The 116,030-nt window shown below is 27.6% G+C and overlaps 13 protein-coding genes across 18 annotated transcripts; 8 read left to right on the forward strand and 5 right to left on the reverse strand.

The window, feature by feature from the left end:
• Window positions 1-2,292: 2,292 nt before the first annotated feature.
• Window positions 2,293-7,378, forward strand: LOC112684082 (rap guanine nucleotide exchange factor 2; the record flags this gene model as incomplete). 2 transcript variants are annotated; one of them, XM_025555395.1, is given in 14 exon segments in its annotated part: window positions 2,293-2,400; window positions 2,503-3,231; window positions 3,308-3,733; window positions 3,798-3,960; window positions 4,070-4,694; window positions 4,759-4,993; window positions 5,080-5,179; window positions 5,261-5,472; window positions 5,565-5,882; window positions 5,956-6,178; window positions 6,262-6,552; window positions 6,620-6,751; window positions 6,812-7,021; window positions 7,086-7,378. In XM_025555395.1, coding segments are annotated over 14 exon segments (3,804 nt in total), but the record flags the coding sequence as incomplete, so codon positions are not given.
• A 4,174-nt stretch (window positions 7,379-11,552) lies between these two features.
• LOC112684096 lies at window positions 11,553-12,706 on the forward strand. Its single transcript, XM_025555414.1, has 3 exons — window positions 11,553-11,652; window positions 11,735-11,936; window positions 12,367-12,706. Exons 1-3 carry the CDS (start codon window positions 11,553-11,555, stop codon window positions 12,704-12,706), a joined length of 642 nt encoding a protein of 213 aa, XP_025411199.1.
• A 10,379-nt stretch (window positions 12,707-23,085) lies between these two features.
• On the reverse strand, window positions 23,086-26,936 carry LOC112684078 (protein Skeletor, isoforms B/C). Its single transcript, XM_025555387.1, has 13 exons — window positions 26,653-26,936; window positions 26,374-26,590; window positions 26,005-26,113; window positions 25,765-25,930; window positions 25,430-25,502; window positions 25,182-25,356; window positions 24,859-25,101; window positions 24,656-24,791; window positions 24,019-24,211; window positions 23,853-23,953; window positions 23,531-23,785; window positions 23,359-23,466; window positions 23,086-23,298 (listed from the first exon to the last, which is right to left on the reverse strand). Exons 1-13 carry the CDS (start codon window positions 26,702-26,704, stop codon window positions 23,111-23,113), a joined length of 2,016 nt encoding a protein of 671 aa, XP_025411172.1. The 5' UTR covers window positions 26,705-26,936; the 3' UTR covers window positions 23,086-23,110.
• Window positions 26,937-34,042: 7,106 nt separating this feature from the next.
• Window positions 34,043-45,244, forward strand: LOC112684089 (transcriptional activator protein Pur-beta-B). 3 transcript variants are annotated; one of them, XM_025555406.1, is made up of 7 exons: window positions 34,043-34,178; window positions 34,875-34,910; window positions 42,951-43,069; window positions 43,849-43,951; window positions 44,098-44,216; window positions 44,305-44,544; window positions 44,625-45,241. In XM_025555406.1, the coding sequence occupies exons 1-7, from the start codon at window positions 34,133-34,135 to the stop codon at window positions 44,778-44,780; spliced, it is 819 nt and encodes a 272-aa protein (XP_025411191.1). In that variant the 5' UTR covers window positions 34,043-34,132; the 3' UTR covers window positions 44,781-45,241. The 3 variants fall into 3 exon arrangements, with proteins under 3 accessions (XP_025411191.1, XP_025411193.1, XP_025411194.1); XM_025555408.1 differs by having other exon boundaries at window positions 44,305-44,532; XM_025555409.1 differs by lacking the exon at window positions 34,043-34,178 and adding an exon at window positions 34,222-34,765 and having other exon boundaries at window positions 44,625-45,244.
• Window positions 45,245-53,088: 7,844 nt separating this feature from the next.
• Window positions 53,089-64,699, forward strand: LOC112684081. 2 transcript variants are annotated; one of them, XM_025555392.1, is made up of 6 exons: window positions 53,089-53,365; window positions 54,064-54,152; window positions 54,213-55,191; window positions 55,300-55,344; window positions 62,759-62,999; window positions 64,613-64,699. In XM_025555392.1, the coding sequence occupies exons 1-3, from the start codon at window positions 53,287-53,289 to the stop codon at window positions 55,188-55,190; spliced, it is 1,146 nt and encodes a 381-aa protein (XP_025411177.1). In that variant the 5' UTR covers window positions 53,089-53,286; the 3' UTR covers window position 55,191; window positions 55,300-55,344; window positions 62,759-62,999; window positions 64,613-64,699. The 2 variants fall into 2 exon arrangements, with proteins under 2 accessions (XP_025411177.1, XP_025411176.1); XM_025555391.1 differs by having other exon boundaries at window positions 64,571-64,657.
• LOC112684080 (sedoheptulokinase-like) lies at window positions 56,267-64,685 on the reverse strand. 2 transcript variants are annotated; one of them, XM_025555389.1, is made up of 8 exons: window positions 64,603-64,685; window positions 58,263-58,495; window positions 57,619-57,860; window positions 57,283-57,548; window positions 57,095-57,220; window positions 56,878-57,015; window positions 56,630-56,822; window positions 56,267-56,572 (listed from the first exon to the last, which is right to left on the reverse strand). In XM_025555389.1, exons 2-8 carry the CDS (start codon window positions 58,479-58,481, stop codon window positions 56,371-56,373), a joined length of 1,386 nt encoding a protein of 461 aa, XP_025411174.1. In that variant the 5' UTR covers window positions 58,482-58,495; window positions 64,603-64,685; the 3' UTR covers window positions 56,267-56,370. The 2 variants fall into 2 exon arrangements, with proteins under 2 accessions (XP_025411174.1, XP_025411175.1); XM_025555390.1 differs by lacking the exon at window positions 64,603-64,685 and adding an exon at window positions 58,701-58,919.
• A 2,083-nt stretch (window positions 64,700-66,782) lies between the features above and the next one.
• Window positions 66,783-67,911, reverse strand: LOC112684084. The gene is made up of 2 exons (XM_025555401.1): window positions 67,643-67,911; window positions 66,783-67,530 (listed from the first exon to the last, which is right to left on the reverse strand). Exons 1-2 carry the CDS (start codon window positions 67,742-67,744, stop codon window positions 66,823-66,825), a joined length of 810 nt encoding a protein of 269 aa, XP_025411186.1. The 5' UTR covers window positions 67,745-67,911; the 3' UTR covers window positions 66,783-66,822.
• Window positions 67,912-68,067: 156 nt separating this feature from the next.
• LOC112684091 (MOB kinase activator-like 3) lies at window positions 68,068-70,758 on the forward strand. Its single transcript, XM_025555410.1, has 5 exons — window positions 68,068-68,239; window positions 68,317-68,467; window positions 69,083-69,310; window positions 69,372-69,487; window positions 70,556-70,758. The coding sequence occupies exons 1-5, from the start codon at window positions 68,198-68,200 to the stop codon at window positions 70,688-70,690; spliced, it is 672 nt and encodes a 223-aa protein (XP_025411195.1). The 5' UTR covers window positions 68,068-68,197; the 3' UTR covers window positions 70,691-70,758.
• A 92-nt stretch (window positions 70,759-70,850) lies between these two features.
• On the reverse strand, window positions 70,851-71,751 carry LOC112684092 (60S ribosomal protein L32). Its single transcript, XM_025555411.1, has 4 exons — window positions 71,644-71,751; window positions 71,339-71,438; window positions 71,118-71,270; window positions 70,851-71,056 (listed from the first exon to the last, which is right to left on the reverse strand). Exons 2-4 carry the CDS (start codon window positions 71,429-71,431, stop codon window positions 70,901-70,903), a joined length of 402 nt encoding a protein of 133 aa, XP_025411196.1. The 5' UTR covers window positions 71,432-71,438; window positions 71,644-71,751; the 3' UTR covers window positions 70,851-70,900.
• A 2,414-nt stretch (window positions 71,752-74,165) lies between these two features.
• Window positions 74,166-79,654, forward strand: LOC112684088 (heat shock protein 60A). Its single transcript, XM_025555405.1, has 10 exons — window positions 74,166-74,331; window positions 75,285-75,440; window positions 76,601-76,853; window positions 76,917-77,065; window positions 77,127-77,250; window positions 77,339-77,507; window positions 77,680-77,887; window positions 77,963-78,275; window positions 78,339-78,517; window positions 79,209-79,654. Exons 2-10 carry the CDS (start codon window positions 75,285-75,287, stop codon window positions 79,377-79,379), a joined length of 1,722 nt encoding a protein of 573 aa, XP_025411190.1. The 5' UTR covers window positions 74,166-74,331; the 3' UTR covers window positions 79,380-79,654.
• Window positions 79,655-82,860: 3,206 nt separating this feature from the next.
• Window positions 82,861-88,013, reverse strand: LOC112684067 (exosome component 10). Its single transcript, XM_025555367.1, has 14 exons — window positions 87,416-88,013; window positions 86,193-86,326; window positions 86,014-86,125; window positions 85,684-85,949; window positions 85,434-85,620; window positions 85,221-85,364; window positions 84,966-85,156; window positions 84,715-84,871; window positions 84,502-84,650; window positions 84,271-84,433; window positions 83,990-84,187; window positions 83,723-83,923; window positions 83,197-83,445; window positions 82,861-82,980 (listed from the first exon to the last, which is right to left on the reverse strand). Exons 1-14 carry the CDS (start codon window positions 87,416-87,418, stop codon window positions 82,924-82,926), a joined length of 2,211 nt encoding a protein of 736 aa, XP_025411152.1. The 5' UTR covers window positions 87,419-88,013; the 3' UTR covers window positions 82,861-82,923.
• A 335-nt stretch (window positions 88,014-88,348) lies between these two features.
• On the forward strand, window positions 88,349-93,907 carry LOC112684068 (4-hydroxybutyrate coenzyme A transferase). The gene is made up of 8 exons (XM_025555368.1): window positions 88,349-88,814; window positions 90,672-90,824; window positions 90,896-91,044; window positions 92,561-92,651; window positions 92,720-93,124; window positions 93,197-93,334; window positions 93,401-93,550; window positions 93,628-93,907. Exons 1-8 carry the CDS (start codon window positions 88,625-88,627, stop codon window positions 93,810-93,812), a joined length of 1,461 nt encoding a protein of 486 aa, XP_025411153.1. The 5' UTR covers window positions 88,349-88,624; the 3' UTR covers window positions 93,813-93,907.
• Window positions 93,908-97,564: 3,657 nt separating this feature from the next.
• LOC112684069 lies at window positions 97,565-98,460 on the forward strand. The gene is made up of 3 exons (XM_025555369.1): window positions 97,565-97,726; window positions 97,786-98,036; window positions 98,115-98,460. The coding sequence occupies exons 2-3, from the start codon at window positions 97,819-97,821 to the stop codon at window positions 98,401-98,403; spliced, it is 507 nt and encodes a 168-aa protein (XP_025411154.1). The 5' UTR covers window positions 97,565-97,726; window positions 97,786-97,818; the 3' UTR covers window positions 98,404-98,460.
• The last annotated feature ends 17,570 nt before the right edge of the window (window positions 98,461-116,030 follow it).

Here is a 116,030-nt window from a genome sequence, read left to right on the forward strand (position 1 = left end):
ATTTTTAACCGTTAAATAACTTCATTCAAAACTAATTTAAGAATATTATTTTTTTTATAAAAGAAAATAATATAATGTATATAATATATGAATATGCGTTTTTAGTTGTATACCTAATTAACCTTTAAGGGATTTTCAATTATTTTTCTTTTAAATTTATTTTGTTTTTTTCCGTATTAATATATTCTAAAAAACAGTGGTTTTTATTTTTATTTTCTTTTTATTTACATATTTTATACAATGATTTTTGTCCTTGCAAATTAAAAATAAATTATTTATTTATAAACAAAGTCTTATGTTTTAGTTCTTATGTAGGTAGTTAGCAAAGTTATGCGCGGGTTTGAACATAATGAGCATAAATAATTATCCCTTAACGTTTACACTACACCTACATGAGCAACATAGTGTGGGACAGAAATTACTAATATATATTATGTTTAATATTATACCCCTTTGCTATATAAAACTAATTTGTATATTCTAATTAAATAGTATTATTGTAAGATTAGCTATTTCTAAATTTAAAAAATGTTCCTAAAAATTACACTTTTAAATACTTAAATTTGATTGAAAAAATGAAATCTTTATAAATATATTTAATTAAATATTTTCTGTATTTTAGATTAACAAAATAACAAATATATAGGTATGTTGTTATTTTTGCCACTTATTTAAAGTATAATGTTTATGTTATACCTTTTTTTTTTATTATTATTATTATTATTATTATTAAAAATCCATCCCGCTGGAAGGATCTACATATATTTTTATTTTCAGACCTAAGTAATCCGATTTTATCTCATAGATTTTGGAATGCCAGAAAATATTATGCATAAAATCTGGGTATGATAGAATTGAGTAAAAAAAATATTCAATCATAAAAACTGTAAGAAAATTATATTTACTTGTTATTTCTTTTTACTGTTATTCGTAAGTGTTACTTCCAATTTATATATATTCAAAATTTATATTTTTATATTTCGTTCTCGTTTTAATTCGTTAGTTTTAATAATAAAAAATACTAACAATTTTCTTTTAAACTTATACTTCCTTATTTCTGCCATTTTTACAAGTACATAATCTAAATAATTAAAAAAAAAAAAAACTGAAACAATACTTATTATACAATGTATTATATTGGTTTTCATTATACAGTATTATATATTATGGATTTCGTGTTATATTTCTTAAGTTTACCTCTTTTTAATTATTGTTTAGGGTTGCGTGTCGATATTACATTGTTGAAAAAAGAGGAACTCAAAACAGACACTTACTAGACAGTCTAAATATCCGCTGTGTGCTCGTAATTTCTCTCTTTTGTCGTCGGCTTAAGAGTCATGACATAAAGTATATATCCGGTGTTTTTATGGATATAAAAAAACTTGTCTTTGAAATAAAATGTATTATTCATAACAAATATTTATTTTATAATATTTTTCAACTTCAATTTTTATGGACACGATAAGAAGAAAAAATTTAAAAATATATATATTTAGAATTAAAATAATATATAATTGCACTCTAATTAAATACTGAACGTCAGGATATATATAATATATACAAACAAAACGAGTATGGGTGGCCATACTTCTACGAATTACATATGGAAATATTATTGTTCTTGTTGAACCGGTTGTATATTTATATCTTTACATCTTTACACACACACACACATGTATATATATTTTATACATATGGATTATAGTTTAATATTTTCGATGTGCAGAAGAAAAAATACAGCAAATAACTCAAAAGTTATACATTTTTATCTATTGATAATTTTATATTTACCAATTTTAAAACATTAATTATTTCATTATATTTCATATACTTAAAAATTCAAATTTTAATCCATGATGAATTCATTTTTTTCTCGTCGACATCTGTGTTTAAATTTCAACATTATTATGGGAATTTCTAAATCTTTCAGATTATACATAATATTCATTCGTGGCCTTGTTTTAGATTCTTAGAGTTTTTCATAATAAAAACCCGTTGTTTTTAACATTCTATTATTTTCTATTTTTTTTTTCATTTTTATAACATTCTTAAAAATTATATTTAAAGCGTATTATAAGTATTTTTATTTATTTATTTATTTTTTTTTTTTTATGAGGAAATTACATTGATCGTATTTATAGATTTATAATAGAATCTTTTTAGTTGATAATATATTGAATTTTATAAATAAAGAATTTCATTTTTGCTAAATTATTTAAATTAAATTTGTCTGTTCCAATTAATTTCTGAAATATTATATTAATTGAAAGTATTTACAATTTATTATTTCAGATGGATTATGCAAGCTCTCAAAGCAGTTTACGCTCAGTAAGTACTTCCATCACTCGGAACACCGGGATGGAACGTGGTGGAGCAATCAACCTCGTATTCGACGACAGCGTAAATATATTGCTAATTTATGTTTTAAAATTATAATTGATTTACTATTCTGACATAAAATTTTAAACCATCATTGTTTTATTTTGTGCATTTTACATATAGTACATTGCTGCGATTCGACCTGAACTCTACCAGAAAAGCAATCGCAGCTCACATAGTTCGGATACTAGTTCAGCGTATTCGGGTAGTGACACCATGACTAGTGTTCATTCAGGAAGTGTTTCTGTCGAGGCCGACGAAGTCGACTTGTCAGGTCTTGTAGAATCGATCGTCGATTCAGATGAAGACGACTTAGGTGACAGCAGTGAAAGCCTCACAGTTCGGGACACGGTGCGGGAATGTCTGGAAAAGGATCCTTCGGAAAGGACAGAAGACGATGTTGAAATCCTTCTGGAATTCACTCAGCACCTAAAAGCCTTCACAAACATGACATTGGCCGTGCGTCGAGCGTTGTGCAGCGTCATGGTATTTGCCGTTGTCGAAAAAGCTGGCACCGTGGTTATGAATGACGGTGAAGAGTTAGACTCTTGGAGTGTACTGATTAATGGTCACGTTGAAGTCGAACATGTAGACGGAATTCCTGATCAACTTCACATGGGCGATAGCTTCGGCATTGTACCGACGATGGAACGACTATACCATCGAGGTGTAATGAGAACAAAGTGCGATGATTGTCAGTTTGTTTGTATTACTCAGACTGACTATTATAGAATACTTCATCAAGGCGAAGAGAATACTAAAAAACACGAAGACGATGACGGGAAATTGGTCATGGTCACTGAACAAAGGGGTACATTAGAAGCAGGAAGAAGGGGTCACGTAGTTATTAGGGTAAGTCTACTATAGTATGTTATTATTTTTAAAACTATGGTTTTATTTAAATTTTATGTATGTGTATGTTAATTAGGGAACACCAGAAAGACTGATGCTTCAATTGATCGAAGAGAATTCGGTTATAGATCCAACTTATGTAGAAGATTTTCTTTTAACTCACCGAACTTTCATTAAAAATTCAATGGAAGTTGCCAATCAATTATTGGATTGGTTTAATGAACCTTCTGCTAGAGATCGTGTTACCAGAGTGGTGCTACTATGGGTGAACAACCATTTCACTGATTTTGAAATGGATCCAGTGATGATGGACTTTATTGAAAAGTTTGAAACTTGCTTAGAAGAGAATAAAATGGGTGGTCAATTAAGACTATTAAATATTGCTTGTGCTGCAAAAGCAAGAACTAGGTGTGTTACTCTAGCCAGGCCATCTAGAGATCAGGTGCTACATTTTTCCATTTTGGGAGGATATGAGAGAGGATTTGGAATTTTTATTTCTAAAGTATGTATATAAATATTAATAAAATTATTTTTTTTTTCTGATTTAATATAATTTTTATAACTAGGTGGATAAAAAATCCAAGGCTGAAGAGGTAGGTCTTAAAAGAGGAGATCAAATTTTAGAAGTCAATGGACAGAGCTTTGAACATGTAACAACCCATACACGTGCTTTGGAAATTCTACGGGGTGCTACGCATTTAAGTATCACTGTCAAGTCAAATCTTTTAGGTAAATGGCTTTTGTTAAAAGAGTAATAAATATAATATTATATAATAAATACATTTTTATTATGTTTATTCTTAATTCTAATAATATGTTTGCACAATTACAACTATAGTGTTCAAAGAATTGCTTGCAACTCCAGACAACTCGCCACGACCAAGAGGAAGACAGAAACAGTCAGTTGAAATTGCTCGACTTCAAGATGATCCTAGATCTAGGCCACTGCTTACTGCTAATCTCCATCCACCTATCCAACAACCAATTAAAACAAATGCATCTAACTCTTCAAGTAGTGGAGGTTTTATGACTCTTGGTCCCAAAAAACGTCTCCAACGGGCTTTAATGAAAATGAATATTTTACCAAAAAATATTATTGGTGACGTGTGTGATGATAGTTCTGTATTGGCTAAATCTGACTCTAGCTCAAATTTTAAACAGTCACATAGCCATCCAGACTTAACATCAATATCTTATCTAGACGATACTCGGGTAGTACCAGATTATCCAGAACATGTACTTAAAGTGTATAAGCCTGATCAGACATGTAAATACTTATTGGTTCATAAAGAAACTACAGCTCATGAAGTTGTCATGCTTGCGTTACAAGAATTTGGAATCACTGAACAAAGTTCGAATTATTCACTGTATGAAGTTTCAGTATCCGAAGGTGGTATAATAAAACAAAGAAGATTGCCAGATCAACTCCAGAATTTAGCTGAACGAATTGGACTTAGTAGTAGGTTAGTATTAAACATAATATCTTAAAAATAATTTTTATTAACGTGTGTTTTATTTGTTACATAGATATTATTTAAAAAATGTTGTCAATACAGAAACATTAGTTGGAGATGAACTTGCTGCTGATTTAATTAGAGAAAGTCATGTTCATTTCTTGCAATTAAATGCTGTTGAAGTAGCTGTACAACTAACATTACAAGACTTTTCCATATTTAGGCAAATTGAAGCAACAGAATATGTTGATGACTTGTTTCATTTGGACAGTCGATATGGAATACCTATGCTATCTAAATTTGCTGAAGTATGTGTTCCCTAAAGTTAATACAAATTATGTAGAAACCAATTATTTTTGAGATTAATAAAATTTATTTATTATACACTTTTCAGTTGGTAAATACAGAAATGTTTTGGGTTGTTACGGAAATTTGCTCTGAACATAACCTTATTAGACGGTCAAAAATGATCAAACAATTTATAAAAGTAGCTCGTATGTAAAGAAAAATTTGACTAAACATTAACTATTTTTATTTCTGATTTTAATTGGTTTATTATTAATTTTATTATATAGGTCAATGTAAGGAGTGTAAAAATTTTAATTCTATGTTTGCCATTATTTCTGGACTTGGACATGGTGCTGTTAGTCGTTTACGACAATCATGGGAAAAACTACCCACAAAATATCAAAGATTATTTAGTGATCTTCAAGATTTAATGGACCCTTCAAGAAATATGAGTAAATATCGTCAACTAGTCAGCAATGAACAATCTCAACCTCCTATTGTAAGTTAATTTTAATATATTAGAATATACTCTAAACATAACATAATTTTAAAAGTATGTAGTGAAGTATTTATTTCTAAAAAAAATTTTAGATACCATTTTATCCAGTTGTTAAAAAAGATTTAACATTTATTCATCTTGGCAATGATACACATGTAGAAAATTTAATTAATTTTGAAAAGTTAAGAATGATTGCCAAAGAAGTTAGAAATTTAACAAATATGTGTTCGTCTCCTTATGACCTATTGACAATGTTAGAACTTGGTGGACAACCCACATCCAATGCAATGGTAGCTTTAAATCAACTTACTACTGGTGTCAGTGGAGGAGCTCATCAAGGAGGAGCTGCTACAGTTAAAAGAAGAAAAAAGTCTGCTGCTACACCTAATCCAAAAAAAATGTTTGAAGAAGTATGTACAGGAGTCGATATTATATTATCGTTATACTATAAAACGTTCAACACTAAATATTTGTTTCCTTTAGGCCCAAATGGTCAGAAGAGTAAAGGCATATCTTGCAAAAATGAAAGTAATCACTGATGAAGAAAAGTTACATGAACTGTCCATGAGTTGTGAAGGCTCTAGTGCTAGTGGCTCTATAATGGGACCAGGACCAATAAGAAAACGACATCCATCACCAACGCTTTCAACAGCTAGTAGTGCTAGTAGTGCTAGTGAAGGGCTGAAAAATACTGGTCCTAAATTTGGTAATTATATTACTAACTACTCTTAACTAAATTAAAATGAATTAAAAAAAATTTATTTCATGACTTTCATTAAAATATATTAGGCTCTGCATCACCACAAGCTGTACGAAAATTATTATCACTGAGTGAGCAAAATAAAACTAGATTACACCAACCCAGATATCATATGGCACCATCTCCAGGTCCACCTACTAGACGTAATATCCATCAACCACCAAGTGTTCCACCTACTACATCTCATGAACGTTCTCATTCTGATACTACGCCTCTGAATCCCCCACCACCTCTACTCTTATCATCTGTTGATCTTAATGCTGAGAGCAGTAGTGTTACCAGCTTATCAAACCTATCTCTAAGAAAAGCTGTTACATCTAGTAAGTTCATATATATCAACTATTAAAATCAATACACAAATGTATACTTATTTAAAGTTTGCCCTAGCGGGTTCAGTGACATCCAGTGATTCAGGGCATTCAACACAAACAAGTGGTTCAACAGATATTTGCATGCCACCGGGAGCCTCACCACCACCGCCACTCCATTTGAGGAGACATTCAGTACTACAACCACCAGGTAATACTCTTTTCACTTACATTGTACCAATTTTACATCTATTGTTATTATTATTACTAGCTGGTTATCAAATTGGAAACCGTCCTATCTATTCGTCAAACATGCAAATGATGGGATCATCAACCAACTGCATGCGGACGAGACCACCACCAGCTTACAACGCAAGTGTTGCCCAAATGGCAGCTAGAATGCATCGTTTAGGTAGAGCACATTCACATGAAGGTGTCACATCAACATATTATCTACGAGACGATAATGATGATGATGATGGTAATTTAGTCATTAACTTAAGTAAGAATTTGTTTTATTTTAATAGTCTTGACTACTTTTTCAGATGATGAAGATGCCCAAGTATCTGCAGTATGACTAGTCAAACCACCTCTGATGTAAAAAATTGGCCATGAACATATCAAAACAATAATTACTTGTAAAATTTTTAAAAATATGATTTCCATTAATTTATAAGTACAAATTAATGTTTTGAATGTATAATATATTTTAGAGATATCCAATGTATTGGTATAATCTTATAAGTTTTTTAAGGTTATTCCAACTTATGTAGCACTTAATATTCTTTTTATCTTTTCTACAAATTTTTAATTTTGATTTGCGCAAGAAAAAAAAATGATTATTTAAAATCCATATTGATCCAGCTATCATTTTTATTAATATAAATTTTTTTATTTATTTATATATACATATATATGTAATTACTATACAGTTTTTTTTTTTTTGTTAATTAATTTTATAGGCCAAAATATAAATTTCAATCATTATTGTAGAATGTCTAAATATAATGTTAATTTATCTTTCTGTATTAGGATAAAATACATTTGAGTGACACCTATAAGTTGCATATTATTTAATATGTAATGAATTTCTATGTTTTGGTCCAAAAAGTATTATTTTTTACGCCATTTTAAGTTAACTGGTTTAGACTAATTTTCTAGGCCAACCATATAGTGTAATCTAATTAAATTATTAATTTTATGTTATGATTTATACAATTTTTTTCATTTGTTTTAAATTTTATTCCTAAATTTTATATTGTATATCTTAACTTTGAATTTATATTTATGTATTGTTGCTACTGACTGAGTATGTGTAAACCATTCGTAAAGATTATCGTGTTTTTTTTTTTTTTAATCTTATTTTTATTTACTTTTTACCATGACATTTAAGCTATATGTAAATGTTGAAACATAAACAAAACTATGCCAAATCATTATTACTACAATCACTGGTATTCATAAACCATCCTTTACTTACTAAATTAGATGACATTAATATTATTATGATTTATAATTATAACAAAATAAGACAATTTGATTTTCAGAGAAACTATATACAATTTATTTTGTACTGAATTATTAGTATTTACTATTTAGTGTATTTTTGTACATTAACTGGGAAGTAAATTATTATTAACAAAGTTAAATTTGAATTTAATCAAATTTTTTAACAATGATGTTATTAGAATGACTTATAAAAAACAAAATACAGTTTTTATGTAATTAGGAGAAAGACACATTGGTATTATATAAACAATTAAAAGGAGTTATTTTTTGAATTTCATCATAAAAATGGTATGAATCATCAAAGTATGTGTTAAACAATGATGGCTTGTTCCACTATTATTTCTAAGCTACTATATATACAAATACTTGGGTATTTGGTAATCATTTTAAATTATATAGCTCAGTTTATTATTGGTATAACATAAAGACAAAAATATCATATGATATACAAAAAATAATAGTATTTTTAAAAATTAAAATTGTATCTCATTTTTCCAATTACAGTAGAAATTCGATTAACCATTGCTCTCTGTTATCCGTCATCGCTATCAAACGTATAAAAATATGTTCTAATATCCAACATATGCAATAAATACAATGTGAACAAACAAACTGAATTACATATTTCTAATTTAATCAGTAACTGATGAGTAATCTGGTATTACAAAATATTGTAGCTAAAAATGCTCGAGCATCAAAAAAACCAAAGGAAAATAACAGATTATTTTGTTTAAAATTATTAGTTTTAGTTTAATAGTGTTTAGTATGGTATGTAATATATAGTATATATGTATATTTTTTTTAAAAATACACATGTAAAATATTTACATTAATTACAAAATTTCTATTAACTTATATAAATAATATCTAGCAGGGGCGTCATTTCAACTTTTGAAAAAGTGGGGCAACTGATTAAATTTACCGACTTCATAATATTTAAATATTTATGGACCATAAACTATCAATAAAATATTTTTTCAGAACAAAACATGTAAGAATTAGTAATGAATAATAATGTCATGATGATAAACAATTTTCCCAATTAAATAATAACATTATAGATAGTAAAACATTAATTTATTTACCTATCCTATAGGCTATAAGTTACCTATCAATAGGTTTAATGGAATAATAATATAAATCTAATTAAATAAATAATTATAATTTTATTATTTGTATATTCAACACTTTACAGAACTTATTTAAAAAAAACATAAAATTGTATCTCAAATATAATGTACCGTAGTTTAGAGTGACTAGGAACGATTTTAACGATTTTTTTTGATAGATTATGAGCTTAATTTTTATGGTATTGATATCATGAAAATTGTTTCATAAAGATTACATATATAATATACCAAAAATAAAGTTTATAAGTTTCGTGTAATAACGATTGTCAAAACCGGGGAGGAGCCAGTGTTTCCCAACTTTTAATAAACCGTGAATGTGATTTAATAGACAATATTATCTTATTTCTGAGTACAAAATAGTAAATAAAAATGTACAATTTACTGATTTTAACATTCGATCATCGGACAAAAATTGCCGCCTTTTTAAAATTTCTTGTGGTGAGGAATTTGCCATAGATTGCCCTCGCCCTAATGACGCCCCTGATATCTAGTGGTTGTTGATCGAATTTCAACTGTATACATAAAAATCAATTGGGCACATATAAATTAACACAATTTAAGAATTTATGAGATCATTATATGCAATGAAAATAATTTATGGAAATTAAATTTGATTGATGAGTTAAATCTTGTTCTTAAAACAATGTAAATTCTGTAAATAAATGTATGAAGTCATTCAAAATAGCTTGTGAAATGAGTAGGTATTAATTGTTATAATGTAATTGTATGACATTCAATAACAGTAACAAGTTGTTAAAATAGAAACTGTCATGACTTGTCTTTATGTTTAGATTTAAAAGGTTAATCATAATTATACTAACAATTTTCAATACTCACTGCAATGACCCACTTTACTTTAAATAGGTATAATAAAGCAAATTTGTTTCATAAATTATTTTTAATTAAATATTTTTAAAGTTATTTCAAGATTTACAAAAAATTTTCAAGCTTGAAAATTCGCCGATTTGAATTATTGACAAATAAAAAAAATTATACTTAGATTATTATTCCTATGATTTGACAAGCATTATTATTTACAGCTACCTAATAGAAACTAATACAGAAAAACTTTCATATAAAGGTCATCGAAGGGACTAGAAATAATGACTGGTAACAAAAGTTCAATGCATTCCAGATAACCGTTATACCTACAGAGTACTTGCAAATTTTAAAAATAAAATACTAAATAAATAACAAGTATAAATATGGGTACTAAAAAATATTTTTATAATTTACAATGTAATGTAGGTACAGATTTATCATAACAAATTAGATAAATCAGTTGGTTTTAATTCAATATTATCTGCAAGGTAAGTGCACTCACATTTTTTTTTTTTTATAAAAATCTAACAACTTAATTTTTTCCGCTAGAATTAGATATTTTTTTTTGAATGCCATTAAAACTTTACGTACTTCAAAATGTTTTCAGCAAATACTGAATATTAATGAAACATGATAAAATACAGTTACAGAAAAAATGTTCATCGCTTTATGGACATCATAAATGCTTAATAAGATAAACTATTAATAGTAATAAAAAATTTTTTCATTTAACATATTTTTAAATTTTTACCGTTAATTATAGTTATATTTGTTAGAGGTGTTATTGTATTTTTCCCACAATACTCGAAGTGACCCAAAAAATATATGTTTACATACATGGGCAGTGGCATACACATAACTTTTGTATTAGGGGAAAATCAGTTGCAAACAAATTATTATGGAAGGAAAATTCCTAAACCTAAGTCCTGCACATTTAAATAATAAAAGATATATATACAGTGTGATCACGATGAGTGGAAACACTCAATAACTATGTGCAGGCTTCATATATTTCAAATCTGTTTTTTTGGCTAACTAATAAACATTATTATACACATTTTTAAATAATTAGACTATTTTTGAGACATTTAATTTCGCGCATGCGCACAATAATTTTTTTTTTTAAATGGCATGACCTATTTTTGACCACAAATTATTTTTTTTTTGTATTTTTTAATGAATTTTGGTGGTTGAATTTCTTTTCTAAGTTAAAAAATGGCCGAGCTATAGCGATCTGATTTTATGTTATTTGCATGGGTATAACAGATTATAAAATACTTAGTTAATAATAATAAAAATAAAAATAACTAATCCAATTTATGAAATACCTGTTTACCTATTGTGTTTATCTTTATTAAACTTATCTCAGTAATTGCATTATAATTATAATGTATAAATAATGTCATACGGGCATAGGTACCAGTAATAGTTCAAATAAAGGCATTTTTCACAGTCGATATTATTCTGCAGTAAGTGCCAGTAACTAATAGGAAATAAAAAATCGATATTTTGTAGTTTTAAACCAAATTTAATACTTCTCTATTAGTTATTATGAATAATAATTCAGAAAAAGTCGACATGCTTTTTACATATTGGGAATGCCAAAAAAATACACGTCTTGCCAAAGAAACCTATGCTCTTCGTTATCCAAGTAACTATGATTTAACAATAAATTTAATTTTCTCTGCTTAATTTCTCATAAAATAAATACTCTTTTTCATTTATAAATTCAGATAGGCAGCATCCATCACATACTTTTTTTTATAAACTGGAAAAAAATTTGAGAGACACCGGTTCTTTTTCCAAACGAGTTATTAACCAACAACCAAGACGAGGAAATGCTATTGGAGAAGATATTGAGGTGCAAATACTAGCTTACGTGAGAGCAAATCCTAGGACTTCTATTCGTCATGTTAGTAGAGAAATAAACATTTCATTTGGAGTTGTTCAAAAAGTTTTGAAAAAACATAAAATGCACGCTTATCGTGCTGATTTAGTTCAACATTTACGCGAAGGTGACGCCGAACGTAGAATTACGTTCATTGCTTGGTTGGAAACACAGGTAAACGAAAATCCTTGTTTTAAATTACATTCTTTGGACAGATGAATCTAAGTTTACAAATAATGGAGTTTTAAATAAACAGAATCATCGCTATTGGGATGACCAAAATCCTCATTGGACATTTGAGACTAACAATCAAACTGTATGGGGAACTAATGTATGGTGTGGTTTAATAAATGGTAAACTATTAGGGCCATACTTCTACGATGGCACTCTTAATGGAAGACGATATAACGATTTCTTACTAAATGAGCTACCTAATATGTTAGATGACCTTCCACTAGACATAAGAGCGAATTTAATATTCCAACAAGACGGAGCTCCAGCTCACAATGCAAATATTGTTCGGAATTTACTCAATGAATATTTTCCAAATCGGTGGATAGGGACTTATGGAGCAATTCAGTGGCCACCAAGGTCACCAGATCTTACACCACTAGATTACTTCCTATGGGGTCATTTGAAAACGGTAGTGTATGCCAATCCACCTACATGTCTTCTTGAATTGAAAAACAAAATAATTGCTGCATGTAATCAAATTACAGAGGAACAAATTATTTCTGCTATTAACAGAGAATTTTTAATTCGTGTTGAATGTTGTTTACAGCACCATGGTGCACAGTTTGAACAATTTGTTAGATAAATAAAACTTGTATGAATAAAAATAATAATATTTGTAATTTTATTTTTATTATTCACGTATTTATTATTATTAACTAAGTATTTTATAATCTGTTATACCCGTGCAAATAACATAAAATCAGATCGCTATAGCTCGGCCATTTTTTAACTTAGAAAAGAAATTCAACCACCAAAATTCATTAAAAAATACAAAAAAAAAATAATTTGTGGTCAAAAATAGGTCATGCCATTTAAAAAAAAAAAAATTATTGTGCGCATTCGCTAAATTAAATGTCACAAAAATAGTCTAATTATTTAAAAATGTGTATAATAATATTTATTAGTTAGCTAAAAAAACAGATTTGAAATATATGAAGCCTGCACATAGTTATTGAGTGTTTCCACTCATCGTGATCACACTGTATATTGAATGTGTCAAAATAATAATTTACCATAAATCCTTGCAATATTTATTTGTTTCCTTATAATTTCCTTACACTATTTTATACAATTGTAAAAAGACTTATGGGGGGATCTGACCCCCACATCCCCCTTATATACGCCCTTGTACATGGGACCTGTTAAAGGAAATTTTACTGTACTTAATAAAATAATATTTTTATATAATGTGAAAATAAACTGATAAATAATTACTTATATATAATAATTAATAATTTGTTTGACGTCATCTAAAAAATAAATCGTATGAATGCCAAGAGTATTTAATATTATTTAACTATAGAAACAATACTATATATAATTTATTTCTTATTTGTTATTATATTGTTATTCATCTGAACATACTTTTTGGATAATTCTCTATTATAAATTGCTTGATGACGGACTAATTTTTTTAATTCGTTTAGCTGTAAAGTTAATGAAGTTTCTTTTTCTTTCAATTTCTCCTTTTTTTTGTTTACCTCGTATCTTCTTTGAAATAACTCGCATTCTAAAACTGAACTTTTCTGTTTAATTTTGAGGTTATTAATCATTTTAATTCTAAAAAAAAAATAATTTTTATGAGTTTTCAAGAACCATATGAAGTTGATCTAAATTTTACTGACTTATAGTTCATAATATTATGAAAAATACTCATTAGTTTTTCATTTTCAGTTGTAGATATATCCAATTGATTTAACACATTAAATTGTAAATTTTTAAAATTATATTCGAGTTTTTTCATTGTTTCAAACTGTGTATTTAACGTTTCCTAAAAACATTTTAGAATAATATAGATATAATTTCTCATAATCAAAGAAATGGACTATCAACTCTATTAATTTACATCCAGTTGCTTGATTTTTTGATTTAGAATTCTCAATTGTTTTTTTAAAATGGGGACTTAGTTCGATACTTTTAGTACTAATCTCCATATTTCTCATATTTTCATAATCAACTAATGCAATGAGTTTTTCTAACCTATTTAAATAATTACAAAAACAAACAAGTAGGTAATAATAATAGATGCAAATGTTATTTAGTCAAAAATTCGATCAATTTGAGGGGAAATGGCATGCTGGTTCTATTATTGTTATACTTACTTGTGATCAAGAGGTTGAACTATGTTGTTATGATAAAACTCTATTTTTTCTTCGATTTCTTTTTTATAATGATTCGCTATTGAACACATTATTTTTAAGTTATTTTCTTTTTTTTGCAGTTCCAATTTCTTGATTTCTAATTCTTTAGATTCTTTTTCATGTTTCAATTGAATATTCTAAATCAAATGAAAATTCATTTTAAAATTAACTTAATACAAACTTATATGCATAGAGTACATATATCGATATGAAAAACATGATTTCCGTTTCCAAATTCTCAACATTAAGTGTTTTAGTATTAAATATATTCAGGGTTAGACTAGGCCACCGGGGCACCGGGGCATGCCCCGGTGGGCTGCTGTAATTTTGGTTAAATAAAATTACTTAGATTTTTTTGTTTTTAATTTAATGCGTCTACCTTCTTTTTTTTAAATAAAATAAAAAATATCGCCTTGTAACATGACATTACTAATGGATGCGGTGACACAGGATTAGATAACTCGGAGTTTGAAAATTTAACATATTTAATGTCGCAATAGGCCGATTGATAACAATGATTTCATCAGAATATTTATAAATAGAAAAATTGTAGGAAATTTGAATACATAAGATGTGTACAATATGTTAATCATACGAAGTACCGTTCGCGTTTGTTCAAACATTTTATCAAAATAAAATGTTGGTATGGGTCACAGTCTTAGAAGATTAATTTTCTAAGACCATGGTATGGGTAGACATCGTCGCGCAAGATATGCGATAACAATATTGTTTTTCGACAATAATAATTTTTATAAGATTCATTAGACTTTTATTTAAAAACATTTTAATAGTTTTGACGTTCAATCAATAACAAGTCTGTTACTAGTTTCCAACCTTTATGGACCTTTTCGCCACATTCACAAATTAAAAATGGTTCTAGAGCCAGACAATATAAAATATTTATATGATATTCAATGACATTTACTAGTTTTGAAATTTACTGTGGGTCGCATAGAAGAGACATTAGTAGCCGACCCCACTGTTCTAACTCAATTCAAATTAAATGTATAAACATATTTAAATTAAATAATTTTTTAGTGTAAAATTTATCTTAATAGGTAGGTCATCATTATATCAATATTATAGATAAGATATATTATGCGTAAACTAGATTTATTTAAGGTATAACATTAAATCTGAAAATATTTAAATGTACTTGTGTGAATATTTTTTTTTGAGATATGAAGATACATTTTCAGTTAAACAATAATTTGATTAGGTATCTACCTACTTATAAAGTTCAATTGAGGCCATTCGAAATTATTTTGCCCGGGCCGAGCTATAAAGCTAGTCCAACCCTGAATATTTTCCCATATTTAGTACCTACCATTGGTTATAATTATTATTATTATTAACTAGGTGACCCGACAAATGTTGTTTTATCGTATAAATTATTTCTAGAGAAAAAAATAACTAATTTAATATGAGTATGTAAGGATGTGGTACATAAGTGGAAGAGGTATGAAGGTATGAAGAGATATATGGGTGCTGTGAACGCTGACGAAGTATAAAAAGAAAAAAACATCAAACATTTATTTTTCTAATAATTTATTAAATTTGATCCTTTAAAATTATATATATCGCTAAATATGATAATATTAGAAAAAACAATATCAATCCCTTATTGTAACAGAGTGTACAATATTTTTTGCTATCCCATCTTTCGCAACCACAAACAAACTGGATGGTCCAAGAGCACGCCACGTATAATTGTCCATGTGAAACACATGATGTGCTTAAATCTAAGGCACAGATAGACATCGTTTGGCCTTGAGACTTATTGATAGTCATTGCAAATGCCAATCTAATTGGAAATTTAAAGCGTTTAAATTGTATTGGCACATCTGTGGGTATAATTGAGATTCGCGGTAATAATATATTTTCACCTCGGAATTTGCCATTTAAAATTATGGCTTCGATAACATTTTTCATTAATTTTTTAACGACTTATCGCGTGCTGTTGTACAACCGTGGTAGGTCAAATTATGAAGCAAAATAACCGGAGATCCAACCTTCAGTTGTAAATTATGCGGTGGCTAGCCTGGCTATTCCAATAAGTTTAAAAACTCTGTTGGATTACAGCTTCAGTAGCATCGCAAACTTTATCAATAGATTTGTATGACACCAAGTCTCCTGGTAACAAATGTTGTATCTTGAGATTCAATTCGTTGACGTCCACATTTTTTGCTGCTGAAATAGCTCTTTCTGTCAGCCACTCATGATTTGTGTATTTTCTGTGTACATTGGGAAATATCTGGTCAATGAGAGCATCTTGCAAATCAATGATTGTGTGGAAATCGGTCTGTAATTTTATGCATCCCGTTTCATCTGTAGTAACTTTTCCATCACCGATATCTAACAATTGTTTTGAGAATCTTCCACACGCAGCGTTTTTTTGATTAAATCGCAAGTATCGAAATCGTTCGCTCTCTATCTTTACATACATGTTGACCATGAATTGTTGACAAAGCTCACGACATCATAGAATAACGTTGTCCTAATCTCGTCTAATCATCAACCAATATGCATAAAAATCCTTTAAACTAACATTCTTGTTTGTTTTGGCACTTGTTGCGGGATCTTATTATTTAATATTTATGCAATACCCATCATTTAATACCAAAAATAAAATTAATAGTTTTTAAATAGTTTTTAATAGTTTTTTTTAATAGTTTCAATTAATAATTAATGTTCAATTGCGCATTTATCGACCGGGTCAAAAATTATTAAATTAAACTACGATTTATTGAACAATAGCAGTTTTCCAAAAAAAATTTTCATAAAAACCTTCTCCTGGCCTAATTCCTGACCCGATTCAAACCTAATTTGAAAGTGACGGTTTGTTAAATAAGATTTAAGAAACAAATATAATGAGAAAAAGAGGAATTTGTTTAAATTGAAAAATAGACCATCGTACCAAACTCTATAAAACGCTTGGCTTATCTCTAGAAAGACACAAGTTTAGTAATATTTTTTTCTGAGAAAAATCAGATTGCGTCAACTAACCTGTGTACTTGGTGTATTGTACTGTGCGCTGAGCGAAAGCTAAATTAATAGTTTGGTAGAATCTTATTTGTGAGAATGTAGGGTAAGAGCTTTTTAAGTATTAGCCTTTCTAATACTTTTGCTAGAAATATTAACAGACTTATGGGCCTGTATGGTGAAGGTAAATCCAGCAGTTTGTCAGGTTTGGGAATTAGAATTATATTGGTGAATTTCCATAGGAATGGAAAGTATGAGAGTCGTAAGATATCATTAAATAAATGTGTTATGAATATAATAACTTTTTTCGGTAGACATCTAGCGACTTTGGCAGTAATTATATCAAAACCTGGCGATTTTTTGAAAGAATACTACTTTATTGTAGATTTAATTTTGTTTGGTGTAAAACTTTTTTCTAGGAAATTTCTAGAGCATTGGAGAATTTAGATACTGAGTTACCTCTGAGATGAAATTTTGATTTAAGATACCGGGGTGTGGTTTAAATATTTTAGATAGGTGTTGACGGAATACTTCGGCTTTGTTATCGTCTGTTACAGTGACTGTTAGAAATGTTAATTTTTGTCAAGGGTGACAAGCTAGATTTATACCGTAGAATTTTATTAGTTTCCTTCCAAAGGCTGCCGTCTTACAAAAATATATTACATCATTTTTATTCAAGGATATCTAATATGTAATTTGAAAGGTATTTTTTAAGTATTTTGGTCAGTTTATTGTATTATGCTTTATGGGAAGGTAGACGAGAGTTTTGGTATTGTGCTCTAGCTCTCCTTTTTTCAACTATTTGTGAAGGTATGTATTGTAACAGTAAGGGATTTTTATGAGTTACAGGATTATTTGGATTTGTCTGTGACTCCTAGGCCGCTATTTAGACGATCGAAGTAAATTTATCAATTGCATTATCAATATCATTTTAATTTAAAATTTAAATTCATCTCTTGTTCTACTAAGTTATAGAACTTGATACGGTATGTTGATGAAATAAAAAGTTTTGGAGGTATCATTTTTATAGATGGAAAAGTCCATGATCAATAACTTAATATTTTACCTTTAATTTTGATTGTTTTTTTTCGATTAATTGTTGAGAGGCTAATATTAGTTTATATTTATTATCAATATTTTCTTTGAGACTTTCAATTTCAGTATTTCCATCCTCGATTTGTTGACTTTTAATAATAATTTCATTCTGGTTTTCATTTATCTTATGTTCAATTTTTTTTATATACTTCTGACTATTATTTAAAACACATTTTAATTATTTCAAGAAATAACTAATTAATAAGTAATATATTATATATAGCTACTTAAATAAATAAGCGTAATAATAATCCTTTACTATACCTACTATAGAATAAATTAATTAACTTATTTTGTGGCTATGCCCAGTCTTGAAAAGCACCTACTCGAGTAAAAGTATTTGAATAAAAGTATTCAAATACTTTTCATAGACTACAATTCGTATTTTAAATATTTATGAAAAAATACTTAGACATAATATTTTGAATACTTTCCCAGAGGTATTTGTTTTTAAAATAAATTACTATTTTCAAATGCTTTTTTACAAAATTTTTTTTCAATTTATCTGTATTTGTCCTTGAATATTTTTCTATTAAAATATTCAAATACGTATTTTAAATACTTTTGAAAACAGGTAAAGGTAACATCTATATTTGTATTTGAATATTTTTAAAAAAGTATCTTTTATAAGACAGGCTATACTATTGATTTGAAAAGGTTCAGAGTGTAATATTATATACCCGTAAATCTCATTAAGTTAGGTATGAAATTAATTAAAACATTTTAGACTTAATAATTTATAATTATTATTATTTATTATAATTTATAATTGTATTTTTCTTGGGATGTCTATAATATATTATTAAGTCTAGACATTCAATAATCTGAGAGCACTGTATTGTTTCATATGATTATTATTTTGTATTTAGGTACAATACATTATCAAAATTGTCAAAACTAATTAATTTTATTATTTTGATTAACTATCAACTAATTTACTTATCTATAAAACATTAAAATTATTATTTTTAGTTCATGTATCTATAGTTAAGTATAACAAAAAATAAATTCTGCATACTAGTTCCTCATCAGGCATTCTGACATTTATGAAATATTATGAAGTTAATAATGAAAAACCTAACCTGTTAATTAGTTGTTCTTCAGTAACATAAATCGTATTATTTAAGACGTGTAGTTGCAGGAATTTTTCTTCGGTAATTTTCTTAACTTCATTATATATTCTTATGTGATTAGATATATGATTTTTAATATTGGAATTAGCATGCGTAATATTATACAAATCTTTATTAATTGTTTTGATGATGTTTTCCATTCGAGATTGAAGATCATTATAAAAATTTAATTTCTGCTGATTTATTTTAATAAGTTTATTATTTTTTTTATACATTTTCAAAATTGAATCTCCCACCCAAATTATACAAATTTCCAATTTTAAATACTTGATTTTCAATGATAACATTTTTGTCATTGATAGAGCTCTGTTCATTATATTATTCTTTACCATTAACCTAAATTATACTAAAAAGTAATAACAGTATACTTATAATCTATACATAATAATAACATAATAACTATAAATTTAAGGTACAATAATTAGTAGGTTTTTATTTTTAATGTTAGGTACTCAAATTTTCATAAGTAAAATATTAAACTTGTGTTGTAATTTATTTATTTCTATTAATATGACTTATAAACAGGGTTCGAAACTTTTGTTATTTATTGTAAAATATAGCTGAATGCGAAATAAATCCATTTCTCGATGCCATGATACTAAATCTAAAATTGGAATGTGCAATTTTTTGCATATTTCATAGACTGCAAAAAAGTGATTGTATTTACGTTTAAGTGCTTATTTTGTAATAGAAGAGTATTTACATTTAAAAACTTGTATGTAAATGGAAATTTTAATTTTTAATTTTTCCAATCATTGTATAATTGACGAATAAAATTAAACAAACTGGGAAGGTAACTATTTTTAAGAAACGAGTTAACAATTATTTGTTTTTTTTTACATTTTTTATATTATACTAATTATTAATTATAAATAAATTAATTGCATATTTATTCATTTTTTACATGCATATTTTCCGATTTTTATGTGCACATTTTAGCGTTTATTATTAGGTTTTTAACTGCTATAAATCCCGAACACTTTTTATAAGTTATTACAGTCTAAATAAGTTAGTAAAATACAACTCCCACAGTATATTTTGTTACTTACAAAAATTAATTTTAATGATTTATTTATTAATTTAAAATAAATATTAGTGATTGCATTTAACTTCCAAAAAAATAACAAATGTCCAGTTTCTTATTGAAAAAAAAATATACATAAAAAGTTTTTATTTGTCACCTCAAAGGCTAAAATTTTATTCTATATCATTTATAAACAGTGGTTAAAGTGAGGGTGTCGAATGGGAACGGATTCCCCTTTCTTATTTAAGGTAAGTACCTATATGCGTCCTCTTTAATTTAAGTCGCCAAAAGTCCGGGTGGACGCTTAATGGCATTGGTCACTAAAATACAATATTGAATATACAATACTTATTATAATATTACAATTTACATGAAATTTATTTTCTTGATTTATTTGAACAAGTGGAAAAAATTTCGAAGAAATAATATTTAGGTATAACGATAAGCAAAAATTGTAGATAATGTACACTATGGGTTAATTTAATTGACGCTGTGTCTAGTTATAGATGATCCCCGAGCGGTTATTACCCATAGCTCTAAAATTAAAGTGATAGTGATATCGAGTATTATTTAGAATAAATATAAACAGAATAGAATGACTATAAATAGTAAATAAATATTAAATTATGATAGAGGATAGACACTATCTTATAATATAGACAGTACACACCTTATGTGCAATGTACGTATTTGTTATTGTCTACGTTGACCAACAACTAGCAAGGTTAGAAATTGTTTCTTTTTAGTTTTGTTAAGTTAAGTTAAGTTTTAAAACATTACCTATTATGTTTTTCAATTTATTTTTTGAGCAAGCATATGTATAGGAATTATTTTTTTGGGGGGAAATTTGTTTTAACACCCTATGAAAATAAAGTTTTATGAACATATATGTGTAACAGAAGAGGCTTAGAACTCACATGGGTTTCCTAAAAAAGGTTGGTAAGATTTTAAATAAGGAAAGGGAACGCTCCTCAATTTTTTATGAATATAGTCCCCTCAACATTTTTCCCACTTTAACCACCATTTATAAATTAAAAAAAGTAATTGATAAATTTCTCTTACTTAACATATATTTGATAATAATGAAATTTTTATACTTTCTAAATATTTTAATTAATAAATTCAATTAAACAGATAAAGATTAAATATATTAATGTCCTGTGTAGGAAACAAGAAAGGAACTCAAATTCACTATGTACTTTACTATGAATTGAAATTCTACAATGTTTAAAAAAATTCTTAGACAAGGAAAGAATGAGTCTTATATTATTTATGACTGTATGTATATCTAGTAAATATGCATGTTAAAAATGTATTAATCTCTTAAATATTACTTTTTCTACTAATCATAAACATACACTTTTTGCTGATACTTCAATATTAGTGTTTGGGTTTCATTAGCCAACAAGAAATTTTGATCATTTTTTTGTTTAAGTCTTTTTTTTCCACTTGGTAACAGCTTTTTTTATTTTAATATCTGTTTTATTGAACTCATTTATTTCAACACTTAGAAAACTATTTTGAGTACTTAATTTGTGATAGTTATTATTCATTTGTTCATTCAAATGAGAGCTAATGATTAAAAAAATATTTTATTAAGATATAAACACTTTACATATATTCCAAAGCAAATTTAATAGAAAAATGTTATTATTTGTAAATGCTTACTTTTCTTTATGATACATGTTCAAAATATTTGTAGTTAGCCAAATAGATTTGATGATTTCTTCAACATGAAAATAAACTTCATGTTCAAATTTATCTATATTTTCATTGTAATGTTTATAATTATTTACAATTTGTATTGACTTGGATATTTGCTTATTATCTTTTTTCATAAAAATATATATTATTTATTGTTAGTTATAGTAATAAAGAATGTACTACCATAAATATTTTGAATTGTATAATCTTTATTTGAAAACAAATTATAATCTTCAATTCTTTGACAGTCATTTTGAATAATTTGTATGTAAGTATAAATATCATTACATATTGATGCATCAAATTCATTATTATGACTAGACTCTTTTATTTCAGATAATAGAGCTACTAATGACTTTATTTTTATTTGTATATTTTTTACCGAATTGTTCTCAAACTGATTTTCAGTCATTGGTTATAGAAGTATTTTAGTATTAATATTTATAAAGTAAATACATAGGTATAATATATTATATAGGTTCTTCTGATTATTAAATAAATTATAGAATATTAATTTAAATTATAAATTATGTATATGTTTCTAAAAACTTTTTTCTTTGTTTTGATAAAATAGTTGTTATGAGTGACACAAACACAAAAACCATAGATATTAAAATTTGTAATAATACGAGTTAAATTAAATATTAAGTTTTAAAATATTTATTGTATCAAAAAAAATTTTTTTAGACATGACATATTTTAAAAACTGTTTCTCATTTAAGTAACTATAATTATTTTAATATTTTTTTTATAATTCATAAAATCATTAAATCATATTCTTAAATGGAAATTCTGAGGAACAATAACTGTAAATGTTTAGGTATTATTTTTAATAAACAACAACAGTTTTTTATGTACCTATAAATTATATTATGTACAAAAATATATAAATTTAAAATATCACAATTTTATAAAATTAAGTAAATAAGTATTCCTAAGAAACAATTAAATTGTATTTGAGCAGCTGAGCTTCTACCTGTACTATATTTATCAACTATGTGTAACTTCCATCCCATATTATTTTGGACAAAGCTATGGTAGTATACAATATCAGGCCAAGAAGAATTTGGTTTGAACTCTAAAATAGCTGGATCACCTACAAACATTAATAAGTTATAAAATTATGAATAATAAACCAATAGTTTATATTATTTACCTTGTTCACATCTCATATCCAATGACCGATTGAATTCTTTAAATGAAAGAAAATTATCATCTAAACGACGATCAAATCCTTTTCGTTCACGTAAACATAATGGACCCGCTATTAAAATTAAATTTAAAAGTTTTTACCTCAGAACAAAATTATAAAAAATAATTATGTATACCAGAAGTAGGTCGAGCTTGTCTTCTTAAAGTATATTGAACACCAGCTAATATCCTAGTATGTTTTTGTGCATTATCAGTCATACCATCATAACCACCATTTGGCTCATCCGTTATTACAAAAGGATGATAATACTGTGAACTATGAGGATTATTTCCTCCATAAATATAAACTACATAAGTAATACCACGTTTCAACCATATTTCCGGTATCATATATCCATTTATGTACCATGCAAGTCCAGGTGAAGGCATGCCTACAAGTAATATTCCATATTAGAAAAATACATTTGACTTTAAATTAAGTAAATATAAACTACTTACCTGTTAAACCTTGAAATCCTTTTTTGCCACCTGACGGTCCTAAAGTTGCAGTCATCATACGTAAATTTGAATCAATAATTTTTGGTTGTTCCCAAACATCTCTAAAAATAAAAAATAATTGTTATTACAGTCGATTATTAGGTTATATGTGTGTATAAGTATTTACCTTTTTAAAGGTTCAGTATTCACAGTAAAAGGATAACATGTATCAATTGGAGGTTTAGGATCTAAATCAAGTTTCAATACACTTCTCGGAAAGTAATCATGGATTCCAGGTTCTTTTTGATGATTCATTCGACCAATTGCCCAGATCATTGAATTCAAAGCATTGGTTTTAAACTCTTTGTCGCCAATATCATCTACAATGAATTATATTTTTTAGGAAATGTGTATAAATTAATAATAATAATTATAATAATGATAAAATGGTTATTTTATTGATAAATTGCTCTTTTTTTTAATCATAAGAATTTTGTTGATTTCAAATTAAAAAAAATTAAATTAAATCAAAGATTGTGTTGTACTTTAAAATATTTTGTAATCCTATTGAATACTCCATTTTTGACTTAAATTTCAATTTGATGTTTAATTGTTTTAATTTCTAATGCTAAAAGACTATGAGAAGAGATCAAAATAACTGTTTTAAAATTATAACATACAAACATACAAACATATTCCAATCAAAGAAAATAAATAAATTCTTTAAGATATGATAAATTTATAAATCAAATGGATTAAATAATAAAAAAAATATGAACATTAGAAATTAAAAATTGAATTATTATTATATAAAATAAACATACATGATAGTAAGTTTCTCCTATAAGTTATTATATTGATTCCATTTTCTCTAGATGCTGTATGAACTTGATTGTCATCTAATCCACCTACTAAAATGTCTTGACAAACTCCTTTATATTGTCCCAATACCTTTACACACTAAAATTTAGAATATTATATTATTATTTTGTTTCATTTAGTCTAAAATAATTATCTCAATACAAACAGGAGATTTGTCTGTTATATTGTAATCAATTGCATGGCCTCTGAAACCATCAATATAAGTTATAGCAATATCAGATCCAAGCATTTGTGGTGCTTCTTCTGATCCACTAAATCCAAATGCCATATAATTATCAGCTTCTATTTGTCCTGCTAGTCGTATTGTAATTTGAGGACCAAACACTTGCCAACTTAGTTGAAGCTTTTTATGTAATTGAACACAGTGCATAATATTTTCAACTTTATCCTAACATTAAATATGTATTAAAAAAACAAAAAAAACAAAAAAGTAAAAAATCAACAGATGGATCTACAGATATCACTTACAGCAACGTTTTGCAAAGATGGAGGCACATTAGGTTCATCTGGTATTAAAACCCATCCATAATTTTCTTTAGTTTTTAAATCATATACACTTAACCAATTAATATCAAAAACTGTAGTGTCTCCAACTAGTTCTAGTATGATCGTTTCATTTAAATAAGTTCTTAAATTATCTAAACTATAATAAAACCCAATATATTTTTAACAACATCTGAAATCAGAATAACTCCATAAAATGTTTAGATGCTTACTATCCTGACTCATCTGGAATTTTTTGACCTTTGGCAGATGGCTGAGGTCCATTTCCAACAATAAAATAAGTATCTATAAATAATTAAGAAGCCAAATTAAAAAAATTGCAATTTTATGAAGCAACAACAACATTAAATTCATATTATACCCACCTATCCCAAAATAAATTACCTAAATTAGTTAAAAAATGTTATAGTATCTAATTAATTTTTGGTTCAATAGTAAATAATAATTAAGTAGAACTTAACTAATACTGAACACATTAATTTCTTGATATACAATCATCACCTAATAAATTGGATATTTTACTGAAAGTTTACTGTAATAAATTTACCTTTCCCAGCACCATTATAAGAAAACATAGGAATCTTAATAGTTTTAGAATCTAATATTTCTATTGGCCCAGAAGAAACTCCATGTGACTTAGTAGTGAGATCACCAATAATTTGTTTAACAGGTGGTTCAAAATCTTCTGGAACGTAAACATCACCAAATGCAATCTATAAATGAATGTAAGTACATGTTAAAAAGCAATCACATGAAATTAAAATAAAAAATAAGTAGAACTCCTTACATTTTTTGAAAGGTCATAAATAGCAAACCAATTAATATCTGTTAATTTTTTATTGTCAGGTAGAATTAATTTCAATTCTTTTCCTAAATATCGTTTTAACACATCGGTTCTGTAAAGATAATAAAACATTTTTTGATACAATCTTCTACTTAATTGTATAATATTGTAAAAAGTTTGATTTTATTTTTGTATATCATGTAGTAATTTAATTTATGCATTCAAATAAAAATTAATATGACCTTATTTTATGAAATCTAGTAAGTAGGTAATTTTTTTGATTTATTTTAAAATATTATTATATTTATAATACAAAAATATAAATATTTAATTTTTAATACACTAAATAACTGTAAAAATTAATTTTTTTACCGTCCATATTCATTAGCCAAAATAAATCCTTGAGGTCCTGGACGACTAGAAGCTCCGGCCCAGAAAAATGCATCATTAGCACTTCCATCAAATGTAAAATCAGTAATCAATAATGTAAATTCATTGACAGCAAATACTTCACCACCCACTTGATGATGATAAGAGTTTAAAGTTCCTAATGATTTACCTTTATAAACTTCAACACTTATGACATTACCTGTAGCATATGAAAGCCAATTAATTTAGTTTATATAATAGAGCATTAAAGTTTTCACTTACTTTCAAATAAAATAATTAAATATAACAAACGGGTCATTAACATTAAGCACATAATTTGTTAACTTGAATACAATTATTTAAAATGCATGTATGATTTTTGTTAAAATTTAAATAGGTACGTATTCTTAAAATATTTTAACATTTTTGATTGGTATTATTTAACAAAAGTAATTTCCAATGTTATTAAAATATTTCAATTATCAACGATATTCATATGAATGGCATGCGTGATTGCGAGAATCAACTACCTACTACCTACCTGTTGTAACAGCAGGAGAATATAGTCACTAGAGCGAGGCATTCAAAAAGAGAGAGAGATCTTGAAAGAATTAGAAAGTGACAGTGAATATCGCTCCAGTAGTATACGTAGTGGTACATGGTGCATGTATTACATAGAAACATATAGTATATAAATTAACTTTAAAATAAAATGTAGTTCAACATTCAACCTAGCCTGTAGGTACAATGAACTTATTATAATTTATTAAACTAATTACTCCTACGTTTTATTAAGCAATAAGCATTAATTTATTAAGAAATAGCTGCATAAAGTTTTGTGTACAATAATTTAATAAATTATTATACTAGGGTATTATTCATATTTATATAATTGATAATATACTACTTTTTCGTCCTTGGATTACGTTTTATTGGTAAAATTGGTAACTTGGCCAGTATTTAGAAAATTAAGTATAAAGATAAATAAAACACTATCGTTTGGTAATTTGTAATTATACACCTAGCCAGAATATAATACCTAAACTATTATATATTCATTTAAATCGTTCATTTTGGTTGAGCGTAGTTATTATTATGTTTTAATTGATTAAATTTATTCTGTGGTAGAACCATGAATATGCTTCTATTAAAGCATACATAGTATTCTATGTTGAATGCCTTGACGCTTGTATGATATTTTATATTATGCTTAGTTATATTGACAGAGAATAAGATACAATATATTATTTTCTTACAAATACAATAAATAGTTTGATACCAAAATATCTATAGGTTATTAAAACACTGTTCTGAACACTAAATATTGAATGATGGACTTGAAAAAGCCAAGATTAGTAATTAATATAATAATATAATAATTAAATATGTCGGTTTATTATAAATATATAGGTATCGATATAAATAATAATATACAGTATAATTTATAGATTTTATAATGATATATAAAAAAATAAATACATTTTGATTTATAATAAATCGCAATTTTATTGACTATGTATAAATCTAATATCATATGATATCATACAATGAGTTTTTAATTCGAAACAGGACATACATTACAAATATAATAATACTTCTAACTAAAAATTTCTTTATTTATTTGTTTCTATATTTATTTAACATTTAGTAATTTTATTTTATTATTTAATATTAATTAATTTTGTTTCTAAATATTAATTACTAACATAAACATAATAATGGGCTCAAGAAAGGTGACGTGGAAATCGCAACTTATTGAATTTTTATTTTAGTATTCGTTCAATTTTATGTTGTTGTCTTATTTTTTTGGTATTATTATTAATAGTATTTCAATATATTGTTTAGTATGACAGTATACGAACGTCATTTCTGGAACTGAGTGGCGTAATTTGGAATTGGTTCTGGAGTGGGATTGGGATATAAGTTTATACTATCATTCTAGTGGGGCTATGCACCCCACATCCCCTTAACAATTAAATCTCATATATCTCAATCATAGGCGTGTGCAGACTTTGTCCGCAGAGGGAGCCCCTTAAAAAAAGTGAACCAAAGATTCTTGTACTAAAGACTACTAGTATAATTAAATATTTTAAATTTTATAAATTATTTATTTAATTCAATATGGAAATATAAAAATAAATACTATTTATAACTCCATCCTTCTGTCCACGGGAGTAAGGTTTTTGAATGTATCAATTGCATCTTCAATTTCTATATTATATGCAAGTTATGATTATTCTGATTAATAACTTTATTACATTTATTCACAGATATCAATTCTATACTATAAGATTAAAAATGGATTTACTTTATTCATGTAAAATGTAAAAATGTTCTCTATCTTGTATAGTACAGATATATATTTATTAAAGAAGAAGCCAGAGTCCGCAGGGGGGCCGCGGTCCACCCAGCTGCCCCCCTGCGCACGCCTATGATCTCAATATTATATTAATTTATTATTATAAATTAAATGAGGCAAATGGTATAATGATGATTGTAAAAATGTTAATTTTTAATCATTAACTTTTCCTAACTTTGTACTTACAGGTTGTTCTACAGAAATCATTGATGTAGATTGATCTGTTTCTTTATGTTTTTCCTAAGAAAATATCCTTGTGTTATTAATTTTTAAATTGATGGACATGGGTATGCCATAATAATTACATAGAAATAAGAATTACATAAGTATATGAAAATTTAAATTATTTTAAAAAATAGTTCAACTTTATTACCTCAAGTTCTGTGCTAGGTAGGTCTTGATCTGAACCACATTATGACGAGCTGTTTTCTTGATCAGTTTCTTTAACTTTTTTTTTAAAAAAAGAAATAAAGGCATTCGACTGTCTTTTCATTTTTAATTTAATATGTAATTTAGTAATATATTAAATTTACACTATCACACAATAGACACACATCCACAGTCATCGGCGTAACTTGGATGTTTATTGGGGGGAGGGGGAAATATATAATTACATACCTAACGAAAAGGGTGTCCGCAGCCAGGGTTGGACTAGCTTTATAGCTCGGCCCGGGCAAAATAATTTCGAATGGCCTCAATTGAACTTTATAAGTAGGTAGATACCTAATCAAATTATTGTTTAACTGAAAATGTATCTTCATATCTCAAAAAAAAAATATTCACACAAGTACATTTAAATATTTTCAGATTTAATGTTATACCTTAAATAAATCTAGTTTACGCATAATATATCTTATCTATAATATTGATATAATGATGACCTACCTATTAAGATAAATTTTACACTAAAAAATTATTTAATTTAAATATGTTTATACATTTAATTTGAATTGAGTTAGAACAGTGGGGTCGGCTACTAATGTCTCTTCTATGCGACCCACAGTAAATTTCAAAACTAGTAAATGTCATTGAATATCATATAAATATTTTATATTGTCTGGCTCTAGAACCATTTTTAATTTGTGAATGTGGCGAAAAGGTCCATAAAGGTTGGAAACTAGTAACAGACTTGTTATTGATTGAACGTCAAAACTATTAAAATGTTTTTAAATAAAAGTCTAATGAATCTTATAAAAATTATTATTGTCGAAAAACAATATTGTTATCGCATATCTTGCGCGACGATGTCTACCCATACCATGGTCTTAGAAAATTAATCTTCTAAGACTGTGACCCATACCAACATTTTATTTTGATAAAATGTTTGAACAAACGCGAACGGTACTTCGTATGATTAACATATTGTACACATCTTATGTATTCAAATTTCCTACAATTTTTCTATTTATAAATATTCTGATGAAATCATTGTTATCAATCGGCCTATTGCGACATTAAATATGTTAAATTTTCAAACTCCGAGTTATCTAATCCTGTGTCACCGCATCCATTAGTAATGTCATGTTACAAGGCGATTTTTTTTATTTTATTTAAAAAAAAGAAGGTAGACGCATTAAATTAAAAACAAAAAAATCTAAGTAATTTTATTTAACCAAAATTACAGCAGCCCACCGGAGCATGCCCCGGTGCCCCGGTGGCCTAGTCCAACCCTGTTCGCGGCTAAATGCCGCTTTACTACCTACATATTATTATACAAAATTATTCATTTTCTAACATTATGTTAGATAAGTGAAAATTGAAAGTTAAGATTTAAAAAAAAAAAAAATTGTGTAGTAATAGCTATAACCAGCTATTTTGTACTTATTTTAAAACAAGGTATGTTAAATATCAGAGGGAGCACTACCTCTTCTTATTTATTCTAAGTGGGGCAATTGCCCCATCTTCCCCCCCCCCAGTTTACGCCTATGTCCACAGTTAAAGAAAAAATAATATTATTTTATTATTCGTTTTATTATAATATAAATAATAATAGACCATAGGTTCTTAACCCGACGACCATGGACCCTTTGGGGGTCCGTAGATGACTACTCGGTGGTCCATGGGGTGGCTGTGAGTTTTTTTTAAATAAGTCAAAATAAATTTGTTTTGATAGTATTTTTAAAATAATTATGATTGTTAAAACATTCGAAAGTCATTTGAAAGACAACAATGTTTTTAAATATAAAACTTAGATTACGATAATCTTATATGCCATAAAAAGCTATCGTAATCGTAAAATAATATAACATGGCAATACAATCTAACGAGCAGTTCAATTTAACACTGAAACCTATCACTTCTGTTGACCCGTTGCCGTATAATAAAAATTATATTTATTTACCTATACATACATTTTTTTTTTTTGCAGGGGGGTCCGTGATTTTATTTTACGCTTTAAAGGGGTCCATGACTAAGAAAAGGTTAAGAATCTATGTAATAGACATTGGTGTTGCACTGTTGCTCAACGTTTATAGTAATATAATATTCGAAAATAGTTAATACCTTATACCACTGAATAGAATAATATAATGACACATTGTTTGTCGATTTATATATATAATATAATATATTTTCTATAGTAATAATATGTAAACCACTGTACTCATTCCATATCAATGATTATAAAAAGAACTTTTAAATTATATAATAAATAATTGATAAATAACTAACATTAATATTTGTATTATAAATAATTTGAAATAATTTTAATGTTTCACGTTCTTGTGAAGTATTGCATGCTTTAAACACTAAACAAGAGTCATAAATTGTAGATTTATCAGTGTTATATTTTAACTATGAGCTACCTATACAATTTTCTTGTCAAATATTGTAGTTGTTGAGCTATAGTTTTATATTAGTAAAATAAAAATAAATCTCAACTATGATAATATCCATGAATTCTTATTTCTTATCTTAAAGTTTTTTAAAGCTTAGTGCTTACGGAAATTGAATTATAGTTATTCTAAAAAAAATGCGTCTGGAGGGATATACCCCTATACACGGCCATAATAACGCCACTGCTGGAGCTTTAGATACGTCTTATTTTGCGATGACTTTCTCGTAAAGGAGCCTCTTTAGAAAAATTTGAAAGGTTAAAAAAAAAAGGTCAAATTATAATTTAAAGATTTACAATAAGAAATTATGATTTTGGATTTTTATACTTTTATATTGAAGTAAGACCAACTCATTAGAATTCTTGGGTAAATAATATTTTTAAAACTAATTTTTTTAAATTTTATCATATTATCACTAGATTAACCAATTAGAAATAAAAAATATTAAAAATACCAAGAGCATATTAGGATAGAAATGTTATAAAGAAGTTAAAATTATTTGAAAATGATACTATACTTAAAAAATAATGATACTACCATACTACTGTCATTTACTAAAAATGTCATATCTGTACTATTAATGTATTTCAATTTACAAAGAAAAAAAACTTTGATTTGGTCGGAAACCGATATCCCATAAATGTTGAGATTTTATTTTGTAATTTTTTATCAGGTTTTCTCAATGAACTGGAAAACTGTCATAATAGTTAAAAAATTATTTTTCTAAAGTATAAGCTTAAACAAATTTACAATCGAAAAAAAATTATTGTTGATAATTAGTAATCGGAGCATATCAATTACTAAAAAATTGATTGAAATTGTATAAAAGAAATAAAAAAAAATCTACACATCATGGTTAAACCTCGCTTCATTCAGAATCTAAAAATAAAATATGAATACAATGTAAAACAGATGTTAAAGTATGTTTATACTCGTGCTCTTTCACTTAGATTTTCAATTCAACTTACTCTTTAACATTCATTTCCGCTTTCATCTAACTCATATCTTTATTGAATGCAATAGATCAGAGGTGGCCAAACTTTTTTCGGCCACGATCTACTAAAAATATACTTCACCTTTGAAAATCGACTTTATTGGAAATTTTTTTTATAAACCAGAATAAAAGATAGAAAGTTAGAAAGTATACAGATAAAACTCATCGACAATTTGTTCATAACCACCACGATTAATTTTCGTGCACGTGGCTTAAAAATAAATTCTAACATAATCGACTCTGAAATCTTCCGCGATCGACCGTTTGGCCGTCTCTGCAATAGATGCTTGTTTTTTTCTATTCACACTAGCGATGTCACAAAGCAGTCATCTTCCAGATTGTTTACAAAAAAATTTGTCGGATAATGGTACTCATGGTACTTTTTGACGCATGCATCTACACACGAGTACAAACATACCATTATATCTTTTATCTACATGTATATATCATAAGGAAATTCATAATGGTCAGTCTAAATTATTTATCCATTAAATATTTGAATACTCTGTTAGGACTAGCAATAAGTACCTACTTGTTATATGTAAATGTACCAAAATATTTTACATATATTTTAATGTTATGTACACCGTACACAAGAGATCATAGGTAGCTGATTATTCTTCATCTGCATAATGTTTAGATATAACAAAAAATATTAAAATATTAAAAATATATATATGACAAAACCATGAAAAACTAAGTAAATGGTTTATAATTTATTAATTAACGATACAAGTACGCGGAATATCGACAGTTGAACGCACATGCTATTTCGTAAGCAAACTTCAGTGGCGTTGCAGAATTTTTTTTTGGGAGGGGTTATAAAAAATGTAACATTCAATTTTTTTTTAATTTTTTGTGTTTTAATTATGATCAATAGACAATATACATACATTTAACATTTTCGAGGGGGGTTATAACCCCCCCTAACACCACTGGCAAACTTCAACAAAATTCAAGTGAACGCGATATTACAATGGCATATATATTTATTTACGTAACTTATCGACATCATTTGTAGTTAAGAATCATGATTTAAAGTAATTATCTTAAATCATGCTAAGAATACAAGTGAGTGAGTTAAATTTGGTTTAGCAATCAGTAGTCACGGATGGAAATACGATGCGTTTGTGGCGGTAAACCAATCAGGTAGATGGCGCGGCGAACGGCCGCCGTTGTAGCACCAAAGTACATCAGACATGTTCAATGTTGGCTCCTCTTGTCGATCAGCTGACTGCATGTACAAGAATTTTCCAGTGCGTAAAAAAAAATAAATTGTTGATCAAAGAACAAGCAAAACTATGGTGGCTACAGACAGTATAGGGGGGGAGGTGTTCGTTAGCGCGCGTGCGCATGACGAGTGTTTGTTCGTGTATGCGTGCGTGCAACGTAGAACAGCGAGTGGTGGGAGTGCTCGTGTGAGATAGTGAGAGTGAGACGGCCGATAGAGTGATAGGCAAGAGTGGAGGGAGAAAAAATCGTTCGCCGGCTGTGTCGCGGACTTCGGTGCGGTGTGTGTGCAGGTAGCGGGGCGGCAAGAGCGCGGCGGCGGTTTGTGTGATTGTGCGTTGTCGGATGATGTCGGACCGAGAGAGCGGTGATGAACAGCCTCAGAGCCAAAGTGAGTAACACGACGATTGCGATTTTGATTTGGGCTGAGCGAAATAGCGAATGGTACCGTCCGTGGAATGCTTAGCGCGGACGGCCGGCGGCTAACAAAGCGAATGGCTTTCGTCCTCTTTCGGGAGATAACGAATTCGAGAATCCAAGATGGCTGACCCTGAGCCCGCGGACGCCGTCCCCGCCGCGCGTCGAATCAGCCGGCGGTCTCTGCGTAATGTGTAGTGCCATCGTCGTCGCTGCCGCCACTGCGGCTCTCCTTTGCCATAGATCATTTTATCCATTTTCCTTGTGACGACGAAAACGACATATGTCTCGTCGCGTTCCTCCCACCCAAAACTCTTTTTTCACTTTGTTGTTAGGCGACCGGATTTCGAAGTTTTGAAATAAATAAAATGTTTATATCTATATGTTTTTCACTCCTGCATTTGATTCTGTGACAGACAATTTAAATCTCACATTTACAAGTCACCTGTAGACGAATGTACATTTACAAAGGATACAGTTTCGCATAATTAGTATTTGCACTATTTGTGATAAACATATTGGTTGGAATGTCCATGGACCCGCGACTCAGTAGAAGGCGAGGTACTTAAATCTCGACTGATCCTCAGATTGCATATTGTCAAAGCCTAATATTTAGCAGTTCTCGTCATCTAAACAACTTACTAATACTTAATACTTTTTTTGTTTTCAGGGCAGGCTTCAAATGGAGCTACAGGTTCTGACTCCGGTAAGAATAATCTCTTAAGTTTTTTCGTGTTCATTTTACATCGTTAACTCGTATATAAGATATGATCTTTAGTATTTTAATTAGTTTTATGTTATACTTTTTTTTTATATGTATTTAACTATTTTGAAATTTGTAATTTTTGTATTTGTTTTTGCTTTTTACCTTGATAATTTAAAAACATAACTGTGTTGTTAAGCTTATTAACAATTTATTTAATGCTTCTTCAACCAATTAATGAACTAAAATACTGGACATCTCAGTATATGTTATATAACATTTTATCTATGTAACTATAATATTGTGTACATTTAGAACTAATAAATTAGTGTATTCATATACTTTTTAATTAGTTCTGTTTAAGTTTTTGCCATGTTCTGTTAACTGATATTATTTAGTTATTACATTTATAAATATTTTATTTAATATCAATTGTATATTTTGATTTTTAATTTTACAATGTTTGAAAATTATTAGAATTATTTATTAATTTATTTATTATTTTGATAATTTCTATCAAGTTCACTAATATAAGTATCATCTTAACATACAGTGGAAATATTAACAATAAATAACAAACGAAAAACATTAGTGTATGACATTAGCATGTTATTTTTAATTTATTTGATTTATTTTGATCACTTACAAAATTAATGTTTTGTTTATATCTGGCACTTAGATCACTGATCAATTAACTACTAACTACTAAGTTTTATTAATAATACTTAAAGCAAAAAAAAATTATTATTTTGGGTACTTACAGTTCGTTGATAAACTATTTCTGCTTAAGGAGTATCTGGTAATATACTAAACATCTTATAATTTTCATTTAAATTAGTCAAAAAATATGTATTTTCAAATTATTTATGTATAATTCATATAATGTTGATTATAAAAACTATGAGAAGATTTATTATTATTTATTTTGATATTTTCTATTAAATAAAAATCAAATTTGTACTAAGAACATATTTTATCTAAAATCAAAAACTCATTAATTTAAATATTTTATAAAGCAAAATATTAAAACATTGGTTATATTTTTATTTAAAATCATACTTGTCTGGGTGGCTAATCTTTGTTATAGTCTGTTAACATTCTAATATAGTATATATACTTATCACTATCACTTCATTAATGTAAATTATAAATCACAATTAGAACATAATCTATAAAATTCTTATGTAATATTAATTTTTGTTTATATTTAATATATAAATCAATCTAATTTGATAAAAATACAATTTATTTGCTTTTTCAGTAATTCTTTATTTACTCAACTACAAATGTCATCATCATTCTGTATTAAAATTAATTAAGTTAATTAAGTAGCATACTAAAAAATAATTTTTCACAGTACAAATTTCAAAATGAATAAAATTCAACTTAACATTGTATGATGTTTATAATCTTCAAACCCTTTAGGTAAATGTGATACTAAAGTATTTCTGGTTATATACATAAGTAATATAATAGTGTAGATTTAAAAAAAAAATGTATGATAACATTAATTATTAAAATAATATTTTTTGTTTATAAACCTGTAGCTTCAAGAATTATTTTGAAGCACTTTTTATTCTACAGAATTTTAGGAACTACTGATAAACAAAAATAAACAGTTCATAAATAAAATCAAAACATTTTATAAATATTTTAGTTCTATTGTATTTAATTTACTTGATGTAAACTAATTAATTCATCTTAAAGATTTTACTGTTATAAGAAAAATGATAGTATAATGATTCAAAATATCATTCTACATATAATTATTTATACAATCCCATTGTATCATAATTTCTAATTAAGTTTTCTATATTCACCTGAAGATCAGTATTTATGATAAGGGTATTTAGGTTATAATCAAAATTATCCAAAATATTTTTGAAAACAAAAATAAAATAGGTTATACTATTATTACTACCATAATAGTTATTGATGTTCTTATAAAACAATAGCAATTTATTTAATCAATTAACTGGTGAACTAAAATTATTTGTCATCAATAAAAAATGTTTCATAACTAAGTATTTTTATCAATATACTTTTATATGTAGATTAATTGCTACTATTTTCATCACTAAATTGATTTTAAAATAATTGAAAGTATGCCTAACTACCAACAAGAATAATTTTTTGTATTTCATAATTAAATGTATTTATTGTTTTATATCCCTTAGGTCATATCTGATGTAAACACAATTGGGGTTGAGGAAGTTAAATCTGTAATAGTCTATCCCTTATTTAACCCAGAAAAATTTAAGTAATCTGATTTCATCTAAAGTAGATAAAAATTATAAAAATTAATTATTTTAATCCTCTTTCAAATTATTTTTCTGTGTTTACCCTTATCTTTTAATTAATTGTCTTGTTCATAATTTGGAAACCTAACCTGGTAGCTTGATTATATAATATAATAATTGATACTTTATATTCTTTACTTGCAAAACAATTCAATAAGTAAAAAAAAAAGTGTATTAATTTATCTTAAGTTTTTATTATTAAATTATAACTTCAAAAACTATATATTTACTAATGATATTTTCAACATAAATTATAAACTATATACCTTTTTTTATATAAATTATTAGTGTTATATTAAACATTAAATTATAATAAAATTTTTTTTTATAGTATTAATAAACTTTTATTAAAAAATAGTTTTAATGTTTCTAAAATTATAACTAATACTACTTAATTATTACTATTAGTTATAAATTATGAAACCGAATTAGGTAGACCATTATATTTTTTAAATGTAATATGTTGTTAAAATCATTAACTAAAGCAGTCTTCAACTCCCGGCCCGCCCTGTCATAATATGCGGCCCGTGATCACATTTTAAATTTAGCATTTACATTTTCTTGTTCAATAAAATTATAACAGTTAAGCTATCACTATCAGAAATATGTGATAATATAAATTGAATTACCTACCAATATATAATTATTATTGTCTGTTGGTTCGTAATCGATTGTGGAAAGAGCACAATATTCTCCTTTATGTGTATAAATTTCAATTTTATACTTTTTCTTCGTAATATTTGTACAGTATGTCGGTGAGTAAAAAACGTAAAATCTCGGATGAAAAACTCGTTTTTCAAGAAAAATGGTTCAATAGCAATTTTTTTAAATTATTAAATTTACTAATTTGTAATTTTAAATTTACCTACCTAATTTTAAAAATTGTAAGAATAAAACTGAATTTTTATATATAATACATGTTTTTACAACGAATGCGGCTGCAAGATTTAAAAAAAATAATATGTGGCCCGCTGCCTAAAAAGGTTGAAGACCCCTGAACTAAAGTATTATTTCTATACATTTCGTCAATTATCATACTTTCTAGATATTTGTACTGGTTATTCAATATTTCTATCCAAATAATTACTTATATAAATTTTATTTCTTTGTTTTAACATAATTTATGTTCGATAAAAATCTGGGGTAGTGGTAGGGTATTTATGTTAAAGTCGTATAGTAGTCTCGTCAACACGAACCGAAAGATAAATCCTTTATCTTTTCGAAGTACAAGGTGGTATGGAAATCATGTAGAATAATAGACTATCTGTCTACACTCTACAGTAAAGTAGTTGTGAATGTTCTGACTTTAGACAGCTTGCTTTGGTATACTTGAAAGTTAATTTTATACAGTAATAAAAAAAATCTTTTTTATAATGAAGAATTCCAAAATGTTAAATGGCATTATCAATGGATACATTTCAAAAAGTGATGTTAGTTGGAATTATGGAAGAATATTTTAGTGGCAGTCGTATTTTAATAATTTATTTCTATTTGTTATTCCATTTTTAGTTCATATGAGTAACAATTGTATTTGTATAACGAAGTGTCTGGCGTTAATTTGAATTTTGTTTGATGCGAACGATTTCGCTTGACGTTATTCATATGTGTCCAATGTAGTTGAATAGCTGTTAGAGCATGTAGCATGAAAGTTACAAACCTATGAATTAAACCTTTCTTCAGTGATCACATATTGTAAACGTGATCAAGTATGGTTTGAGAAAGTGGTTTTTGTTTGCCTTTAAATTACAATTTTTTTTATATATATATGTCCTTATAATTCAGCAAAATATACTTGCAGAGAGCATATGTATTATACTATTTGTTTAAAAAATACCTTTTAAAAAAAAACTAACTATCGCTATTCTTGTGCCATTTATTCCATAAAATTATTCTTTTTTGCACCAACGACATTAACAACTCTATTTTACAATAAAATAAATAATATAAATAATTGATAATTTAATATTTAACAATTTAATGAATTTAAAATTAAAATTTACAGCTGACATATATTATATAAAATTAAATGTTCAAAGTAAAAGTAAACATACATTTTGAAGCACTGTATTTACTTAATCAATTGTAATATTTGAAAACATTTATACCTAGTTGAATTACTAAAATTCCAACGATGCATGTTTTATGTATATAAAATAATAATAACTTATTTATAATAATAAATTAAAAGCGTATTTATAATGTTAGACTATAAATGTATTGTTGGGTACCTTGTAGAATAAAAAGCCCTATTCAGTTATATCTCTTATTTATGACACATCAATTTTTATAAATTTTGAAATGGTATAAATTTAATTTTTATTTTACTATACTATGTATTATAAAAAAGTAATAAACCGAAAGTACTATTATTTAAATCGTTAAATATTTAAAATCTTTAATTTTACCAAATAATATATGATGATAATGAATTTCTAAAAATATTGCAATTAACTTTTCTTCGTGGAAATGGATATAGCATTTAAAAATTATTTTAGTTTTAAATAAGAATATTGGAATATTAAATTAAATAATTGAATTCTAATTCAAACCCTAATGTTAATTATTAAAAAGTGAAATTAATTCTTTTTGTAATTAATTTGTTACTGGGGAAAAATATATTAATAATTACAGCGCAGTCAGAGAGCGTCAATAAGGTAATTTACTAAAGGTCCTATGGTATATATGATTATTTATATTAGAGTTTATTATAATATTGCATGTTTTATACATTTTAAATTATAACATAGGTAAACTATTTCGTTTGTACCTATAGTTTAATACTTGGCCAGTTATATATAATAAATGTAAGTTAATTATTAAATCATAACATTGAAAGTTAAAAAATATATAAATAGTTTTGTTGAAAGACTTAATTATATTCGTTAATTATTATTTTTATGTACATCCGTGTTTTGTTGTTTCTATAATTAATGATAGTACATTTTAAAATACTTTTTTACAATGGCATAGCCAAAAATACTACTCCGATCATCAACTAGATAAAATTCTAAAGGCATACGTTTAAGTAAATTATATTTATAACCTTGCCCGCATTTAATAATAATATTACACATGGACTACTCCCTAAATACTCAACTGCCAATATTTTTACAATTTTTTTATAATGATCTACAAAAATCATTTAATGATTCAAATGTAAAATAAAATACTTTTGTAATAATATACTCTATTATTAATGTGCATATTTTTTAACTCTGATAATCTGTATTACCATTTATTTTAACTCCTGTAATTTTAGGAAAATATTTGTAAGTAAAATAAATGTTTATATATAATATATATACAGAGGCGTACGCAGAATTTTACAATGGGGGGGAGGGCTTGAAAATAAATAATTACTTAATTGTAACAGGCGCATTGGCTTAAAAAATAAAATATATCTTTTATTTTTCTTTTTTTTACCTTTTTATTTGGTCCAGTCTAATAATTATAGTCGCTTATGTGATCTTTTTGAATATTGTTGTAGAACTTCCAATTCGGCCAGATTTTCTTTTTTATTGATATTTGCTAAAGCTAATTCATTAAGACGTTCCTCCGCCATGGTTGATCTTTGGAATATTGGCTAGATTAAAGATGTTTGGATTGTTGCTAACAATTGTTCAATTATAATCATAGAGTATAAATACCCATCAATGGACTGTGGTCGTAATCAAGGACTAAGTTATATATAATATTTATTAATATCTTAGTCCATGGTTCTAATAAATGTGTAAATACACGCTTTGGGATACTATATTAAATCATTGTTAGATTTAAAAACAAAGAATAATAATACGGGCAATAGGGGGTCTTCAGCCCGTTAGCACACCCCCTTCGTAAGCCTCTGTATTTATATATATATATATGTATAAATAATAATTTGAATATTTAATTTCTTTTATATACATATTTAATAAAAAAAACTGATTCACATTTTTTAATTTCTGAAGATAAGATGATTTTAAAACAAATTTCCCATTAGATCTAAATTATATTGTTATTTTTTAAACATTATTAATATACATCAGGGATGAGCAACTCAAAGTTTCTAGAGAGCCAATTTTTAGAAAATTAAAATCTAGCGGACCAGAGCATAGAAAGAAAAAAGCTATTCAAAATATAAATTTTAATTAGCATTTATATACACGGAAATAATAAATTCAACATACACGACAGAATGATACGATGAAATTGATATAGTTAAATAGTTCGGTACAAACACCTATGGTTGAAGCAGTGGTGGTTCTTGAGAAGCTACAAGGGGGGGAGGGTTAAAAATATTTTGAATATACTTACAATTTGCATACATATCCCATTTATTTTTTCCTAATGCTTGATACACGAGAAGTAATTTTAAATTCTATTAACTTTATACTACAATTGCATAGCATAAAAATTTAGGTATCAATAAAAAAATTAAAATAAAAATAATCTTTTATTCAAACTCGATTAACAGTAAAACTTCTATAGGAGCAAACATTTTTGTAAACAGTAAACAATTTTGACATAAAATTATCGCCAAAACGATTTTTAGTAAACTGCTCATTCATATTTTTAGTTTCGCACGGCTGAAGGGGATCCACCTATCCCTCCCCCCACCACCTTAAAACCACCATTGGGTTGAAAGGTATACTTATACACACACAGTGGGGTGCGCAGGAATTTTGTAGGGGGAGGAGTTGTCATAAATGAAAATGTTTTATTTTCAATCTTTATTCTTAATTATTATACAAAAAAAAAGCAATCAAGGCTTCCTCATCATTCTGGCTTATACACTGAATTCATTAATTATTTGTTCTGTAGATAATGGAATGTTTTGATGTATGTTCATTAATGTCAATCCATTTAACCTTGACTGCTCCATCGTATTTTTTAAATACGTTTTGAAACGTTTAAGACTAAAAACAAAAGCCCATGAGGGGATATATCCCCCATCATCCTCCCCTGCGCACGCCACTGTACATACATATGACATTTAGACATAACGATGTTTAATACGAGATAACAATTATTATATCGATAAGTTAGAGTATAGACATTGTATGATGTAATTTTAAAATATAGCATGGGCCAGATACTAAAGCCGCGAACCGCCAGTTGCACACCCCTGATATACATTATTAGTTGTACAATATTAATTTGTTATTAGTTTAATTTACAACTCTTAGTGTCTTTGCTTGTGATGTGTTAAATACAATGATAATCTTTTCTAACTACGGTTGGATACCGATTTATTTAGGAATAAAAAGAGCATAAACGTTTAAATATGAAAACCGTTTCGTGCAAGTGCATATCCGCGACCCGTTGTCTTTATGTGTTGAATCAGCTGACGTGACCCACTTATTGAGCGCCCTGACCTAATCCCTGCTAGTAGTGTTGTTACCATCCCCAAGCACTGTACCTCTTTAGTCGCATTGCTCTGCTGTTGATCTTTTATTAACGAAATGTGATCATATTGAACGTTTTGCGCTTTAGTTTTACTTTAACATATAACGTTATGTTATTGTATTTACTGGATATTATTATTGTATATATAGTGTGAATTTTTAGAATATAGTATTCAAAAACCTAAAGATTTTGTTATGTCAGATATTGATAGAGAAATTATATTTGGTAAATGTAATATTTTGTTATATTCCTGTTTCTAATTACGTATTTTACTTTAATCTTGATGTTTATTTTTTTCATAATTTATGCATTGAAGTACGAATTTATAAGTAATTATACATTTTATGTAATTTAGGTCAACAACAGCAAAGTAATGAACTGGAGCTGGCCACCAAAATGCTTCAAATACAATCAAAACGTTTTTACTTGGATGTCAAACAAAATAGAAGAGGAAAATTCATAAAAGTTGCTGAAGTAAATATATAATTATTTTTTGTTAATTAAATAAAAAAGCACATATTTAGTGAAGTGGCATTCCATTTTGTAGTAGATTCTATAGTTTTATATTCTTGGAAATGAAATAAATTTTATCAAAATATAATATTTATTAGTGAAAATGTTCTTTATATTAAAATCATATTTTTTCCTCTGTAGTTTATTTAATTTGAACTATAGATTTTTAGATTGTCATTGTTTACAGTGATACAACAAAGTAATCTAATATTTTTAGTAACTAACTCAAATACTAATTTAGTAAAATTATTTATTTTATTAAAGCTTAATTATATCAGTTAAACATATCTGGTATTAATATATAAAAGTTACTTATTTGTTTTATTATTTATAAATTAAAAGAAAAAAAGGTTATGATTTGTATATTATGATGATTGATATTTATGTTTATTTTGTGAAATTCATTTTAGTGTATTATTCTGTTTGGGGAAATTATTGAAAAAAAAAATTGAGAAATGGCCTTTCCAATATTATGGGGAGTTTACTTAAAATTTCCTAAAAATCTTCGAAAAAAAAAAATATATTTAAATATATAAGCTATACATGCTCAAAATCATAAACAAAGTATTGAAATATTGATGGAAAATATAAAAAAAATATTTCCATTTTTTTAACACCTCATTTCAATAAGGCAAACTTTGTACACATTTTTAAAAATCAAAAATTATTATCTACCATAAGTATTATAAAATAATTTTAAATGTGAATCAATTATTAATTAATTAATTATTTGTTAATAGATTGGAGCTGATGGCAGAAGAAGTCAAATTTTTTTGGCATTATCTACAGCAGCAGATTTTAGAGACCATCTTGGTACTTTTAGCGAGTTTTACTCACAATTAGGTAATTATTTTTTTATTAAACAAAAAAAAATAATAATAATAATTAAAAATCATGAATTAAATATTTAATCATAAACACTTTTCAATCAAATATTGGTATTATATTTAAATTAGTTTAAATCGATATAATATGAAAATATTTTATAGGACCACCAAATCCAGATACCGTTCCTGAAGACGGAAAATTGAAGTCTGAAATGATGATCAAGGACAACCGTCGTTATTATTTAGACCTTAAGGAAAATGCACGTGGAAGATTTCTTCGTGTAATTGAAATTTATTCTTGTCCAACTATTTTTGTCAAATTAAAAAAAATTGTATATTCTTTGTATACATCCATTATGTCCATTATAGGTTTCCCAAACCATAACTCGTGGCGGCCCACGTTCTCAAGTTGCTATCCCAGCGCAAGGGATGATAGAGTTCCGTGATAATTTGACAGATCTACTAGACGAGTTTGGTACAGATGATGGTGGCTTCAAAGGTGATTTACCTGATGGTCGTCACATGAGGGTTGATAACAAAAATTTTTATTTTGATGTTGGTCAAAATAACCGTGGAATTTACATGCGTATATCGGAGGTAACAACTACGGCAAGTCTAAATTATACTTAATTAAACCATCAAATGTTATTTAAAACTTAATAATTAACTAATTTTAATCGTAATTATAGGTTAAAGGAAACTTTAGAACGGCAATTACGGTGCCAGAAAAGTCATGGTCCCGTTTCCGCGATTATTTCAGGGATTATTGCGATAAAATGGCTGAGTGCAACGAAAAAAGCACTGTAGCAACATTGGTGCCAGCTGAAAGCACTAGTCCACAATAAACCTCCATATGATATAAAAATTATAAAAATTATATAATTCAATTTTTTTCACACACACTCATACAAACTATTGAAATTTGAAAATTGTTTTTAATTAATTTAGTTGGTCTAACGAATAGTATAATATAACAAGGTGGTGGGGATGATATTCATCCTATTTGGAAAGTGAATTTATTAAGTCATCGGATTTATGTTCTAATTGCACATGAGTTACCAACTGATTGTGCAATGTTAAATGTCTTTTCTAGCTTGTCTAAATGATCCCTCTAAATTTCTTTATTAGTGCAATATTTGTTGACAATTTTTTTAAAATTCTAGTAACAACTACCAGATTGATGTTTTTGTTTTATATTTTATTAAGAAAATTGTTACATTTTTATTTGAATTTTATCCCAAAGTTGACTTTTGTTAAACTATTTTTGTTCTAGCTTATTAATCATTCCAAAATTTATTCAGTTTTTACATATTTATTTATTGTTTGAAATTGTATAACAATTTAATAATTTCAACATCAATATTTTCAAGTTAATACTTTTAGTTTTATGAATAACAATATTTGCCAGTTATGTTTTTCCTTTGCCTTTTCTTATTGTAGTGCTTAAAACATTTAGTCTCAAGAGTACAAAATATAGACAAATTTTCCAATACATAAGAAAATTTCAAAAAGTAATTAAAAAAATTTAAATATATACAGTTATATTACTAATATTATATGTATATAATATAAATGTTTTATTTTGTGTTAGATATTTGAAATTAAAAATATGTTTATTAAGTTAAAAAAAAACAATTTCATGATGTCAGCTTTATGTGTACCTATTTTATTTACAGATCTTTTTTCTAGTCTATTTAAATTTTAAATATTTGTTCTAACAAAATTAATTATTATTTACTTTTAATAATTAAGATTTTTTCACGTACTTAAAAATTTATTTTGGAAAAATTTCTAAAAAGATTGTTAAAGTTTGTTGGGTGTGGATGATGAGGAGAGGACATTGTCCTGAATGGTCTGTGATTTTGAAAGTAGAACAATTGGAAATTATATATATTTTTCTCTGTTACGTTTGGTTCTTAATAATGTTGGGCACGCGTTACATATAAAAATTGATATGCTCAAAGCAGTTATCTATTTTTTTTCCTGTCAATTAGTAAAGTTTTGTGGGAATGTTGAGTTTAAAGGATGCAAACACACTGCCATTCTAAATTTTCCCAAATTAAATAATATCTTTTTGGTTATTACTTTTGTTAACATTTCATATTATATTGCATAATCGTGGAAAAATCTAGCAAATTTAAAATTTATATTATGTTAAAATAATTTAAAGTATTTGTAAATTAAAAATATTTATTAGATAAACAAATTAAGAAAATTACTTTCCCACTTGATTATTTGTATTTTAACTCACATGCAATAGTACCTACATTATATTATAATATATTATATATTCCTTGTTGATTGTTTTAGATTTTTTTTTTTTTACTTTATAAATATTTATTTTCCGTTTGTACTTGTTTTGTACAAAACTTGTTACCAGATTATTATGATTTTGTATAAAACAAGTAACATTATCTGTGTCTGGAGCAAATAAAACTATAATTGTAACTTGAAAAGATATGGTCTTTTCACTGTACCAATTATTTCCTTTGTCAAAAAAAAAAAAAAAAAAACTATTAAATCTTGATAATGTCAATGATGTCCTTTTGAAAACTAATTATTTATATAAACTGTTTAGATTTTTAAAATTTAACCACTGTATAAATACCCAGTATATTTATTTATGTACTATCTTAATGATTTTATACAGATTTATTTTTATATAAAATTGTATACAATGGCATATTTAGATCAAGATTTTGAGGTAAGTTTTTATTTATAATTGTCTAAAAGAAAATATGTTTGAATATGGCGATAGAAGATAATCATAATTACATTGTTTGTCTTTCGTTTAGTTATATCTACAACATTTTCTATGAAATACTCAAATACCCATAGGTGCAATTTGGGGAGTGCTTGGGTGTGTTTAGCATCTCCAAATGTGTTGATGTTAATTTAAATTTAAATACTCATTACTCATTATGTATAGAAAAACAGAGCATTTGTATAAATATATAAATTTATTATTTAAATAATCAGTGCTTGAAGTGAAGGGGGATACAGAGGGATAGCATCCCTCTACTTTTTTTTATTTACAGTTTTCATCCCTCTACTTGTTTAGAATAACACATTTCTCCTAAAACTTGTATTTTAAAATGAAATACTTATCATTTTTATAGTTATATATAAGACATTTTTTTTTTCAGTAAAAATGGTTTTTAACATTCAAACTCGGGCGCCCGGCTTATCGTATGATTTAGTATAAGCTGTTACGCAACTCGAATTATATCCGTACTTAGAACCACGGACTAAGATAATATACTTAATGTGAACTATAAAAAAAAAAAAACTATAGGTAGACAAGGTGTGAAGAATAATAAATTATGATGATATCAGGAAATCGGAATTATAAAGCACCACTTGAGCCATTTCGACCACTGTAAATAATGGTAGTGGAAGTTCGTCCTTCCTCTTTTCGCTCCTCGAACTGGATAATAGTAATAGGTAGGGTAAACAAATTTTGAAATCCCTAAACTTAAACCATCATATTGAATGACTGAGTAAAGATTCGGTTTAAAAATTAACCATTGATGAGTATATTTTACCATTTTTATTCTAATTATTGGTAGATTCTTTTTTTTTATCAACCTGTTTAACATTTTATTTTTTACAATTTTATTAATTTTTTTTTTTTTTAACCAATTATTTATCTGTATTCATTGTTTCATTATGATTGGATGGACCAAATTTTTTTAGTAAACATTTAATGTTGACATATTGATGTAAAAACAGTAAAATCCATACAAATTTTAAGTATAAACATTTACTTAAATGGTTATGAAATAAATTTCAGACTAACGATTTTTAAAAAAATGTTCATTATTGGTAAGTTAGTACTTGTATATGAGTTAGGTGATATTAAATTTTCACTAGATATCCAAAAATAAAAATGTTATTACTTTCAAAACATTAGGTATTTTTAAAATTCTATATTTAAATCAAAATTGCTATTTGAAAATGATCTAAAATACGAAAAAAAATATCTTTGCTACAAGGTAAAAGTTTCAAGTTTCTAGCCATATTAATTTTGTAATTATGACTAAATAACTAAAATCTGAAAAGTGAATTTCTTATTTATATTTTTACCGTTTTAGGACGGTGTTTTCCTCACGCATAGAAAAACTATTAAGATTTAAAAAAAATGATCTAACTAAAAAGTTCATAGAAACAACTTTTGGACCAGTATTTCTATGCGAAATAATGTTAAAAAAATAAAATATAAACATCATTATAAAACCATAATATTCTTCGCTTCACTTAGAATCTAAAAGTTTTATGAAAGAAATATTTGTTTTTACAGACGAGTAATTCACTATATGAGCATTACAAATATAAAATTAAAGCGAACAATTTAAATTTAGAAATATTCAAATATTTACCAAATATTTTATTAACTATTGAATTGTATGGGTTGCGGGTATTTATAACCATTAAGGAATATGAAAAAGATAGAAAGGCTTCAGCACTCCCAGATTTTTCATTGAAATTTCGCCCCTGAAAATACCCTTAAGATAATTTGTAGGTGTATTATTTTATAGTTAGATTTTGTTGAGTAGTTCACAGCTTAATATAAAGGTGATTACTTTTGAAGTTTTTTTTTGTTGAGAGTTTCTTTTATGTTTCATAGGAGATTTGCCTGTTTTTATTTTAATTATTCCCCGAAGATATGTTTTATAGCGTCGTAAATTTGACATATGTTGTATATTAATGGAGGGTAATTGTTAAGCAAAAATAAAGGAGGATTTAACGTCGGCTAAACTCCGGGGACGGAGTTTGATACTATGGTTGATAGGTAGTTTTTAATAATTTTTAATAAATTTTTATTAGTTAATGGGACGGAATTCCAGTAGTGTTATCATGAAAGCATGATTTTACTTTGTATGGATATGCATATGTCGTTGGAGGATAAGTTATCTAAAATTGATTTCCTTCATTATGGAAAACTGGTAAAAAAATTTCAAAAATTACCCCTCTGAAGTATCAAATTGACACCATTGCTTATATCTAGTACCTATCTTACTATTTTTATTGTTTTATGTAGTATAGCTTACATTCTCTGTTTAATTGTGATATCAAATTTTGATGAAATCATGATAAAACCAATAAATTTCTCGTTTCACTCAAATTTTTGTTTAAAACTACTATGAAAATAAAATTATGGAAGTGTCATTTTAACGCCATAGGGTTAACTTTTATTTATAACCATCTATTTAATTTTCAAGCTTTACGCTTTACAGTAATACAAAAAAGAAAAAAGGATAATTTCAATATTTAAAACATCATTACACAAGTTAGGAAATCGTCGGTAAAATTTTGTACCCGTTTCTTAAAAAATGTTAGTCTATATTTACGAAGAAAAACTAAGAAAATATGAATTCTTAATACATTTACAAGACTATTAATAGTGCGAAAAAATAAATCAAAATCTTTAATACAATTATTAATACGTTTTTTATTTTTTTACCATAATATGTTCATTTTTCAGACTATATTTTCAATTTTGTGTGTAAGCCGAGGTATTCAAACTTTTTCATTCCACTACATCTTTATGTCTTAAAAATATTCATATATCTTCCAAATTATTATAATTATAAAAAAATTATAAATAATTCAATATATTGTGCTTATTAAATATAAATCGATAAAAATGTATTAATATTTAGTATGATTTAGATGAACTTGTTTGTTATATCGTACTTCAAATCGTGGTTCTAGTTTGGAAACAACTCTTATCATCTTCCCAACCATTACTTTAAACCAATATTGGTTTTAAATACAATCAACACAAAGACTCCAGTTTCATATAAATATGAAATTACAAAAGATATTACATTTCCAGAGCTTCGTTTGTAAATTTTAAGTATTGAAGTTTTAAATTTGCCCAAAATTGGATTAACCACGATATTATAAATTTTACGAGAAATTTTCAATGCTTGAGAATGTTTTACGGCCGAACGTCGAAGACTTGTCTATAAAGCACTCTTAACTCGATTAACGTTTTCTGGTGTCCACATCGTGACCGGACGCCCGAATGGTTTTTTTTTATCAGTTCGGGCCGTCTCCCGAAAGTATTTAATCCATAGCTTTACCGTATTCCGCGACGGTACCGGATCACGAGGATTTAATTCATATTTCTTACGAAATTCACGAATAACAGCAATGTAAGAATTTGTAATGAAAAATCGCTCGCTAACGAACGCACGCTGCGGAGCCGACCACTTCTCTATGTTAACATCAAACAACTAAAAAAATAAACCTTCAACCGTCTACCATCCGTTCTCGCAACCACGAATATCTCACGTCTCGGTGGGACGGCGCCAGGGGTCCTTAAAATGTGTCAGGTTTTTATGCCCAACCTTGTATATAGATAGATATTAGGTGAATAGCCTGTATCCAGGTAATAGGTACCCACCCGCATGTAATAATAACTAGGTATCTAACTATAACAATTTTTTTGCATAGTAATAAATTTGTGTTTATTGAAGTTGAATGTTGATGTCTATACAATATACATACAGTATATACTATTCACTATTTAGTATTTAGTACTATACGTCTATACACAATACACATTATGAATACGAGTTATATGATATTGGGTATTACCATTGATTTTATAATATATATTATAAAATCAATGGTATTACTATATATTTTGTATATTTTATACAATTAAAATTATATATATACATATATATATATAATTTTCATAATATATAATGTAAAAGGACATTGAACATATAAATTGATACACGTTTAGGTAATTATAATATTATAATAGTAATCATATTATGAAGTCGTCGCGACGTCGCGTTCGTGTATTTAATTAGTTATCTTGTAAACCATAACCCATTATACCTAGAGATACGCACACGCCACACATCCCGAGAAATACGTTATTACTTATAATTTACTTGAAATTATCAATATAACTCATGGGGAAAAAATTATTTCTAAATATTCAGATTCAAAAATCGTCAACTGCCCACCTTAAATCCTCAGTAAATACTGCTTAGCCTACTACATGGTTGGCCACATGAGCTTGACACAAATTCCAAATTTGTCATTCATTTTATTGGTTTTAGTTACAGATTCGAAAATAATTACATTTTTAATTAAGTTAATTTTTTTTATCCATTAATTTTTAACTTAACGAAGTTATTAAAAATACATTAGTTAACTTTTAATTTAACTTAACTTACTTTTTTTTATATTAACTTAATGAGTTAAAAAAACCGTTAACTTGCCCAGCATTGCGAATGTGTTATAAATTATAATATATATAAGTCCTTATATAATATAGAGATCAAACACTAATTTAAATGAATGGAAGTTTTGCATTTATTATTATAGTTCGTCAACTTTCACAATTTTTTTTACAATTCTGATCGTAAATTTCCGTATTAATTACGAATGAATGACATTTTCTGTGAGGTGGATGAACCATTATAACCAAAAGTTGTAGTTAATTATTGTAGTTCCTAAATGCATTAAAAAATATAAATTTATTATAACAACATTTTATGGTTACACCTTATACTATTATTATGAATGATTTTTGTCCATTATGAATAGTAACAAGAAATTAAAGAAATTATACTACTAAAATATAGTTTAAGTAATTTAAAATTATATGTATATTTTTTTTTTTAGAATGTAGGAACTGCAATAAAATGAACTATACAAATAGGATGACTTATAGTATATTATACAACTATTGTACAAAAATATAAAATACATAATAATATTACCACAGTTAAGTCATCAATATTTTTAGTTTTTGAAGCTTGTCAAGTTGAGATTTTTCATTTTTTTTTTTTTTTTTTATAATTTGCTGGAATGCTCATTTAAATATTTCATCTGGACGTCATCTATAGGACGTGAGAGTTTTTCCTGTAAGACATGTTTTTGTATATTAAAACCGCACTGGCTTTGACCCTCTTAAATGCGACTGTGAGGCACAACTTATTTTTAAGCAGGTCGGTGACAAGCATGTTTGGATCAAGCTTAAAGACACTTATCCACAACATAGCAATAAGAATTGTTGCTTCTTTCTTTCCCGTCAACGTATCTAGTTGATAAAGGATTCAGCGCAGTGCATTTCATTTTTTAACTAGTTAACTAGGCGACACAAATGTCGCCCAGTAATTATACTCTGTCGACAATATTTTGAAAGATATGGCGAAATAATGCGAAACAAACGTATAGTATTATAATCGTACTATAGTATTACATTGACTTTTTTGAGAAAAACAATTTTTATTGCCCATTGAAAATTCCTTATAAAATGCACTGATTTAGCGTTGTTCAGTTTTTGACAAAACAAAGAAATCGGTTGGACATTTACAATAAAGGTGATCTACGTTTAGCTTTGACTAATATCGAATCAGACATCGCCACATTATCAGCTACTCATTAGGTTCAGGGCAGTCATTGATGGGCATAATTTTTATACATTATCATTTTTTTTTTTCATAGTTAAGTAAAATCTTTTTGTGTAGTAAAGTAAAATTGTTTTGAGTAAAATATAACCATTACTATTTTTTTAAAATACGAGTTTTTACTTTAATTTAGTATACTGATGAATAAATAAATAAATATATATATAGGAAGAAAATTTGATTTCACATGAGGGGGGCGGCAGTTAGTTAATACGATAAAGGGGCGCTGAACCAAAAATGATTAAGAACCACTGGTATAAGCAGTTCATAGGCGCAATTAGAGTAAAAAAATGTGGGTGGGGTCTTCGGCCCCATCCATATATTTTTCAATCACTGCCTCTCAGAAACTCAACAGAAGTTGAAATAGTTGTTTCTGAATGACCAGAATCATTGTCGTCTTGATTGTTAACTATACAATGTGATTTTTTTTTTTTTAATTAAATAACGAAAACATTTTTAAATGTTTTTTTTTAATTTAAAAGAAAAAGAAAAAAATTAGGTCATAATAATAATTTGTTCACAACCCCCCCCCCTAATTGCGTCTATGTACAAGTGCTTAACTTGTTATAGAAATAATTTTAAATTTATTTCACCGCGGTAAGTTTATCATTTATGACTGATGCTGTTTATTCCATGATATACCATTTGAACAAATTCCTTCAAATCGCATCACTGATTGATATGAATTCTAAACATCAGTTATTTTTTCAAACCGCTTAAATTTATACCACAATATCAATATCTAGTCCTTATTTTATGGAAGTATCGTTTTAACGGAAATTTACTGAACCAATTTTACATTATAGTATTGATACTCATTCAATGTAAACTTTTTTTCATAATATACTCTGTAAAGATTATTTTATTTTTTGAATTAGGCGTTTGTATATAATAATTATTAATTTTAAAAATGAATAAAGAAAGACGTGTTGGCCGTCGTAGTGTTGTACAAAAGCTAGTTAAACTTGGTACTCCCGAATTCGACAATGGTAAGTCATTAATTGTAAAACATTTTTCATTATAATATTAGTTAATTGTTTATAATTTATAAGGTGTATTATAAATAATTTCTCTATATGTATTCTAATATTTTATGATATATTATATAATCTATATAGTTCTCTATATTTACTATATTGTTATATTGTCTTTTGTTGTTTGTGTTATCTTAAAAGCATTTGTATTATTATTATTTTATTTCATTGTTCATTACTCATAGATATTTTATTATACTAATTACTCATTACTTTATGTCTGTACATTTTTTTTTTTTAAATATACTCTTGTTCTGTTAAAGGGCTTATACCTGTTGAATATTCAAATAAATGAATTAAGTATTGTGTTTGATAACTGAAGAGTAGAAAATAATGTTATTTAAATTGTTAAATATTATTCTAATAGATTCTCAAAAAAAAATTAAAATATTTTTTTCATATTTCTCAAAACTAAATTACTGATGCTTAGGAAATACTTTTTTTTTTTAATTTCAATTACTAATAATTTACTATTTTTATAACCTATTTCTATTCATGCACATATTTCTTTATACAACCTCTATAATTGAATGTATTGGATGACTTATAATACTAATATGTTTACCAAAATATATACAAACTGTTTGTGCTAAAAATAAAGATAATGAAAACATTATTTAATTAATAAATAATTTTATTTATTACATTTTTAGAAGAAAAAATGTTAGCTGGACCAAAAAAATCATTGTTTAATGATGATTCTTCATTTATCATGAGGCGAACATTAAAACCATTACATGAGGTATTTTTAAAACATAAACGTTAAAAATTATTTTAATCAATAAAATCAATATTTTTTTAGATTAACAATTTTCAAATTTTGTCTTCAAAATCTAAAAGTCATGAAAAGCTATATGAAGACAGCAAGTATGAATTACCAAGATGTTCATATAATGATGTGTTAAATAAACATAAAATTCCTTTGGAAACATCTAGTAAAATTGGTTTTCTTGAATCATCCTTGGTAAAAAATCATTGTAAACCAAGTGAACCTGTACTTCAATCTAAAGAACTCTATAGTACACTAATTGATTCACCTTGTACTAAATATCAAAAAATGCAATTTGACAATGCATTGTCATCAGCCTCCAAGTATTTATTAAATCGTCATCTAGAATCAATTCAAAATCATGCTGATATATTTAGTGTAAAAACTCCTGAAACAAATTTGCCTTTGGTCAATGAAAATAATTTAAATGAATCAAAAACTCCACATTTGATGGATTTAAGTATTACCCCGAAACAAGATACATCAAATAAATTTGATTTCCATACCCAAACATCAGATGTACCTTTATTAGTTGAAAATGTAGAAGAACTTCAAAAGATATCAGATATACCCTTATTAGTTGAAGATTTAGAGGAACTTAAAAAAAGTGAAATCGAAGAGATTCGACAATCTAAATTAAAATGTTGTGATTTAATTAAGATCCGCTTCAAAGAAATTGAACTAGAAATTGAAAAAAATTTTAACATTATGGAAAATAAAGTAACTGATAACTATAATAAATTGTTAAAAAAAATTCAAGACGGAAAAGATTGTAGTCCTCAATCACAGTTATCAGAAATTACAGTAGAAACAGTAAAAGAAAAAAAATATTCAAGGATGACTGGAGGTTTTGGATTTTTAAACAATTTAAATCAAGATTGTAGTTTTTTGAAAACTCCTAAAATAAAGGGAAAGACCCGTGAAGATATGTTAAAGAATAGCACATTGACACCATGTACAATGTCATTTGTATTGCAAGAACAATTAATGCATCTGAATAGCAATTCTTAAGGTAAAATATTATAATAATTTATATTTTTAAAAATAATTTTAGATATTTGTTTTTATTCATTTTTTGATGTTCAACAATTACTAATAATTATACATTTTTATGTTTCAGAATGAAATTTATGAGGTTATAATTACATATATATGAAAGAAATTTGTAAGTAATGATTTATATTATGTTTAATATATATATATATATTTTGACTTATTTTGTATTCAACAACTGGGATATTAAAAATATTGTTATTAATGTCAATAATTATTTTTATAAGAAACATTGATTTTATACGAATATGTAATAGAATAATAAAGTTAATTATTATTTAATATGTTTTTAAAAAAAAAAAAAAAATAGAAATATATAAAAAACTACAACCGTTGAAACCGATAATATTCTTATTCGTTTCTTTTCATTGGATATGATTCTACAATATACAATTTTATTGTTAATAAAACAAAAAATATATATAATTGTAGTAAATTGATAATTTAGGTGTTTTTGGTGTTTTATTTTTTTATAAACATCAAATGAGAATAGAGTACAGAGATAATAGGTACATGATTAAATTAATTTTAGTATACAAAATATAGAGAAGTATAAGGAGCAACAACATAAAACAAATTTAATAAAATAAAATAAAAATAAGTTTCAATACAAGCATCTTTTGAGTCTGTATTTTGGATTTTTAAAAAAAATGTAGTGTCAAGACATAAAATAAAGTTTCAAATTATATTATTAACTAACTCAATTTTCGTTTGTCATATACTTTGAGAATAATGAAAACCGTTGGAGAGTATATGAAAAAAACCTTTTTTTAATAGCCTAATACAAAATATATATTTGTATGTATACTTTTTAATTTGATGGTTTTGATAGGGATTTTATTAAATACCTATTAATTTCGTGTGAACTGATTATTTAGATGTAAAATATGAAGTCAGATATTATTGTATTGTATTATACCAGTTATTAAATATTTTATGTTTGAATCTTAGATGTGGATCAAGTATGATTCTAATAAATATGTGAAATAACAATTATCCGTCAAACTTTTTAATATAAAATGATATTAAAAATTAATTTAAATATTCTATAAAAACTATATTCCTGTAAATATTTTTAATTCTAATTGGCAATATACAACTTGTCTTAAAATCAACATCAATTTTTATAACTACTCATTTATGAATTAAATAAAGAAGGATTATTTTTAAGCATTGTTAATGCAGCACCAATAGCAGATTCTTCTGGATTACTTATATGTAACGGAAGTTTAAAACTATTTTCTATTTCTTCTCTTATAATTTGATTTTTAGTGATGACTGTTCCTGATCCTATGATTCTTTGAATTCCAGAACTCAATAGTAGTTCTCTTGGCATCATGCTAAAATAAAAATGATTATTACATTTTTTATTTTGATATAATTTATCATATTATTACTTGATTAAATTGTTTACAAGCCCTTTAGAAAATCCTGAAAATAACTCTGTCAATGTGAAATTATCATTTGTAACATTAATTATCGATCCATATGTTTTTGGATTGTGTCTTTCACCATACATTAAAGGGTTCACAATCAGTGGTATCAAATGGTTTTCTGGTGGAAGATTATACAGTCGATTCCACAGTTCATCTAAAATTCAATTATATATTTAAATTATGTTAAATATTTGTTGACTGTAATTTACCTTCAGTTATATTTAATCCTAGAACAGATACCCAATTTAATACAGATTTAACAAAAACATTTAAAACATTTCCTCCATTTAATGAAGCTGCAACTGCCAAATAATCATTTTCAAAATATGGAAAATATTCAACTCCATCTAATCTAACAATATATAAGTAATAATAAGTTGTTTCATGATTTGTTAGAATTTTATTAACAATCTTAATATAATTTACCATGCTGTTGCTTCATATTTGTGGCAACAAAAGCCATTTGAGCAGAAGTAGAAATATTAATAATGGCATCAGTCTTTGCTGTTAATGTAGCTATAACTGAACATTGTAAATCACCCAGAGCAACACCTATTTGGTAAATTAAATTATGTGAACTATAATATTGCTTATGTATTTATTTTAAAGTTTACCAATCACTGTGCCTTTGGGTAGATCATAAATTGTATCGTATAATGTTCCAAAATTTGATCCAGGTTGTACAACTGATGGTAACAAATCTAATGGAAAATTTATCTTACGTAGAATATTTACATTCCATGAACAGTTTATTAAATCAAAGTATCCCCAACTAGCAGCATTGTGGGTAGACATGATTGGTTTTTGTTGATTACATAGCAGTGACACTGTTAAATCTTGAATTGTACCACAGTATTGATATTTATTCAATATATCTGGTCTGAAATTAATGAATGTTTAATCTATTAAAATAAAAAAAATTAGTCTATGTAAATTGTATTATTGCTCACTGATTTTCTTTTAACCATAGAGCAGTAATACATCCATAACCCGAATATGTCTTTAAGTGTGAATTAGGTTTTGGCAACTTGTCCAAAAATGTTAAGTCTGTACGTTTATCTTGCCATGTATATAAATTAGAAACAAATTCTTGATCTTCAAATTCAAATCCATTGTCCCAAAATTGCTGGATAAATTGTTTATTCCAGAAAACTATTCCATGCATTTGTCCACAAACTCCAATTGCTTTTACCTTTTTAAGCAAATAAATATATATTCCTGGTTAATTTCTACTTTACTATTCAGATACGTGTTTGTAAGAATTATAATTTTTAAACCACAATTATAAAGAATTTATGAAATAGGTACCTATAATGAATTAAGAATATATATTAACCAAAACTAATATTAATTAATTTCAATGTTTTATTCGAATTAGAATTAAAAGTTACTTTATATATTTAAATATCAATTTGTAAGGTTTACATTTAATAAAATATCCACCTCAATAATTATATATTGTTAAAATAAAGTTTTTTACTTGACCCTTGAACTTGATATTTTTAATGTTTCAATTTTGGTTTACAATGTACATAAAGAATTAATTTAAATATTATTTCTTGTTAGTTTTCAATTATTGTACACTAAGATGTACCTTTTTCATCAAATTGCCTGCTGTTTTTAAGCATTTTTGTAATGTTCTAAAAATTTTGATAACATCTTGCTCATCGCCTTTTTGATGACTAGGGGTTATATTTGCTTTGGTCGGAAAAGATTTCGCAAAAACGGATTTTAAAGTGTGAATGTCCAACATTGAAATTTTTACCGAACTCGTTCCAATATCAATTCCTAGTATTAATTTTTCCAACTCCATAATTGTTTAGTTATCTAATAAAAGAAAATAATGTAAGTAGCAAGCACAATATTAACGTAATATTCAATGTACTATTACTAAAAATTATGAAGCATGAACATTAAATAATATTAAAAAACTGGTTTAGGTTAAGGATACACTACAGTCGTGTAATGAAAAAGTAAGAATTGCTACATTTAGTTCTTAATTCGTCAACATAATTTTATAATAAAATTTTACCAGTTTAAATCTCAAGTTGGAGTAATTGTGCAGGGCTATTCGGAATTTTTAATTAGAGGTATTGTTATACTCTGTGTAATAATTATCTAACGACATTTTTTTGCAGTTAAGAAAAACGCCCATGGGTTACAAATTAGTTGTAATTTATATTTCATATATTTTATTTAAACAAACATTGTAGTATTCTTTAATTTCCACCTAATTTACGATTTATTTTTTAGAGATTGAAAATTGTATTTATAACAGATCTATATAAATAAATATTGGGTATTGATATATTATGAATCGCTGAGTACTATTATATCTAATATTACTCTAGTGTAACTACAGCCTTAAATTAAATGTTTACAACTAACAGATATATTAAACAAAGTACATTTATACATATAGCAATATCAGCGATAACCACTTATCTTAGGTTAAACTGGATTGAGATAGCAAAATTAATTTACACATATTGGAGAGTTTAACATAAGTACCTATACAAATTCCAAAAACGTCTTTACGAAATAATTTTTCATTGCATTGAACATAGGCTTTTAGAACTGTAACGTCTGTAACTATATATTTATGTAATAATAAAATGATCATTCTGTATTTAATTATGTGATACCAAACAATTTTCATTTAAATAATCAATTATCCAAATTTTTGTATCAATTTTAAATTATAAAATCAATTATATAATATGTTTTTTAAGTAATGAATATGTTCATAAATAGTATTATTGGACGTGGAAGAGGTAATAGGTAGGCGTGATGGAGTGCTATCATAGTTTTATGGAACTTCGTGGATGAATGCTGCATGTATGGATGGTTGTTGAGAGCATGGAGTATGTAAGGGTGTGAAGAGGTACCTACTATTAATATTGAGGAGGGGTCAAGTTTATGCAGTTTTTAAGTGGGTGTAATAATAATAATAGTTATAATATCAATGAATAATAAAAAATCACCGAACCCAGCTAGCAGTGGCGGCGTGAATAGCTATTTTACGAGGCGGTACCCTCATGCAAAAATGGGGGTGAATAATATGAAAAATGCCGACTAGAATTTTTTTACTCAATGTATGTAGTATAATTAAATATATGTAGTCGTATTTTTACTTTTTAACACACACACACATATATATATATATATATCTGAAGCAGAACTAAGGCAGATAATTCTTCAAGCTGCTATAAAAATGTGGAAGATAATGACAGCAGGAGTAACTGGGAATAAAGTATGTAAGAGAGGACGTGCTTGTTTAAGGCAAAACGGTGGACACTTTCAACATCTTTTGTAATAAACTTATATGTACAAACTAATTTTAAATCTCATGAAATAAAATTTACATCAGTTTACCAAGTTTTAACGGTTTTGTATTTATCAATTAGAATTAGTTTTCGTTTTTCCACACAAAAGGTGGAATAGCGGCCCTCCAAATAGTTTAATAAAAAAATGGAGTATACCATACTAAAGCTTAAAACATTTTGAAGTTTTTGTGAAATTTGCACCTTCCTGTCTTAGAAATTAATTGTTATTAAATAACATTGAAATGTATTAAAATGTTGAAAATTTGAAGTTTTGAAAGATTTGTATTATTTCTTTAACCCAAAAAATTAGGTGGGAACCTTGAAGTGTATGTTTTCTTAATCCTAGTCTTATGAGCTTTTCAGTGGTGTATTCAAATTTATTTTAGAACTAACGGTTCAGCAGATATGAACATTATTATGAATGAAACTTGCGTTCAATCAAAAAACACAAAAATCGAAAAATCTCCCTTATTATTGAGAACTCGATAATGGTCATAAGGACTTTTTTGTTGCATCTGAGGTGTATAAGTACCTCTTGAAGTTTGATACATTTATCGTGCAACACTCTGTATATGTGTCAGTGTTGCACGATCTTAAAATTGACAGTTTAATTATATATATGTAATAATATTTTATATTGTATAATAAGTAGTTATATACATATTATTCGTGTATACACTGTAATACGAAATATATAATATTTGTTTTCCGTAAGTAAAATTAGGTCCTTCTAGGCTATAATGAAACAAGTCCGACTGCCGACTGATGTTTTCGTTGGGGGGGGAGACACTCCCCCAAGATCCCCCTTCGAGATGGCCCTGCCTATTCTACCTTACATTATACAGAAATTATTTAAATATAAAATCAATGGATTGTACTGTGTAAGTAGTAACATCAATTAGATTGTTATGAACAGTATTCAATAATATTGGATACAATTACGTTGTATATTAACTTAAATTTACTTACAAAATGTTATTAGTAAAAAATAACCAAGTACTTACTTATAATATATTTTCTGGTACCTGTCTGAAGATTAAAGGTTGTCTGAAGGTGTAAAATGTTTCAGTGTGCATGGTCAAAATGACCAAAATAAAATAAAAAATTTTAGAATTACTATATTAAAATTTAAAAAAAATTATAAAATGTAAATGTTTTACTGGTTAGTTAAAAGCTTGAGTGTTTTAAATAAGAATTATTATTTTCTAAATTTATTTTTACTAAGCAAAATACACCAAATTGCAGAATTAAATGAATTTATAATTAAATATAAATTACAAAAAATGTACGTACTTTTATGAATTGGTGGTACAGAGATTATCCAAACATAAAGCAACTCAAGACATAATTTATACGCAGGTAGCAAAAATTATTTTTTTATTTTTTTTGGATTACTGTAATTTACCGTATATTAATGCACATTCCGAAGGGTTAAACCCACATTTAAAATAGGTATGTGAAAAGTAAAGTGTAAGGGGTAACTTCACGCCACCACTGCCGACTAGTACGACTGGCGAAGTGGAGAACAGCCAACGTATTGAAAAGAATTTATCTTCAATCGAACTACAATTTAAACGGTAGACTGACAATGCTAAACCCAGGGTAGACCCGGCTTTATACAATAACGGGCGCCAGAGTACAAGACGAGCACTTCGAACGAAAACAACAAAGGCTGATCACAGGATCACGTAGTCACGGTCATCAACAAAAAAAAGACGCGTATCACCGCCGGCACCGGAAAACCAAGCCAGGACGACCACAGACAGCTGGGTGCCACTTCGTGCCTGGTCTAACCAGTTTGCAAGAGCACCAGTGGCAGAGGAAAAAGGGCGCCGTGATGTGTTACGAGGCTCACTGAAAAAATGTATAGAGCCCAAAAATTTGAAATATTTGTAACTCTTGAACATCCTTCCCCTTTGGAAGTCATAGGGTGACTTTCAACATCTAATCGGGCATGAAGATGTAGGGCCAAGGATGGCAATTTGATGGTGGCACTTAGCTAATACAGAACTGACATGTAATAATACAAGTTGCAATAAACAGTTTATCGGCCGGTGCTACCATAATAGTATATATATATAAAAAAAAAAGGATTTCATAATTAATTAAATGGTATACTAAAATATTTTGCTGCCTCTGAGACTTGACGCCCCCGGGCATGTGTCTACCCGTACTTCGCCCTAAATACAGGCCTACCTATTATCTTAGATGTTTATTGTGTTTTAATTTGTATAGATTGTGTGCATGTGAAATAAATGATAAAGTAGAAGAATCAATTTTCTGAGTTAGGATAACATTTCAATCGACATTTTTAAGTGCCTATAAACAGGAAAAATGTCATTGAAATATTACGATTATAAAGTAGAGATAAAACGCTAATGTAAGTTCTTAGTAAATTTTTCGAGTCACTTCTATCAATATTTATAAATAACAAATAAATAACTACTTTTAACATCGTAAAATTGTAATTATATCTTGTATTAATTCTACATTTCATTTTCTAATATATATGAAGCTTTTTTACGGCTTTTCGATAAACATTTTATTTTTATTTTTTTCGTTACAAAAGACTTTCTTAAACCAAAATAATTTTATCGACATTTTACGAAAAAAATTATTATAAAACTTGAAATAATTAAATAACTACAAATATCTCAAACAAGTGGAAATCTTTAGAAAATTACATAAACTATGGCGGATAGTGATATAGGCATTTAATGAAAATGTATTCTAATCTCTAAAGTTGTTATTTTTTAAATTTCAGTGAAAACAAAAATTCGATTTTGTGGTATGTAGGGGAGACCTGGATAAGTTGACGAAATGTTAATAACTCATTACGACTTTAATCAAGAATTCTTATTGTTCCACAAGATACTAAACAGTTCTTCCAACATCTAATATTTCTTGTTTGTGGTTCCTATGAGAAAATCAAGATTTTCTGTTATCGGTTATGTAAAACCATCATTATGTTTTTTTCACGTTGTCTTAAGGACTATTGAATCTTGGTAAGTAAAAATATTTTTTTCTGTTTTCTTTGTTAAGTAGTTTATTTTCCTTAAATTATTTTTATGTAAAGTTTATTAAGCTACCGTAATTTAGTATTTTGAAAGTTTGTTAATGTCAAATATTATTTTTCTGGGTAAGATAGCTGAGGTAAATTGACGACGTAAATTTACCCGAAGATAACCATAATGTACATATACTAAATTTATTGAATTTTCCATTATGTGAGGATTTTCAAAGAATAAATAGTGACCAATTTTAATTTTGTACACTAAGAGAAATATTATATTTACTTATTTACATATTTTTTAACTTTACTATGTTAAGAAATTATAAAAAGAAAAATATTAAAACTCGAACTACTATGATTTTATTTATATATATATATATATATATATACAGTGACGTAGTTACGGGGATGGTGTAAGGGGTTTTCACCCCTCCACAGATTTTTTTTTAATGATATTTGATTTTTATTTATTAATATTTACATATTATAGAAAATATTTTGATTTTACTATGATTAGCTATATAGTATGCAGTAACAAAATAAATTTCATTAAATACGGGACATAATAATAATTTTATTTTAAATGTCATACTATTATATATGACTTCGTTTTATGATATACTAAGAACACTTAAAAATTTACTCTTAAACACCCCCCCCCCCCCCCTCGCAGAAAAAAATTGTATCTACGCCACTATATATATATCAATATAGATATTTAATTTGTTATTGTATAAGTAAGTGAAAATTGTTATATCTAAAAAAGTATTTAAGATTTCATTTTGAATGGTCAAATTATACTTTTTTTTCATTAAGCTATTTAATGATTATTATTTCATAGTTTTATTTATATTGAATAGGGCAATTTGTATTTATTTAGCAAAATATTTACTCATTTTAAGAAGTTGATAAGTAAACATTATTAAAACTTTTAGTTCAGCATTTATGGGCACTATATAAAATAATGAAACATAATGTCAACTTACCCCATCTTCCGGATAAGATGGCGAATTTAAAAAAGAAACTTAAAAAAAAAAAGTTATAAATAACGAAAATTAAGATTAATTAATTTTTCTATATAATCAATAAATATCTTAGCAGATATGGTGAAAATTATTAACTTCTATCTTTTAACTTGAGCTATTTAAAAATGTTTAAAGTTACCTAAGTCTCCCCTACTAGGTGTCAACAGAGCGAATTTATCGCAGAAACTCGTTGAAAGTCCCTAACAATCGTCCCGAAAGATATTGAAAATGCGGTCGTCCTACATGGTTTTTACATTAAAAATATGTACTGGTCAGTAAAAAAGATCGAATTTGTAATTAAATTCGTTTTCAGATAGTAGAAAGTCATCGAAGCTCTTAGGTAAAAACGCCCTGTTACCACTTTGAAATGTGGCCGATTGACAACCAAAAACCGCAAACTATATATAGTAGCACCTCAAACGACACACATCTCATGCACTCGAATCATTTCGAAAAAATACTTTTCTAAACATTTACATTTTTTTACAATAATCATCGTTGTTTTTTTTTTTTTATATTATTACATTTTCAACTTCAGCCAATCGAACTATTTCTTCAACATGGCATTACCATTATGTAGGAAAACACCGCACTACTCGTGCCGGGATCGCGGGTACATCCAGAGACCTTGGCCGCACAGAAGTCCACGGCATTGTGCGGAGGCGGGCGGGTCCACTGCCGGGGTCGATCGTGCGGCCGACTCGGTAAATATGGTCATCGCATCCGTCGCCATCAGGAAACCGAAGCCGGCCATACGTGTTCCCTGACGGAGCGTCGGAGCTTCGGTCGGATGGATGGCTTCACGTGAATCGCGGTGCCGCCGAGGAAAATAACTTACGCGGAAATCGGCGTGCAGACGGATGGACCACCGGAGACCGTGGAAACGAGTATTGGGAGAGACAACCTTACGCCACCTCGGCATGTCGAACTAGCAAAACAACGATTGGAGACCACGCAGGACACTATGACTTGTAGTAAAACCGATGATGACTACCCGATTGAGCCTGTGGAAGACACATTCGTAACAGCCGAAAGAACTACGGTGGAAACCATGTCCACGTATAACTTCCCCAATACCTTGTCGACGGCATCCTTCGATCAGTCTACGTTGAAACTGTCAAAACCACTGAGTGTCACGCAAGGACCCGTACCCCGACGCCGAGGTGAAATCAGCCACTTGGCAGTTCCAGCGACTACCGGCTGTTGACAAGCTCCACTTCTCGGTGTCCGCGCTTTTGGCACGATGATCGACCCCTTTCCGGTGTTGGTCGTGTGACCATTCAGCTGGAACGCAGTTGCATATTTCCATCATCGAGATCTGGTCGGGTAAATCCAATATTCGGTAGTGTTTACTAAATTTTATAATTTTTTTTTTAAAATAATTTTTGTATAAATTACTTTTTTTTCCCGAGCATTTTAGTCCTTTCGTTTATTTTTCTTATGCTTTTTAGTGTATTGCAATACTTATTTTCAACTATTGAGTTTAATTTATCAATATTTTGGTTTTTTCCTTTCAAAAGTTTTTTTTCCTCTTTTATTTTTTTTGTGATGAAAACATTTTTTTTTTTTTTTTGTATTATTTATATTTTTTCAATTATATTAATAAAATAAAATTATTTTTCAATAATATGTTATGTTCTTGGTTTTTTTCTCCTTTCACAGGGTTTTTTTTCTTTTTCATACAAGATACTTCTTCTTTTACTTATGTTTCCCCTTTTATTTTTTTTCTATATTTTTTATATTAATATTAGTGTTTTACTGAATAAATTATTACCTAATGATTTGTCTTTTTTTGGTTTTTTCTCCCTTCACAGGTTTATATTCTTCTTTGATACCTTAAATTTTAAGATTCTTCTATTTTTCTACTACAGATTTTACTTTCACCTTCTTTATATAAAATTTAATTTTTTTATTTTTTCTCTAAATGTAAAGTTTTTTTATATTTTCATTACTTACTTTTTGTGATTTTTTCACAATAAAATTACTGTTATGTTAATTAATAACTGAATATAATTGTTATATTGTTATGATATTCGACTCTTTTTGTATCTTGAAAATAAAAAATATTTAAAATATTTTTAACTACAAAAGTGTTACAGGTCTTATTGTTTTTTTCATTTTAAATATATGTATTTTATTTTTATATAAATTATATATTAATAATTATTGAAGAAAAATAGATATACCTATTATTTTCAAAAGTTTCATTAATTTGATACTTTTTGTACATAATTTTTTTAAGTTTTTAACCTTCCTAGGCTATTATATATCAACAGATCACTACTATTGTAACATGAATGATTGTCTTAGTCTACGATAACATTTTCTTCAATTTAATTAGTTTTTTTTATTTCCTCTTAAATTTCAATTAATTTTTTAAACTTATTTCCAGTTTATAATATTCATAAATTTTATATAATAGTAAAATACTACATGAATTATAATAATATAAATTATCATATAGTCTGTAATAAAATCTAAAATCTTAAATTTGAAAAAAAACACAATTTTTCAAAAGTTATAACTTTACATTTGATCTAAATAAAGACAAGACATTTATAACTTGAATATATTATTTTTAGTGTTATTGCATTGTCATTAATTTAAGATACATAAAATACATTTTAATTTTGGCACATGCCCGTGATATATGTACATTTAATGCAAATATTAAACAAAACAGACAGAAACAGCAATAAAAATTTATATTTCCAAATTTTAATATACATAGTTTATTATTGTAGCTTAAATTTAAAAGATAATTAAATTATTAAAAAAATAGTAAATTAATTAAATTGATTCATATAAATCTGGGAAATGAATTAATAGACACATAGATTCTTTAGGATGACTTAAAATAAACTGCTTGAATTCTTTATTTAAATATTTTTTTGTCACTATAGTAGAATTTTTATTTTTAATAGCTCTTAGAATTAATATATTCCTACATTTAATAGGATAGAGATCAATGACATCAATATTGTTATTTTCACATTGAGAGCAAACGCTATTTACAAAATTCGTTATAAACTTAAAAAAATTATTTGTAAAGTTCAATTTGATAAGCAGTTCATTAAATATGCTAGAGCACATTTGGAACACCAGTGGTGATTTAATACATATTTCAGAGAGTTCATCAATTTGCCACTGTGATATTGCAGATAAAATAGTTTTTTCAAAAATCAAAGGATAATCTTTAATACATTTTTCATGAATGAATACAGGCAATTTTAATACATTTGAATTCAGTTGGTCCCAGACATCTAATAAGATTAGATTTAATGTATTATCTCTTCTATTTAAAATGGATTTTATGTAGTTCACATATACGTCAAGATCAGCTCCTTGGTGAAGTATATGTTTCATATTGATCATATGATCAGATTGGATAACATCAAAATTTATTGACTGAATAATTTTCTGTAAATTGGATTGTGTATTCAATGTGGTGTCGTATTTATAATTTGAAGATGTGTACATTAATGTTTTCAAAATAGACTAGAAACACAATAATACCAATTAAAAAATATAAAATGAGTCTTCTAAAAAAAAATGTTATGTTTTAATTAATTAATAAGCCTTAAATAATTTTTTTTAAATAAGAACTTACTAAACATTTTTCTAATGTCTTGTCTGGTTTTTTTATTTTTTTATTCAAGTGTTCCAAAAAGGCCGTTAGACGATCTTTATCAAGTTTTCGTAAATTTGACATTTTTATTAGTTACTTATTTTTTATTATTGAGTAACAATTTCTAACAAAAAATGTCAAAAACTAATAGTAAACAGTCAACTCGCATAATTAAAATATAAATTAAATTCAACATGTAATAATCTCAAGAGTTAAAAAATATTTTAAAAAACAATTAACAGTTTAAATAAACTATGAGTAGTTTACTATAAGGAATGCACCAAAATTAAAAACGATTCTTATAGATAATAGTGTTATAAATATTGGTCAGAAATTATTCGTTATCATAGAATTAGAAGCGATAACGTTATCTTATAATAATAACAATGTAGATGTAGAATAGGAAATTGAAATGGATAGATGATAATAACTCAAAATTTTAATTTTAGTTATTTTTTTTGGTATTATTAGTAATAAATAGTAATTATACAATTCTAGTTTTAATTTGTCCGAACGTTAAATTCTTAATCATTCAATATGTCATTTGGTGGTTTTATTGATTTTTTTCAAAAAGGAAAAGTAAGTGCCCTAAAGACAATGATTTACATGTTACAATATTGTTTATTGTGTAAACAATTTTTTTAAAACATTCATAGACATTTAGACCAAAGAAAAAGTTTTCGCCAGGTACTCTTCGCTACTCACTGTACAAACATGCACAAGCTTCATTGAACTCCGGTATTAATTTAAGAAGTGCTGTGCAATTGCCGCCTGGTGAAGACTTATACGATTGGATTGCTGTTCATGGTATTATTATTTTAACAATCCATATTCTTTTTGAATATTTCTTATACATTTTTAAAGAATTTTAACTTAACAACTATGTATAGATAGATTTAGATATATTATCTAAAACCAAAAATCTGAATGTTTATATAACTTTCATTAAAATGTAAACATAAATTCTTGTATGGATTTAATTAAACCACATTGCTTTTATCTACTGTATGAGTAAAACTTATGCCAAATATTGTCTATTGTAATTCAGATATAGTGCTTTGCATGTCAAATAATTTAAAGATGACAAAATTTAAATTTATTTTCAAGATATTTTTCAGCAAGTGTAATTACACTAATAATTAATTATAAATATTCAGATTCAGAGTTAAGTTTTGTTTACATTTTTTATAAATCATACCAAACATTCAAAAATATTCCAGAAATTTATAAAATAGATTATTTAACTAACTAATATTATCTGTAATTAATATAAAGAAATTTATAGATTATGTTTATATTAAATAGATTAATATATACTACTTACTGATTAGTATTTTTAGTATGTATTTGAAATTAAAAATTATAATTTTATTTCTTAGTAATCAATCTAATAAATCTGCATAATTTGATTTTGATTTTCAGTGGTTGATTTTTTCAATCGTATTAATTTGATTTATGGTACAGTTTGCGACTACTGTACTGATACATCTTGTCCGACAATGAGTGGTGGCCCTAAGTTTGAATATTTATGGGCTGATAAAGAAAAGTACAAAAAACCTACACAGTTACCTGCACCTCAATATATTTCACTTCTAATGGATTGGATTGAAGCTCAAATAAATAATGAAAATTTATTTCCTGTGTCAACTGGTATTTATTTTTTAAATTTTAATTGTAATTAAATATACTAATTTTCATATTATATTAATAGATGTACCATTTCCAAAAACATTTATGCCACTTTGCAAAAAAATACTAACTCGATTATTTAGAGTATTTGTACATGTTTATATACATCATTTTGATCGAATTATATCTATTGGCGCAGTGAGTATATAGTTTTCAAATATTTATCATTTTTGCTCTTTAACAGTATGCTAATAATTATTATAATATACTTCGGTATATTTCTACATTACGGGGCACCCAAAATTTTGTATTTATTTTAGGTCAACTTATGTATTTTTTAATGTTGAAAACAATGGTGCTAACGAAAATTGGCGTAGACGATTAGTTCGAAAGTTACAGTCTATTGAAATTTGATAGTTTTGGAAGTACTTCAAAAAAATGCTAAATTTTAGGGTTCCCCGTAAACTAAAAATGTTTCTATACAACAAATTAACATATTAATTTGTCCGATAATACTAATACTAGGAACTAGCCTGTTGTCATTGTCAAATATTCACAATTTACTTTTTAGATAATTTGTATGCTATCTGACTTTAACTACATGATTTTTATTATTAATATTTTAAATTTCTAAGTGTTGGTTCTTCATAAATTCACTAAAAAATAATAAAAATTATGTTTAAAAAAAAACTTAATTAAAATAAAGTTTATTCAAGAAAACACTGTAATTTCATTTAATTCAAGTACTCCATTATATTGGGCTTCATAATAAGTTCTAATTTTTATTTTATTAAATTTATATTCATATTAGAAATAAGTTAATTTTATCTAATTATTAGTAAAAATAGTATAAAAATAATAGATTACACAGAAAATATTAAATGTAAATAATTAGATAAAACAAATTATTGTAAAACGAATTCTACAATTCTTGATTTGCTCCAAAATTTAAAAATTAGTATCAGAGTACTTTAAATTCAGTAATAACAACATAATATTTTTAAACCATAACATATATAATTGAATATTGTATTTAAGTTATGGTTAATCTGATTTATGGGAAAATAATTTTTTTTGTTATGATTAACTTTTCGAATAAGTCCAAACTAATAACATTTTAATTGTCATGTCGGAGAAACAAAATTAATTTGTAATCTTTTTTTTTTTTAGAAAATAATTAACTTCTACATGTAGTTGGATTATTTATTGTTTGTGTAATCCATATTAATTTTTAAGTATAAAAAACTTAATATATTATATTTTCAGGAGCCACATGTGAATACTTGTTATAAGCATTTCTATTATTTTATAACGGAGTTTGAACTAGTCATCAATAAAGAATTGGAACCATTAATGGAAATGACATCAAAAATGTGCCAGGATTCTCTTCAAAGTCATTAATATTTTTAATATTTTGTAACCAAATAGTATTATTTTACTAATTGTAAATATATTTTTACAAACACTATGGCGTTTATTGAAAATTTGTTACCTTAAATAATATAAACTTATTTTTGTTAATTAAATCCGGTTGTATATTGTAAAATAAATAAAAATATAATTGATTTTTAATTTTTATTTTTATTTTATCAATAATAATTATTACAAAACTTAACCCTCTTGAGTACGAATGCGTGCATTTCCATTGGTCAACCTGATGGATAACTCTTGTGCTCTAGAAACAATGGTTTTACGATTTTTAGATGAGACACCATGAGCGATTTCTCCACAGTATTTCCTGTTTTGCATCATCAACATTTCCAATTCCTGGAAGTCGACAAAAATAAAAGAATTTGTATAAATTTAGATCAAGTATTTGTACTTACTCTCTAACATTGTGCACAAGGACTTTACGGAACTTGGAAGGCAACATGTGTCTGGTCCTCTTGTCGCTACCATATCCAACATTAGGCATCAAATATTGTCCCTTGAATCTTCTTCGTACTCTGTTGTCAATACCCTTGGGTTTACGCCAGTTGGGCTATAAACACATAATATAATATATTAATTTAATTGACATTTAATAATAAGACATTACAGTAAACTTACTTTGAGTTTGTCATAACGATCACTTTGATGTCTGATAAACTTCTTGGTGCGTTTTTTTATGATGGTAGGACGATACTTTGGCTTGATCGACATTGTACTTCTAAAATATAAAATATTTTATTATATAAAAATTTTTAATAGCGATGTCAAATGGAACACTTTCAATTTTGCACAAGTTAAAAAAAATGTAATACAATATAACTAACATAATTATACATCGAAATACGAGTCATTATTAAACCACACAATATACGTTTCTAATAGGATTGAAAAGATAAATTTGGATTAAATTCGAAAATACTTACAAGTTTAAAGGACACGAATGTTCGGAATATGTGAACAAACAGTTATCGACAAGTGAAAAAAAAGTAAACAGAGATTGCGTTTCGTATTTTGAGGTTATCGTGGATATCACTCTATTTGTATACCAACTTCACGGTTTGTACACAAACGTTCGGCAGCCGTACTATCATTACCGCTACATTTTGAAACGCTCGTTGTGGAACTCAACGGAAAGTTAAATTAATTAAAGAATAAGCTATTTTTTCACCATCTGGTATTGAATTGATTGGTTTTTTGTTTGAATTATTTTTTTATTATAGAAATATTTTCTGCTCAAGAAACGAATTTTCAATATTCTATGAATTACTTAAAAACTTAATAAATGTGTAAACTGAATACGTTTACGATATTTTTTGTTCCAGTCTTTCATACATCCAACCATAGGCGTGTCTAAAATTTTTTTGCAGGTATGGCCAGTAAAATTTTTCATTAGGAAAATTGAAATTTTCATTTAGGATACGAAAACAAAGAGTAACTTATACAAAATACAATACCTCGAGAACGTACATGTTTAGTAATTTTAGCTACTATAGTACCTATAGCTAGTAAATAATATACTAATTTTCTTAAAAAAAATAAAATAAAAGGTCTGTAATATAACATACAACTACACAGATAATAATACTTTTGGATTTTGGATAATAAATATTATTGATTAGTTTTTGTCACAGATATATTTTATAAATAATATATTATGTGAAAATATTTATTATTTAGTTCTGTTTTATTTAATCATTCTTTTTACTTTTTAGTAATTATTTTTAATGATTTAACCATACATTTAAAATGGAACTGGATTTTCATAGGCCGTAAATACGCCTATGCATCCAACATAGTAAAAACTTTCACTTTAACTTGTTTCTTTACATTAGTATGATCGATATAATTTGGAACGAAAATCATTCTGAAAACTGATTCAGTTTTGACACGACAAGCAGGGGACCAACGTCTTCAGATGAAGGGGGCAACGATACCATTTTGCCCCAAGTCACTGTCTAAAAAAAAAATTTAAAGGCCTCCGCCTTCTTAAAGTTAAGCTACTTTTATGTTTTATGTTTGGGCTTCAAGTTATATTGATAATTTTTAATGTTATATCGTAATTGTTACAGATAGCCTATAACGCAGGAAAAAATAAAATTTATGTAGATAAAACAACTGGGACAGTCCATAAATTAAATATATATTTATGTATATTTAACTATTGACAGTCCGACTGTAACAGCAATGGCTATGAAAGCCTTCAGGGCCTCAATCCACCCCTGTACATCACCATGTAACTATTCCATTATGGATTAGGTTTATCGTATACGATAGCGGTACCAAATACGTACTTCAAGTATTTCAACTGAACTGCCAAGAAAATTGTAAAATTAAAAATAAATAAAAAAATAATAATTTAAAAAATCAAATTAATTATTTTATATACTGTTGGGAAATGTTTTCTTTTTAAAATAGTAAAAATAAATAATTTAAATTAACAGTATATTTATTTAAAGATGCTCGATAAAAAATGTTTGGAGATTTGAAAGGTTTGATAAATTGGAATAGGTGGGTGGATAAATATAATTCTTTGAACCGGCAACTTCAATTTCATTCGGCACCATGGGTAAACGATATTTAGACCACCGGTTCTTAACCTTTGTATAGTGGCGACCCAAGATATTTACTAAATTTTTCCTGCGATATTTTTATAAATAATAGTCAATGGCAGAATAAAAAATAACTATTTGGTACTCTTAATTGAATAACATTTTTTACTCATATTACTTGTATTCATAACAAGTCATAATATTAATTACATTATATTTAAAAATAAACATTTCTTTTAATAATATTGTATTTTTTTAAATAATTTTTAATTTGATGACTTCCTTGGTCTTGATGTTGCTTTACAAATGAATCAATTTAGAGTTCTTCTATAGAGTTAATAAGTGAAATACGCATCGTGGGTTCGACATCAAGCTTGTTTCTTGATTTGGTTTTGATTGTAGTTAATATCTTTATTACAACATGTAAAAATATTAGTTAATGGCCTTTGCATACTCAATTTTAACTCATTTAATAACGAAAAAATATCTGAAAGATACGCAACTTTTGTCAACCAAATTATATCTTGAAAATGGATGGATTACAGTGAATTTTTTTCTTTTAAAAATACTTCTATTTCAGTTCTTAATTCAAAAAATCTCGTTAAAATTTTTCTTCATGATAACCAACGTACATGAGGTTTCATTTACTATTTATAAGACTTGAAAATAAAAATATTATACAAACGTTTTAAATTTTTATCCGACCCATTTAAAATTATTGGGTCGCGACCCTATGATTAAGAACCGCTGATTTAGATATTTGAACCGTTAGTTGTCAATAAGTTTGTGGCCGGTTTTATTTTTTAAATTTCACCATATGAGATAAGGCTTAAACATTTCTCGTTGATTTGTTGGCAACACTGGTATTAGTTGAACTTAATATTCTTCTAGAAATTTCCATAGAACTCCTCACTTTAATCCCGGTACCCGGCTTTTTAATTCTTTCGTCACTTTGTTCAGTCTTTAAATATACATTGCTCCCATTTGAATTACCATCGTTTATCATATACGGCTCTAAGTTTTTCAGTTTTTATATACCGTGAATCCTTCGAATTAATCAAGGTATGTTGTATAAGTAATTTTAAGGTTTTTCTGTTCGAAGTATGCTCCAAATTATATCTAGATAATGATTCTGAATTCCATTTCCAACCTTGCTTGTGTCGACCGGCTTTCATCATCATGAGTTTTATTTCAATAGATCTAACCTGATTTTGTTGTCATTTACCTATGCTTCCTTAATTATGGTTTATTTTCTCATAGATTTATATCCTATTTTTTAGTGAGCCTACCATGATTTATAAATTTACGTTGAGGTTACATTATATACCCATGTGGTTTTCATATAATATATTCTTAAAATTAACTATTAATTATTTTTTGCTAAATTTTACTTTTTTCTCTTTATTTTTCTATTCATAATTGTTAAATTTAAATTATTTATTACGTTTACTTAGATTAATTTTTATTTAATTTAATTTTAAGGATTATCAAATAATTCACCCATTACTTTCATAATAATTATCTTTTTTCACATTTAATTTGTATACAATTATATCTCATGACCTGTTGTTTTATCAAAAATATAATGATTATTTGTTTTATAAGTAACCAAAGGAAAATGTTGGTACCTGATAGAACTTTATTTACAAACGATTGCATTTTGGCCACAATAATTACTGTATAATCATTAATATGGCTGGATAATAATTTTTATCTTATTTTTCTTTTATTTAATATTTATTAGATATATGATGTATTTTATAATAATTAAAATATTTAATTGACTTTTAATTCTTAAATTTTATATACCTGCTTTCTTATCTACATGTAGTAGCACTTGTATTTTAATTTTATATCTTTGATTTTATTATTTTTTAATTTACTTATATTTATTTTTATAATTTAATTTTGTTCTTATTTAAATAAATTTTATCTTATGATGATGCATATTAAATATTTAATTTTAAATTTAATAACAATTACATTAAATATGAATTTATGTTTAAATTTTACAGATGTACCGCCTATCTGCTCTTGCCAGAAACAATGTCCCTAAATATCTTGCCAGGAATTATGCCAAAGATATTAAATTTGGTCCAGAAGTTCGAAAACTCATGCTTGAAGGAGTTGATATCCTTGCTGATGCTGTCGCTGTTACCATGGGGCCAAAAGTTTGTAAATTAGTCCATTATTTGTATACTTCTATTATGTTTGTATAGTCTTGTTATGATAGTTGAAATCTAAAGGGAAATATATTTATATTGTACCTATATATATTTTATTTTTATTTTAAGAGGTGTATTAAAATATTTGCCTCAGCGATTATAAATTAACAATACAATTTACCTACATAAAACAACTAGAAAAACAACATTAGAAAATAAAACATAATTAAATTAAAAAGCTTTCTAAAGGAAGAAGTTAAAGATGGAAGTATTAAGGAATGTATCAGGAGATTGGAAAATATGTGGGAAGGTAAAGAGAATATTAATAGAAGAACAGATATTAGAAGGAAGCTGATGTTTAGTGAAAAGTTTGGAAAATTGAAGAGGAGATGGGAAGCATTGCATATTGCAGGATCAACATACCGAGTACAGAAGGGAGAATTATTAAGAGATAAATGGAATGAGTGGACGGAGAAGTGGTTGTGGCCATACCGGAGGCGAGAAAAGGGAATTATGACTTTACAGGAAATAGGGATATTATGAAACTAGGAAAATTATATTGGAGGTAGGTTTGACCATTTCCGATTGCACAATCTCAAAGTGTACGCTTTGAGATTGGTTGTAAAATCGGAGTAGGGAATTTTGATTGGAGAGGGGACATAGTTATAACATGAAGTTGCTAGAGTGTCTGCGATTTTGTTATCTAAAATACCAGTAGGATTTGGAAACCTTAAAAGGTTGATTGTATACCTAAGGCTAAAAAGAGAGAGGAGGATAGGCAAGGCCATAGCCAGAAAAATATTTTTGAGGGTAGATATTAAGAGTATAAATATGACTTTTGACTAGCAATTTTAAAATTCTAGATGTAATATGCATTTAAAATCATTTAATTCTATTATTGAATATTATTTATTAAAGGGAGGGGTTTGATCCCTAACCTTCCCCTGGCCTCAATCTTGATTAAAGGGATCTAAAATATAATTAGTGTAAATAGTATTTAACAGTTTACACAAATACTGTGTTGGGGAATAGCTTATTTAAAACTCAATGGTATTTTAATTGCAGCATTTAATAATTGATTCATGTTTACTGTAGCTTGTAGTAGCAGCTAAGTATGTTCATTTTTTGTAATTGGAATAATTTAAAATTTCTTTTAAATCCATCAGGGTCGTAATGTAATCTTGGAACAAAGCTGGGGCTCCCCTAAAATCACCAAAGATGGTGTGACTGTTGCCAAGGGTATTGAATTAGCAGACAAATTCCAGAATATTGGTGCCAAGTTAGTACAAGATGTAGCAAATAATACCAATGATGAAGCTGGTGATGGTACCACAACAGCTACTGTATTAGCACGCGCTATTGCTAAAGAAGGATTTGAAAAAATTATTAAGGGGGCTAATCCTGTTGAAATTAGACGAGGTAATTATTAATAAGAACTTATTAAAAAAGGTAATATTATTAATTAAATATTTGGATTATTAGGTGTTATGTTGGCTGTTGATACAGTGAAAACGCATTTAAGTACTTTATCTAAAAAAGTGGAATCTGCAGATGAGATTGCACAAGTTGCCACTATTTCTGCCAATGGAGATACTAGTATTGGAAAACTTATTTCTTCTGCTATGGAAAAGGTTAACTTACTAATTTGTGAATTAAAATATTTATTTATTTTATATTTTTCTTGTATGTTAGGTAGGAAAAGATGGTGTTATAACCGTAAAAGATGGAAAGACTTTAGAAGATGAGTTAGAAATTATTGAGGGCTTGAAATTTGATAGAGGCTACATTTCACCATATTTTATTAACTCAACTAAGGGTAAGCTAAAAAATAATTTTTGATTTTAATACTTTTTTCTTGACAGTTTAAGTGACCTTTAATCAATAACATTATTTTAATTTTATAGGTGCTAAAGTAGAATTCCAAGATGCTTTAGTATTATTCAGTGAGAAAAAAATTTCTTCTGCTCAATCATTAATTCCTGCTTTAGAATTAGCTAATGCTCAGCGCAAACCACTTGTTATTGTTGCTGAAGACTTAGATGGTGAAGTTACAGGAATGCTAGTTTTAAATAGGTACTTGGTGCTAACAATTTATTAATTTATATAAACTCTGGTTTTGCATTAAGTGTTTTTAGATTATTTAAACTTTAAATTATAATAGGGTAGAAAATAAGGTTTATTAATTTTTAAATTATTATAAATTATATTACTATCTATTTATATATTTATATTATGTACATTTTAGATTGAAGATTGGTCTGAATGTTGCGGCTGTCAAAGCACCAGGATTTGGAGATAATCGCAAATCTACGTTAACTGATATGGCTATTGCAACTGGAGGTGTTGTATTTGGTCAAGAAGGTAATGAAATAAAAATTGAAGATATTAAAGCAGGTGATTTTGGTCAAGTGAAGGAAGTTGTTATTACCAAAGATGACACTTTGCTTTTAAAAGTAAGTTTTTCTTTACATATTCTATGCTGATTTATATAATTATTGATAATATTAACCAAAAATTATTTATCTTAGGGAAATGGTGTACCATCTGACATTGAACAAAGAGCTGAGCAAATTAGAGATCAAATTAAGGATACATCATCCGAATATGAAAAAGAAAAATTACAAGAACGACTTGCTAGATTAGCATCTGGTGTTGCTGTGTTAAAAATTGGTGGAAGTAGTGAAGTAGAAGTCAATGAAAAAAAAGATCGTGTTACTGATGCACTTAATGCTACCCGTGCAGCTGTTGAAGAAGGTATTGTTCCTGGAGGTGGTACTGCTCTTATTCGTTGTTCTTCTGCACTGGATACTATTAAAGTAGCAAATGCAGACCAAAAAATTGGTAAGTAGTGATGAAAAATTTGAATTTTGGGACAATGTTAATTATTATATGGTTATTTACTAGGCATTGAAATTGTGCGTAAGGCTCTAACCATGCCTTGTATGACAATTGCTCGAAATGCTGGTGTTGATGGTAGTGTTGTTGTTGCTAAAGTATCTGAAGGTAAAGATGGTTTTGGATATGATGCATTAAATGATGAATATGTAAACATGATTGAAAAAGGAATTATCGATCCAACCAAAGTGAGTTTTTATAATTAGTTCATTCATTGAAGTATTGGTTTTTAATTTTGAGAAATTTTTTTTAATTTCATCTAACTTAAACTTTGGCATTCATTGTTGAGTTATGAATATCATCTTGTTTTTAATACAGAAATAACCATTTTATGTATCTAATTAGAATAATTTTTATAATGTTAAATTTTAACCTTTATAACATCAAGATTTAAAAATAATAATTATTTATTACAATATAAATATATTATATATATTTTTACAATTATTATAAAATAATGTGATTAAAAGATTTTTATTTTTGTTAGGAATTGAGTTTCAAATAATGAATTATTAGTTATATATGATTTCCCTAAAGTATATTCTCAATTTGCATTCTTCGTTTCTATATTCTCATTCAGTTATTAAAATCTAAATATATTATTGATTATTACTGTTATAACTGTTAATGTTTATAGTGACTTGGTAAATGTAATGTTTATAAACATGTATATTTTTAATCTTTATTTAAATATCATTATTTGACAATTTGTGTTCATAGTATGTTTTATTTGATTCTTATAAGCTCTAACTTATTAAGTGATGGATAGGATTTTAACATTGATTTGTTCAATTTAGTCTATTCAATTATACTAATATGATCAAAATTAAATTGAATGTATTCATATTTTAAAGAAATTATTATTTGTTTTTTTTTTAGGTTGTGAGGACAGCTTTAACTGATGCTGCTGGTGTTGCATCTCTGTTGACTACAGCAGAAGCAGTCATAACTGAGTTACCAAAAAAGGATGACCCATCACCAGCTGGTATGGGTGGCATGGGTGGAATGGGTGGTATGGGAGGAATGGGAGGAATGGGTGGCATGATGTAACACTTAATTTAGAAATCACAAAGACTGACATCGCGTGTGTGACATAATATTTTTCTATCCTAGTTATATGTTGTTCTCGATGTTTTATTTTATAAATATCAAATTTATTAATTATTAGTAAAGCAATTAGGTTTTTTTTACATATTTTTAAATTCATGTGTTTTATGTACAAATAGGTTGTCTTTTCCATTACTCACATGTTAGATTATTGCATAGATGTTGAATTGGAAATTGTACAAATTATTTTAAGACCATAAAAACTCATTCCAAAAATATTTTTGTTTTTTTTTTTAGTATTTATAAAGCTAAATACAATTTTGTTTTCTGGTCATATACATTGAAATAAAAAATAATATAGTAAAATACATCACCAGCTATAGTTTTGTAACTCATTATTCCTGGTATTAGGTATAAATATTTTATACTAACAATTAAATATTTAATGCTTATATTTGCAGTACGCATATAAGAAATGTAATATAAAGTATTTTTAGTTTAAATCTACTTAATACCATTTATTTCAATGTGAACTTTGATCATCAATTAAGAGTAGGTGCAGTGCTGCAACTACACTAACTTGGGCTCGTGTGTAAGTAAAATAAATGCCTTCCCCCGCATCCAGACTTTCCAGAGAAACCGTACGTACCATATTTGTTACCAAACTATTTTGAATTCCAATTATATAGGCTGTAAAAAAAACGATGTACGATAATGTGTACAAAACAAGTCAATCAAATATTTTTCAATCTCCATAAATTATTACAAAATGGTTAAATTCTCTTGCTTTCTATATATTCTTAAAATATTACTATTGGGCCCTATTATAAGCTAGGGTCATGGGCCCGTTTGTTTGACACACGCAATACACTCGAGTCTATTGCGGCACTGAGTAGGTGCAAATAAAAATGATTTTATTGTACTGTACAAATTGATTTGTGTCGATGGAAACTACATAAAAATGTGCTGTACTCTAAAGCCTTGAGCTGGGAGTAGCTACACTAAGTAATGCTATTCTACAATTGAATAAAATACAAACTGGTACATTTTTGCAGTCCCATTCCTGGACAATTGTCTGTCCTGAAGCAAATTGTCGGGACGCCAGGTCACTGTACTCAAACTAGAACGTTTGACAACTACCTGAAAGCGACTGGTCTGCCAGTGATTATTGGTCTGCTACTCTTGAATTTCTACTTATTAATTGCTCTTGATTTTTAGTCATAAGTGAGCACTTGCATCCCAAATCCAAAATTCAATGTATATTTATAACAATAGCAGTGAAGTGTAGTTGGTTAACAGGGTAGATAGATTCAGATTGCCTTGAACCGTCTTTAACTTTCAAATTTAATATTAAACTAAAAATACTTATTATAAAATAGTTTATTATGGTTATCTGGTTATCCTAATACGAATCACTACTGGATCCAACTGGTATGCAAAATATTCTATCATTCCGGTCTATTTGCTTATGCACATTAACAAGCTCTCCGTAATATACTACCAAAAAAACCCTATGGTTCAAATTTCAAAAACATTTTGTTAATCAGATCACTACGACTATTTAAAATCATATATGTTATATTTTTTCTCTTTTCCCAACTATTTGGGGTCAGACACCTTTGTCTTAAACTTCCATTTGTCTCGATTTTCTACATGCCTTACGTATACACGGTCCTCATATAATTTTTAATTGTATCAAATAATTTTTTTTTGGTTTTCCTCTTCCCCTTTACCTTTTAACTTTAATTTTCATAACAACTTTTACTTCATTTGTTTCTTCTTGTCTTATCACATGCACCTCACACCATCTTAATCTATTTTCTCTCATCTTGTCCACCAAAGACTACACCAATACTATCTTACATATTCGTTTAAATAAATGTATTTATTTATTATTAATAATTTTTTAATACATTTTTAAAATTATATGATGGCTGTTGGCGTGTGTGTAAGGTATGTAGAAAATCGAGATAAGTGGAGGTGTAGGACAAGGGTGGCTGACTTAAAATAGTTGGGAGAAAGGAGGACGAGAAGAAACTGTAAAAATATTCTTTTTTTTTTTGCTTTACGCGCCATTTAGGCGCTTCACAGCTTCTACCAAAGTTCTCCAAAGTTCTCGATCTTCTGCATCCTCAATACTTGCTCCATTGCTTAATCTCATCAGGTCGTCCTTTACTAAAAATATCCTTTAGTAAAAATATTCTGCAAAGGATTTTTCGCATTTTCAGTAGCTATCATAGCCATAGGCGTGCGCCCTTAAAAAAAGTGAACCAAAGATTCTTGTACTAAAGACTACTAGTATAATTAAATATTTTAAATTTTATAAATTATTTATTTAATTCAATATGCAAATATAAAAATAAATACTATTTAAATTTACACAATTTATATCTAAGAAATCCTTATTTACATATTATTATACTATTTACAACTCCATCCTTTTGTCCACGGGAGTAAGGTTTTTGAATGTATCAATTACATCTTCAATTTTTATATTATATGCAAGTTCTGATTAGTCTGATTAATAACTAATAACTTTATTACATTTATTCATGTAAAATGTAAAAATGTTCGCTATCTTGTATAGTATAGATATACATTTATTAAATAAAAAGCCAGAGTCCGCAGGGGGGGCGCGGCCCACCCGGCCACCCCCGTGCGCACGCCTATGATTATAGCTATGGGTTATAGTATCAACTATTTTTTATTTGTTTTTAAATAGTAAAGCCTATTCTATTCACAAAATATGTGATAAAGAAAACCGATAAATTGGTAATTTTGAATGTTGAAAATGTCAAGAATTTATTTATCCTGTACTTTACAGTTGCTAGGCTTCTGAATAACAAGTAAGTAGATATAAAAGTTCACTGAGAGTGATAAACAGGGCTCATAATATATAGTAATTACTTTTTTTTTTTTTTTTAAGAGGTCCTAGAAATATCTATGTGAGCAATATATTTGTTTCAGATAACTAAGAAACTAAATATGAAATTTTATTTTGCATATTTTAAAGATAACTGCTATTTTGATTTTTTAAGTCTTTCAGTTCCGTAGTATTTAAAACATTTTTCTTAATAATAATAATAATATTAATTTTTGTATTTGTAATTAATTTATGTTAATTAACTAATTCTTCTTCTTTTGGTTTAAATTACATATTTATTTGTATCATATAGTGACGCAATCAGCATTTTAATAATAAGTTTAAAATTTTTTTATATGATATATTTTTTTCGCATATTTTGATATTTTTAGTGTATATTCAAGTGCTTATATAAATATTTTTAAAAGCATAAATAACTTCTTTTTTTATATATAACATTTTTTTCATTAATTTAGTACATGTTGGATTTGGGAAAATTATTCAAGCATCATACTTCTATTCAATAAATTTAAGTACAAACAAATAATTATATACATTCTTTGTGGATTATTTTTATTAAAAATGAAATACATCCATATTAGAAAAAAAAAATGTACTTGAAATAATTGCTGTACTTAATATTTTAGAATAGATAGTATTTTTTTTTTCATTATGTATCTGATTTTATACAGTTTTTTGTAATCGTTTTGGTTTGCTTCTTTTTTTTGATTTGTTATTTTTCTGAAACAAATTAAGAAATTAAAATCTATTGGTATCTTAATAACAGAGAAAGTATAGGAATATTGTATCTTTTGAATGAAAAATAATTTACAAGACGTTTTCAACAAATAACAAATTCTAATAATAATGTAACAAGTCATCATGAATAGAAGAGCAAAGGAAATGTAATATCAATAAATTAATATTTAATGCAATTAAACCTCTGGAAATATTTACCTTTTGCAGTCTTTTGGCTATATATAAAACATCTTTTGATTGATTGTGGTAGATTGAAAAATCAGTGTTTTCATAATTATGAGGCTTAAAGTTATTATTTTTGCTTGAATTATTTGCAGGTTTTTGTGTCGATGAACTTGCAGCACTTGATAACTGATCATCAATTTTTTCTTTTTTTATAAGAGTCATTTGAACCTCTTGTTTCATATTAGATGGCTCAATATCAGTTTCAATTTTGATTTCTTTAATCTACAAAAATCATATTCAAATGTATTCAAAATATTATAATGAATATAACAAGGTTTTATTTAATTTTTTATACAAATGGCTTTTAAATAAACACCACAAAATGTAGTTTTTACAATAGTATAACTTTTTAAATATAAAAAAATGAAATTCATAGAAAACTGAGGTGCTATATAAATTCAAAAAAATATTTCTTAATCAAATTTTCTCTTATCTTAAACATGATAAAACTAAATTATTTTATTTTTTATGAGAACCTTATTGTTAATTATAAACATACTTGATTTTTTAGATAAAGCTTGTCTAGACATTCCATTGGTTTACTAGTATTTAATGATTCCTTACTGTCAATATTTTCTTCTTTTTTCTCCGCTGATTTTTTTAGAATATTTTTATATTCTATGGTTTTTAAATAAAGTTCATATGGTTGTTTGTACACAATATTTGTAAGACCAATACATTTTACTGATTTTTTAACATCCTGGAAAAAAAAAAAACAAAATACAATATTAATATGATAAAATAAAATAATTATACTTGTATATACCTGAAAAATCGTAATTTCTTGTGGTTTTGAGTATATAAAATCAAGTTTTTCATTAAACTTATTTAAATTACCCAACAAAGTTGGTAAAAATTCTTCCACTTTCTGTTTAGATTTAGAATAATCGTGTAGACTAATCAGGTCAATGTCTATATGTTTGGCATCTTGCATGAAGCTATTGTTTTCACTATAGTTTTCAGTCTTTAAACAAAGACAATATTATTACAATTACAACATTTATACAAATTAAATAATAAAAATCATAAAATCAAAATAAAACTCACATTTTCAAAAGATTGTTCTCTTGCTTGCTTGACAATATGATGGATTTCGTGTAAACACTGACGGACTAATGGAGGTATTGGTGAACAACAAGTCAGTATACCAGAAGATTCTTTTGGTAACATTTCTGATATTTTAAGTAACATATGATTTGGAAGAATGTACCTTTAAATAAGAATTGAATAAAATATAATACATGAATACATAAATTAAATATTTTTTTCAAAATTTACCCAGGGCTTTCATCTAATTCTCTTGCTAACTTATCTCTCCATGCAAAAATGCTTTTGAGTGCATACATTTGTTGAATGTCAAACATCTTTTTACTTCGTTTATACATACTCATATGACTTTGATCATGCAATATATTTACTTCATACCTCTGAAAGTCACATTTAAAATAATTACAAAAAAAAAAATACAAATATCATGTTATTCATATTTACCAATTTGCACAATTCAACGCTACGTTGAAATACTAATTCAATATAATTGCATTGTTTAGTAGACATTGCCAGAAGATCTTTTTTCATCATATCATATACATAAAGCAAATAGTGTGTATCACTCCTGGCATAATATATGGCTTCAGGTGATAATGGTCTATAAAAAAAAAAAAAAAGGAAAACAACAATAATGAATTAATATTTATACAATAATATACTTTATTAGGTTATTAGTAACAATTTGTTTTTACCTTGTTCTCCAATCATATAATTGAAATGCTTTATTAGCATCAACATTGCAATAATGTTTTAATAAAAAATCTAATCCTTTTCGAGAAAAATTTAGTATTTTGGCAGCTTGATGAGTATCAAACATGTTGACGATATAAAGACCTAAATCTCTTTGTAGCCAAAGAATATCACTATCTGCTCCATGAAATACCTGAATACAAATTCAAAATTTAATATACTATGTATTTATTATAGTTGTAGTTTTAAGCATTTACTTTAACTACAGCAGGATCTGTGAATATTTCATTGAGAACTTGCATTTTGTCCCTAAGTTCTAATGTATCTATGATGTAGTCTGCATTTCGAGTGGACACTTGCATTAAGCAAGTAAAACCTTGGTACGTACGATAACTGTGTGCCTGTTTTAAATTGAAAAATAAATAAAATAAGATAGAGCATAAAACATTGCTAATAATATTTTTTCAAACCTCTAAATCAATAGCTAATTCATGAACAATTCTTAATTCAGAAACCATTAAATTAAATTGTTCCTCTGTATATACTTCTACAAATTTTGTCTCTTCTAATGAAGTAGGTTTTTTAACTATTGATACTTTTAAATGTTCTGCTGGTACTTTAAACTCATCCAATTCAAAATGGTATGGATGCTTATAACTAAAATATAAATTTATTTTTATAAATAAAAATATGAACTTCATTTAAAAATATAATACTTACAACAAGGTTCCATCTTCATTTGTTTCTAGACACAAATCTAATGGTATTTTACTATTTGGTTTACAATTAAGAAGAGGTTTAAATGGAACTGGTCTATTGTCCACTTTTATCTTAAATTTGATTTGTGGTCTTTCTACATTACGTCCATGAACTAAAATCTTTTTCTGATTTTGTGATTTATCATTAGACTCTGACACAACAGCTTTAGGTATAACAGACACACCAACATTTTTAGAAGAACCATTCAACACATCAATATTGTAAGTCTAAAAACACAAATTATTTTTTATTACTGGTTTTAAAATATAGAATATTATTGCATTAACTCACTACACGATCCAATATTGTATCATTTCCTTCTTCAATAAGTTCAAACTGATGATCAGTATCTCGACCACGAATATTTCCATGAATCTTTTGATTTTTCAACAACGCAGATATTCTATGATTTAATTAAATAAATGTAAGTACTTTTTAATAATAAATTGTATTATTTGCTAAATACATACAGTTTGAGAACGTGATTTTGACGTGTTGAAATAACTTTTCTGAATTTAGGGTAACTATTATAGAAATTCAAATTTACTCCAGTTGGTAAACTATTAGAAGCACGAGATCCTTCAATTAATGTTTTAAAACCACTCTAGAAACATAATAATATAGGAGTTTAAGCAAAAATAATCAAAATAATATTTTAAATGCTATAAATGTATTGAGAACCAATGGTTATATTAAAATAGTACATTGAAGTAGTAATGATAATATAATTTAATAATCTAATAATTTTAGTAAGCATTATTTTATTCAGTATTGTTCTAGTTGACTCAATTATTCAGGTTTAGTTGAAGCCCTCTACTTACATTTCTCACCTCTTGTGTTTTTGATGTTATAATCAATAATTTATCAAAAAATTCACGAAAATTAATTATACATTGTACATTTATGATCATACATAAAAATGCAGGCAATCAAAATAAAAATAAATAAATAATATAATAATATATAAGAATAAATAAATACGGTAAATAATAAAAAATTATACAGGTGGCCAAAACTCTGCTATGTCCTTAAGAATTTATTTAAATGGATCACGGTTGTTTAATTACTTTGCCACAAAAACTGACAAATAAAACATTTTACATACATTTATATTATATTATATAATTTTTAAAATATCTTTCAAATATCATTTTTGATCTGTAGTATATACATTTTATAACATTGAAAATATGAGAGATGTAAGTGACGGGCATCAACTAAACGTGAGTTGCAGGAGGAGGAATACTTTCTTGGCGGCAGTCAACTAGACCAGTAACTTTAATTTTTCATGGTAGCTATTGGCATCGATGGTGGTATATTAGGTGTTTTAATGGCAGTAATTTATTGAAAAACATAACAAGAATAAAGTAAAATTCTACGGTTTTTAAATAAAATCTGTTCAATAAGAAAAAATTGAATTAAAGTCTTTAAAAGTAATTGACTTCTCTCAATGAATAAATAACCTATTATAAAAACAAATATCCAAACGGATACAACCAATGCTTATTGGTAATATCTTGTAATAATTTTCTGTTTTACTAGATACTACCAACAGTGAATTTTATCATATTGATATTCTAAATATCACTTAGGTTATGGTTTTACCCCATCATTTTTGAAATACTTATTATATTTCAACGGAAAAAAAATGACGTACGACACGTGAGAAATTTAAAAGAACTAAGTGACTCACCATTTTTTTATCAAGTAACTGTGTATCGTGGCGTTCAAGTACGGTTCGACGAAACGACCGTTGATAGTAAAAACTGTATTTTTAACAGGTTAAAAATCGAAAGAACCCATCAAAAAATAAGTACTTAAAAACGTCTCATCAGCAGATCGACGAACGTCGTCTAATTCCCATCGAGTAATTACACCATGCACACTTCTTCTGGCGTTATCAACAAAATGTCAACAACACTCGTGTTAACACGTCTAAACAGTTTGGCAAACCGTCCGCGTGTCAGTGCGTTCGGACGACGAGGGCCGAGGGAAACGAGACAACGGCAAGTCGGTTGGTCCGACGCCGGGAAAACGATAAGAACGGTAACGACGAAACGAAATATTTCCTCGGCGCTCGTTACGGCGTTGGAACTGTACCGCGGGCCGCGGTACTGTTGCATTATCCAGAGGTCAGGCCGTCGGGTTAACGCAGCGCATTGTACTGACCCGTTGAGTTTTATAATTAGACGCGTTGTAATTAACGTCGCAATCGAGAGCACCAGGAAGAAGACGACGAATCCCGCGAAACGATTACTCGACGATAATATTTTCGATTGACCACGAACCCGGAACACGGCACCGCGCGTATCCCGTGCACCGTGGTCCGGGCGTTTCCGGGAAATACTGTTGTTATTGTTGTTGCGCTGCCGGCGATCCGCTCACGTGCCGGTCAACGTCGACCGTCGTCGGGTGCGAACCGTCGACAAGCCGAGAAACGCTCTTGTGTTTTCTCTTGTTTTCCTATTATTTTTTTTTTCCCCCTATCCACGTTTTGCGACGCAGGTCGTACGCGGTCTCGCTCGAACATTAATCGCGTTTACGGAATCTCCGCGTCGACGTCACCGTCCAATCGCGCTCCTCCTTTTCACCACCCCTTTCCTCCCGCGCGTTCGTCGCCAGCACCAGCTGTACGTCGTGTTATTATCAAGAGCCCCGTAACAAGCGACCCACTAACGGCGGCGGACGCGCGTCATTCGCGTTACGTTGTGACACGACGCCCGATCGGCGTAAACCGCTTAATCCGTCTTATCCGACCATCGTCTTCGAGAACGCGCCGCCCGCCCGCACGCTCCGCTGCGACCCGACCGCCGTAGACGATATTCGATTCGCGCCGCTGTACTTGCCGTTCGACCCCGCAGTCGCTTCTCTCGTCCGAGCGCTCCTCTCAGCTATCCTCGTCATGTCGTCGGCAATGCGCAGGATCCGTTTCACAGCGGCCGTAGCCCGGGGCCCAGCCAGAATCTGGAACTCTATTGCCGGCCGTAACGGGCCCAAGACCTATTTCACGTACACGCCGCAAGTGTCCCAGGTGTTGGACCGCGAACCCAAATGGGTGAACGCCGACGAAGCCGTCCAGTGCATCAAATCAGGTAAAAACCTTTTCGGCCTCGCGCGCCTATTAATAGCCATGTCCGGTCGGCGGACAGGAACATCGCGTCCGGTGCACCGATCATTAATTTCCGGCCACGGTTTTCAAAGAAATTAACGCGGAACAACGTCAATAAAACGATTGGCACGTAGGTTTTTGTTTTTTTCCACGACTTTCCTGCCGTCTGCTAACAAGTGTTGGCCGCCCGACTATTAAATTACGTTGATTTCTTGGCCTTTGAACTTTTACATAACTTGACTAGGCAACCGGTCATTCTCTATTTTAATGTATTTAAATCGTCACCTGTTATGTAAACCGCGCGTAGTTGCGTTCTTCGCACGATGTACAAAAACCATTGGTTTTTTTTCCTCATACTTTTCGAAATAGCTTCACTATGACTTGTAGGATTTTGGGAACGGTTAGGTTTTAATCCATTACCCTTGTGATAAAATACGATCCATTTTCGTGTTCAAATTATTCAATTTTGAAACAACCGAGGCCCCGAAATTCTGTCCATCTATGTTAACATAAGTAGTTACTTAGTCTATTACAATATTGTTATGAACCCCTGAATATTATAATAATATTGTATATGGATTTAGACGGTCAGGAATAGTGTGTTGGCCGACGACGAGCCAACGAAATCTGCAGACGAAGGAATTTTGTCCGGCTCGCCGTACAGGCGAACACACTAAGGAGGAGGCAGTCAGTCGTATTATGGGATCAGAGCATTAGAGTTGTAAAAATTAGTAGAGCATTGTGTATTAGAATTAGTATCAATATAATTGTGTACTTAAAGTTTAATTATAACTACATAATAATAAATATATTAATAATAATTAATCGTGCGTAAATATAATTTTGTCTGAATTAAGATTTCACAAAATATTTGGGTTCATAACACACCCCGGACTAAATGAGACTTGGGGATCATATGATTACACAGTCTTATCTAACCAATGAATATTGCTCTAGAGTTTCTGATTTGATTGTTACTAAGAATTATTAATAAAAAAAAAAAATTTTCAATTTATGTTGATATATAAGGAAAATTATTCAATAAAAAAAACTGAAATTTGCACTTCAGTATTATTCTTATTACTAATTGATTGATTATTTGGTAAATCAGGTTTGTATAACTTTACAGACATATTTATTTTAATAATTAATCAATTAGTAATAATAATAATACTGTAGTATAAATTTCAGTTTTTTTTATTGTTTAATTTTTATTGTAATAATCCAAGATTAACCGGAGTAAGAGTTTAAATTTAAATTTTCATAATTTCGGAATAGGCTTTTGGTAAAATTTAATTGCTAGAAATTTAATGTGTAACACTAGGGTTAGTCTATTAAAGTTGTTAAGGTTAAAGTAATAAAATTGGATGATAAATACTAAAAATTAATTATATTCATTAAATTTTCACATTGTGTTCGGTTTTATTAAATTTTGGTATTAATTAAAAGTAAAAGATAAAAGACTTTCTTTAATGTACAATATCTTACAAATATATTTGAATGACTAATAGATTGTTTATTAGTTTAGTTAGTAAAAACCTTACAATGTACATATATGATTGATATAATTAAAATATTAACTGTAATCTATCATTAGGTTTTTGAATATTTTTAAATGGTTTCATTTAAATAAGTTCCTTAAGATAAAATAAATTTTCAATTTATGAATATTGACACTGGGTAGTTTTATTTAAAATATATTCACTTATTTTTTATGGTTTTCTAAAATTAGTTTTTCATTTAAATGTTGATTAATTGACTAACTATTCATATCTACTATGTGAATATTAAAGAACCTCTTACTATTCAATAATAATTAAAATAAGTGTCTTATTTATAGGTGATACTGTTTTTGTGGGTGGTGCTGCTTCTACCCCAATCGAGGTTATACGTAGCATGACTGATCATGGAAAACAAAAGCAATTAAAAGATATACGTGTTTGTAGTATTCATACTGAATTTGAATCACCTTATTCAGCCCCAGAGTGTGAAGGTGAGTAATTTTTTAATATATTATGTCATAAAATTTTTCATTGCGAAAAGTCTGAATTATTTTCTTTTCAGGTATTTTCAGACCAATGGCTTTTTTTATAAGTGCCAATATGAGGAAGAGCATGAATGAAGGTCGAGGTGATGCTGTACCAATATTTTTACATGATATTCCCTACTTATTTGAGCGCAAAATTATACCAGTAGATGTAGCAGTTATCTCGGTAAGAATATTAAACCAAATATTTGTTCAAAGGCCATAGTACAGTTTATTGTTTTGAATCTTTTGTTGATGTTTGTATTTTTAACTAATTGCCAAAGTACAACCACATTCTAAAAATAATATTTTATTTTTAAAATATAATTTTAAGAATATTAGAATTCCTATATTAATTTAACTATTATGCATGATAACTAGAATTAATATTATTTAATATTAATTTTTTAAATACATTAAAAAGTAGAACATTTTATTACTTGTAAATATCTATTGTTAATATAAATTGATATAATATTCATTGTTTTGTAAATAGCTAACTTATCTACTGAACAATATAAACAATCTATTTTTATAAACTTCTATGTAATAATAAGATTAAATAATATATACATTTGATTTATATTATAAATTATATACTTTATATTACATACTTATCAAATATTTATAATTATTATGAGTTATATTATTATGATTATTTAATAATTTGATGGCTAAAGGTCAGGTTAAAAAAGTTATCTATAAATATTAGCTTAAGTGTTATTATCAGTAAATATTTATAATTTTATTGATTTATTAGTATTTGTATAATTTATTGTTTTTAATTTTATGTTATAATGTGGTTAAGGATTTTAAACATTGGAACTATGAATTATAAATGTATTTTTATAACTAAACAGTAAACAATAGGGTTAGTATTAAGATGAGGTTTAAAATGTTCAATTATTAAAGTAAAATAATTAATGCGTTCATTTAAATTTTATAGTACTCAATTTAAATAGATTATACATGAAATAAAAGTTTATTTATTTTTTTTTGTTTTGTTAAACATATATTTTAAAAATATCTGTACAAACGTTTGATAATAACCTTAGTTATTGAAGTCTGTGAATCTAAATAACAAAATATTAATATACCTAAAGTGTTATATTCCTGGTTTATATTTAAATATTTTATTAACTTTAACTGTTGAATTATAATATTATATAAATAAAAACAAAAAATATATATTTTTATACTTATAATTCATTAATATTTTTAAATTAAAGATTAATTGTTGAGTAATATTTGTGTATCATCTGTCATTAAATTTGTCAGTATAGGTTTCTGTTGCTTAAAAATAATAAATCTCTGAGTTCAAAAATTAATTTTATTTAATTTGTTCTGATTTTAATAAAAAAATATTTATATTTGTCTTTTTTTTTTTGTAAACATCAGTATTAAATTTTTAATACAAAAACTTAAATGAAGTGTTAAATACTAATTTAAATTGTTATAATTTGAAAATTTAATTTATATATAATTTTATAGTATTATGTACTTGATAAACCTAAAATTAAATATGTAAAATATTTTTATAACTACATATTTATTAATAGGTGCTGCCAATTTTATTTTTTATTAATAATATACATTTTATGTAATATAAAATAAATAATAATATTTATAAATAATTTATAAGATCTATATTTACGTTACTTTTAATTTGATCATTGACATCTTATATAATATTTTTATTTCAGGTATCACCTCCCGATAATCACGGTTTTTGCAGTCTTGGCACGAGTGTAGATTGCATTCGATCAGCTTTAAGTCATTCAAAAATAATAATTGGTAAGGAAATTATTTTTCTTATACATTTTTACCAAAATATTTTTAAAGAATTTTTTTTTTTCATACAGCACAAGTTAACAAGTTTTTACCACGGACATTTGGTGAAGCTATCATTCATCAATCTCATATTGATTATGCTGTCAGACTTGATCGTGAATTACCTGCCCATGAACACAAAGATCCAAATCCCACTGAATTAGCTATTGGCAAACATATTGCTGATAACCTTGTCGAAGATGGTGCAACATTGCAAATGGGCATTGGAGCCATTCCAGATGCAACCCTAAGTTGTCTTACTGGTCACAAGGATTTGGGAATACATTCTGAAATGTTCAGTCTTGGTGTTATTGATTTAGTAAATTCTGGAGTAATAACCAATCACAATAAGAATTTAGATAAAGGATTAATTGTGACAAGTTTCTTAATGGGGAACAAGAAATTGTATGATTTTGTGGATAACAATCCATTAATAAGTAATATACATTTCTTAATTGATTACTTTAAATTAAATAATTTATATACTTAATATTATCATTGTTTTATAGGCATGAGACAAGTATCATATACTAATAATGTTCATATCATATCCCAACAACCTAAAATGACTGCAATTAATTCCTGTATTGAAGTTGATTTAACTGGACAAGTTGTATCTGGTTCTATTGGATTTAGATTATACTCTGGTAAATAAATTGTATTTTTTATAGTTACAAATCTAAATAATAATTAAAAATTAAAATCTATTTCAGGATATGGAGGCCAAGTAGATTTCATTAGAGGTGCTGCTGAAGGTTATGATGGTAAAGGTAAACCGATCATTGCCCTTGGTTCGGTAAATCCAAAAACTAAAGATGAAAGAGGTTTGCCAAGTACTAAAATTGTGCCCACAATTAAAGAAGGTAATATTTTTAACTAAATATTTAATATTTAACTTTATCAGAAATGAGAATCGTTTTTTATATATTTTTTTTTATAGGTGCCACTGTTGTTACTACTAGTGCACACGTACATTATGTTGTCACTGAGTTTGGAGTTGCATCTTTGTTTGGAAAAAGTTTAAGACAACGAGCACATGCCTTAATAAATATAGCTCACCCTGACCATAGAGAATATTTAGAAAGAGCAGCATTTGACCGTTTGAAAACTATGCCCTGTGCATAATCTCATGTACATAGGTGTTCAAAAATTTTGGAATCATATGAAAAATATATCCAAGCTTTTAAAATGCTCTGTATGTATTAAATGTATTAATATTATATATTTTTTTTTTTTTTGATTTAATTATGTTGCACAAGGAATTATAAATTGATATTTAATTATATTTATGGATATTCATTAAATATTGAGTATTGTTATTTGTTTATTATAATAATATGTACTCAATAATAGTAATGTTTTATTTTTTTACTCTTTTTAAACATTTATGTTACCATTATTAATGATTTATAAATAGTTTAAAAACAAAAATTTCTCAATAGCAATTTGTAAAATATATTGATTAATCTCTGTATAGTAAGAAAAATCGCGTTGTGGATCTCAAAAATATTCAAAACATCAAGTAGTGTAAAATTATATAATTATCTCTTAATAAATTTATAAATCTGTGTTTATGTTGTTAATATCAATGATTATTACAAGTATATTATTTTCACATTAATAATGTTTTTCATATGTATTTTAATAATTTATTTTGGTTATGGAAGTATGAGTAATTATAACTATTAAAATTGATGTGTTCACATGTCTTGAATTATTTTTTAAAAATGTAATGTTACGTTTTATTCACTATACATATATTTATAATTCAAATGACACGTTATTACCTAATAGCAAGTCAATAGTTAAAAAATAATTTTATTAAAATATTAGTGAATAGTTAGATAAAATACAATATTAAGAAAAGTATTTTATTTATGAAACTGGAATTATTTTTGTATTTTTGAAATATTATATTTTACTCAAAAACCAATTATTTGCATATAATTCACCATTTATTATTCTAAATGAACCATATAAAATTCGCAAGTTAAAACTTAAACGATACAGTTATAATATTCACTCTAAGAATATAATTGTTTAAAAAATGTCCAAAAGACTTCATAAATGTTTCATTTTTAAACATTTTGATGTAGGAATCAAATTGTAATTGCTCTTGAAGTTAGATTTCACTTTAAAAATATCTATGTTAGTATAACTGTTTGTCAAAATAGGAAATTTAAAATTTAAATAATTAGTATTATGTATCAATGAATATAAACAAACAAAATCTACAATATAATTTTTTTGTATTTTATGTATTGACTAGCTGAATTATCCATTGTTGCCGAGTTTAACTATAAAAATGTATGTAACCTGGAAAGATTAAATTTTGTTTAATCTATTTAAGTTTAAATTAATTAAGACAGTGGCGCTACTAGGGGTGTGGTTTGGGGGTTGTAACCCCCCCCTCCCACGAAAATTTTCTTAGATTTTTACAAATTTTACGTAAGAAAAAAATGGTTTATCTTGATCACGCAAAACGGCTGATTGATATGAAATATGAATATTATTCTCATTATAATTGATAACAATAATAATATGACGATATGGAACGTTTTGTAACGTTGTTCCGTTCAACTTTAAAACATCAATAACCTTGCTACTACGATTTCTCGATAGTCGATTGTATAATACTATTTTTGTGATATCACAATATGAAATAGAAGTGAAGACAGTTTAATTTGTAATTTGAATATTTAACTCATAAACCTAACTATATCTTACTTTCTTGTCCCCACCAAACACCTGCAGAAAATGCTTATTTTTTCCAAATTCACAACCCCCCGAAACCAATCCTGGTTGCTTGAATTGTTGAAATAATTGTTGAAATAATATTTTATAGATATTAATTTAGTTTTTAAGATAATAATTACTATCATAACCTATTCTATAAGTCATAGCTTTTGGCGGCCATAGTTTTGTTTACGATAAGTTTTAGCAGTGGAGGTTTAAAATAAATGGTTTACTAATAGTTTTTTAAAATGTTATCTAAAAATCTTCTTTTTAGTTATTGCAGTGAAGATCTGTACTTACACCAATTAACAGACATTTATATTTATTTGATATTAGTCTATTTAATGGAATGGAACTATAAAGTTATTGAATCAACATTTTTATTAACAGCAAGTATTAAAAAATGTATTGGAATGAAGAAATGGTAGATAAGTCTTAAGGATGAAAATTAAAAAATGTATTGAATGTGGTGGAAAATTGAACTGCATTTTATCATCGAAAACTGATATTCAGTAATTTTTTTTACGATATTACTAAATAAAGTAAATTACAATATTGGTGTATAAAAATACGAAATTATGAATTTATCAATATTGATCAAACTTTTAAAACTAAATATTATCCACCAAATGGTCAAATGGGTATACTAACATATCTAAATATAGAATTCGAATTATTAACACTTACCATTAAAAAAATAAACATTCATGCAAACACAATATGGAGCGAGCTCCTATATGTTTTTAATTGTACGTAATTTCGTCATCGATTACTTTTTCGTCGACTTGAATAGTTGAACGCCTACGGTGTAAACGATCGGAGCATATTGTAGCAGGTGGGCACTTCCGAGAAAAATTTTGCTCTCGAGCAGCCTTTTTTGATCGAGTGTAATACCAGCCAGGACAAACCGTGGAGTTTGAGAGAAATTTGACAACGGCTATCGGTCGTGCATTGCGTTTGTAGCGATCTGCCGGACGAATGGCCGATAACGGATTCAATTTAAATTCGATAACGGTTCGCTGATTATTGATAATCGTGTGCTCTGATCCGGTAAAGCACGATTGAGCATAAAACGATTGAGCATAGACCTTTTTAGCAACACGATTGAGCATAGAATATTTTATGCGACGTTGCCACATTCACGTTGCCAAAATTTTGTAATTTATTATTTTCTCGTATTATTACACCAATTATTATGATATCTGACGCGAGCCGTGAGCTTTATCGGCTTTATAAATTTTATCGACAATGTTATCGATTAATAAATTAGTTCCGGAGCAAAACGACGTTTTAAACATTTAGCATCGGGGGAAAATATAAGATAATTAAGATACAAATCCAAAATTATTATAGAAATAATATCAGTGTTCGATCACCTGTGTAGTGTATAGTGCGTGTATACTTAGTGCGTTTTTCTATTTTTTTAAAATATGGATATAACAATTATTTTATCGGAAAGAGGCAAAGAATTGGCCCTAGTTAATTTATACAAGTATAAATTAATTGGAGAGCGAAAAAAAGACAATCTTTTGAGATGGAGGTGTACTAATAATAAATGTTCGGCAATAATGTTCTCGGGTTTCGATAAACGTAAAGTGATTGAAACTGCTGGACAACATAATCACGATAAAAATTCTATTGAGAAAATAGAAACGCAAGTTTTAAGAGAAAATTGCAAAAGAAAAGCTGAAGAATCAATTTACACACGGCCACTTAAAATTATTCGCACCGAACTTTTAAATTCTTCTCCAACATCAAATTTAAACAATCAAAATGTAAGAAATGTACGGAAAGCAATGTATGATAAACGGAAGCAGACCTATCCTAAATTACCAACTTCTTTGGATGAAACAATTCATCAATTAAGTGACTTAAAAAATGAAGAATGTTTTAAATATAAGGGTCAACAATTCATTTACATGCCGACTGATGATAATTTTGTATGTTTAACTACAGAACAAAATCTACAATTTATGACAAATAATTGTACTGAGTATTTTGGCGATGGCACATTTAATTATGCTCCAAAATATTTTATTCAATTGTACACAATACATGGATATAAAAATGGATACTACTTACCACTTGTTTACTTTTTTTTACCAAATAAAACTAGGTCTACTTATATTAAAATGTGGCAATTTTTAAATAATTTATGTTTGAAATTATGCGAAAAAAGTTTGCAAATTAACACATTTCATGTTGATTTTGAAATTGGAGCTCATCAGGCAATTACAGACGTGTTTGGAAATATTAAAATAATTGGATGTAGATTTCATTTAGGACAATCATGGTGGAAAAAAGTAAGAAACAGTTATATAATATAGTGCTTTTTTACTAAAATATAATAATTTGTTTGTAGATTGTTGGCGAACCTTCACTCAGAATAGCATACATGGACAACAGTAATGAACTAGGGAAATGGTTGAAAATGTTTTTTGGTTTGGCGTTTATTTCCCCAGAAGAAGTAGTTGATGCATTTCACGAGTTAATATCAATTTGTCCAAATGATGACGGTTTCATATTTTCTGATTACATTATACACAACTATATTGAAGATCACTGCCAGTTTCCTCCAAATATTTGGGCGGAAACTCCTTCGCTAAACCCAAGGTTTTTAACAATATTTTTTAAAACTTATTATAAAAACTTTTTTTACTAATTTGTATTGTTTTATTTAATTTTTTTTAGAACGACCAATGCAGCTGAAAGCTTTCATCGCACGTACAATTCACAGTTTTATTCACCTCACCCCCATGTTCATACAGTCGTTAGGGTATTGATCGAAACACAAGCGGAAACATCGACTAAGATCAATTCAATTCGACACAAGCCTGGAAAATTACAATCCGCAAAAGAAATAAAAAAAAATGAATTGAATATTCAAGCCTACAGCCAGTTTTTAAATCGTAAGAATACGGAATCTTTATTAATTTATTTAAGTCAAATTGGAAGCAGATACCAAGGTGTATCAATTTAATTTATTATTATCAAAAAATCTAGCTAGGTATATTATACTGTATTATAATATGAATGTGACAACTATTTATAAATATTTTGATTTTATTATTTTGATAAGTCATAAGTCATAACTATTATTATTATTTTATTATTAACAAAAATATCTATATACTGTGACAGCTATTTATACTACTATCATAAGTATTTTCATGCATATTAAATATTGACTATGAAAACATGATATTTTTTTGTCATGTTATATTTTGATTTATTATAATTATTTAAATAAATGTTTTTATACGATACAGTTCAAAATTGAAAATGGCAACGTTGCAGAGTTTTTTATGCTCAATCGTGTTGGTTTTCTTTTGTATTTCAATTTCCTTTGATACGCCGACAATTTATGCTCAATCGTGTCGCAAGAAAGGTGTTTTATGCTCAATCGTGTCGCAGCCCTCTGATCTGAAGAACACCAGGTCTTATGATAATCATAGGTGCAACTTTTGCGGAACTCCACAAACGATTAAGACCCGGGTCGGAATCGTCTCCCATACTTTCAGTGACGTAAAAAAAAAATGTAGAATGATAAAACATTTAAATGGCATTTGGAAGGGGTCCGCAAAATACGGCGTAAACGTCCAATATGGCTGTGGCCGGTCGAGTTGAAACGTAGCGTTACCGCGGTGTAACATACATGGTACATTATTCTTTTATAATATAAAAGAATAATGTACTAGGTATGTTTAAGATATTATCTTAAAGTTACTTTTGCACCGGCTTAGCGGCTACAAAGTATTCGTCGAGTCAGGAAAAATAATCGCAAAAAGGACCGGACGAGACATGTTTGACGACCACTAATCACACATACATTAAAGGGTTTTTATTTTATTTTTCAAATATTATTTACTCGCCAACAGGAACGAAACCCTACAGGACTAAGGTCTAAAGATCGTACTATAAGAAAAACGTGTACAGCTTAGACTTCAGTTGTAACCTGTGACATGCTTTAAAGTAGATTTAGGGCGTAACAAACTGCATAAGTATATTAAAGTGCCGCCCCATATTGATTATTCAATTGTACGTTTTATAAAATAATATTATTTGTGTTATTAGTCAGTTCAATTAATTTTAATGATGAATGTATTTCGAGACTAATTGTTAGTGCAAAGTTTCAATAAAAAAACGATGAAGGTATTTTTATCTTATATACATAGGTAGGTATATCATTAGTTCAAACACAAATAATAATTGAAATTTTACAGTATATTTGTATTTTAATAATATTATAATTGTATAAAAGAAGCATATAAAACATATTGTTTACGATTGTTAAACAAAAATTAATCATTTAGCCTTTCAGAGGGAGTTAATAATTACTAACTGCTGCTTGTCTATGTAGTCTCGTTACCACTACACACTAAACACTACGTTACCTACCTTTCTGGGCGCGTGATGAGCGAAGCTGGACAACACAAAAACATCGTGCATGGGACACGGCACACGCAATGCATACATTTACTATTTATTATATAGAATTATATCACAATTTTTTTATAACTGTGGGAGAAAAATTCAACTCGCAAGAGAGGTGGCTGTCACCCTGACCCCACCCCCGTGCGCACGGCTAGGGCTCTCTTGTTTTCGCGACCTGAGGTAACGGCTGATAGTTAAGAAAGAACACAGCTATTATATTTTAGACTCTGATTGAAACAAGAATAGTATTAGTTTTGCCATTTATTTCCTATTGTTATGCGTTTATGTACACGATTTCGTCCAGGAGGATTATTCCGATCATCATAAATTGTAGGAGTTTTATAATAGAAAATGTTGTTTTATAATAGAAAATGTTGTCTAGTTGATATTTAAGGCATGGTCATTTTACGAATTTCCCACAGTCTATTTTATAATAGCGAAAAGCTGACAAAAACCAACTGAAAAACGAACACATTTACGGTATATTGGTTTTCGGCAACATTGAATTTTTGTTTTCATCGTAACTCAAAAAATAATAATCTCAGGGATAGGAAGTTTTCACTGTATGCTTAGATAACCTAAAAATTTAGTTTGTGTAACTTTTAAAATCTATTTATTGTTTTTTTTTTCAGGTTTTTTCTTTCTTAAAATGTTGATAAATTAATTTTGTTTTGATAAAAAGTCTTAAAAATGTAATACGAATTGACCATTGCTTAGTTTCAAAAAAAAAAAAAATGTTATGGGTGTTTGAATATTAATTTTTGACGAAATCGTGTAGGTATTTAAACAAATTTCAATCATACAACATTAGCTATTTGGTTTTTATTATAAAATGTAATAAATATTAATCGCTGTAACTCAAGACACTTACTGAGTCTGTAATATTAGCTTTTCAAGGACGTTTTATAATTTTCGAAATATTTTAAAGACCTTTGTACTATACGTAGACTTATAGGCAATTTTTCATTTTTTCTCAAATTGTTATGGGTCATAGCTTGATAAAACTGAGGAATATAATAATATTTTAATGTCATTAATTATAATTTAAATTAAATCTATAATTTTTTTTGTAAAATTTAGAACATTTAACCCAGCTTATTAAAACATTTAGTTCTAAAATTATATGAATCATCTTAAGAGATATAAATGGATTTAATCAACTTTTTTTACTCAGAATCGTTTTTTCAAGTAAACTGCTCTGATCATCATAATCATGAGAAGTTTTTGATTGGAAATGTTGTCTTATTGGTAATTTTATGGTGTAATTTTACAAAGAAATTCTCAATACTTTCTTAATAATTGCAAAAAAGTATATAAAAAAACTGCCGAATTTACCACTTTGATTCATCCGATCTTTTCCCCCCAAAACTATTTTTTTTAAAATAATGATGCATTGGTTTCAAGTTTAACAGACTAATTACAGCAATATCATTCATTTTTTATTGTATCTAATCGGGCCATAGAGTTTTGAATGTGTTTTTAATTTATGAAGTTAAAGTTAAGTGTTGATGACTTTTTTTAAAAAAAAAAATCTTGTGCTGCAAGAGACCATTTTTAAATTATTAATATTATTATTAAATGTATTATTAATTAAATTCAAGGCACTAAAACGGAATTTGAAAAAAAATATATATTTTAAATAATTCTACGATATATATAAGAATTAAAATTAGATATCAATCATTTAGTAGAGTTTTCATTTCGAGAAATATATTAATTGTGAATTAATCGTTTAGACTATATATAAATAATTAAGGTCAAAAATGGGTCTCAAACCTTTTAACAGCAATTGTATCAAAATATTCCAATCCAAGTTAAATCGCTAAGAATATATACTTTTTATACTATCGTGATAATTTTTATCCTCTTTATCTAAATATTTTTTTATATCCTTTATAAAAGATTAATTTCTGTCTACAAAATCACCACAATCGACACGTATTTGAAGTATCGAATTCCAACATTTTTGATGACCCCGAAAATGTGTTTGAAATGTGATTACACCAATTTACCACACCGGTAAATTACTAACTAAATAGTAACCCTATATATAGTGAAATAGTTTACCCTCCAAAATGTCTTCAATGAAAGATTATTTTATATTCACGTTCTCACAACCTTACCTAAAAAAATAATAAATTAATAATAATAAAAGCACGTAAATTAGTTATCTATTGTTAACGTACAAAATAAAAATAAAAATATTATCATGAATAATAAAATTGATTACATTTGAATTAGTGATAACTTGATTATTCAAAACTATGGCAAACCGAATATTATTTGATAAAAAAATGGGTTTTGCAGTATTAGCAAATTTATAAACTTATGAGAAAATTTAATTTTTGTTATTTTTTGAATTGTCATGGAATATTGCAAATATAGATAAAAGTGACTTTTTTTACTTATATCTAGTATTTAATGCTGATTCAAATTATTAATGAATCGTTTTTAATTATTTTTTTTTTAAATGCACTAAAAATTATTACAGTTAAGTGCATTGATGTTTCTTATATTAAATGGTATTTTTCTTTTTATTTATCAAATTTTTTAGTTATATAATTATATTGCCAGATAATATGTTTTTCGATTTTGATCAAATCAAAGTTCAGAAGTTATTCGTTTAGAATAGTGGTTCAGTCAACCTGATTACGAAGTATTATAAGGTAGTAGATACTTTTACAGTAATTTAAACACTATTTTTAGACATAGATACACATAGACATAGATAGACATGGATTTTATATCCTTCATACAAAATTATTTTTCGGAAGGTATATTGGTTTCGAATCTATGAGAACAATTAATTTATGTCAGTCATCTGTTCCTGTATCTTACCCATCTTTTAAATTTTTTTGTCATGACTTTTGTTAACTTCTAAAATCTGACCAAGCATTGATACATTATTTATTTGAATAATTATTTATTTCATCAAACAGTTATAAATTATAATCACAATATAATTTAACCATATTATACAACGCCCGACATATTATATGATTAAGTGCCATAAATAGGTTTTCATTATCTGCAATATGTTGGACCACGGATAAGACGACAGTAATAGTTATAAATGGTTAAGATTGATATGCTATTTTATAAAGTACCTATTTGACTATTTTGTATGTTTATAAATTGTATATAATACACATATTATGTCGTACATAATAAAGATCCCTTGTGGTGGTGTACTGAAGGGTCGGAGATTTTCAAGAGGGTTCGACGCGTCGAGACCCCCATTATCCTTATCGTTACAAGATTTATTAGCCTACACTTGAACTGTACATAAATAACACCTTATACTTATTATACTTTTCATAGTTTGGGTAAATATTTATCGGCACTAGGTATGTTTATATAAACAACAATTTAGATTAAAAAATAAAATTATACATTAAATTAATGCCTGTTATCTCAGTGTGTGTGTGTGTGTGTGTGTGTGTGTGTGTGTGTGTGTGTGTGTGTGTGTGTGTGTGTGTGTGTATGTATTTGTATGTGTATAGCATACACTGTATACTATTGCTAGTTATAGTTGAGATCCTATATAAATTCCCCTGGCAATAAGTGAATTTGAACCTTAAATAATAGTGTTTAATTCTCCTCCTCCTCTCCCAATTCCCTAGAAAAAAACATTCTTCGTAGTATTAATAAATTAAAGTATAATAAAATATAGCAATAATAATATTCTATTGATATAAAATTAGCACTCGGAGAAGAATATTTCTAGTTTCAAGTTAAAATAATAAAAATTAAAATTTTGTCAAAAATCGATATTCCGTCGAAGTTGCAGTTTTTTTTTTTTTTTTTTATATACTTATTTGTCAGTTTTTCTAATTTATTTGGAAAACTATTGAGAAATTTTAAAAATGACCTCTTCAAAATGTACTATAAAAACCATATCTAATCTGATAGTCCTAGCAATACCTATGTTCAAAAATACTGTAGGCAGATAAAAAAATATGTATAAATAAATAAAAACTCATCATGATTAAACCAATATATTCACAGCTAGACTCTAAAAAAAAAAAAAATACTAAGAATCTAAAATATAAAAGGTACACATTAACGTGGATAACTAAGATTTTTCATTATGCTAATTGTCAATGTTCAAGTTAAACACAGTATCTCTTTGTTTAATTTAATTTAACAGAACATTTGAAGAAAAATTAAACAACAAAACAAATATCAATGAAATTTCGGATAATGGAGTTATTGTAAAATTACATAATATAAATTATTGTCCGTGAGACAACAAATATTACATTTTTTTTTATTTAAATTATGTGGTATTGTGAAAAGTGATGACATAATAAAAAAAATTATCATATGACTTACATAGTTTTGTATATATACATAAAAATATATAAAAGAAATACAAAAAATATTTGTTTATTCGACTAATTACTATATTTATTATAAAAACACACTTTACCGTAATAGTACGGTAATGATTCATGAACAGTTATAATTATAACTCGAATTTCAATGCATAAATATTTATTTTTTTTGTGCTCAAAAAAAAAAGGTATCGAGTGAAATCTGATTCATAAATAACGGTATTAAAATTATGAACTTTTCTTGCGTGCTTTCATGTTTCAAGTATTTTAAACTATTTTTTTCGATTTTAGATCATTTAAATCCAAGTTCCAGTATCATAAATCGGCTTAAATTTTTAGGTGATAGTCAGCTTTTTGGCCAAACAAACTTGCATGGTATAAGACCAACAAAAATCTTAAAATAAGATGTAAAGAACACGATTCTGAAATAAAATTAAAAAAATACTGCATCCAATTCAAATTTGGCTAAACATGTTTTAGAAAATAACCATAATATATACGATATGTTGATATCAATACAGATTTAGAATTATTAAATACCCAAAATACCATTTATGTGTATTCATTTTAAAATAGTTACACATACACATTGAATTATTGTAAATTATTTATTAAATAAAGAAAAATAATTTTAATATTTTAAATGCACAGACCTATGTAAAATCGTACAGATCTCTGTGTAAAATGACAAATTTTTCTCAATGTATTTCTTTCTCTAATTTTCATATTCATTTGCGATTTTATTAATTTTGTATATACTTGATACATACTAGGTTTGTTTTAAAGATTTTTTTCAATAGCGTAATAGTTTTACAAATCCTTACACACATTTTTGCAATATATATTTGCATGCAATAGGTACGTATTATATCTACGGTATATTTATATATCTGTTAAAATATATTTTTTTACTAGTAATAATTTATATTTGCTTCCAAATTAACCGGTATATTGATTATAAATATTAAAGTATATTTAAACATAACACTTTCAATATTGAGCATTTATAAGCATTTATGATTTATTTAACTTTTTAATAGTTGAAAAATGAAAATTAATTGAAAAATATTAATTATTATTTTTTATAATAATGTTATAATTATTCAAAACATCTATTTATCTGGTTATAGGTATTTACTAAAACGTTCTCTTTTTTGATATTGATGGTTTGGTTTTTCTTCTTGATCTTTTATGCTTTTACGAGTAGCTTTTTTAAATACACATTTATATCAGGGTTGCTCTTTCGCTTTATTGATATTTTTCATCCGCCTTTCAGTTTTATTTAACCAGAAGTATTGATTTAATGATTCGAAGAATTTGATGATTGGATTAAAATATACCTACATAATTTTCAACAGCGCAAAATTAATTCCTCGCAACACAAATAACGCTTAACAGCGCCTTAGAATAAATCCTGGGTCATTCATTACACGTATAATTAGTATCCAGGCTACTCGTTAATTAATTTCTATGTATAAACTATTTATTTATATATTCATTTATGATTATTAACCATTTGATATTTTTTGTTATTTATTATTTTATTATAAAACATAATTATGCTAGTGCTGCAGTGCATCAACACGAATTTAAACATTGGTCCTTAAAATATAAATTAGTTTATTATGATATTATTGATAGTGCAGTTGGACATAGTTTTTAAATTTTTAAATTAAATATATTTTTATTTTTTTGAAAACTGTACACATGATATTTTAGGATCGCAAGTGCGTCTCTATGCGACCCCCAGTTTACGTCACTGCCGAGCTCCTATAGATTGTTGTTACTTTATTGATGATAAATACAGATATGCGTATGGAACGTGCACGGATATGCTTATGCACACCAGAATAATACATAAACGTTACGTAAATAGTTGTATCATATTGTTAGCAAAACATGTAATATGTTATTGTGGAAATTCGATGCCCTACAGTCAAGTGGCTTTCGAGTGAAGTTAGTATGAAAAGTTTACCCATTTCGTTTACGTCCTCATACGAGAGCACTTGTGCTGGATATATCTGCATTTATTTTTATTGTCATTGTGTACACTGCAGTGTAGATATATAGTATAGTGTTAAAATATAATCGTTTTACCGAGGCGTGTGCGAGAACACCGGGCGGCGGCGGCGGTCACGGCGACTGGTCACTGCGGGCGGGCGGCTTGTTGATTTGACAACCCTTTGAAAGATTTTGACGCGGCATATTGACCCCAATGTATGGTAATGTAGTGCGCGTAAGCATCTGCTACACGATGGTCTGTCCGAGGAAGCATTCAAACGCTGCACTCGCTCGTACACAACGTACACATAACACGTATTACAATGTACAATAATGTGCGCGCGAGTACGGGGGTACTGTGGTACACACCTGACGGGCGCCTTCAACAACAGCAACGCCGCCGCGGTCATTAGTCGGTCAATCGACCGGTCAAGCCCTTTATCGGACCACCCTCCGGTGCTGCAGATGCAGATGGCCTTCTGTGTGCACCGCGGTCCGCCAGGTCTAGCAGCAGCAGCAGCAGCAGCAGCAGCAGCAGCATTTCTGTCATACGGGTCTCTCTTTGTGCGCGGCGTAAGGCGACGGAGCGCGCACACAATGATGACCGCAGAACGACGGCCGAGAGGTGGAAAACGAAAGGGTTTATTTTACATAAATGTACGCGTACGCGGGACGCGCTAGTCATGATGTACGTACCTACAGAAGATAAGGGTACCTTAACTGCAGCACACGCCCGCGGACACTCAGCACGACCCCCCCCCCCCCCGACGACAGTCACACGTGCAACGCGACGCGTCCGAAACGCCACGCAGCATAAGAACTTTTCTGGATAACGGACGGGATGCACGTCGCACCTGGCACTTGACCGCATAACCGGTAAACGCGTGCACGCGTCTTTGTAAACAGCGGCGGCTCAAAGACTTAGTCCTTGGGCTAGATAATGTTTTTATATGACAGGGGCGTACTGAACTCTTCCTAGACTTTGAAAACACCGCGTAAGACTAACCATGTCTGACACACAGCACGATGGCTCGATAATTGCCAAGGCCATTTAATAGTGGTTTAAATTACATTTTATGAAAACAAATAAGTCGTCCCGACTTTATTATTATAATGCGAAACACTTTCGATAAAATTAATAACAATATTCACCATTGATAATAAGCCGCACGCGGTTAATATTAATACATTTATCAATTAAATTTCGTTTTTCATTTCGTTTTTTATATGCTCTAAAACGAATCAATGTTCGTTTTTTTTGATTTTACCGTTTTTATGCTTCTCATTTTAATATATACTTCGAATTGAACCCCTAATAAAACATTTAAAAAATTACGAATTTTGGGATGTGACATATAAAAATTGTTTTTAAAATGAGAATGAAAGGACTCGGCGGCAATAGTGGCCCAATCACCAGGTCTACCTGTTATAAATGTGAAACTGTAGTGGCCCAATTACCGTACACCTTTTTGAAAAAAGGTTAATTGTGGCCCAATTCCCGGGCGCCCGAATTCCCTTCCAAATCTGGTTACTTTACTTTATGTCACTCGAATCGCTTCCGGGTACTTCGGAAGCGATTCGAATGCCCCTATGTTACTGTACTCGAATTGTCTCTCCTAACAATCGATATAATTTGACGTCGACTTCGATATTTACAGATATTTGAATCTAGGAATGGTTGTGAACGCGTACTACGAAAAAACTTGTTCGAAATCCTAAACTCTAAATTCTAAACTCGTTATCTAAAACAAGTTGAACGTGTGACTGGATTTATGCGCGGGGCAATTCGAGTTTCCCCGTCATTATATTACTTCGTGTAACTTTGCTAAGGTAAAGAGCGGTTCGCGGTGCCTTCGTTGTGCACCCATAACCATCGTTCCTATAGGTGTGCGCATCGTTTGTGTACGGCGCAAACGATGCAGTGGCGGATATAGGATTTTATCATTTGGGGGGGGGGGGGGGGGGATATAAAATATTTTCGTACATAATATGTATAGGTATTATAAGCTTTATTCTACTAAATTTACAGAATAAAATTTAATTTTCTTGATGATTGTGCCATCACTCTATGGCTGTATCCCGGGTCATGATATAAGTACTAGGTGTATATCCGTAATCTGGTATGAAGTTAGATACTAATGTATACTAGTGCACCCTTCTTGGTTACGAAATGATAAAAAAATAGTTTTTATTTAAATTGTGCGTGTAAAAATTGAATTGGTTGCGAAAAAAATTTTTTTTAGCTTTCGGCCCACGGGGGGGGGATCCATCCCCCATATTCACCCTCGTAGATCCGCCACTGAAACGATGTGAATAGCATTTCAGCAGTCGGCCGCCGATAATCTGTTCATGTTATTCTCATATAACGTATTATAGCGATATTATTATGCGAGCGTGTGCGCCGGACAAAAGCCATCGCGCGTTTGCGGTACAGAAGCGCCGCGGAGTTCGCGGGGATCGATAACCACCCGTTGCTACACCGCTGCAGTGGTCACCGAGTCGCCACCGCCTTTTATGCACCATATGCCATGTATTTGTAGTATTTTGTACCTATTATACACTGTACAGTTACGGCGGGGCGCAAACACCCATATACATTTTCATTATTATTTATCGCGCGCCGCTGTTGACTGACCGTCGCCGGACAAACAAACAAGACGCGTGCGAGATTTTCGTACAAAACGTTTTGTCAACAAAACCGTATTGTACATAATAACGCGCGCGCTCGCCATAATACACGCGGCTGCGGAACACACGTCCGGGATCGAGGCGAACTTACCTCTTGTGTCTGCAAGAATTTCATAAACACCATATGGACTATGTGACCAGGGTTCGGGGCTGGACACCATAGTGTAATATTCGCTTGTAGGAACCTATGGTCCTAAAAGATGTATACGTAAAGTTTTAGGTGCGCGTTGAAAGAAAAACCAACCGAAACGTTAAGGACTATACTGCAAGCAGAGTGATCGAAACCTTAGTGTTCTTGACGAACGGATATTCATAGTTATGACGAAATCGATCAGTGTTTATTGAGGCTGTCAATGTTGGTTGTTACAATTCTTTTATTTGAAATAGAAATTTTTGTTTTTGGTTTAATACGCATAAAATAATTGTAAGATCGTTTAGTATGCTGGAAAATAACGATGTTTTTAAAATGTTCAATATTATGTTTTCGAAAGATTTTAATCTCGAAAGTTATAGGTACATTCTAAAACGTGTTAGCAGATTATATTCGCTATTGTTTAACTACACCCGCTGCCAAAATTCGCAAATATTCTTTTACTAAAATGAGCTTTCGATATTTATTTCTCAACTATACGACTATGTGAAATTTAATGTACGATCGAATTATGATTACAACTAATAAATCGTTAATTTTCTCGTCGACAACCGTTTGACGTTTATTGACATGTGTTTGCAACCATAATTTAAGCGTGTTAATTATCATAAGGGTAACGTTGACATTTAGTGAATATCACATTTATATGAAAAAATTGCTATGTACTGTGTCGTATAGTATACAAGTTAAGAAATAAATATCGAAAGCATATTTTAGTGAAAGAATATTTGCGAATTTCGGCAGCGGGTGTAGTTAAACATCAGCGAATATAATATGCAAACACGTTTTAGAATGTACTTATAACTCTCGAGATTAAAATCTTTCGAAAACATAATCTTGAATATTTTAAAAAACATCGTTATTTTCCAGTGTACTGTTTAAGGATGTAGCTATTAAACAGTGTAGGACGTTTAATTAATTATTCAACACCAAGCACAATGTAATTAATTTCTCATTTGAAGATTATTGGTGAAACTAGCAACATCCATGAATTAATAAAAATAAAATCTATCGGTTTTATAATTTTATATTACCAATGAAATTTAAAAAAAAAAAAAACGGTCGACGACGTGACGGAACAGTTTCACGCGTCGTTAAAATTGTTTTCTTAACAACCATATTGTACAAGTACGTACATGGATGTACGCTCTTCTTAGAATTATTATAATATAGTTTGTGTTTGTCTATCATATATTAATAGTATATTGTTCAGTACTCTGGTATAAATGCTTATTACATTTGTTTAATGTATATAATTGATCGTACGAACATTTATGCATTATTTTTATTAATAATGTTATATTATTTAGGCGTGTTTAACTCTTTAGTTTTATAGGTTTTTTGTTTTTTTTATTGTTTCACTAATCGTTGTACGAGTTTAATGCATTAAAATAATGTATTAAGCTTCATTCATCAAATTTAAGTATTTATTTAACAGTGTATTATACATCAATAATAATAAATATAGAATGGATTTATATACACAAAATATCTTCGAAATATGCTCCTAAAAAATGTTGTTATATGCTACAAAATATGCATTTGTAATTAAATCAACAATATTTTCTTTTAAATCATGTAAAAATTTCACAAATATTGCAATACAAAATAGAACCATCAGTTTTAAAAATATCCATTTACTCGTCTACGTATTTCTGTAAACGACTCCTAATTAGTATTTTTACTTTAGACATTTTAAAGTTACGAACGAATAATGAAAAAAAAAAAATCACTTAACACAAAAAATGGGACAATTTTACACGTAAAAATATAAAAAATATATGGACGAATGCACACAATGACTGATTGTATTAGTAATTCTGTCAAGTTTAAGTGTTCAACTCTATCATATGAATTTATTTACTCGCATATTAATATAATATGTATTATCGTATGTATGTTGCATACGAGTGTCAATTTAATTTTGGCTATAACGACCGGTCTTCATTTTATTTATATTATGTGGCCGTGAACGTGAAAATATAATGTAAAACAAATATATGTGCTATAAATAAAAATATGCACTGTACAACTACAAATATGCAAAATAAGGTAAAAACGTTGGAAATTTGATTTGAAAATTAAATTTATATTATTTTAATGAAAATGATCTAGAACGGGAACTATTCTCATCAGATTCCAAAAAACTTAATCCAATACATATATACATTTGCATGTAAATCCGTTTTCTTATAATAGGTAATAATACCGGTTAGTGTCAAATACCGTGTTAATATTATTGTCCAAATTGTCGGTTCATTATGAAAACGTAAATAATATATTTAAGATAAATAAAATAAATGTTAACTAGAAATTATCATCATTTTGTATCAATTAACTGATGAAAGTTTTTAAAAATCTCTTTTAGTCATAAATTATAATTATATATTAAATTTACTATTCTATATATATATTATAGACATTTTGAGATGGAAAATTACAATTCAGTTTTAATTAACTATTACATTGAATACAATTTATCTATAGAATACGTAAATAGAAAACAACAATAATTAATGTTTTATATTTAAACCTTTATAGGCTTAATTCTACAATATACTTACGTACATTATAAGCCATTAATTTGTTGACTATTTTGATTAAAATGAAAGTATTTTATACAGTTCTGATATTTTATTTAACATTTATACCTATGTTTCACGGACTCGTTTAATTACAAATATGTCATTAAAATATTGATGTAATGTAAAAACCATGTGAATCTGTTAACTCAATATAAAAATAATTCGATATTCCTTTGTTCTAGCTAAAAATATATGGTGTCTAAGTTTATGATTTTACGAAAAAAGAAATTATATAATTGGTTAAACTTGTTTACGTAAAGTAAAATATTTTTTTCTATATTTTATATAAGTATTAAATATTTAATAAATTATATTTTACAAATTAAAACAATTTAAATTATCAACAACCGCAAAAATTAAATAGAGATGAGAAAGAAATGTATTCATTGTAGTGAATATTTGGAGTTCTTTTACAAGAAGAAAAAACCGAAAATCCTCTCGACTTCCAGTTTTTATTCCAGAATTTAACCGGTTGCACTGGATTTTAAGAATAAAGAATGGGTTTGTTTTGGATTCTAATCGAACGTTGGAATTTGATTTACGGTCGTGTCTTTTACATTACTATTAATATATTTGCTTGGCTACACTATACAATTTAAAAGATACTAACTGCGTGCTGTACTTATATTTTTGCATGTGCAAAAACAATAAAAATTATTCAGTATGTAAATCTATATCTACATTGTGTATTTATACTCACGTACAATATTAATTATATATTACATTTTTTCAATCATGGATTGTTCAAACATTAAGTAATCGATTTTTTTTTTTTATTTTTCATTTTTACATGTAGGTAATAAAGAAACTATATCAATAGCTCAGCACAATAAAAATGTAGGATGAAAATTACAATTGCCTGGTCATGAGAAATTTTTTTGAAAGAATCCACCCATTGTTGAGATTTTCTGATAGTTGGTTTATTAATTAAATTTAATATATCGCTTATGCTTCATCAAATGATTCTAGATTTAAAATTAACGTGTTTGTCATCCACCACAATTATTTATTCTTGTAGATTGTATGAAGTAACTTTGTGTATAAATGTTTATATTTTTTACTTATAAGTTATATTTCTGTATTTCACTTTTCATATTATTGTTATAATGTGTTCGGTGAATGGATATTTTACCACAAAAATTATTTACTTGACATGCTATTTTCAAAGACCACCCACCCCCAATGTTTTCACGAATCACGTGATTCAAACATAATAACCCCTTTGCACCGCCACTAATATTTAGTATATACCTCTTAAAAATAATATTTAGTTTAAAGGATTAAAGAAAATTATACTTATTAAATCTATAATATGATAAATGTCACATATACTCAATTTATGTATAATGGTAATATGACAATATCTTAACAAATATATCAAAACTGCAGACGAAAATTGTTATCAATTTGCGTTGGAGTGTATGAATGGAAAAAATAATACAATTTTTGTCGAAACTTACCGTTATGAAAAAAAGCTCATTATCATCATCGTTATGTTAACTTTTAAAATTCTCATGATTATTTTGTTCTGGTTTATGAGTTATTTTTTCTTCAAAACAATGCGTATTTAGAAACATGCATTACGTATATAATAAACCAATGAATTGTACGTACAACTGTAAAATTTCTCGCACGTATATATTTAGATAACGGTTGTGATAATAGTTATGATGGTTAAACTTTGTGGTCACTCACCTTTAGTGCGAGAAGGAGACGTAACATACAATACGTCAGTACGCGCATGCATTCAGGCCATAAACTGTGCTGACTTCTACTCATTCTTAGAGAATGTATTTTTTTTAAATTCTGAATACTACAATGAAATTTAAATACGTACGTCATGTATTTCATAAAGGACGCATAGTCTTGTTGAGGTAACGAAATTACAATTATTTGATAGTTTACTTAAACGTTTACAATTTTAAAAATTAAATTAAAATATCCTTAAATATTGTTTTGATCTCCAATGAAACAATTAATTGACGAATTTAAGTGTAATAAATAATACACACAATAATAGACAATTAAGTATCATTCTATTTATATAATGTTAAAAATATTTATAAATATATTATTAAACAGTTATAAGGTACGAGTTATACGAGCATACATAGCTTGTAAGTGTATAAAAAATAAATAAAATGTATAAACACAAATACGATACAGGTAATTTATTTTATACCAATTGACCAATTTATATAGGTAAGTTAGTGAATCAGCCGAGGTCAACGACTACCTTTTTATACTAGTATATTTATCCTTTTAGACACTTTGAATAAATTGAGAAGGTCTTGGAAATGTATTATTAATGCATAAATCTAACAACAGGATACTTTTTCGATCACTATAATAATAAAACGCAGCTCGACATTTATTATATACATTATTTGATATTGTTGAATATATATATATATATATATATATATATATATTCGATACGTGTTTACATTTATACAACATATGCAATATATGCGTAAAATCAATTAATTTTTTATTCCTTTTGAAATTCGTTATGTACATATCTTAGTATTAATATGGTAAACATTAAAATATATTATTGATCAAACAATAATTACTTAAATTATTGACGGTAACATAGGCGCAACTAGGAGTGTAAAATAGGGTCTTTAGCACCTCTTGTTTATTTTTTTTTATCAATTTATAATAACAATGATACAACATAAACTTTATTTTCAGCAATTTCAGCGCTCTAATTTCTGGACTCTAATTGCGCCCGCGGACAGTAAGAACTAATAAAAACGTGTAATAGCAAAGTTTAATAGTCATATACCAATAATGATCTATGGCAACAATTGTAAATCTATTTTCTTCACGGCTGCAAAAAAAAATACGTGTTTCCAATAAGTATGTACCCAGGGCCGTCCCGAAGATGAAAATTAAGGGGGAGGGGTGAATAATATGAAAAATGCCGACTACAATTTTTTTACCCAATGTATGTATTATAATTACCTATGAGTAGTCATATTATTACTTTTTAACATGTATTTATGTGTCAGTGTCGCACGTTCTTAAAATTGACAGTTTAATTATATATATATATATATAATAATATTTTATATTGTATAATAAGTAGTTATATAAATTTTATTCGTGTATATGTTACGCCGAATTTATGAAACTTCCGATTTCATGAAAGCAGCAACGTTGTCGCTAAATATGTGTAATCGGCAATATGGCTACCAAATTCACGAAATCGGCAAATTTTGATTGCTGATTTCGTGAATTAGGCAGCCTTTTTCTGCCGATTGCATAAAGTCTGTAACACATTATTATGATATAATTACAAATAGTGGCTTATGGAAATAATTAAAAATTTCTTCCCTCCTTTAGAAGTTGGTGACAATGGGCTGGTGTCAATTCCGTTTGTAGATCGAGGGCGAATTAATGCAGCTAACCTTCTTGCAGTTATCATAGAAGAAAAAGATTGCAAATTTTGTATTGGGATTGTAGAAGAGATTTTAAGCACATGGCTGTAGCGGAACAGTTTGGCAGCTACAAAGTACTGCTCTCTGACGACTGCAGACGTTCAACAAAATGAATATTCATTACGGGAACTTGCTAGATTGGGGTCAGTTGAGACCGGACAAGGCTAGTGATTGGCTATATATTGACGTACTTGTACGAATTGCACATCTAAAAAGTTTACATATAAAAAGAGTAATATGATGTGTAATTCGACGTGTAACCCAGGACATACTTGCCAAAATATTTAAATATAATACAATTTTTTTTTATTTACTTTTTTTACACATTAAAATGTATTTATTATTTTATTATGTTTCCGGTGTCTTACACATTTATTTAAATTAAATTATGCTTTATAATTTTTTAAGTAAGGCCTTGCCTATTTCACGCCATCGGCAGTATTATGTACTTAAAGTTGCCGATTTCACGTATTCATCGACAACGTTGTTGATTTCATGAAATCGGTAATTTCATCAATTCGGCGTAACATATATACTGTATTACGAAATAAGTAATATTTATTTTCCGTGAGTAAAATTAGGTCCTTCTAGGCTATAATGAAACAAGTTTGACTGCCGACCGGTGTTTTCGTAAGAGGGGTGAGACACCCACCCCCCCAAGACCCCCCTTCGGGACGGCTTTGTATGTACCGCTAGACGTGAAAAATAATTTTTCGTGTCGACACGTGCGTAGCGAAGAGATTCCGTGGGCCCCAGTACTCAACAGGGTGTCGGGAATACGTACGACAACCGTGACCCCGGGCACGTCTTTAAGGTGACATTGAGATGGAACATTGAAACGGTACGGTACCCATAGTTCCGACCGGGTTCGCACACGGTGCTCGCGTAGCATCGCCCGGGCACGCGACAGCTGGCACGAGCGTCGGGGGCGAACCGGCGGTACGAAATGTTCCGTTGCTTTTACG

The sequence above is a fragment of the Sipha flava genome, unplaced genomic scaffold (genome assembly GCF_003268045.1).
Source record: "Sipha flava isolate LNK unplaced genomic scaffold, YSA_version1 240_pilon_pilon, whole genome shotgun sequence".
NCBI lineage: Eukaryota > Metazoa > Arthropoda > Insecta > Hemiptera > Aphididae > Sipha > Sipha flava.

Excerpts from the sequence above, each read along its gene's own strand:
- LOC112684096 (XM_025555414.1), top strand. The coding sequence starts at position 11,553 with ATGAATAATAATTCAGAAAAAGTCGACATGCTTTTTACATATTGGGAA. Across the intron at positions 11,653-11,734 it reads CTATGCTCTTCGTTATCCAA|ATAGGCAGCATCCATCACAT; the intron begins GTAACTATGATT and ends TTATAAATTCAG. Across the intron at positions 11,937-12,366 it reads AGTAGAGAAATAAACATTTC|ATTCCAACAAGACGGAGCTC; the intron begins ATTTGGAGTTGT and ends AGCGAATTTAAT.
- LOC112684078 (XM_025555387.1), bottom strand. The coding sequence starts at position 26,704 with ATGTGCTTAATGTTAATGACCCGTTTGTTATATTTAATTATTTTATTT. Across the intron at positions 25,357-25,429 it reads ATTCCAGATGAGTCAGGATA|TTTAGATAATTTAAGAACTT; the intron begins GTAAGCATCTAA and ends GTTTTATTATAG. Across the intron at positions 24,792-24,858 it reads ATATAACAGACAAATCTCCT|TGTGTAAAGGTATTGGGACA; the intron begins GTTTGTATTGAG and ends TCTAAATTTTAG.
- LOC112684089 (XM_025555406.1), top strand. The coding sequence starts at position 34,133 with ATGATGTCGGACCGAGAGAGCGGTGATGAACAGCCTCAGAGCCAAA. Across the intron at positions 34,179-34,874 it reads TGAACAGCCTCAGAGCCAAA|GGCAGGCTTCAAATGGAGCT; the intron begins GTGAGTAACACG and ends TTTTGTTTTCAG. Across the intron at positions 43,952-44,097 it reads CGAGTTTTACTCACAATTAG|GACCACCAAATCCAGATACC; the intron begins GTAATTATTTTT and ends AATATTTTATAG.
- LOC112684081 (XM_025555392.1), top strand. The coding sequence starts at position 53,287 with ATGAATAAAGAAAGACGTGTTGGCCGTCGTAGTGTTGTACAAAAGCTA. Across the intron at positions 53,366-54,063 it reads TACTCCCGAATTCGACAATG|AAGAAAAAATGTTAGCTGGA; the intron begins GTAAGTCATTAA and ends TTACATTTTTAG. Across the intron at positions 54,153-54,212 it reads CATTAAAACCATTACATGAG|ATTAACAATTTTCAAATTTT; the intron begins GTATTTTTAAAA and ends ATATTTTTTTAG.
- LOC112684080 (XM_025555389.1), bottom strand. The coding sequence starts at position 58,481 with ATGGAGTTGGAAAAATTAATACTAGGAATTGATATTGGAACGAGTTCG. Across the intron at positions 57,861-58,262 it reads CAGGCAATTTGATGAAAAAG|GTAAAAGCAATTGGAGTTTG; the intron begins GTACATCTTAGT and ends TTGCTTAAAAAG. Across the intron at positions 57,549-57,618 it reads CTATGGTTAAAAGAAAATCA|ACCAGATATATTGAATAAAT; the intron begins GTGAGCAATAAT and ends CATTAATTTCAG.
- LOC112684084 (XM_025555401.1), bottom strand. The coding sequence starts at position 67,744 with ATGTCAAATTTACGAAAACTTGATAAAGATCGTCTAACGGCCTTTTTG. Across the intron at positions 67,531-67,642 it reads AGACATTAGAAAAATGTTTA|TCTATTTTGAAAACATTAAT; the intron begins GTAAGTTCTTAT and ends TTGTGTTTCTAG.
- LOC112684091 (XM_025555410.1), top strand. The coding sequence starts at position 68,198 with ATGTCATTTGGTGGTTTTATTGATTTTTTTCAAAAAGGAAAA. Across the intron at positions 68,468-69,082 it reads CGATTGGATTGCTGTTCATG|TGGTTGATTTTTTCAATCGT; the intron begins GTATTATTATTT and ends TTTGATTTTCAG. Across the intron at positions 69,488-70,555 it reads GAATTATATCTATTGGCGCA|GAGCCACATGTGAATACTTG; the intron begins GTGAGTATATAG and ends TTATATTTTCAG.
- LOC112684092 (XM_025555411.1), bottom strand. The coding sequence starts at position 71,431 with ATGTCGATCAAGCCAAAGTATCGTCCTACCATCATAAAAAAACGCACC. Across the intron at positions 71,271-71,338 it reads ATCGTTATGACAAACTCAAA|CCCAACTGGCGTAAACCCAA; the intron begins GTAAGTTTACTG and ends ATGTGTTTATAG. Across the intron at positions 71,057-71,117 it reads TCCTTGTGCACAATGTTAGA|GAATTGGAAATGTTGATGAT; the intron begins GAGTAAGTACAA and ends GTCGACTTCCAG.
- LOC112684088 (XM_025555405.1), top strand. The coding sequence starts at position 75,285 with ATGTACCGCCTATCTGCTCTTGCCAGAAACAATGTCCCTAAATATCTT. Across the intron at positions 77,508-77,679 it reads GGAATGCTAGTTTTAAATAG|ATTGAAGATTGGTCTGAATG; the intron begins GTACTTGGTGCT and ends TGTACATTTTAG. Across the intron at positions 77,888-77,962 it reads ATGACACTTTGCTTTTAAAA|GGAAATGGTGTACCATCTGA; the intron begins GTAAGTTTTTCT and ends TATTTATCTTAG.
- LOC112684067 (XM_025555367.1), bottom strand. Across the intron at positions 84,872-84,965 it reads TTATATGATTGGAGAACAAG|ACCATTATCACCTGAAGCCA; the intron begins GTAAAAACAAAT and ends TTTTTTTTATAG. Across the intron at positions 83,446-83,722 it reads AGCTTTATCTAAAAAATCAA|ATTAAAGAAATCAAAATTGA; the intron begins GTATGTTTATAA and ends TGATTTTTGTAG.
- LOC112684068 (XM_025555368.1), top strand. The coding sequence starts at position 88,625 with ATGTCGTCGGCAATGCGCAGGATCCGTTTCACAGCGGCCGTAGCCCGG. Across the intron at positions 88,815-90,671 it reads CGTCCAGTGCATCAAATCAG|GTGATACTGTTTTTGTGGGT; the intron begins GTAAAAACCTTT and ends TCTTATTTATAG. Across the intron at positions 92,652-92,719 it reads TCATTCAAAAATAATAATTG|CACAAGTTAACAAGTTTTTA; the intron begins GTAAGGAAATTA and ends TTTTTCATACAG.
- LOC112684069 (XM_025555369.1), top strand. The coding sequence starts at position 97,819 with ATGGACAACAGTAATGAACTAGGGAAATGGTTGAAAATGTTTTTTGGT. Across the intron at positions 98,037-98,114 it reads ACTCCTTCGCTAAACCCAAG|AACGACCAATGCAGCTGAAA; the intron begins GTTTTTAACAAT and ends AATTTTTTTTAG.